General features: G+C 57.4%; 2 protein-coding genes and 1 long non-coding RNA gene across 6 annotated transcripts; 1 reads left to right on the top strand and 2 right to left on the bottom strand.

Annotated features, from left to right (window-relative positions):
* Nucleotides 1–2,492: 2,492 nt before the first annotated feature.
* LIMK1 (LIM domain kinase 1) lies at nt 2,493–27,870 on the bottom strand. 2 transcript variants are annotated; one of them, XM_045786177.2, is made up of 16 exons: nt 27,623–27,870; nt 25,874–25,970; nt 19,142–19,280; nt 18,743–18,852; nt 17,433–17,639; nt 12,667–12,772; nt 12,389–12,555; nt 11,190–11,373; nt 10,262–10,348; nt 9,812–9,943; nt 8,623–8,682; nt 8,278–8,343; nt 5,896–6,052; nt 4,342–4,397; nt 3,920–4,077; nt 2,493–3,824 (listed from the first exon to the last, which is right to left on the bottom strand). In XM_045786177.2, exons 1-16 carry the CDS (start codon nt 27,675–27,677, stop codon nt 3,662–3,664), a joined length of 1,944 nt encoding a protein of 647 aa, XP_045642133.1. In that variant the 5' UTR covers nt 27,678–27,870; the 3' UTR covers nt 2,493–3,661. The 2 variants fall into 2 exon arrangements, with proteins under 2 accessions (XP_045642133.1, XP_045642134.1); XM_045786178.2 differs by lacking the exon at nt 27,623–27,870 and adding an exon at nt 22,430–22,822 and having other exon boundaries at nt 25,874–25,972.
* Nucleotides 27,871–36,159: 8,289 nt separating this feature from the next.
* On the bottom strand, nt 36,160–67,642 carry ELN (elastin). 3 transcript variants are annotated; one of them, XM_087868193.1, is made up of 35 exons: nt 67,444–67,642; nt 61,472–61,522; nt 60,166–60,195; nt 59,634–59,666; nt 57,505–57,534; nt 55,788–55,880; nt 55,459–55,536; nt 55,308–55,376; nt 54,567–54,614; nt 53,683–53,754; nt 53,379–53,408; nt 52,820–52,891; nt 52,159–52,200; nt 51,733–51,792; nt 51,388–51,441; nt 49,609–49,689; nt 49,472–49,525; nt 48,665–48,892; nt 47,779–47,832; nt 47,087–47,197; nt 46,805–46,864; nt 46,332–46,418; nt 45,190–45,246; nt 44,004–44,099; nt 43,861–43,920; nt 43,325–43,420; nt 42,604–42,642; nt 41,164–41,217; nt 41,012–41,071; nt 40,675–40,767; nt 40,095–40,133; nt 39,425–39,469; nt 39,029–39,058; nt 38,398–38,448; nt 36,160–37,164 (listed from the first exon to the last, which is right to left on the bottom strand). In XM_087868193.1, exons 1-35 carry the CDS (start codon nt 67,523–67,525, stop codon nt 37,121–37,123), a joined length of 2,283 nt encoding a protein of 760 aa, XP_087724319.1. In that variant the 5' UTR covers nt 67,526–67,642; the 3' UTR covers nt 36,160–37,120. The 3 variants fall into 3 exon arrangements, with proteins under 3 accessions (XP_087724319.1, XP_087724314.1, XP_087724320.1); XM_087868188.1 differs by having other exon boundaries at nt 43,325–43,429; nt 67,444–67,640; XM_087868194.1 differs by lacking the exon at nt 52,159–52,200 and having other exon boundaries at nt 43,325–43,429.
* LOC123784735 (uncharacterized) lies at nt 53,051–59,639 on the top strand. Its single transcript, XR_006777545.2, has 3 exons — nt 53,051–53,415; nt 56,046–56,307; nt 56,837–59,639. It is a non-coding gene; the product is annotated as an uncharacterized LOC123784735 (long non-coding RNA).
* Nucleotides 67,643–121,896: the final 54,254 nt, after the last annotated feature.

Below are 121,896 nucleotides of genomic sequence, written 5' to 3'. Positions count from 1 at the left end.
AATTTGCCATCAACACCTTCTGGGCCTGAACTTTTCTTTCTGTGAGCGTTTTGAAGGATAAATTCAGTTCATTTGGTAAATAAATGGTCACATTTTCTCATTCTTCTTCGGTGAGTTTTGGTTGGTTGTGCCTTTTAAGCCATCCGTCCATGGACCTCATCAACATTCAAACTTCTCGGGCGCCTGGGTGGCTCAGCCATTAAGCGTCTGCCTTCGGCTCAGGTCATGATCCCAGGGTCCTGTGATCGAGCCCCGCATCAGGCTCCCTGCTTGGTGGGAAGCCTGCTTCTCCCTCTCACACTCCCCCTGCTTGTGTTCCCTCTCTCGCTCTGTCAGATAAATAAATAAAATCTTAAAAAAAAAAATTTAAAACTTCTGTGCACCAAAGGACGCTATCAAGAGAGTGATGAAAATGTTCTAAAACTGTGGTGATGGTCGCACAGCTCTGTGAAGACATTAGAAACTATTTTACGTTATAAGTAGGTGACTTGCATGTGAATTGTATCTTGTTTTAAGTGTTAAAAAATCGATTATGACATCGGAGCCAGTTTTGGAAGTGAGGACCGCAGCAGCTCTGGGTATTTTCTTCTTGTGTGTCCATCGACGAACCCCCCGCCTTCCCTTCTTTGACGTAAATGTATTGACGAGGATGGCGAGCTTCACTGTTTAAGTTACACACACTCAAGGGGAATCCGAGTGGTGGATATGGGGACTCCAGCATGTGTCTGTGCACAAAGGATCCCTGCTCCTCTTTGTGGGGGGAAGCATGAATCTGTTAGAGTCATATGGAAATTGAAAGAGTAGAACGATGTGTACGGATGACGACTAGCCAGCGGGGCGGGCTGTGGTTACTGTGTGTCCGCCCCAAACCCACTCCGTTCTCTGTGATTCTGTCGCTAGACCACTGAAAACTACCTTTCCCAGGCTTCCCTGGCAGCTGGTTTCCTGTTAAGGTCAGCCTGCTATTAGGGGCCAGCTGGGGGGGACCTGGAAGTGAAACAAGGGAAGGCCTTTCTTGTGCTCTTCCGCACGCATCAGCAGCGGCAGGTTTTGGCTCCAGCGATGACCATTTTTGCACCCACCTTCTGAGAAGTTCCAGCATCAACTGCTTAGAATCCCACCCTTCCCCGCAACACACATCAAAGATATAAGCACTGCAGGGGTGCCTGGGTGGCTCAGTCGGGTAAGCATCAGACTCTTGATTTTGGCTCAGGTCATGATCTCAGGGTCGAGAGATCGAGCCCCGTGTTGAGCTCCAAGCTGGGTGTGGAGCCCGCTTAAGATTCTCTCTCCCTCTGCCCCTCTGCTGCTTGGGCGCTTTCTCTCAAAAAAATTATTTTTTTTAAAGTTTATTTATTTGAAAGAGAGAGAGCACGAGTTGGGGGTAGGGGCAGAGAGAGAGGGAGAAGCAGACTCCCTGCTGAGCAGGGAGCCCGCCATGCAGGCTCAATCGCAGGCCCCTGGGATCATGACCTGAACCGAAGGCAGACGCTTAACTGAGCCACCCAGGTAACCCTCAAAAAAAAAAAAACAACTTTAAAAATCCAAGCACTGGTCTCACAGGGCTCCTCCCTCCAAGGTCCTCGCCAGCTTCCAAGATGACCCCCAGTGATCCCTCTGGTACAGGTGTTCGTGGCCCTGCGTTGTCCCCTCCCACACTGAATCAGGGTTGGCCCATGTGACCAGTGGAATATGGTGGAAGTAATGCTGTGACTTCTGAGATTAGGTCATAAAAGGCAGTGAGGTTCTGCTTGGCTCTCTTGGGATGCTCGCTCTAGAGGATGCCACAGGGGCGCCCGAGGAGCCCTGTGGAGAGGCCCTGACAGGCATGGAGGCCTCTGGTCAGCCACCAGTGTCAACCTGCAGCCACGTCAGGAAGCCCCATTACAAGGGTCCTTGGAAGCGGACCCTCCAGCTCCACTCACGTTGTCAGAGGATTGCAGCCCAGACAGTACGTGACTACCACCTCAGGAGAGACCCCTGACCAAAACTATTCACCCAAGCTGCTCCCAAATTCTTGACAGAGTTCAGCCACAAGCCATCACTGTTCTTTCAAGCCATCGAGTTTAAGAGGTGATTCAATACGCCAACACCAGATAGCTAAAGTAACCCCCCCCTTTCCCTAAATGCCCCTGCTGGGGGCGCGTAGCTGCTTCCCAAAGTTCACCATCTCTGGGTTATCCCACTATCCACTTTTTACCCTTGCACTGTCTTTCAACCGCTGCGTCAACAGTCCCCTGTATCAAACGCCCTCTAGTTGAAAGAGCTAGTGTGATCTGTTTTCCTGACTGGATCCCTGAGAGTTTTAGAAAGAAGAGAACGTTTGTTATTACATGAGAGCAATACATTCCCTAGTATCTCCTCCTCCCCGCTCCCAAACCCAGCTTTGGAGAAGTCTCCACTCGAGTGGCCTGCCCCCTGGGCTTCTAGTCACAAAGAGCCGCTCTCGTTCCTGGTTCCTCGGGGCCCCAGACACGCATGGCAACGGGGAATCTGGGTGGGGAGTATGGAATTTATTTTATTGTTCTGAGTCTGGGTTTTTGTTCCTTAGACATCACGATTCCTGGACGGAGGGGACGCGTCCCACCTCCCGGACTCGTAGTCCCACGGGCCTGTCTGGGTTGTTTTCCAGGTTCAAAGTGCACTGAGAAGGCTTCACAGTTTTAATACTTCCTAGATGCTCAACTGAGGCAAAGTGACAAAATGGCCCCCCCACCCCCGCCCGCCAGAAAAATAAAACCCCAAGCCCCCCAACAGCAGCTGCTGCAGCCGTATGAAAAAATAATACAAATTCTTCTTAAAAAATAGATTACACAGAAAGAACCCAGAGGACAGAGGGCCATGGGGCAGGGGCGGGGAGCCTGGGGAGAAGCCCGGGAGGGGTACTGAGATGAACTGCGGGGGCTGGGATGCTGGTGGACACGTGCCTCGTCCGCTCTGCCCAGCGTCCCTCTGTGGCTCCGCCCGGCAGCTCTGACCCAGGGACCCGACTCCCCCCTCCCCCAGCGGACCCTCCCTTCACCCTGAGGCCTGGTACCTGCTTCTCACTAAAGTGGCTTCAAGAAAGAAATGGAGAGACCCAAAGCAAGAGAGGCCTGCGGCCGAGCTACCGGGGACTTCCATCCTACAGGGGCAGACCTCTCTGTGTTTGGGGGTTTGGATAATTACCAATACCTGCGGCTACCGAGACACCCCCCCAGGGTGTGAGGCCCCCCAGCCACGCGGCCTCTCCCTCACTCTGCGGCCTCCCCTACGTACCCAGCCGTTACCAGGCCTGGTCTGAGACTGTCTCCAGCCCAGCCTCAGAGGAGCTGCAGACAGGTGGGTGTGCACAGGACGGCTGGGGGGGGCGGGGTGCAGGATGGCGCGGGACTCACGCGGGCCCTCCAGCTCATGCAAGGAGAAGCGGGAGGGGGCGGCCCCACCAAGACAGAGGTAAGGCAGGGCGAGGTGACGGTGTGTGCAGCCAGGCCAGCTCTGGGGCCAGGGGCAGAGACGGGGCAGGGGCCACGGCCCGCAGGGGAGAAGAAGGCAAGTCAGGGCCTGGCACCAGGTAGGAGTCTGGGTGCCTCCCGCCCAGCGGAGGCCTCCACACCCGGCCACGACCTGCAGAGGAGTGTGGCGCCGGCGGTGGGGCCGGAGGCAGCTGGGTGGGCTGGGCTCAGTCGGGGACCTCGGGGTGAGCAGGCAGTCCGCTCTCGCCACGCCGGTAGGTCTCCCAGAAGCCCCTGTCCAGCTGCTCCAGCTGCGGGCCCAGTGGCAGGTGGCCGGCCAAGTGCATGCGGAGGGTCTCCAGCCATTGCTCCAGCTTCACGAAGGAGGGCCTGGGGTGACAGGGGGGTGGGGTGGTGGGTTCTGCTCCACAGGGGACCGGCCCCACCTCTAGGGCTGCTCCCAGCAGAGCCCCAACCGCACTTACCTCTTCTCAGGGTCCAGATCACAGCAGCGCACGGTGATGGGGAAAAAGCTCGGCGGGCAGTTTGGGGGGCAGTAACGGTCCAGGAAGCCTCGCACATTGAGGCCAAAGTCCATGGTGCGGGGCAGGTAGTCAGGGTCCGCATTCACCCGCCCAATGATCTGTCCCGCACAAGGCGCAGCAGTTAGCCAGGGTGGTGGGGGGTAGGGAGTCCCTGGGGCTGGGCACCACTTGGTCTGGTACCTGCCCGGCCAACACGCCCCCTGGGGGGTGCAGGCTGCTGTGGGCAGCCCCGTTCCCAGGAGCCCCCCCCGCCCGCCCCCCAGCCTGGGGCCCCTGCAGACTTCCACCTGCAGCCCAGCAGTGCAGGGAGTGGACGGGAGCCACCAAGCCTCATGCCAACTGCCGCCCGCCCCTGGACCTACCTCGCACAGGACGATTCCAAAGGAAAACACATCTACCTTCTCGTCATAGCTGCGGCCTAGGCGGAGAGATCGGCTGTCAGCAGGTGAGGCTAGCTCAGGGGCCGCCCGGCTGGGGCCAGGAGGCAGAGGCTAGCAACCTCCGTGGGACCAGGGCTTAGGCTCTGCCCCCTTACTCCCCCCCGCCCCAACCAGGTCTGAGCAAACTTTGGGAGATGAGGAGAGCCCTGGGCAGGGGGTTCTAGGCCCGACTCGGCCACTGACCAGCTGAGACTCTAGGCAAGTCAAGGACCATGTGGTGGCCTTGAAAATTATCCATGTAAAACCCCTGGGATGTGTGACATTAATTTATCGGGAAAAACGTCTCTGCCAATATGATCGCTAAGGATCTTGAGATGAGGGAATCCTGGATTATCTGGGTGGGCTCTAAGCACCATTAGAAGTGTCCTAAGGGAGACCAAGGAGGAGAAGACACAGGAGGGGGGGCAGGGGCCACGACCCCAGGACAGCCACCAGCAGCTAGAAGCAGCAAGCAGTGGGTGATCTCCCCTCAGATCCCTGCAGGGAGCACAGCTCTCCGGACTTCCGACTTCTGGCTTCCAGAACCATGAGAGAGTAAGTTTCTGCTGTTTTAAATGGTCCAGTTGGTGGAAATCTGTGGACGGTGGCCCCAAGGACAGGCAAAGGCTCGGAGCCTCGGGCTCTTCAGCTCTGACACGGGGAATGAGACCATCTACTGCAGGACACTGAAAACCACCCGTACGGCCGCTCTCACGTGTCGGATTCTGACTGGTTTACAAACTAGCTGATCCTCACAGCCCCCCCTGAAGGTAGGGAGTGAGGCCCATGTTGCAGGTTAAGTCGCCGGGGTGGGATGTGGGCGGCTACGTTAACTCCGAGATGCCGAGATGCCCCTGGCCCTGCCTGCCCTGACCCCATTGTGCACCTGCCCGGGCGGGGGCTTTATAGCGCACCACGCAGCCATACGTGGGTCACCGGGTGACGGGCCTGATAAAAAAGAAACGAAGTGGGAGAGAGGCCCCAAGTGGGCCAGGCTGTCCACCACCTACTCCCTGGGCCCCATAAAGATGTCGCCCTGCATGGGACTTGCCAGTGTGATTAAGTCAAGATCTGGGGATGGGCAGAGGATGATATGACCACAAAGGTCCTTATGAGGGAGGCAGGCACGGAAGGAGACCTGACAACGGACACAGAGGTCCAAGAAGGTGCCAGGGTCCTAGCCTTCGTCAGAGGACGGGGCCTCGGGCCAAGGAACGGAGGCAGCCTTTAGAGGCTAGAAGGGAAATGGGTTCTGCCCTCAAGCCTGCAGAAGGAACCCAGCCCAGCCGACACCTGACTTCCCAATCCCAGCACTAGATAATAATTTGGTGTTTAAGCCAAGTGGGTGGTGATTTGTTACAGCGGGACAGGAAAAGGAGGCACAGGACCCAAGGAGGGAGCCGAGGGGGAGGAGGCGGAGGCCAGGGACTTGGGGGCCGCAGACCGGCCTGGGAGCCCTGGGCCCGGGTGGATGGGACGGGCGGGCGGCCCACTCACCATTGATCATCTCGGGCGCCATCCAGTAGGGGTTGCCCACCACCGTGTAGCGCTTTTTGCGGTCTGCCTTCTTGAGGCTTCGCAGGTCTTCAGGCTGTGTCTTTTCTTCCACCATGAGCCGGGCCAGCCCGAAGTCGGCCACCACCACGTTCTTGTTCTGGGGTGACGAGGAAGCAGGGCCGCACTGAGACCAGCTCCCGGCACCACCTGCCCACCCCACGCGTAGTCGGGACCGATCCGCAGACAGCTCCGAGGACACGCCTCAGACACCCTGGGGCCTGGGCTGCCGGGGCGCCCGGCTGTGCAAGGGAGGTAGCGATTCTCATTTAAGACCCAGGTCCTCCGCTTGACCCGGGAAAGCTCTGTCTGTCACTCCTCCCTCCAACAATCTGGGGAGGTGCATGTTAATTTCATCCCCACTTTACACACGATAATGCTCAGGCCCAGAAAGGTTAAGAGTGTTGCCCAAGGCCATCCAGCTGGTCAGCTCCACTGTTCTAGGTCTGCAGGAGCCCTTCTAGGCCTGTAGCCCTGTGGAGTGGAGAGGCTGACTGCTGTGTCTACCCGGCAAGATGGGAAAATCGGGGAGGGTGCCCCCCTGAAGGACAGGGGGCAGGCAGGAGCCCTGGGGCACTGGTGCCAAGTCCGGGGCTGGGGAGGTCCTCTAGCAGACCCTACATGCCAGCCCCAGGATTGGCCACGGTGCCGGGAGACCGAGGAGTGGGCACAGAGGCGGAGACGGCAGGGCCCCAGCCGGGCGGGGCTAAGGACCAGGCTCACTTCGTAGGGAAGGACTCTGTCACTTCTGGGAGTGACACCAATGTGACAGGTGCCTAGAGAAAACTGTACAAAGACAGCAGACAGGGGAGGCGCTGAGCACACGCAGGGTCCGCCAGGATCGTTCAAGTGCTGATTCCTGCCCCATTCTGCTGAGGGTGTCCACTTTTGAAGAGTCCCCCCAGACCCTGCTATGGGAGACCAGTAAGGGTGACCGCCGGATTCTCGGAGGCCCCAAATGGTAGGCAGAAGTTTTGGTTTGTGCATAGATGGATTCTGGGGATTGGGGGGGGCGGCTCACAACTCTTATCAGATTCTCAAGGGATGCCCCCTGCTGCTGGGTAGAAGCTACGAGAGGCCACCCTGTCCCGGCCCTGCACACCACGCTGGCTCAGCCTTGCAGTGACGCTCATCGCCAGCAGGGGCAGTGTGAGCAGGCTCGGGGAGGCCGGTGGCTCCACCCTCGCCCACCTCTCTGTGCTCACCGCCCACTGCTTTCCGAGCCCAGGTGCCCCCAGAACCTCCTGAAAATTCCCAGTGGGCTGAGACACCCGCCCCCACCCCCAACCCCGCCAACTCTAAAGTGACCAACTCATTGCTTCCTGAATGTCATGCTGCAGGGCCTAAAACCCTTCTTGTACTGAATTCATTTGGCAAATGCCTGCCTGGAGAACTTCTTCCTCCACGCCCGGATCTCAACCTGCCCGTGGTGCGATCAATGGTCTCCTTCTCCAAATTCATGTCCACTTAGAATCTCAAAGTGACTCTATTTGGAGACAGGACTTTTGCCGATGCTACCAGTTCAGATGAGGTTATACTACATCAAGGCGGGTCCCAAATCCAGTGCCTGCTGTCTTTGTAAGAGGACACACAGTGGGAAGCCTCAGGCAGTGGCTGCCGGCCGAGGAACGCCAAGGAGTGCCAGCGGCCTCCAGAGGCTGGGAGAGAAGCACGGGACAGATTCTCCCTCAGAGCCTCTAGAAGGAGCCAACCTTGTCAACACCTTGGTTCAGGACCTTTTGCTTCCTGAACCCTGTGAATGCATTTCGGTCGTTCCAACCCTTCCAGTCCATGGTTCTCTGTGATGGCAGCCCCAGGAAACGAGTGCGCCACCTCTCCAGCTGGGCATGGCCAGTCATCCCCTGCTGTCTCCTGTGGACAGCCCTCCGTCCCCACCCTTCAGACCCTGGGCTCCCTGCCCCCCCTCCCCACTACCCTCACTTCCCCTTGACCATGCCCACCCCCACGCCCAGGCCCCCCTCCGGACCTGCAGTTGTTCCTGCTGCGTGCTGCAGGCCTGGCCACTCTGCCGTGGGCTGTTCTGGCAATGCCACGCTCATGAGCTGTCACACATTACCCATCGCTTTCTCCTGTACCCATTTATCAGAGCCTCCTAATAACCTGGGATGTGGGCGGCTCAGAGGGCTGCAGCCACAGTCCAAGCAAATGGCCAAGCCGGGTCTGTCCCCCTCCTGGCGCTGCTTCCGCACAGGCCGGAGGAGAACTGGAGGAGGCAAGCCAGGATCCCGGTCCCCGAAAGGCCCTGAGGCTAGGAGCATGCGGGGCAGGGCTCTTGCAGTCTCCCTCCCCGCCCGGGCTGCTCACCTCTCGGACCAGGCAGTTGTGGGAGTTGAGGTCCCGGTGGATGATGTTCATGGAGTGAAGGTAGGCCTGGGGGCAGGGGGCATGGAGGTCAGGAGGCCGCTGTGCTGAGGGAGCCCAGCCGAGCCAGCCCTGGCCCCCCAGAGGCTGCCCCAGTCGTGTGAGTGAGGGGTGCTCTCCCCACCTGCATCACCCACCCGCTCTGCTTTGTCTCAGAGCTTCCTGACGGCTCCCGTCTCAGACTTTCTTGCAAAGTTTCAGGTTAGTGGAACAGAATCTTTTTGTAAGTGGGGTCAGATCACCCAGCCCAACCCCCCCAACCCCTCCCCCCACCCCGAGGCTACTCACCATCCCTGAAGCGATGTCCTTGGCAAAGCTCACCCTCTGACTCCACGGGTACTGGCTGTCCTGAGGGGGCGGAGAGAAAGGCCAGGATGGGCCAACGGGGCCACGGTCTCCCGGTTGGGTGAGAGAGAAGCCAAGGGAGCAAGTGTCCCAGAGAGTCCAGTGACCACCCCACCCTTGCACCCACACCTGTCCGCATCTAAGGGGTGTGGGTGGGTAACTCAAACACATCAGTTTCCAGTATGTGATTTCAAACACAAAGTGGGGGATACGCCTCCATAACTCCCGATCCAGCTCTCTGGGGAAAAAAACCTCGCTCTTCAACACAATCCCATTCTTTCAGGTTTTTAGAAAATCTGCACCTACTTTCCTGTACGGGCAGAGACAGATGGGCCCAACGAGAGCGCCTACAGAGCGCCAGCGAGGAGGGCTCTCGGCTCGGATCATCTGGAAATGCCTGCTTCTCTCACCCCGTCCCGCAGCCGCAGACCTCGAGTACGGGGTGAGGACATCAGAGAGCATAAAAGACCAGAGTGCAGTGAGGAGCCCCGCGCGGGGGTAGCCTGGCATTTCCAAACTGCACTTGACCACAGAATCCTTTCTGAGAACTCGCACCTGTGAGGGGCCTGCAGGGACCCCAGCCTGAGGGAGGGAGGCATCCGGGGTGCGGTTGGGGAACAGGACCGCTCGGTCTCGGGCATGCCGAGATGGGGCACCGTCCACGAGCACCAGGCTGCTACAAGCTCCTCCCCAAATACGTGCTCAGTTTGGATGTGCGATTGTTCTCCAAGCTCTTAAAGTTCCTAATTTTACAGAACATAGTAAATAGTACAAAGGCCCCCAGCGGAGAGGTAGCAAAGGTGCCTTTCCTGAGGTGCCCGCCCGTGGCAGGTAAGGCTGGGATGGCTGCTCTGGGCCCGGAGAAAGGGCCAGGCTGCGGGTCCGCAGGCCGGCCTCCCCGAAACAGCCTGTGTGTCCTCTCCATGAAGCTGCTGCCCTCTCTGGACCTCAGCTTTAGTTGGGCGTTGGTGGCTCCCTGTCTGATTCAGAATCAGGGTCTGGAGGGCTTTGGAGACCGGGGGCCAACCGCACTGAAGGGGCTGAGGGGGCCCAGAGAGCAGCTGCCTGCCCAGGGCCCACAGTGTGGCGGCGGGGATGGGGCAGCAGGCGGGGGCTCTGCGCGGGCACTCACCATGCTCTTGATGATGCCCCGCAGGGTGCCCCCCTTGATGTACTCTGTGATGAAGTTGAGCCTCTTGTCCTTATAGAGCACCCCGATGAACTTGAGCACGTTGGGGTGCTCCAGGCATCTCATGACCTTCACCTGGTGGGGTGCAGACAGGCTAGGCCTGGGGCTGTGCCCCAGTCTCTTTCTCTCCCCGCTGCCCCGCCAGAGGCCACCACGGGTCCCGAAGGTAGAGGAGTCCCTGCCTGTCCAGCCCACGCCACACCCACTGGCCACTGTGCTGTCCGCATGAGCTGTGCCCACCCCCAGGGATGCCCTTGTCCTTCTCGCTCTCCTGGCGAGATACTTTCTCTTCTTCCAATGTGTGGCTTGAGTGTCCCATCCTCCCGGAACCCCGAGCCACCTGTCTCAATGGAGAAGTCTGGTGAAGACGGGACAGCAGTTCTGCTCACTGACCTCCTTGAGGAATGTCCTTTGGGTCTCTTCGTCGAACCGGATCAGCTCCTTCATCACCATCACCTCGCCCGTCTCCCGGTGCGTCACCTGTGTGGGGACACCGAGGCACAGAGACTCAGTGCCGACAGAGGCTCTGCTCTCTGCCAGCCTTGAAGGAGGCCCCAGCCCCACCCCAGAGCTGCGGGGGAGACGGACACATGGCTTGAAGCTCTTCACAGGCATTTCGGGTGATGCCCCCCACCCCCGAGGGGCGGGACTTATCGATTCCCTCATAGATGAGGCAACGGGGCCTTAGGAGGCTTCCTGATAGCATCCAAAGTCACCCAGCAGGAGAGAAGGGGGTGGCTGGGGCTCAGGTCCAGGACCGCCTGACCCAAAGCCCAGCTCTCTTTGCTCTGCTCTGCTGGGTGGTCTCCTGGAGGTCGAATGGAGGCTCTACCAGGGACTCCCCTCCCTGGGAAGGGGACCGGGCACAGGGCCTGACAGGCACCTTCTGCATAATCCTGAACCTTCCAGCTGGGTCACAGCCAGGGGACATCAGAGTTGGGGAAGGGCTTACTCTCTACTGGAGGAGTGTGGGAGGGGGTAAGCAGTGTAGGGGCCATGAGAGGTTGGCCTCAGGCTCAGTATATACAAGGCCCTGGGAAGGGAGCCTTCTGGGTCAGCCCGGGTTGCCCTCCCGCCCACCACCTTCCAACCACATCCTCCCCATAAAGTTCTAGGTCTCTCTGAAGTAGGTCCCCTCCCCCTAACCAGCTCAGGGAAGCCCAAGTGGACAAGAGCACAGGCCAGAAGTCTGGAAGCCGGGTGCCCCTTCCACTGTGGGTTTCTGGAGGCACTGGAGGGAGGCATGTGGACTAAGGGCTCTCACCTGGACCGTCCCCCGCTCCCACTTCCGGCCCCACCCCTGCGCAGGCCCACGCCGTACCTTGATGGCCTGTCCAAAGCAGCCCTTGCCCAACACCTCCCCATGGATGAGGTCTGAGGGCCGGAAGATGCGGTGCGGCCGGCAGACCACGCGGAGGGATTCGGAGCGCCCCAGGTCCTTGCGCTGGGAGGCTGGGGAGCCCAGTGAGCCGGCACCCGGAGACCTGTCGATGCTGTAGCTCCTCCTGGGGAGGCGCAGGCCGGGCTCAGGGTCACCGGGGCAGGTGGGCACCAGGCCTCAGCCCTGACCCCTGCCTCCTGCCCGCCACGCTCCCATCCACGCCAGTCCATGTACGATCAGCACCCCCACCGCAGTGCGGGCGAGCGCGGCCCAGGGCAGCTCTCCGGGGTGGCCGTAAGGCTCTCGCCCCACCCTGACCAGCCCCCAGAGCCCCGTCCTAGGCCTGCCATCCTGCTATCCTGCAGGTGGCGTCCGCAGGTCCGTCTGCCCCTGGCCTGCTCTGCCTGACCCGAGGTGAGATGCTGTCTCCCAGCATTCGGGTGCCAGGCCCTGGGGTGTGGAGGCCGACAGCCTGGCCAGGATGGCCTAACCCTGCCGTGTGAGTGGCTCCAGGGGGCAGCTAGAGCTCCAGACAAATGCATGCAGGGAGGAACGACAGGCCTTTGACACCACCGTTTTTTAGAGTAAACGCAGCTTCCCCAGAAGGTATCCCCCAAAAATCTTTGCCCGGAGTCCTGCACAGGCCTCAGGGTGAGTGGAGTGAGGACCAGGCTGCCTCTGGGTTTCTTCCTTGTGCTCCCCTTCCCTTCAGGAGGGTATGGGGCCCCTGGGACCTCCTGCCTGGGCCCCTGCAATGGCCCGTGAGCCATCTCTGGGCTCGGGCACCCTTGTGCACAAGGGACGGGAAACGCGCCCTTTAGGCGGCCCACCCCTCCCCAACGACATTCGATGCTCCCGTCATCCTGAGCCACCTGCCTGCTGCTCCGTGAAGCCAGGGTGCTCCGTGAACCCTGGGAGTGCTGGGCAACCCCCAGCTGGGGGGGCTTGTCCCCTGCTTTCTCACCTCTCATGACCCTTCCCCTCTCAGCCCTCTGTACCCCTTGCTGGCCTGCTTCTCTGCAAGGCTGAGTCCCCCACCAGACTGGGAGCTCCTGGACGGCAGGGACCAGGCCCTAGCCCCCCCAAGGCCCGGCGTCCGTGAAAGCCTCTGGACACAACAAAGCACGGGGCTGACTTACAGGACAGGCTTCTGCCGTGACGAGCTGCCCACCTCCCCACTGGGAGTGTGAGTTGGGGAGACCAGGAGGCTGGGCTCAGGCCCCGGCCCGTGACCCAGCGTGTCGTGGGGATCGTGCTCAAGAGTTAGCTGGAGCAGGCGGCTGGTTTCCTGGATCAGCAGGTCAATCTGGGGACAGCGGGCGTGCCATAGGTGAGTCCGAGCTGGTGGAGACGGAGCTGGGGGAGGAGTCGGGCATGAAGGCACCCCAATCCTGCTCACCAGACTCGGGACCCATACCTCATCCAGGGGCACATTCCGGATGGGCGTGCCATTGATTTCCAGGATCCGGTCTCCGACATGGATGGAATTCTTCACATCGGGGCTCATGCAGCCTGGGTCCACCCTGTGGGGAGACAGTCACAGTGGTCAGACCCCTGCCTGCCTGTCCCCTGGAGCCCTGACGGGAAACCAAGGCCGAGGGGATCAGATCGCAGTGAGGGAGGAGGCAAATTCATTTCTATTTGGCATGCCTGACAGATGGCACCCGTCTAGAATCTGGAGCTCTGGTTTGGTGGGGAAGAATTCCGTCATTGATTACGGGTATCGGCTGTGGGTGTGAAAGTGGAGAAAAGTGCTATTTGCTGCTCCGGCCTGGAGGCTTAGGGGCTCCCATTCGGCAGAGCGCAGTCTCTGCCACGCAGGACAGACCGATCCTTCCAAATGCCTGCTGTGCTTTAGGCCTCCACTTCTCCAGAGTCAGCAGCACGGGGCTAGCAGCCCACCCGGAGCCACAGCTGCAGCCCAGAGACAGGATGGCACCCAGACTCGAACCCGCGGAATGGCCAATTTGCCAAATGTATTTGCTTCTTTGAACTCCTTGGTTACCTTGTGTTCGTCTTGTCTTCACCAAGGCTTTTTAAGGAACGTTTACTTTGTCTTTGCCCTGAGATGGGGGAAGCGGTAGGGAGTGGAACAAAAAGGAGACCGGGGACTTCAAGAAAAAGGTTTTGTAAGGGGCACTTGGGTGTCGCAGTCGGTCAAGCATTTGATTCTTGGTTTCGGCTCAGGTCATGATCTCAGGGTCATGAGATCGAGCCCACCTCGGCTCGGCTCCGTGCTGGGCGTGGAGGCTGCTTGGGATTCTCTCTCTCCCTTTCCCTCGGCCCCTCCCCCCTCCTCGCATGTGCTCTCACTTTTTCAAAAAGAAAAAGAAAAGAAAAAGAGGGGGCGCCTGGGTGGCACAGCGGTTAAGCGTCTGCCTTCGGCTCAGGGCGTGATCCCGGCGTTCTGGGATCAAGCCCCACATCAGGCTCCTCCGCTATGAGCCTGCTTCTTCCTCTCCCACTCCCTCTGCTTGTGTTCCCTCTCTCGCTGGCTGTCTCTATCTCTGTCGAATAAATAAATAAAATCTTTAAAAAAAAAAGAAAAAGAGAAAAAAAGGTTTATAAAAATTCTCTATTATCAAGAGTATATTCTCACGTGGGGGAGCTCTGCCTTACCCTGGAAAGCCAGGTAATTCGTGCAGGAGAACAGAGTTAGGCAGTCACCACCATGTGGCCATCGCAGTAATAAGTGACACAGCTAAGAAGCCCCCATGGATGCTAAAACCGTTCGGGGAAAGGCTGCTGGGGGCAGGATACTTACAGACTCAAATCTCACAAATGACTTATTGATCATGTTACAAAGGGGAAAAACAAACCCCAGACAGCAGACAGCAGACTGTACTTGAACCGAGTAATCAAAGGCGACATCCCCAATAAAGGGCACGCGTTATTGACTTCGTGGGTCTGGTCGGAGGATGCGGGAAGGACACGGCATCACAAATGCTGTATCAGGTCAAAACGCGTTACCCAAATCTGACAAAGTGGACACAGCCGCCAGACCCAGATGGACGGGCATTCTACCGAATAACCGGCCCATGTTCTTCGCAAATGTCAAGGTCATGAAGGACGATGAAAAGCTGAGGACCTGTCACAGACTCAAAGAGACTGAAGGGGACACGAGCGTTCAATGCCATGTAAGGTCATGGACTGGATCTTGGGAGGAGGGAAATGGCCAGAAAGGACGGTGTTGAGAAAACTGGCAAAATTTGAATGTGGACTGTATACTGGACTGAAGCATCACGTCAGTGCTAACTTCTTCAACGTCATAATTATGCTGTAAGACATGACGATAATTACGTAAGAGAATGCCTTTGTTTTTAAGAGAACGTGTAAAGTACTTGGTGGGGAGGAAGGGTCAGTAGTGCCTGTGACATGCTCTCAGTGACAGTAACTGACAGCAATGTGTACATATACATTAAGTCATACATACACACGTGTGTATATGGAAGGGAACATACACACTCTAAATGCGGCCCCGAAAAAGTTAAAATTGGTGAACATAGCTGAAGCGTGGGCAGGTAGTCAATGTTCTTGTTTTGGTAAATTTCCCATAAATTCGAAAATTTCAAGATAAAGAGCCGAAAAACAGTGAGCATGTTTCATCAATACAAGCTTCTAGTGGGTACAGTCTTCAAAGTACACTCCTTAGCCTCCCTGCCTCCCCTCAGTCTCCTGCTAAGGTGGCAGGGGGCTGGGGCACACGTGAATTAAACCTTCTTTCAAATGCTGCCTTCGACAAACAGAAAAGCGGTCCACGAAGACTTGTTTAAAACAGACAAGTCAATCGGGTCAGCAGACTTTGGGGGGCAGGGCGGCCCCTCCGAGGGCGTGGTCTGGGCCGAAATTGCTGGGAAAGCAGATGCTGGCTGGCGAGGGCGCTCATCCAGCGAGGGAGGCAGGGAGGAGGTGCTGCTGGCTTTCTGGTTCTAAAATCCTGCCTGGTTTCGAGAGACCAGCTGGTCTGGGAGTTCCCCCATCTCTCTCACCAGTCTGTCTGCCCGCTTGTGTATACGAGGCAGCTGTGGGCCTGGCTGCAGCTCAAGGTGGGGGAGCAGAGGCAGGGGCAAGACCGGACGCATCCTTCCCCGGCACCACCTTCCCCCCTGACCAGTGCGTCGCCGTGGTGCCGGGACCAGACAGCTGTGGGAGAGGCGTGCGCTGGGTCCAGTGGAAGCTGGCACTGGGCTCCCAGGCAGAATATGAATGTGGGGGGGGGGGGTGGTGGCATTTAAAGCTACTTCTCAAGGAGTCTATCAAAGCCCAGGAGAGATCTTAGAAGGCTCCAAGGTGCCCAACTTCCTCACTAGGCAAAGACCCTAAAGCCCAGAGAGGACAGGGGGCTGCTTAGTGTCACACAGCGTGTTGGCAACGGGGCTGGCTCCTTTCTCTGCCTGCCTTCTTGCATTTCAAACCTTTTCTATATCCTTTAGAATCTTCGTTAGGGATGACCTGCTCATATCAAATCTTGGTCTCCTGAATCCTGTGTGCCTAAATGTGTTTTTATTTCTCCCCCTTTCTTGAAAGGTATTTTCATCAAGGACAGAATCTTAGGTTGGCGGTTATTTTTTGCTCAGTGCACAGAATACATCATTTCACTTATTCCCAGCTTCCTCTGTTTCTGTTGAGAAATCAGCTGCCCCCCTTTAAAGATAATTTGTCTATTTGTCTATTTTCTATGTCAACTTTTTTTTTTTGAGAGAGAGGGTGCTTGCGAGCAGGGGGAGAGGGAGAGAGAGAATTCCAAGCAGACTCCACATTCAGCATGGAGCCCGACATGGGGCTCCATCTCACGACCCTGAGATCATGACCTGAACCAAAATCAAGAGTTGGGACACTTAACCGACTGTGCCACCCAGACTCCGTGGCCACTTTTAAGGACTTTTCTCTCACCTTTGGTGTAGTAGTTCCACTAGATGGGGTGATCTGTGGGTGGATTTCTTTTTATTTTGTTTGGGATTTACTGGGCTTGTGTCTGGGGATTGGTGCCTGATGTCAGCTCTGGGATGTTCTTGGCCACTGTATCTTCAAATGCCGCCTCCTTCCCATCATCTCGCACTTCTCCTGGGATGCCAGATGGCATCCGTGTGTCCTAACCTCTGTCCTCCATGTCTCCTAACCTCTCTTTCACAGCTTTCGTCCTTTTGTGTCTCCGCCTCTCCCTTCGGTAGTTTAAAGCCCACCTCCACCGTTAAACCCTTGCATTGAGGTTTCCATTTCAATAATTACAGATTTCATTTCTAGGGGTTCTGTTTGGTTCTTTTCCAAATTTATTTGCTCTTTACTCATTTCTCCCCAAACATCTCTTATTGATTACAACATATTGAGCACAATTATTTTATATCATTTCCGATGATTCCAGTGTCTGGAGAGTCTATAGGTCTGGTTCTACTTCCTGTTGTTTCTGCTGACTCTCGCTCACAGTGCCTTGTTTCCTTAGGCGGTCAGTGATTTTGCACTGAATGGCTCATCTTCCTGGGGACACTGAGCTCGGTAAAGTGAAAGGATCTGCATCTGATGCTATCAGGGACTGGGGAACACTGCCAGCTGGGAAGTACTTGAAACTTTTACAGTTGTGACTTGGGGGCGTTTCGAGCCATCCAGGCATATGAGTTTGGGTTTGCAAACCCAAGTTTGTGAATTCTCAGGAGAGATTCCCCCCTCCCCTTCCATTCAGGCTCAAATCAGTTTATCTTCCAGTTCTGGGAGTGGGAGACTGATGGAAGGTGTGGTCTGCTTCTCGTTCATCCTCACTCTGAGAGCCTTCTGGGATCTCAGCCTAATGGAGGAGGAGTTCTCTAATGTGACCGGCTTCCTCGAGCAGGTCAGGGCTTTGAGAGGCCCAGCCATGAAAGGACTTAAAAACTGAAGCTTAAGTTCACTGAGTTTTGATTTGGCCTCAGAGCATGGCTGTCTTTCATGGTTCTGCTGATGCCCCTGGGCTCCCTGCATCAATTATCCTTGACCTGGTTACTCCTCTTTCTTGTTGGGTTATACATGGATTAAAGAAGTTGTTTTAAATATTTTATCTAACACCGGTCATAGTTTTTAAAGGAATGACTGGACCAGGGATGTGGCATACAACCCTGGTTGTCAGAGCTGGGTTCTATCTATGCCCACATGCTCACCCAGCCCTAGAGTCCGCCACCCCCCCAGAGCCCCCATGGCCACAGCCAGACTCACCCCTGGACACGGACGGTGTGGGAGTGCTCTGTGCTGCAGCCCGGCAGACCGTGTGGGGGGTCGATGGAGACTGAGAGTCCACGTTTGCCATGAGTCGAGGCTGGGATGGATACTAGGGTAACTGTGTGGGGCAGGCGGGAGCCGGGGGAGTCGGGCAGGATCTGCTCGATGACGGGGGTCACCACAGTCTGGTAGTAGCAGTGCCCACTGCAAGGGCCACGCGTGGTAGGGACCCAAAGAGGGGGAAGAAAAGAGTGTCAGGACAGTCAATGGCATCACCACGCCCCCCATCTCCCAGCCCTAGGCTCCTCTTTCCTCCCCACCTCCCCTTACGGCTCCCCAAGGCAGGAGGGTCGTAGCTGCCCCATAGGTTTGGAGCAGGAACTGAGCACGTCTGGCCCAGCCCCTGCCCCTCTCAGTCATTCTGGGCTGGTCTATTCCTGTCATGCTGTAAGCTGGCCAGGAAAAGGCCTGTGGATAAATCCAGTTCAGGAGGAAGTCATTAAAAGCCCATTTGGGACTAAGCCATGCCGCCCGGGGAATCCAGCATTATCAGCACTGTATAATCTAGAATTCGTCTGGTCTTTGTCCTGGTTCCTGGGAAAGAGGGTCTAAATCCTTGGAATAGGAGTGGTCCTCAGCCCATACCTGAGCTTGTGTTGACAGATGACTCAGGATGGGAGCCAGGCACCAGAAAGAACCAATCATGTGATTAGATGGGGGTGGCCTGTGACCCAGCCCGACCTTGGAGGAGGGGGGGGCGGGGGTGGCTGAAGAGTAAGTTCAATCATGTGCCCAATGATTCAATCGATGGTGCCTACGTAATGAAACCCCAATAAAAACTCTGGTGATGCCAGGGCAAATGGGGGCATCACATGTCCTGATTCCTGATTCCGCATTTGGGGACCCTCCCACTTTGTTCTTTGTGTCACTTCCACTGGCTGGTCCTCATATAAAGGGATCTGTGCCCTTTATAAAAACCCCTGTAATCCTAAGTATAGGGCTTGCCTGAGTTCTCGGAGTCGCTTAGTGAATTCTCAAAGTTGAGGGGTTGTGGGAACCCCTGAACTTGGGGCCAACTGGGGACTGGGCCTGAACTTGCGGGGTGTGTGCCAGAACCACCCCTCCGTGACACGGGAGAGCGGGCGTCTAAGGCGGCTGTTCTCGGTGTGACTCCCGTGTCCTTCCTCAGTGACTTCTACGCCCAACTTCTATTAACACCTGCGCCATGCAGGAGGGGAAAGGACCCCGGTGTGGAAGACCTGGAACGGGGTGGGCACCGCAGGCCCGGATGGGGCCCAGGCACTCACCAGTACAGCTTGGAGTGTTCCACCAGCGTGTAGGTGTCCCCGTCCCCGATGAAGGTCCCGCACGTGAGGCAGATGAAGCACTCGGGGTGGTATTTCAGCTCCCCGGCCACCTGGCAGGGGGGTGGCGGGGACAACCCAGCTCAGCAGCCCCTGCAGCCCCATAGCTCCTCTCCTCACCCTCCCCTTGGAAGGGCAGACCCGACCCAACTTTGGGGGCCTGGCTGGCCAGCTCTAGGATGCTGGTTCCAGAGACACACAGACAGACCAATGGGCTCAGAAGGCAGGGGGGGAGTCCGACCCAGCGAAAAGGAGAACCAAAGAGGGCTGGGGTAGGGAAATCCGTGAGGACACACACATGCCTGCACCAGGCGTGGGGTGTGAGTGGGGCAGGGCACTTACCATGACCAGCCCCTTGGTGATGTGCTCCGAGCACCCGTGGCAGGACTCTCCATAGCGGGCCCAGTAGTCCCTCTTGCAGAAGAGCTGCCCATCCTTCTCGTAGTACTGGTGTGAGAGGGAGGCACTGCATTCACAACACCTGGGTGGAAGAGGCACAGAGACTCAGTCTGGCCCGGGCCCCCTTCCCCACAGCAGGTGCCTCTGTAAGAATTAGAAAAAGGCGTGCCTTCCTTGGGCAAAAGAAACCTGTGCTGGGGCCCAGGGCTTAGCAGGAGTCTAGGATGGCTTCAGCCTCTCTTGGCCCCTCGACTAGAAGCCTCTGTGCAGTGCACAGCCTGTACAACCACCCATGGCAGTTCTGCACCTAGAGCACCAGATCATCTGGCCAAACCGCCAGTCCCAGGGTGAGAGATGCGCTTCACCTCTGAGCCCCTGTCCCTTGTCAGGCAAGGGAGACAGCCCAGAAAAGGCGAACAGCTTGCTCCTGCTCACCAGTCCCGTGGAGGGGGGAACGGAACGGAACCTAGGCGCCCAGGACTCGGGTGGGGCTGATGGAGATGGCAGTGACCTGGTGAAGCTGTGAAGAGCTACCACCTGCTGGCACCTGCCCGCTGTCTTGGCTAACTGTACTTAATCCACACTGGCCACCACGAGGCAGATGAACTCTGGAGGCTCTAAATGCCCAAGGTCGCGTGATGGGTGCCACAGACCCAAAGCAACGCTACTCCCTGTTCCGCTACAATATAAGGCAGGAACGTGGCTCAGCAGACACCAGCCAGGGTCAGTGAAGACAGAGGATCTCCTTGTTTCCGAGACCTCATCCAGCCCTCGGGTGCCGCAGCCCCAAGAAGGGGGCTCAGCCCAGCCCTGCTCACCCCAGCTCAACCAGGGCCCCAGTGCCGCACCTGCCATCAGAGGAGCAGTGGCGCTGACACAGAACGCCCGGATGTGTGGTCATCAAGGCCAGGACCCCTGCCCTATCGGGGGGGCTATGGGAGAGGCCCGGCTAGGGCCCCGGAAGGAAGCTGGGGTGAGGAGATGCACCTGCTTCCTTCCGTGTGTTATCCCACAGGCCAGGAGGTAGACCTACATGCCTGGCATCCTCCCACCCAAGTGAGCTGGACGGGGACCAGCAGCTCAGCTAAGTCAGGATGAGCAAACGCAGAAATGCGCCATGTCCTGGGAACCAGCCAGCAGGGGCACAAGTCACACTGGGTTTCGAAGAGCCTAACTGAGGGTCCTGGCCACATATGTACTCTGGGCCAGAGTACACAGTGAGCAGAGAACCTGCCTGGCTCCGCTGCCGTCTGAGCGCCCTGGGTCATGTGCCAAGGTCAGGCAGGGACCAGGTACCAGGCTCAGAGCTCACGCCCAGTAGGGAAACAATCCAGGAGAGAGGAGGGCAGGGAAGATTGGGGCCTGAGTGAGACTGCCCGGCCCCCAGGCGCCCAGAGAACCCTCAGCCTCTGCAGCCAGCGCACGGATGGTCACACAGACCACACTCACTGATGCTCGTTAGGAACCAGGGATGAAGAGGAGGGCGAGGACGGCAGCCAAGAGTGCTGGTGGGACACTGTCCCTTTAAGAGGATCCAGCCAGTTCCCCATTGTCTGGGAGCCTGAGGGGAGGGGCCGGGGACCACAGGCGGGGCTGGGGGTTGGGGAGAAGAAGGCACAAAATGCCTGAGTTCAGATGCACCGGGGCGGGCGTGCACGCAGGAAGGGGGGGGTCCGATGAACTCCAACTACGAGAGGTGGGGGTGGGGAAGGGAGAGCCTCTGGAGGCCGCCCTGGGATGTGAGAGCAGGCAGCGGAAGCAACGCTGGCCGGGAGCCATGACGTCATCCTCAGCCCTTCCTGCCCCCGCACACCCGGCCCCAGCCCCGGGCGCCCTTAGGGGGCGCGCATCTCACTGCGGGGCGGACGAAGGGGCAAGTAAGGCGTGGGGCCTGGAAGGAGGCCGCCCAGGATGAGAGGGATCCCGAGTGCACGCCCTCAGGGGCCTCCAACCTGGCGGGAAGGTGCGCGGCGGAGGCGGAGACGGCTCTGTGAAGGGGCGGGCGCGCGCACCGCACCGTGACCTTGGGGAGGTTCCCCCACCGCCCGCGCGCCCTGTGCCATCAGTGAGTGATTCACTTTGCCCTTCCACCGGCCAGACACTCGGCGCGTCACAGCAGTGTCACCACAGAAGTCTCCCCCTCACTGCTGGCTGCCAGGCTGCAGGAAGCAGGGCCCCCCCGCCTGCCTCTGGGTGGGTGGGCCCGTGGGGGCTCCGGAGCAGCCGCCTTCCTCTGGGGGAAGAGAATGCTCTTCTCCAGCCTGCAAACTCCTAGCCTGGCACTCCCGCACAAACATTCCTCACTGTAGCAGCCCTGGAAGACGGGGCGCTGACTCCCCCAAGGGCGGGGGGGGGGGAACGCACTGGGCTCCCTGGCCACCACTTCCCTGAAGCCGGCTCAGTCACCCGGCTGGGGTGCCCCCACATGCAGTCCGCACTGCCAGCCTCTCTGCCATCACCCCGAGGGCTCTCCGAGGTCCCACGCCAGGCACTCACAATGAGAACCTGGGACCGGTCCCCACTGCCAGCATCCCAGCGCCGCTCCCGGGGGCACCGCCGGCTGGGCCTCCATCTCAGACAGGGGATGTAGCCCAGGCTCATAGAGCCGCTTGGTGCCGGCACTCAGGGCCTCAGTGTACCTCTTAGTGTGGAAGGCACAGAGGAGCCCCTGGCCCTGTCCATGCCTTCATCTCTCAGGCCCATATGCAGCCACCAGCCAGAGGAGGAAGCTGGGGCTCTTGGGGGTGCCCCCACGCGTGTTGCTGCCCCCAGCTGGGATGTCAGGGGAGAAGCACCAGGGACCGAGGGTGTGAAGGGACGACCGGGCAAGACAGAGAAACTGGAGGACGGGCAGGCAGGCACAGAGCCCAGCTCAGGCACTGAGGGCTGTACTGGGGGGCAGCAGCCAGCTCCGCAGGGACAGGTCCATCCCTCCCAGGGATGCCCTCTAGCCAAGGCCACATCCCTGGACATGAGGGGTGAAGGAAGAACAGCTGGAGGACCAGATTCGCAGGGAGACCGACCAAAGGGCCAGAAGTCTCAGCAGCGGCCGGCCTGCTTTCCCCCAACAGGCGGCCAACAGTGACCGAGGAGTTTCAGTTCTCCTGCCCCCATAGCAGCCCAGGCCCAGGTAGGTCTGCCCCACAAGGTGGCCTCCGGCCCCAGGGGGCCCTCACCCAAGGGGCCCTGCCTGAGCTCTGGGCCAGGTGGGGGGGGGGGCTCTGCACTTACTTGGCTCCTCTGAGGAAGCGGCTTCTTCTTAGGGCCAGCATCCCTTGCAGCAGGGGGGCAGCGTGGGGGTGGGCCGGCTGGCTGCTTCCCCATCCTCCTCCAGGCCCTCAGGATTGGAGGCTGCAGAGGGTGGGGCCAGCGTGGCCACACAGCCGGGGAGGAGGATGCAGCAATGTGGCTGGGGAGGCCTTGGTCTGGCCCACAACAGGAAGCAGTTGGGGGGCCTTCTGCTCTGGTGCAGGCCGGGAGGCGGTGGCCCGCACTCCGCCCTCAGCCCTGCACACCTGAGAGCGTGCCCTCCAGGCCCCTAGGCCTCCGCCGGGACAAAGGCAGCGGACGCTCCGGACGCTCTGGGGACAGGGACAAGCTCTCAAGCAGCTGCTTCTTCCAGTGCTGCTCCCAAGAGAACAGAGGTTGACTTCCACGGACGGTCTGTCGTCCCTGCCTGAAAGGTCCCCCAGAGAGGGGGAGACTGCACCCGGGCCCTGGCTCTGAACCCCATGCCCCCTGCATGCTCACCCCTCCTCACTGGTGGGGGGGCACCAGCCCACCCAGCCTCTGGGGAGATGTCACCAGAGCTATAGTGGCCCCAGGGCTGGTGTGCTGCCGGCTTCTGGGAAGGAACCTCCCGACCAGCAGCTGGACCAGAGCAAAGCTTGGACCACTCGGCCTGGCCATGACCTCCCAGGAGGTGGGGCGCGCAGGAGGTGGGACAGCTAGGACTGAGGAAGGAGAGAGCCCTGTGGTGACAGTGACCCCCTCGTGCTAATGCCAGAGGCCTGCCATGTGCCTTCACAGCTCTCCCATCACAAGGTACTCGGTCGGGGCCCCAGGACCTGGTGCCAGCCCCCCGTCACGGCACTGAGAGGCTCCTAGGGACAAAGCAAGTAGAATCCAGAGCCTGGCTGCCAGGTGGCCATGGGACGCAGGCAAGCAGTGACTCCTCTCAGACCGTGCTTCCTAACTGTCACAGGGGTAAGGACACTGTTGGCCTGGCTCAGATTTGGGGGCTGTTGGGAGAACCGCACACCACCGCCAGCACTTGTGGAGGCCAGAACGTGGATGCCATGGCTCTTACTGCCTGTGGGCCTGCTCTTGTTGTGGGAGCCCTACCTGTAGCCCATCACACCCGGGACGGCAGCATATCCTTCTCCCTACTGCCCTGACCTGGGGCCCTACTCCTCTTCTGGTTGCAGGGCAGGGACCCCTGAAAAGCTACATCCCACTTCCCTGCTGTGGCTTCCATGGCCACGTTCCTTGCCCTCCCCCCGTGTCTCCCCAAATTCCACCTCCCTCCCCGCCCTCAGCAGAGAGGGGTCCCCCAAATTCTTCCCGATTCCTCTCGGCCCCATCCTGAATCCTGCCCACCATCTCCATCTCAGCACCGGGCCAAGGGAGCTGCCTCTCCAGCCTTCCCACCTCTGAAGGGTCTGAGACCACCTCACCAGCTCTGGGCCAGGCACCACCAGCCCGGGTGGCCGGCTGCATTTCAACTCAGTGTGGCTAGGCACAGCTCGTCATCAACCCAGTCCCCGACTCCAAGAGAGCCGAAGCACCGCCATCCTCCCCAGCACCCAGGGCAAGAGCCCAGACGGCTTCAGATGCTCCCTCTGCTATTCCCCAGTCCCTGCTCGTGCGCCCCTCACCTCTTCACCCCTGCAGTGACTCAGGGTGAGGCGGACACAGGCTCCAGCCCGTGCTTGCGTGTAAACCGCGCAAGTCGTGATAACTCATGGGGTTACGGTGAAGGCTTAACGAAATCCAGCTGGTGAGGCCTTGAACAGCGCAGGAGTTGGGGCACCGACCCCGCACAGTCACAAAACCATGGGTAACTTTCAGCTCCCCCAAACTTAACTGCTCATGGCCTCCTGTTGACCGGAAGCCTTCCCCATAACATCAACAGCGTGTTAACACATATTTTATATGTTATATATAGCACCTACCGTATTCTTACAGCAAACTAAGCTAGAGAGAATGCTAGTAAGAAAATCAGAAAGAAAAGACATTTGCATATCGCACTGTAAAAAATCTGCAAGTAAGTAGACTGGCACAGTTCAAACCTATGTTGTTCAGGGTCAAGGGTAATGTTAAGAGCGCCAATAAACAGTGGCTAATATGCCTATGAGCCGGAACTGTCCCCTCTCTCCACTGTAGTCACTGTCCTAGGTCAGGCCTTCTGAGCTCAGATCCCTGAACTCCTGTGACAGTCCCTTCCCTGCCAAGTCACTGCCATCTGCCCACTGGGATGGCATTTTTCAATAGCACTTCCGCCCACATCCCTCCCCTGCTTTCTGCAAACCCTTGGCAGACTCCCTACTGCCCTTGGAAGGTCCTTATCTTGGCCTTGGGGTCCTTTCACAAACTGATCCCAACCTCCCTCCTCCGCTCACTCTTTTCCAACCAGATGAGCTCTCAGTTTCTGTCTCTGTGCGTGTAGCTTTCTCCGCCTATCCAGAGCCCTCTTTGTCCCTGAAGGTTTCTTGTGATCGCCTGATTGGGAGCTCCGGGGCCCGGCGCCTGCCTCCCTTCTGACCTCACCAGCCAGGGTGGGTGCTGTGTGTTCACTTCACTTGCTGGCTGTGTGACTTTGGTCAAGGAATTAACCTCTGTGTCCCCAGAAATGGAGACAACACAATATCTAGAAGTCCTTAGAAGGGTGCCTGGCCCTTCCTAAATAGCAGAAAATGTTGGACGCTATTCTTAAAGAAAAACCAACCAACCTTGTCAGAAGTTCCCACTGCCTAAAATAAGCCCCTTTAGCTTGTGGTCGATGCCTTCCCACCTCAACTCTGCTATTCACTGACTGGCCCTGCCCTGTCACCTGCCAGGCCCATTGCCTGGAAATGCCCCCGTCACACTTCCCCACGTGGGAAATTTCACGTCCCTGAGACCCCGGGTTCTGGCCCTACAGCTAACTCTAAGGCTATCCCCTGCACCTGCCTCTCAGGATGGTCCCATCGGGTGGCTGGGCCACCTCTGGGTCCCCCTGTGCTTGGCCGCAGCCCTGAGCCCGCTCTCTAATGCTTGGAGTTGGTTTGTGGAGGGATGGGGCTGGTCTTACTGGGCTGTGCATGTTCACAATGGGGCCTGGGTTGTATCTTCCTTCCTTTTCTGGAGCATGAGCACCCAGAAGGTAGGGGCACACTGCCCTCCACAGCCTCCCCGTGCCTGGGTGCCAGTAGGCCTCAGTAATACCGGTGGAAATTCAGGTCGCTCTCCTCCTCTCCTCAGAGGTCTAGGATGACAAAACAGAAAGGCCCTTGGGGACCTTCTAGTCTAAATGCCTCATTTTACAGATGGGGAAACTGAGGCCACAGACTTCCTGGAAGTCACAACCAGAGATGGCACCAGAGGGACTAGCCAGGTCTCCCAGACCGCTGACCCAGCCTCTGGTCGCTGGCAGGCCTTGCTCAGGGCACCCCCACCCCGGCCAGACTGCCCTACCTGAAGCAATCTGCGTGCCAGTCAGCATTCAGGGCCTGGAGGTACTGGCCATCATAGATCCTCTGGCCGCAGCTCGCACACACGGGCAACTCACTTCCTGCAAGGACACAGGGAGTCAGGAATCACTCTCTGGAGGCGCGGTCGTGCACCCACACAGAGCACCCAGACACTGTGCCTAGCAGGAGAAAAGACGCAGGTCTGAGAGTCTTGGTGAGATCTTGGCTAAGCTGCTAAGCCTCTCTGGGCCTCGGTTTCCCTATCTGTAAACTGAAGAGGAGGATTGGATGTCCACTCTCCAGCAACAGCATTCTTCTGCTTCCACTCCTGTCTGGCAAGGTCAGTTGGGAGGAAGAAAGCAGCAGGATTTAGAGATAAGGCAGCAGGTGACACTCTTGTCACTGCCCCTTTCCTCCCCTGCCTGTCCAGGAAGAGGAATCTTCAAAGGGCAGGGACTGGACAGGGCCAGGTTGGTGTATCCAGAGCTGAAGCCCCCACAGGAGGAGAAAGGCAGGAAGCCCGGAGGTGCTGGCCGCATCTGAGTCTGGGCCATGCCTTGGTCTATGAGGGCCTGGGGCTGCAGAGCTGGGCACTCCCAGACAACTGCTCTGGGGACGCCTGGCACCTCCTCAAGCCGGCCATTAGGCATGCTTAGTCATTCTAGGGGCCTAGTATCCTTGGAGCTGGGTGGGCCCTGGAAGTTCCCCCAAACCTGCTCCTCCCCATTGTACAGATGGGGAGACTGAGTCCTGAAGAGGGCAAGCCTGGTCATACAGTCAGGCTCCCAGGCCACAGCCTGGCCCTCCATGAGGTTGCAGGGACCAAGAGGCAGGGGTGACAGTGAGCTGGGCCCTTGCCCCAAGTAGGCCTTCAAGGGCCTGGGGGAGGGCTGGCAGGAGTCCTAGGGAAGAGCAGGGCTGGAGGGGCTGGCATAAATGGGACCTGCATTGTACCAGGTGAGACTATGTGATGGCTGCTCGGGAAACCCTGGGAAGGAGACCCCAGGGAGGGAGTCTTGGGGGTCTTCATACCCTAACTGTCCTGCAACCCAATCCCTGGGCCTCAGGAAGGGGAAAGGGTCTGAAGAGGAGACTAGAATGAGAGTCATCCTCCCAGCCAAGACTGATGGCAGGCACTGGGTTTGGTGCAGGGAGAGGGGGTGGGAGCCCCCAGGATACTGCCAACGGTTCCCTGGAGGAGGCTTATCTCTGCTCTGCCCATCAGAGCCCCCAACCACCAGTACCGGGGGCCAACTACCCAGCCCCCAATTATAAAGACGGGGAAACTGAGGCCTGGGACGTAGCCCCTGGCTCAAGGTCACGGAGCAGGGCGGGCAGCTCGGACCCAGGGCTGCGGCTTCCCCAGCCCCTCTTTCATCCCGGCCGGCTTAGAGACAGGATAAGGGACGGCCCCAGTGCGGGCCCCGGGCGGGCAGACCACGCGGAGGGAGGCTGGGACGGGCGGGCTGCGCCTGGGACTCCTCCCGGGTGGTCGTCGGTCGGGGGAGGGGGCAGGCGGGGATGAAAGGGAGGAGGGGCCCACCCCGGGCAGAGGTGGGGGAAACGGGGTGGGAGCGTGTCAGGGAGGGGCCTGAGGGCTCGGGAAGGGCGAGCTCATCCCCGAGGAGGCAGGGGCGCGGCCTCGCGGCAGACCCGGCCTCCGCGGCTGCCCGGCCCGGCCCCCTCCCGTGCGCCCGCTCCCCCAGCTGCCCCGGCGCGACGCCCCCACCCGCCCGGCCCGCGCCCCGCGCACCTTCCTCTCCCATACGTTCTTCCCTCCAGGTGCAACAAAGTAGCGTCAACCTCATGCACTCGGCGGGGGGCGGGGCCCGGCGGGCTGGGGCTGGGGGCGGCCCGGGCCCCGCGAGCTCGCCCGCAGCCGGCGCCGCCGCCGCCGGCCCGGGAGGCGGAGGCGGAGAGCGCGGGCCGGGCCGGGGTGGGCTCGGGGCTCGCGGCGCCGCCGCCGCCTCTCGGACACCGGCTCCGGCACCGGCTCCGCGCCGCGGCGGCCTGGGGAGGGAGCGGAGGGGCGGGCCGGGGCGGGGCCTGGAGCTGCGGCACGGGGGCGGGGCGGGGCGCGGGCGAGCGGCCGAACTGCCCTGCGCGGCCCCGCCTCGCGCCCTCGGCGGCGCCCCGCCCCGCCCTTTCATTCATCTTCGCCCGAGCGCCAAGTCTCCGCTGGGCGCCGCGAGGCGGAGACTCGTAAGCCGAAAACTGCCGCATCGGAAGGGAAGCGTGCTCCGGTGCGGCAGCCTCGGGGGATGCAAAGGCCCGGAAGGGGCCTCAGTTTCCCTTGGGGGCCAAGAACCCAGACCCGAGGAGGAGGAGGCGGTGTGCACCCTGAGGACCATGGTGGTCGCCTTGGAGAGGGGTGCCCGTCAGGTCCTCTCTCTCTCTCTCTCTGAAGCCTGCAGTGAGGTCAGGCCCCGGTGAGGGAAGGCGATGGCCCATGTCTCAGGCCCTCACCGGCTAGGCAGGGGGCTAAAGGAGGAGGCTGCATCTGATCTGGGGAGGAGTGAACCTCTGCCCGACTGTGACAGATGTGCTCAGGAGTCTGCTCTTCCCAGTGCTGGAGACCCGGAGCTGGGGTGGCCCTGCCCAGGGTGCTGGAGGAGGCACAGCTGAACAGGGTTTGGGCTGAGTGAAATGGCCAGAGGGATTGGCCCCCAGTCTAGCACTGAAAAGGTGGACCACCCTGCCTAGAAGTGGAGAATCCTAGAATGCTGGACCTGGGGAGGGGGTGACCCTTTCTCCCTTTAGACCCACCTTCCCACTTCATCCCATTATGAAGAGGTGGTGAGTGGAGAGGTTGAGCACCGTGCCCAGCGGCGCCCAGTGAACAAGGGGCAGAGCTGCCCTGACTTGGGCTCTGCATAATCACGTGTGTGTAGGCTCCTCTAGCCAGGGCCTGCAAAGCAGGGGCACTCACCCCTGGGTGCAAAAAACAGCCACCTGGGGGAGGGAAGAAAATATTAGAATTTTTATTTCCGATAAGAAAAAGCTGGGCTTTTAAAACACTTAATATTTAGATTGGTGTTGGTGCCCTTGCTCTGTCTGTTGGTCGGATGGCTAAGGGCGCAGGCCACGGTGCAGGCGGGAGGGGGGCAGAGTGGACCTGGAGGGGCCATGCACCTGTGCCTAGTTAGCTGAGCGATATTGTCAAATTTTAACAACTAACGCTCACAGATGGACTCGTGGCTGCAAAAGATTTCTGAAAAGAAAGCTGAGATTGAAGACAATGCTGATACCGCAAGACAAACAAAAAGATGGAGCTGGCTTCTGTCCCTGGTAGGAACTACTTGTCAGTCCCCGTTCCCGGCGGAACCAGTGACTGGCTCATCAGAGCTGACGTATGCAGTCGCATTGCTCATATAAGGTATTAAATTTTTTTTTAGACAAAAAAGGAGTTTTGCACTTTTAGATAATATAATCGTTCAAATATTGTTTTTCATCTTTTGAGGACTCTTCAATTCATAAACTCTGCTTTCACACGGTTATGGGATGACCATATTTTGTTCGTGTAGTCAAGTATGTCTATAATTTATAAGTGAGTATGAGTACGTGTGTGGGGTGGGGAGCAAATTAAGAGCCCTGGCTTGGATGCATTAAGTTTTGGGTGCCTGTTTGCCAGCCAAGTGGCTATATATATATATATATATTTGCTCAAAAATATTTTACTGATGGGGTTCGTGATAAAAATTTTCTAGACGAGGGGTCAAGAGCCCTGGGGGAAAGGCTCGCTTACTCTAGGTCAGTGATTAGGATTTGTCCCAACTTGCTAACTTGGTGCCTGGCTAAACACATGCTGGTGACAAGTAAGAAGCTCCATGGGGACACTGTCACAGGATGAGCCCAAGACTGTCACCCAGGGCAGGGGCCTGAGCCTGAGCTGTCCTAGCCTTGGGACAAAAAGAGCTGGCATCATAGGATCCCTGTAGTCAGACACAGTCTGCCCCCTTCTCGCCCACTCTGGGTGACCTCACCCAGACACGTCACTTGGTGACTCCCCTGCCCTGTCTGTGAACTGCAAGACCCAAGGACCCAACTGTGTCCTTGGCACCTGCACTTTGATGGTAAATAGGCCCCTCACACTTAATGTGTCCAGGCTGGAGCTCTTAATTGGGGCCTGGAGCTGCTCTTCCACAGCTGTTCCTCATCTCAGTAAATGACACTGCCATCATCTGGTGGTTCAGGCCCAAACTTGCAGGTGGCCTTGACTTTTCTCTTTCTCTCCCCCTGCCCTTGCATCTGATCCCTCAGCAAATTCTATTGGCTTTCCGTACAGAATATATCCAGAATTCCACCACTTCTCCCTCCTCCCTGGTCTAGCCTGGGTGTACTGGGCGATAGTCCCTGGGTCATGTCCTCCTATTATCCTTCAGAGCCTTTGAACACATGGGTCAAAGTGTAACATCTTTTGCTTTTAAACCCAGAGCCCTTACTTCGACCTCTACAGGACTTAGCCCCTGGCTACTTCTTTGCTTTTATTTCTTCTCTCCTTGCTCACTTTTGTCAACCATGGTGTGCTTCTTTGGCTGTTCTTACTTCCCAAGCATGTGCTCGTCATAGGGTTTTTGACCGGAGGTCAGGTGTCCCCACCCAGCCCAATAACTTAACATTCTTTGTCACTCCCTATCTTCTTTCCTGGTGTTTATTGCTTTTTAATTTTTTAAAATATTTTTGTAAGTTTACTTTTTTTATTTTTTTTAAAGATTTTATCTATTTATTTGAGCGGGAAAGAGAATGAGAGAGAGCGCGTGCGTGCGAGCAAGCATGAGCAGGTGGAGGGGCCGAGGGAGAGGGAGAAGCAGGCTCCCCGCTGAGCAAGGAGCCCCATGTGGGGCTTGATCCTGGGACCCTGAGATCAGGACCTGAGCCGAAAAGGCAGATGCTTAACTGGCTGAGCCACCTAGGCACCCCAAAAGTTTATTTATTTATTTATTTTTTAGTAATCTGTATACCCAACGTGGAGCTTGATCTCACAGCTCTTCCTACCAAGCCAGCCAGGTGCCCCTATCCTGGCTCTGAATCCTCATGGCCCCGATTCCCCTGACATTACGGTGAATCCTTTATCAACTGTTTCCTGGGGGCCGTGCTAGCAAATTACCACAAACTCGGCCTAAGTGACTGTGAGTCCGTGTGTGTGCTGGGGAGCAAATGAAGAAGCAACAGAAATTAATTTTCTCACAGTTCTGCAGACCAGAAGTCTGAAATCAGTTTGAGCCCAAATCATCACCCCTTCTGGAGGCTCTAGAGGAGAACCAGTGCTTTGCCTCTTCCAGCTTCTTCTTTATTAAATTGCAGTAAAAAAGCACATAATATAAATTTACCATCTTTTCCATTAAGTAGGCTCCACACCTAGCCTGGAGCCCCGTGCAGGACCCGAACTCACGACCCTGAAATTAAGACCTGAGTGGAGATCAAGAGCTGGAGACCCAACCAAATGAGCCACCCAGGCGCCCGCACCTTAACCCTTTTTTTTTTTTTTTTTTTGAGAGAGAGAGAGAGAGTGTGTGAGCTGGGACACGCATGTGACCAGGGGAGAGGAAAAGGGCGAGAGAGAATCTTGAAACAGTCTCCACGCCCAGTGTGGAGCCCGACGTGGGGCTCAATCCCAGGACCCCAAGCTCATGACCTGAGCCGAAACCAAGAGTCGGATGCTTAACCGCCTGAGCCACCCAGGCGCCCTTGTTTGTTAAACATCCCCTTTTGTGCATGTAGTATTTTCCTGATTTTGTTTGGGTGCGTCTCGGCGTTCTCTTACAGCTCACTGGGCTTCTTTAAGACGATTATTTTCTGATCTCTGTCAGGTAGTTCACGGCTCTACATTTCTGTAGAGTTGGTTACTGGAGCTTTATTAGTTTTCCGGTGGTGTCGTGTTTACCTGATGCTTCATGATCTGTGTGGCCTTGCATGGGGCGTCTCAGCGCTGAAGGAGCAGGTGCCCCTTCCAGTCTTTACAGACTCATTTTAATAGCGAAAGACCTTTTCCTGCCAGTTCCCTGATGTATGGGTCTGTCTCTGGGATTGTGTTATAGTGGGGCTGGAGCTGGATCTCCTTTGTTGGGCCCACACTGGGGTCCGCAGTCTGTCACCAGGCCCGTCGCCAAGGGCATGGGTGGATGTGGCTTCTCCTGGGTCCCTGAATGTGTTTCTGTGGCGATACCGGGCTGGTCCTGGGGTGGGCAAGCCTGCTTCCAGGCCATGGTACAACGGGGCTGGAGCCAAGTCATGGGACTGTTTGAGGGACTAGAGCCAGGTCTGAGGCCAGGGGGCTGGCTGGGCACTGCCGCTCCTGGATCCCGTGGTGGAGGGGCGGGTGCCAGGATCATGGAGAAGCAGGGTGGTGCCAAGCCCGTAGCTCCTGGTCTGCAGCTGGGCCCACAGTTGATGGGCCTGCCACCAGTGTGTGGATCTGCCTTCTAAAGAGGTCATCCTGTGGAGCGTCTGGGAGGCTCGGTCGGTTAAGCCTCCAACTCTTGGTTTTGGCTCAGGTCATGGTCTCACGGGTCGTGGGATGGAGCTCTGCATTGGGCTCTGCCCTCAGCGGGGAGTCTGCTTGAAGATTCCCTCCCTCTGCCCCTGCTTCCCCTTTGCTCTTTCTTTCTCTCTCTCTCTCTCAAATAAATAAATAAGTCTTAAAAAAAAATAAAAGTGGGCATCCTGGATCTTGGGGTCCATTGAGGTTTCACCTCCTCCCTAGCTCCCGAAGCTCCCACAAAGGCATTTTTGTCCATGAATGGCTGGCGAGTATTTGTTTCTGTTGGGGGGTGTGGGCTGGGGATGAGTTCTGCCATCTTGCTGTCCCTTTCCTGTAGTTTTCTTTTCTTGCTGTGTTTTTGCCTGGTTTTGGTATCAGGGTAATGCTGGCCTCTTAGAATAAACTTGGAAATGTTCCCTCCTCTTCCACCTTTTTTTGGCGGGGGTGCATTTCAGGAGGATAGGTGTTCGTTCTTTATTTTTTATTTTATTTTATTTATTTATTTATTTATTTATTTATTTATTTATTTTTTAAGATTTTATTTATTTATTTGACTGAGAGAGAGAGACAGCCAGCGAGAGAGGGAACACAAGCAGGGGGAGCGGTAGAGGAAGAAGCAGGCTCCCAGCAAAGCAGGGAGCCCGATGCGGGGCTCGATCCCAGGACCCTGGGATCACGCCCTGAGCTGAAAGCAGATGGTTAATGACTGAGCCAGCCAGGCGCCCCAGGTGTTCGTTCTTTAAATGTTTGGTAGAATTTATCAGTGAAGGGTGCCTGGGTGGCTCAGTCGGTCGGGCGTCTGTCTTTGGCTCAGGTCATGATCCCAGGGTCCTGGGATGGAGTCCTGTGGCAGGCTCCCTGCTCAGCGGGGAGCCTGCTTCTCCCTCTGCCTGCCCCCCCACTTGTGTGCACACATATGTGCGTGCGTGCACAAAAATAATAAAATCTTTTTTTTAAAAAAAGAATTTACCAGTGAAGCCAACTGGTCCAGGGCTTTTCTGTGTTGGGAGAATTTTGATTATTTTTTATTTTTTATTTTTTTTAAAGATTTTATTTATTTATTTGACAGAGAGAGAGACAGCCAGCGAGAGAGGGAACACAAGCAGGGGGAGCAGAAGAGGAAGAAGCAGGCTCCCAGTGGAGGAGCCCGATGTAGGGCTCGATCCCAGGACTCTGGGATCACGCCCTGAGCCGAAGGCAGACGCTTAGCGACTGAGGCACCCAGGTGCCCCGTCATCTGCAGACTCTTTTCCCGTCTAAGGTAACTGTTATGGGCTGAATTGTATCTCTACAAAATTTGTATGTTGAAGTCCGACCCCCAGGACCTCAGAATGTGACGGTGTTTGCAGAGAGAGCCTTTAAAGAGGCAATTAGATGAAAAGGAGGTTATTAGAATGGATTCTGGTCCAATCTGACTGGTGTCCTTACAAGAAGAGGCGATTAGGAAGAGATAGGCACAGAGCCGAGACCACCGTGGGAAGACTCAGGGAGAACAAGCCAAGGAGAGGGGTCGCAGAAGAAACCAAGCCTGCCCACACCTTGATCTTGGACTTGTGGTCTCCAGAACTGTGAGACAATACATTTCTGTTGTTTAAGCCCCCCAGGCTGGGGTACTTGCCTATGGTCACCTGAGCTAATGCAGTAAGAGTCACAAGGTTGTGGGTAATATTCACAAGGCTTAGGACCTGGATATCTTTGGGGCTATTATCAGCCTCACACATTCACTTGCCGTCTTCCTACCAGAGCGTATAACTAAGGAAAGCAGGGCATTTATGTGTTTTTTCTTCAGACAGTGTTTGCCTCAGGGAATTCCCATTCTGGCGTGGGGAGTCAGATAATGAACAAAGAGGTGAACTATCCCATGTCACGTGGTGGTGGGGCCCTCTGGAGAGAAAGCAGGCGGGGAACAGGTGAGGGAGGAGGGGACAGTTTGTGAGTTTAGGGAGACGGAGAAAGTGACATTGGAGTCACCGAAGGCCGAGAGGGAGCCAAGAACGTTGATAGCAGAGGGAAGAACGCTCCGGGCCGGGGAGACAGCAGATGCTGACCCTCAGCGGGGTGGCCTCCTCCCTGCAAGGAGAAGTAAGAGGGCCAGCGTCAAGGCCTGGCCTGGCAGAGGGCCAGGTAGCAGGACGTGTGGTCAGAGCAGCTGGTCCAACTCAGGTAGGGGCTCTGAGGCCGTCAGAAGGCCTCTGGCTTCGGCTCCTGAGTAAGACAGGAGCCATGGCAGGACTCTGAGCCAGACGTGTTGACTTGACTTGACTTAGGTTTTAAAGGCTTGTTTTGGCTGCTCCATGGCGAGAAGGCTAAAGGGGTGCCTGGGGAGAATCGGGGAGCTCGGCGAGGAAGCTACGTCGGTCAAGCGGGCACGAGCTCCGGCGGACCAGGGTACTCAGCCCTGGAGGCTGTGAGGAGGGGCCGGACTCCGGCTGTCTTCCGGAGGCAGGGCCGTGGGATTTGCTGGGCCATCTGCTGTGGGGAGTGAGAAGAGAGGAGTCACACTCCTGAATGCTGGCCCGACTACCAGAGAGCCTCCAGAGCGGCCGCCTACTGAGAGGGGAGCAGGATTTGGAAGTTGGGGGGCGGGGGGCCATGAGACCTCCCAGTGGAAGCGTTCAGAGTTGGATGCGCTAGTCCGGAGCTCCGGGGAGAGGTCTAGGCTGAAGGGGTCGGTTTGGGGGTCACCAGGGCGGAAGTGGTGTTCAAAGCCACCAACTATGAGAAACCAAAGCAGGGAGGCCCCAGGATTGAAGGCTGGGACTGGCCAACTGTCAGCGGCCAGAGAGTGGAGAGAGGACCAGCCGGGGGTGTTTTCGTTGAATGAATGAGCGAGCGAGTCTCCTTTGTCACTACTCTTGGGCAAGCTGTGTCACCCCCACGGACTGTCCCAGTGGTGTCACCCCTGTGGGTCTTCAGGGACCTGCCGTTCTCCCCTTCCTTCCCGCGGCCCCCTCCCAGCAGGTGCTCTGTCTGTCCGGACCCTCCTCGTCGGTCTTCCTGGTAAATTGCTGTTTCTGCTCCACTGTTCTCTGGGGTACCCTCCCAGAGCATCAGCCCACCCGCTTCTCTTTCCAACCCAGCCCCTCCTGGCGCTTTGCTGGCAAACACACAGATACCCAGGCTCCCGACAAACAGCTCCCTCGCCTCCCAGCTGCCTTAGGAGTATGCCCACCAGCTGTGGGGTTGGCTCTCAGGAGGTCGGGTGCAGGCGTGAGCCTGTGTGGGCCCTGGAAGTGGATTTGGTGGTTGGGGGGAGGGGATTCCAGAATCTGGCACCCAGGACGTGGTCTGAAGGGGAGTCGTGTGCTCCGGGTGGGCACGTGCCTAGGCCCCATGGATTTCTGGCCCCAAGGAGAGGGGAATGGCCCTGGGGATGGGGGCCTCCGACAGTGATACCGAGGCTCCCAGTGCCACCTGCAAGATCTCATAGTCTGGGTTGATACCATACCCGCAGGGGCTGAGAGCCAAGGGCAGGTGATATTGGTAAATAGTCCCCCAAAAATATACCTTGAAGAGTAGACGTTCCTACCCCCCCCACCCCAGGCAGATAAGAGAGGACAAAGGAGGCCGTGACTCAGTTTCCTTCAAAAGGTTTTCATTTATTAGTCTTTTCTCAAGCAGTTAATTCTCTTTTCATATTTAAAAGAAAAAAAAAGTATGTGTTTCATCCAGAGTTATACCAAAGTGATTAAGGTGCATCTTCTACTGGGGAATATAGCTCCCCAGATCAGAGGGAAAAAAATTTTTTTTCAGTTAACCACGAAAATAAAACCAGGAGAACATCAACAATCAAAAATCATCCCCAAATATCCAGGACAAAAAATAAAATATTTATTGATCTATCACAGCGAGACACAAAGAGACGGGCAGGGCAGGGGTGGGAAATGCTCTGATGTAGGTACGGTGGCTCCGAGGGAGGGACGGGGGATACAGTACTGCATGGGGGGGACCCAGGTTGGGGAGGAGATTCCTGCCACCCCAGCTGGCATAGCTCCTCACACCCTGGGTGCTCAGGCCCCATCGTAGGGGTGTGTGTGGTGGGGTGGAGGCAGGGCACAGGCCACCAACACAGGTTAGCCAGCTTGATGGTGGGGGCACCCAGCCAGCTAGTGGTGCTGGGCGGTCAGCTGGGGACGGGGATGGATGGATGGCTGAATTCCACAAGAGCAAGAGGGCTATTCCCCATGGGGGGTCTTCCCATCCGCAGGTGTCCCAGACATAGGGAATAGGTGGGGGGCAAGGGGGCTGAGAGATGGTTATGACCGAATCCAGCTTGAGGCTTTAGGTGCTTGGGTACCAACTGGACCGCAGCCGGGGTTGGGGGGGGTGGTTCTGGTGGGCAGGGGGAGGTGGGACTGCCCAGGGAGTGTCCGCACCATCTTCAGAGGAGCCCCAGGGAGGGGGTTCCCGAGGGGCTGCCCTTCCCTCCTCCCTCCCCCCAGGAAGATGAGAGCACCAGCACATAGCACCAAGTTCCCCTGGAGATGGAGAGTGTGTGGAGGGGGAGCTCCTGGGTGGGAAGGGGGTGGGGGCAGGGGGCTAAGCCCACCCACCCCTGGCCTCTGAAGTAGGGGGCCTCCTGGGGCCCACTTGGCCACCACTCTTGTTTCCTTGCTTTGTGGATTTCCAAGGCCACCCAGCCTGGCCTGTCCCCTCCCGGGGTGGGGACTGGGGAGGGGGAATGGAGGGAGGGGTCACAAGGGGTTTACATTCTCCACCAAGCAGTAGCACCAACGTTGATGAGGTCGCGAGTCAGGGGTCCTGGGAAGCTCACTTTCTCTTCCGGCCACAGGATTTCCCCAGGCAGGCCCCACCTGGGCGGGAGGAGACACCTATGACAGTCTGACCCCTCCCGGGTCCTGCTCAAGCCCCTGCCTGCTGGGACCAGCTCCAAGCTCTTCTCATGCCCACATCAACACAGTGGGGAACAGAAGCTCCGAAGCCATAAGAAGCCTGGCCACAACCTCCCTCCAAACTCAGAGCCATTGCACTGCCCTTAAGTTCTACCACGCAGGAGGGTGGGAGCAGGGCCCAGGGGATGGTGGCATAATCAAGGCTCAGGGAGGGGAAGGGGCCTGGCCTGGACAAGGTCTCTTTATTCTGAGTCCACTGTGTTTGGGAAGCCTTCAGCCAGCAGCTGTGAGCACACTGATTTGGCAAGCCGTGTTTTAAGCCATGAAGGCACCACTGTCTGGTAACGGGGCCTGGAGTAGTTTCTACCCCTGCTGGAGCTCGACATGGCTCCTTACCGCCACCTGGTGGCAGTGAGCAGCCAAGGGGGGCAGGGACGGGCTTCTCCCTGTGAAGCTCATCCAGGGTGTTTGGAAAGCAGCGTGATCAGGCCACAGGCATCAGGTGGTGCCTGACAGAGAGCTTGGTACCCTGGAGAGGGTCAGGCTGGTCTTGCCTCCCTCTGCCCTGGCCCCAGCTGCCCCATCTGTGTAGTGGGAAGCGGGTGGGGATGGAAGGGGTATCCACAGCCTAAGCAGACACAGGAGAGGAGCTGAGTCTCTTTGGGTCTCCTTTGGGCACTGTTGGGAGGTGCCTTGGGGGGTGGTGACCATTACCTGCCCCCCACACTTCCAGAGGCTCGTCTGCATCTTTGAGCGAGGATGTGGGCCAGGTGGTGGCCTCTGCCCTCCCTGCCTGGCTAGGGGCACCGTGGGCCTCCCATCCACCCCTCAAATTCCTTGACTCTAGGGTCCATTGTCCCATTTACTCTCTGTCTCCTCTGTTCCTCCCTTGCCCTCCTCCCTTCTCTTTCCCTTGGCTCCTCCCAGTGGGGGTGGGGTGGGCAGCAGGGAGGGAGAAGCTGCCAGGCCTGGCTTGGGACCCCCTGGAGGGTCCCAGGCCCACCCTTAGCTCTGGGTGTCTGTGATGGAGGTAGGCACAGGGATGGGAGTGAGGTGTCCAGCTCCCCCCAACTTCCCCTCTCCCTGCCCGCTAGGCCTAGTCCAAACGTGCTGCCCCTCTCCCAGGCTGGTGGACCCCAGCCTTCGGCCTCTGTCTGCCCCTCCCCACCCTGCCCTCTCTGAGTCTCTACTCACCTTGGAATCCCAGGGCTCCCAGGGCCCCTCCGTAGGGCTTGGGAGGTTTGCCTGTGGAGGGAAGGGTGGGGGTTGGGGAGAGGGCCAGGCTTTGCCACCTCTCGCAGGATACCCACCATGTACCAGGCCTCCAGCCTGTCACAGAAGGTTCTGAAGACCTTCCTGCCTCCAGCCTGGCCTTCGGTCTCACCCAGCCTGACCCCCGCTCTGCTCCTTATGGACTATATCCTGCCTGTGGAGGTCTGAGCAGCTAGGAGGGTGCCCCCGCCCACCAGCCAGATCCCGGCCACGCAGACTGTCCCACCTAATGTGCCCTAGACTTCAGCCTCTCTGACCACCTGCTTGAGCGGACCTTGTTCTCTCCTTATACACTTCCTTTCCTTTTCTGTGGAGTCTCGTCAGGCTGTCCAGTTACACCAGAGGCCGGGGTTGGCCCAGGTCTCTGTCTCTTGCTGTCCTATTAAATGCCAGGCCGGGAGCCCTGGGAATGGGATCCTTGCCCCCGTCCCTACATCCCACGGCTGAATTTCCTTGGCATCGGAGGGCCAGCCCAGGGCCGTGGCCACAGTCACTGCTGCCACGGTAGCACCCGCCCCCCACTCCACGAAAGTAGCTCAGGGCCCCGACTCACCGCCAATGCCCAGGCCCCCGGCTCCAGCACCTGCAGGACAAGGAGAGGGGCTGTGAGTCAATCTGCTTCTGGGGAGCCTGCCCAACCTCCCCCCACCCCGGGCAGCCGAGTTCTGGGCTTGGGTGTCAGGAGTCCTGGGCTCTGCCTCACTGATCGTGTGACCTTGGGCAAGTCCCTGGCACTGTCGGAAACTCAGTCTGCCTCATCTGGAACGTGGTTCTTTGGAAAAGCTGGTACTCCCTGGCCTTGCAGGGGAGGGAGAAGAGAATGAGGGGAGGCCTGGCTTCATGTAAGGGAGGCCATGGGTCTACCCCTGGGGCCTAGCTCCACCCTTCTGAGCAGATGGTGCCGGGGAGTGGGCAGGATGGGGCCGGGGGCCAGGGGGCCTGGATGTACCTGGGAAAATAGGAGACAGTCCGAAGCCAGGTCTTGCTGCAACTCCTGTGGGAGGGGTTCGGGGTTGGCGTGGGGCAGGCCCTGCTCCAACCCCATCACCTCCAGCCCCTCTGCCCAGGACCACCTCCTCCCTGCCACGCGCCCCTCGTTGGCAGAGCAGCTTTCCTTATAAGCCTTGTCTCCGCCTGGCATCCTGGCAGGGGGCCCCATACCCTTAGCTCATCAGCCTGGTGTCTGTCACCCACGGTGTATCCCCTGGCCCTGAGGCCTGCCCCTTTGCCCAGGATGTGCCGTTTCCTGGACTGCCCCCTCCACCCACTCTCTGGTGTCCTTGTGCTAGACGCGGCTCTGGAAGTCCCCCTTGCTAGCCAGACAGGCCTCTAGATCCAAGTGGAGCAGAGGATCTCACAGAGAGATGGCCCCTACCTCCAACTTGGAATGGCCTGGTGGCCCCCAGGATGCCAACAAGGCCAGCGCCATCTGAGAAGAGGGTGGACAGGGGTTCGGATGAGGCACCCTCTCTGGGTTCTGGGGTCAGGGATACCCTGGGCAGGCCTTCAGGGGAGGGTGAGCAGGACTGAGGTGGGAGCTGGGGCAGGGACAGGGCGTGGGGGTGGGGGCAGAAACAGCCTGATGCCTGGGCAGAGGGAGGGCAGAGAGAGCAACTCACCGAATTTCGCTGCTTTAGCAGCTGCGGCTGGGGACACACCTGGGGAGACACGGGGCAAGAGGGCTCAGGAATAGCATGGCCCTCCCAGAGCCATGTCCCCTCCTGGTCTGCTTACCCACTCACCACCTGCCACCATCCACCTGCCACCCCTCTTCCCCCAAGTCTTCAGTGAGCTCTTCCTGTGTGTCCAATGTGGAGCACACAGGACGAGATTCAGGTCGGTTTGGGTAGGGGGACACAATGATGACCGAGGAAAGAGTCATCCCCTCCCCCATGGTGGCAGAGACTTTGGGGAAAAGAAGTTTCCCCCCAACTTTGCTTTTCTTCTCTGGAAAATGGGCACAACCGTCACCCTCCTGATGAACTCCCACTTAAAAGTGGCCGGGTAGGCTGACACAGGAGCGGGAGAGGAGGGGGCACCCAGCTGCACGGGGTGGCCGCAGCGTGTGCTTGCTGAAGGTCCTCCAGATGCCGGCCGGCCTGGGGCAGGTGCGGCAGGTGGGAAGGACGCTCAGTCTCTCTCTGTCTCTCTCTCATACACACACCTGCCGCACCCTCTGATTCTGGAGCAATCCCTCACCTCCAAAGCCTCCAACCCCTGGGATGGCCCCTGCGGCTCCGAGCCCCCCAACTCCGAGCCCCCCGGCTCCCAGGGCTCCGGCTCCCCCGAGGCCTGTGGAGAGAGCTGTGTGTTACATTGCTGGCGGGATTGGTGAGTCCGTCTGCAGATGGTGGGTTCTCATCTCAGGACGCAGGGGGAGCTCCCGGGGCCTTGCAGGGCATAGTGGGGCCAGGGTGTGGGCCGGGCTCCGAGGAGACAATGCCCCTGAGGGCCCCGTGCATGGTCAGAGCCCCCACCCCCGCCCAAGCCCCAGGGGCCAGGCGACCGCACCCCCCCCCCCCCAACCAGGGCTCACCAAACTGGGCGGCTTTGGCAGCGGCTTTGGCAGCAGCGGCTGAGGCGTCAGGCCCGACTCCTGGGGACACAGAAGGAGCTCAGGTTGGGGGGGGGGAATCTCCACTGGCCAGTCTTCCTCCCTGCCCAGCCTGTCCTGGGCTTTCGACTCACCTGCCACACCGCCTGGGACACCTACTCCGCCGAGAGCCCCGACCCCTCCCGCTCCTATGGAGAGAAGATGGAAAGTCGGTACCCCCAATTTCTTCAGGATGGGGGCTCCCTGTCCCAGGGATGCTAGGCAAGCAGACGTGTGGCCAAAGCCACGTGACCCAGTGGAATGGGCACTGGACAGACACCTGGGTCTGAGTCCTGGCTCTGTCCTGGCCCATCGGGCAAGGGGGGGGGGCCTTCAGCCTTGGCCCACCCATTTCTTCTCCTTCGCAGCCGGCTAGTGCTGGGAGCCACTGGTGGCCATGGTGGAGGCTATGAGCTGCCGAGGGGGAAGACTAGTCTCGGGTTCTGACAGCCCTGTGTTCAAATTCTGCTTTCTCCTCTTGTGATGGCTGTCGCCTCTCTGAGCCCCAGAGCCGATGACCCTCACCCCGCTCACGCTGCAGGTGTCTGGGGAGCGAAGGGACGGCCTGCCCCGCGCACGTACTCTGAGTTCTGAACCACTGCCCAGTGTGGAGCTGCTGGGTGTGGCCACGGCTAACATTTGATGCAACGTTCATGGTTCTCTGAGTAGCCTGCTTAATACTCATTGCGGGAGGGAAGGTGGGGACCACTATCGACCCCATTTTGCAGATGAGAAAATTGAGGCACAGCAGAGATTAAGCAATGTCCTCAAGTTTCCACAGGCAACACATGGCTTGGGAGCCAGCGCCCTCAACTGCTTTGTTTCCCTGGCAACGTCTGTTAGACTCAGGCAGGCCAGCCGCCGGGCCAGGAACAGAAGAGGGGCCTGTGGGTCACCAGGCCCGTGGGGGGTGGGGGCTGAGGAAGCCGGGATTTTCCGAGGTGGAAACTGGCCCCAAGTGGATGAGCCAGGGCTGGTTGGCGGTTCCCTGGCAGGGGCCCTGGTCCGACTCCTAGGAGGCCAGGAATGTGGGGGCCACAGACAGTGTGGGTCTGTCTGTCCAGGCGGGGCTGCCACGTCCTCCAGGCTCGTGGCAGGCACAGTCATGCTGACAGCAAGACGGGCGGGAGGCCGGGGGCCTAGACGAGGTGTCCTGGCTCTGCTGGCAAGGCAGGCCTGGGCCCTGGCCCCTGGCCTTGTGTCCCATGAAACTGTCAGGACCAGAAGGGCCTTAGGGGCCACGGTCCTCATGAAGGAACTGCCACTAGGGGCTTTGGAAATGTGAGGGGCATTTTGAGTTGTCCTGGAGCTGGAGGCATGATAGGCGTTTAGCGGGCTGGGGCCAGGTCTCCTCACCCATCATTAGTGTGTCCTAGAAACGGCCTTTTTCCTCCCTGACCCTCCCAGCGCTGTGCTGCAGGCTCTGGGCACTGGGCCCCGGCCCCGCGGAGGGGAGATGGGTGACCAGGTGTTATCAGGGCTGGTGGGACAGCAAGCAAACCAACCACAGGGGGCCGTGTGTGCGGTGCACTCACCATATTTGGCTGCCTTAGCCGCAGCCAGGGTTCCAGGTACTGGGGAAAAGAGAGAAAGGGAAAGGGGGCTGGTCAGCAGCTGAGATCTGGGCCTGGGAGTTCTGCCTCCTCCAGGGAGCCCTCCCTGACTTCCTCAGCCGTCATCGTTCCTCTCAAAGCTCTGAAACTGTGGCTCCCCAGCCAGGAGATCAGCCGGCCGGGTCGAGCTCCAGTATCTAACCGTGCCACTGCCAATCTGGCCGGGGGCTGGCTGAAGGCTGAACTGTGCCTCCTCCTCCTATCTGCCCCTTCCTTCTCTTCCAGGCACAGTGTGATCTGCCTGAGGCTGGATGCGGAGCAGGCAGGAGGTGAAGAACTGGAGGTCCTAGTGGCCCCCTTGCCGTAGTGCGCTGCTCAAGGGGAGCCACACTGGCCCACTCATGCCCGCTGGCCCCAGGGACCGCCACCCTCCTTTCCTGGGTAGTGGGTGACTTTTCAGTTTGGAACCCTGTCACTCCTCTAACTGAGCAGGCAGAAACTCTGAAATCTAGCAGCCTGGGGCCCCCTCTGCCTGGCCTGCCACCCATCTGTTACCCCAGTCGTCTCTGTTCAAGAGAACCTAATGGGGGATTCACTATGAGCCCCTGAGTGAGGCTGCTGGGGATGTGCTGGAAGGAAGAGGGGGTCTCCCTCCTCTGAGCTCAGGGGGCAGTTTCTGCCCAGGCCCTAGAAGGCCCCTCACCTGCACCTGCCCCAAATCCAGGAACACCAGCACCAACTCCAAATCCAGGAACGCCGGCACCAACCCCTAATCCAGGAACGCCAGCAGGAAGCCCAGCTGCAGCCCCTGGGGGAGATGAGCAGTGGGGGGAGGGGGCAGCAGGCAGGGAGCACGCACCCACAGGGGTGTCCTGCCTGGGGAGCTGAGTCAGACCCAAGGGCGGGGACCCAGATGCAAGCAGGGGCCACCTGTCGCTGAACCTGCCCTCTGTACTGCCTCCGAGAATGGTCTTCCTAAAATGCCCACTGACCGCCAAGTCCAGCCCCTCCCAGGCTGGCATTCAGGGCTACACGGTGGCTGTGGACACCCCATGTGTCACACATGAGGACAGGGAGGGAACTCAGAGGTCACTTCACTAGTGTGGGACTCAGGACTTGAACCCAGGTCTCCCTCATGCTCAATCTGTGCTTCCTACCCTCTGGTGGCCTCTCTGGGACCTAATGAGGCTGCGTATCATTGGGGGGGGGGCGTGGTGCAGCTCAGGCTTGGGTACTTACGGAACTGGGCTTTGGCGGCTGCTTTCGCAGCGGCTTTGGCTGCAGCGGGGGCCCCTACTCCTGCAGAGAGAGGGAGGGGGTTTAGGGACGGCACGCAGGGAGGATTCAGAGGCCCCTTCGGCCCACTTAGTCAGGCAGCTCACCTGTAACAGCACCGGGGACAATGCCAATGCCAGGACCAATGCCAGGACCCACGCCGGGACCCACACCGGGACCCACGCCAATACCGGGCCCTAACCCTACAAGAGTGAGAAGAGCTCATTCTTAACCAAGTCCTAAGGACAGAAGCCAATGGAAAGAGCAGTGGGCTGGGAGTCAAGAGCCTTGGGATCTTGTCCCAGCCCGGACTCAGGTTTGCTGTGTGACGTCGGACAAGTTACTTTCCCTCAAGGGCCCTCGGCCTCCTCGTCTCTATAAGGAGGCATGTGCAGGATCAGTAGCTCTTAACCTTTGGAGGACAAGGACCCTTTTGGGGCTTCTGAGGGTGACAGAGTCAGTGACACAGTAAAGGGAACTCGGCAAGACGGGTAGACCTGGATTCGAAGCTCAGCTCAGCCGCCATTGAGCTGAGCGAATGTGGGCATGTGACTCAAGCTCTTAGAATCTCAGTTTCCACATCTGTAAAATGGGAATAGTAGCACCAACCCCATGGAGTTGGTGCAAGGATTACCTCCACACGTAGTGGCTTGGCAAAAAAGGGGTCGTTTGCTCTACGTGAGTTTGGGGATCAGTAGACCTGAAGTCAAGATGTTCTCTGGCCTAGACAGTGCTAAATTTTGTGATCAGAATCTTGATGTTGTCAGGTCCCTAAAGCCAAGGTATAGGGACCCCTCTGGCCCAGGCTTACAGTTGGAATCTAAAATGGGGCTGCTGTGGCTGGCCATATTCAGGAGGGTGTGGGTGCCTGGGGCTGCCAGGGTGAGCTTCAGAGGTAGCAAGAGACGGAGAGCTTCGTCAGGGAGCAAGAAATACTGTAGGAGGGTGGGATCCGGTGAGCCCAGCCTGAGGTCCAGAGCGGGGCAGGCCCCAGCTAGAGCTGGGCTGGAGCTGGAGGAGACAGCAAGGGCTTTGGGAAGGCTGGGGAGCCAGGTCCTGGAGGGCTTGCCAGGGCCTGTTCTCACTTTGCTTTTCGGCTCAGCCCTTCACGCGCACCCCTAACGATGGTCAGATAGGCCAAAGGTGGTGAGAAAGCCCAGAATGTAACAGCCCAAGGGGGCTTTCCTCCTGAGGGGAGCTGAGCTGCCAGACCCCAGAGCAGGGAACATGAGAGAGAGCAGTGCTCCAGCATGGGGGCTGGGAGCAGAATGGGGGGGTTGGGGGGACACTTACCAAACTGGGCGGCTTTGGCAGCGGCTTTGGCGGCTGCAGCGGCTGGAATCCCTGCTCCTGGAGAGGTGAAGGGTAGGGATCAGGGGGCAGTCCCTAACACCCCTCTCCACATCCCCTTCCCCCTCCCCTATTCTGGAAAGACCACCTGTAGGGAAGTGTCTCCTCCCCCAGAAGACCCTCCCCATGATGCCTCTTCAACCTACAGACCGAGAGGGAAGTACAGACAGCCCTGGCTTCCAGGCCTGCTGACGGCCCACTAGCCAACCTGGGCACATCCTTTCCCCAAGAAGCAGCTCTGGAACTGTGACATTGGAGCTCTGGTTATGGCAGAGGCGAGCCCCAAGCTGATAGGTAGAAGCCCAGACCCTCTCCTAAGCCTCTAGAAGGCTTGTGCAGCTTTCTGCTGAAGAGGATGTTAAAAAAAAAAAAAAAAAAATCCTAGCAGTGCTTGTATCCCAAACTGGAGGAAACAGCTTGTTTTGGGGGGAACCTCAAAAGGAAAAATTTTCTCCCAGAAAGAAGGCATGCAGAAGAGAAATCGGGTGGGGAAAAACAACCAAGGAAGTCTATAACTTAATCTCCTTGTAACTTTATCTCTTCTCTTGGCCTCTGACTGGTGGGGGAGAGAGGGTGAGCCAAAGGGTGGCCCAGGGGTGCCTGGGTGGCTCAGTCATTAAGCGCTGCCTTCAGCTTGGGTCATGATCCCAGGGTCCTGGGATCGAGTTCTGCATTGGGCCCCCTGCTCAGTGGGAAGCCTGCTTCTCCCTCTCCCACTCCCCCTGCTTGTGTTCCCTCTCTCTCTACCCCTCTCTGTGAAATAAATAAGATCTTTAAAAACAAAACAAAACAAAAACAAAAGGTGGCCCAGGCCCTCCCACCTGGTCAGGAACCAGAAGGGCCACTGGAGTAAAGGAGCTCCGAGGCCTAGCTGATGACGCCAGACTTCCCGAGCCTCCCCAGCAAGCTAGGATCCCCCGGCGGGTCTTCCCTCCCAAGTAGGGGAATTTGCCCGCCCTCCTCCCCATCTCTGGGCTCTGTAAAGTCTTCCCAGTCCATGAAATGATCCACTTGACCTGGTCAATGCCAGAACTCCTTCCGTGAGACAAGCCAAGCTCGTTTCTCAGTTGGGGGGCACGGCTCACCTGGCACCACTCCTGTGCCTGGGACACCTGCCACTCCGTCTCCGACCCCTGGCACCAGACCTCCCAAGGCTCCTGCTCCTCCAGCACCTGGAGGAGCGAAGGGCGTCAGCTCTGGCCCTAGAATCGCCCACCTCTTGGGAGAGCGAAGGGTGGGGGTGGTGTGGGGAACAGAATGGCTGCAAGGCCACCTCCGACTTGCTGGTTGGGGCTGGAGGTGATAAGCCGGGCCCCAGTAATCAGAGTGGTGGGCAATTGAAGAGGGCAGAAGGGTTCAGAGTGGCTTTGGAAGGTGGGGCCAGGGACCACCCTCCCCCTCCCCCGACCTTGACCTGGACAGAGAGGGAAGCAGAGGTCTGAGTGCGAGGGGGCAGGAGCGCTCTGAGCTTGGAGCCTGGCCCCCCTGGGAGGGCAGGGCTGGGGAGGAGAGGAGGGCACTGGCCTGGCGTGGGGACAGGCAGGGCTGGGGCACTTACCGAACTTGGCTGCCTTGGCTGCGGCTGCTGCCTGAGCGGCCGCAGCTGCCTGGGCTGCAGCTGTGGGGAGAGAGAGAGCCCCTCAGAACCCCCTTGAATCTCTGGGGGGGCTATGCCTACAGCACTCTTAGGCAAAAGTGCTACAGCCCCTCTCTGCGCCCCTTACCCCCGCCCCTCCCTGAGCGCTCTGAAGCCCAGTCTCCGTGCCCCTGCACCCCTCCCCCCCATAGCCCTACAAAAGAGAGCCTTCTCCTGATTTCCCCACATGGATCTCAGGCTCACGGGAAAGGGCAGCTCCGGGAACAGCTCCGGCTCCGATACCGTAACCAGGAAAGCCCCCGGCTCCAACCCCGTAAGTGGGAATGCCTCCAACTCCCACTCCGGCCCTGGCCCCTGCAGAGAGAAGAGAATCAGGTGGAAAAGCATCTCAGTAAGAGAGGCTGGGGAGGGCTTGGGCGGTGGGGGGGATGCTGGTCAACTGGGAAAGAGGAGGCAAGCCTCCCCCAAGTCTGGTCCATGAAGGACCGGAAACCATAGAATGCATGGGCCCCGGGCCAACCTCCTCCAGGGAGCCTTTACTGACAGTCCCCCCTCCACCCCACCACCACCCCAGAACTCTCCAAACCCTCTCTTCTCTGAGCACTTGGGGAAGGGCCCTGTTGTTGGCCTTGGAGAGACTGTGGGCAGGTCCCATACTCCTAGCCAAGCTTGGGCTCCTCTGAGAGGCCCCCACTAGGGCAGGGAGGGTCAGGGATATTGTCTCCACTGAGAATGCCATACGGGGCCTCTCCCATCACTCAGCCCCATGGCCTCATGGTAGGAGACAAGTGGAGGAGACATTGTCCTGGGGCCCAACACTTCCAAGTCCCAGCTCTGCCAATGACTTGCCAGTGACTTGCTGTGTGACCCTGGACAAGTCACTGCCCTTCTCTGGCCAGAACAGGATGGGGCAGAGCTAACAGCACAACACTTACCATATTTGGCTGCTTTGGCGGCTGCTTTAGCAGCTGCAGCTGGTGACACAGCTCCTGGAGAGACCAAGGGGGACATAAATGACACAAGGGCCTACCTGTCCATTCACCAACGCATATCCCCATCTACTCATCCGTCCATCTGTCTACATAACGACACATTCATCCACCCATTGAGCTACCCGTACATCTGTCCATTTGTTTGTCTATCCTTAGACTTCAATCCACCCACTCAACCAACGTAACTCTCTGTCCATCCATCCACTTATCCACTCATCTGCCTACCTATCCATTCACCTAACTATCCAATGGTTCATTCTGCATTTGCCTTCTATACACCCATCTCGTCATTTGCTCATCCAACCTTGTGCTTATCCATGCATCACCCATCCGTCCATGCAGGCATCCATCTCTCCATCCATCATTCTCACCACTTATTTAGTGCCCTACCTGCGTTTCCATCTGTCTTTCCATCTATGCATTCATCTCTCCGTGTCTCTCCGCATCCTTCTATTTGTCCCTTCATCTGCATATTCCCTGGTCCATCAACTTGTCTACTCATCTACATGGCCCTTCACCTACATACCCCGTTGTCCATCCATCCATCCATCCATCCATCCATCCATCCATCCATCCTCCATTTATTGAGCACCTATTCAGCTAAGGGCTGGGAACACACACTGACAGCCAGAAGATGAATTAGAGAAACTGATGCAGGCAGTGACTAATTAGGAGACTGTTACAGCCCAAGGAAGAGAAGACGAGGCATGGCCAAGGGTATGGAGAGAAGAGGATAGACAGGGGAGGTATTAGGGGGAATCCGAAAGTCTTAGCAATGGTTTCAATATTTCTCTCTTACATGTGTATGTACACACGCAGCCCAGCTCACCTGGGACTCCAACACCTGGGACCCCAACACCTGGGACTCCAACACCTGGGACCCCAACACCTGGGACTCCAACACCTGGGACTCCAACACCTGGGACCCCAACACCTGGGACTCCAACACCTGGGACTCCAACTCCTGGGACTCCAACACCTGGGACTCCAACTCCTGGGACACCTATGACTCCTGGGCCAAAGCCTGGCCCACCGGGCACCAAGCCTCCAGCAGCTCCTGTGGAAGGAAAGATTGTTCTCTTGGCCTGGACCCTGTGGGAACCTCAGAGGGCCTCCAAGGGCACGGCTCTGGGAGCTGTGGGAGTGGCAGGTCCCGAGGGCAGGATCCCAGGTGGGCTGGCATTGCTCCTGCATGGATCCCACCCATCCGAGAGTTGGGGAGGGCTGTCGGAACCTGCCCAGAGCTCTGAGGGTTTGGATCTGTGGGTGGGAAAACCACGATCAAGGTCTAAAGCAAAGTCAGGTCTCTCTGCTGGGCCCCCAGGCGGTGGGTACAGCAGCGGTGGGGCAACCGTGAGGATAGGATGGAAAAAGCCAGGTGCTCCATGGGACACCCCCACCCTCCCCCAGCTGGGCCAATCAGTGGAGAACAGTGGCCTTCCAGAAGGAGTGGCCAGCGTGGGCAAAGGCAAGGAGGCAGGAACATTGCATGTTCGGGGAGGGGGCAGATAGAGGCTGCCACAGGCCGATGAAGGCCAAGTCCACTCAGCCTTGTAGGACTGGGCTGTCCAAGGCCCATGTGGATGGGGGGCTGAGGGCACCGGGGTCCAGGCTGGCCACCACTCGGGGTGCTCACCGTACTTAGCTGCCTTCGCGGCGGCCTTTGCTGCAGCAGCTGGTGCCCCTGCACCTGGAGAGACAGCCACAGAGGGTGAGGCCCTTTCCCAGCGGCCATCTCAAGGACACCCCCAGCCCCTGCTGGAAGGACACTACCTGCGATGCCTCCAATCCCAGGAATTGCGCCGGGAATGCCGCCGCCTCCGACACCAGGGAGAACCCCGGCTCCTCCGGCACCTGCCAGGAAGGGGACAGTGAAGATGTGGCCCCCAGGGCCCCTTCTGAGGCTGTTCAGAAAGGCTGCTTGGATGCTGGAATTTTAACCAGCCCAATCTCCTCTGGGAATGCGGCCCAGGCATCTCCGGCTGGGCCTGCTGGAGGAGGCCCCCACCCCACTGTTCCTTGACTCACCCCCAAAGTGTCCATTTCAACACGCTCATTAAGGGACTCGTATGTTTTCAGACAAATCCCATTCTAATCACTGCCACATACTGAGAAACCACAAGCGGCCGCTCCCCGGGCCAGAGGGGCCCCTGTAGGAATGTTCAAGGCTTCCCCTCCCTGTGTTCCGAACACTCGGCCAAGTTTGTAATCCAAGCGCCTGGCTGCCCGGCTTTGGCAGCCCCTTGTCGCCTCACTCTCCTGCTCCCACATTCCAGCCATCCCCTCCAGCCTTGGGGGCCTAGAGGGAGGGCCTGCGGGGCCTCCAGGGAGCAGGCCTGCCACTCGCTTCTCCCCCTCCACTCTTGCCCCCTTGGGCTAGTGGGGAGATGTCCTCTATCCCATCAGGGTACAGGAGGGGCTCCCCTGGGACTAGAGATGAAGGCAAGTACCTCAGCCCCAGTAATACGATTCTGAACTGAGGGACGAGCTGGGGCGGGGGCATGGGTGCTCACTTTGCCCCCCACGCAGGTGGGGGGAAGGCCATGTCCCATCTACCAGCCAAGGGATCATGAACTTGAGGGGCAGGTGAGAAGTTTTACAGTACACATTAAATTGATACTAAACAAGTACATTGTTTACGCATGTAGGTACTGCCTGAAATTATTACTCTGACCCCCATAGTACCCATCCCCTCAGCCTGGGCTTCTCCCTTCTATGTTAACCACACGGCAAACTCCAGAATCAAATGTCATTTTCTCTGAGAAAACTTCTTGATTTCCCCCACATAGAAATAATGTCTCTCTCTGAGTCCCACCACAGTGCCTGCATTTTGCTGCAGGGCTCTTATTGGACCCGGGCCTCTGAAATGGCTGGCTGGCTGGCTGGCTGGCTGGAGGAATTGATGGATGGAAGGAAGGAGGGATTGATAGAGGATGGAGGGAGGGGGGGATAGATGTGGAATGGAGGGATGGAAAGAGGGAGGGACTGATGGGTGGATGGAGGGATAGATGAAGGATGGAGGGATGGGAAGAGGGAGGGACTGATGGGTGGATGGAGGGATAGATGAAGGATGGAGGGATGGGAAGAGGGAGGGACTGATGGGTGGATGGAGGGATAGATGAAGGATGGAGGGATGGGAAGAGGGAGGGACTGATGGGTGGATGGAGGGATAGATGAAGGATGGAGGGATGGGAAGAGGGAGGGATGAAAGGATGAGGGGGGAATGGAGAAGGGATGGATGAGGGGATGGGTAGATGGATGGATGAATGAAGGAGCTGAGGAAGGAATGGATAGATGGAGAGATGGAAGGAAGGATGGATGGATGGATGGATGGATGGATGGATGGATGGATGGTTGGGAAGATGGATAGGGATGGATAGAGAGAGGGATGGAAGAAAGAATGAGTGAATGGACAGATAGAGAAGTGGGTGGTATTGAAAACACTGGATAAATGGGGGTGGGGAGGGGCTGGCTGCCTTGGTTGGCTCTCTATGAGGCAGGCTGTCAGTGATAATAGGGATAGAGAGGCTGGGGGCTGGCAGGTGCACTTACCATACTTTGCTGCTTTAGCCGCTGCTGCTGCTGCTGCAGCCTGGGAACCAACTCCTGGGGGAGGGGAAGGAGAGAGACTCTGAAAACTGTTCTCCTGCATCTCCAGAGCCCACCTGTTCCAGCCCCATGAGAACCAACCCTTTCACAAAAGGGTATGGGTTGAGGGGCTTCATAGGAAGCAGAGCTGAGGGAGCTGCCCTCACCCAAGATCCTTCTCCTGGCTCAGACTGGGGTCTGGATGCAGGGTGGGCTGGCCTGCATCCTGGAGAGACCCTGATCAGCCCCAGGGCTCTGGAGCCTGAGTGATTGGTGCCCCTTTGGCTGACAGTTGGGTGAGGTTCTTACCTGTCCCCGTGGGGTACCCAGCCTTGCCTCCGGCACCAGCCACTCCTCCGGGCCCATAGCCTGTGCAACAGAGGGGCTCTGTGGGCATCTGTGCAGATCTCACTGTGGCTGCACCCCCTGCCCTGCCCTTCAGGGCTCAGGCTGCCCAGAGTCTCCACTCTTTCATTCCCAGCCGGAGTGAAATACCAATGGATGTGGGATACTTATTCCCATTTTACAGATGAAGAAACTGGTTTGCCCAAGGCCTGGGGCTAAGTGTGAGGGCCAGGATCGAGAACCAGGCTGTCCAAGTCCCAAATTTTATGTTCCTTTTTCAGGAGATTCCCTTTCCAAGCCTCTACCCCATCCCCAGTCGGTGCTCTCCTTGCTAGGCCCCTGCCGCTGGAAAGTGCTAGAAGCCCATCCGTTCAGGAGGGTCTTACTCACCGAACGGCAGTTTCCCAGTGCTGTAGGGCAGTCCATAGCCACCTGAAGAGAGGGCAGGGTGGGCAAAGGGGCTGCTCCTTGGTGACCCTATGCTGGGCTCCCACTGCCTGGGTAGGCAGCCCTACCCCACAGGTACTGAGGCCTGAGACACCCCCCGCCCCCACACGAACCAAAGGTCCCAAGCTGCTCTAGAGGGTCTCAGGAGAGCAGAGGCCCTGGGTGGAGAAGGGAGAGGGCACCCCTGCTCCAGGGGCTGATGGCACGCCCCTCCCCCTACAAATCCAGGACCTGCTATGGCCCTAGAATCCGAGTCTCTTCCTTATCATCCTCCCGACAAGAAACATCTCATTGTCTGAGCTGATGGTGGGGGCAGAGAGCTGACCTCAGAGGGGTCTTTCCATTGAAAGCTGTTTCTTATCATCAACACCTATGGTTCCCCATGGGGGCTATGGCTCTCTGTACCTGTGCGTGTGAGGGAGGCCGGTGCCTACAGAGTGGCTTCCCTTGCTGGCGACCGGACGTGGGCGTCCGTACTCAGGTGCCCTAACCACCCCCCCAACCCTGCCGAGACACCGGTGGCCAAAAAAACGTCCCCCACATGCTGGCTTCTCAGCAGTGAGGCCCGGGGAGTGGTGTGTCTTGAGTCTTCCTTCTGACTCACCTGGCAGTTTGGGTGCCTTGATGGGGTACCCCAGCGGGACACCAGGCTGCTGGCCCCCAAAGGGTCCAACTCCTGTGGGAGCAAGGAGAGCGAGCTCAGGTCCCAGCAACCGTGCAGGGCCGTCGGCCCCACGCCACACTTTCTGCTCAGAGTGAACTCCAGACCATCTTGTCTTCCTGCCTCTTTGTCACTGGTCAGCCTGGCCCTCCTCAGTGCCTCCGGTCACTTCCTCCAGGAAACTGCAGGACTCCCCCACCCACCCCAGGGCTTGGGCCACAGTCAGGGCCTGCAGCTCTTGCGGCATTTGGCACAGATGGGTGGGATTTCTGGGGTTATTTGGCTGCTACGCAGACAGAGGGGTTGGGGTTAGGGAAGCGGCCTGTGATCGAGGCCACATTGTGCTGAAGCCAGTCCAAGGCCTGAGGCAGTAGGCGTGAGGGAAACCGGACAGGCCTTGCTGGGACTCGGGGTGCCCAGCCCCACCCAGGACAAAAGCCCCGGCCTGGCTGGCTACTCTGCCGACTGCCCACCTGCCGGGGGACACCCAGCTTTGCCTCACCTGGGATTCCAGCAAAAGCTCCGCCTCCACCTGCAAGGTAAGAGCCGTCACCGCAGCCCTGCCACCATGGGCCCTGGGTGCCAGGGTACCAATAAATGGTGCCCGGACCACCCAGCTCACAGTTGGGGATTTCTGAGAGGGGTGCTTCCCATCCCGGCCAGCTGCGTCCAGGCTGGAGCACAAGAGGCACCCTCCCAGAGGGCCCTGAGCCCAGGGTCCCCATCCCCACCCCCACTCTGGGCCAGAGGGGACTGAAGGAGGGTGGAGATTCCCGCCATGGGCTCCCAGCACACTGGCTGCATACCTGGGGTCTTGGCCTTGACTCCGGTTCCGGTGGGAACCCCGGGGAGCACCCCCACACCTGGGAACCGAGCTCCTAAGGGGCAAAGCAGGGAGCTGGCAGTGAGGGTAGGAAGGCAGGCCTCGCAGGCACCCACACCTCCCCCGGGTCACAGAGCTGACCTTCTCTACCGACTACCAGCCATGGGCACGGCTCACGGGGTGGTGGGGGGCCCGTGTGGTGGCGGCTGTCTTTCCCTGTCTGACCCAAGGTTGGAAGACCTGAGTGTTAATCCCATTTCCCAGCCACTCCAGCCTGTGCCTCAGTCGGCCTTCTCTCTAAATTGAAGTTAATTTGCAGCTTCCCGGCCCACGGAGAAGGCAGAGCAGCTGGTATTTTCCCCACTCCCGTCTCCAATGGGGCTGGGCCACCTCAGCCAGAGGGACAGTGGGGAGGGACACTCTGTCAGCAAATCCCTCCAGAGCGGGCCAAATCTGGGCTTTTGGGGGAATTCAGGAGGTCACATGCTGGGCGGGGTGGCCAGGCCCTGGACAGGGCAGCTAGGAGAGGGGTCTCCTACAGGGCGGGTCTGCGGGGCGGGCCCCCTGGTGACTCAGAGCTTTTGGGAAAGAGCTGGCCACCCTGGGACTTGCTGTGTCTCCGGGGGGCCCTCCTAGGGCTGTGACGATGGTCTGGGCTTGGGCCTAGGGTCAGGGCTTGGGGCAGTGGTGAAGCTGACTAGCCCTTGTGGGAAAAAATGACCAGGGGCCTCTGTCTGTTGGCTTGAGCTTTGATGCTTAGGGGGACGGTGCTGGTCAGGGCTCAGGTGACCACCCTGGCTTGTGGGGAGGTGACAGGCCACCGGGGAGGCTGCCAGGGCTGCTGTCCTTGCCCTAGGGTCCCCTTACCTGTTCCTGGGAGCACTCCTCCTGGATAGACACCTGGCAGCCCCACACCTGTGACCGAGAGAAAAGGTTTGAGCCGTGAACAGCAGCCTGGCCTCTAGGAGCCCCTCCTGGACCCTTCTCTCTGGAGTGGCTCTGGGACTTTCCGGCCAGCCACCCAGGGCCCTGGAGGAGGTCACCAGAGACCCAAGGGCGGTGGCCGCGGCTCTCCCACAAGTTTCGGAAGTCATCTGCAAACCCTTCTGTGTGTGGATTTATCTTGTCTCCTGGAGCCTGTTTACATGGCTGGCTCAGCCCACCTCTGGGCTAACAGCTTCCAGATGTTCCCTCCCTTCTGGGTGGACTCAGGCAGCCTTTTGTTCAACCTGAAGTCACTTCCTCAAGGGCTCGGTGCAGAGGAACGAGCACCAGATGGGGAGTCAGCGCGCCCCGGGCTCAGCCCAGCTCTGCCGTGACTGCCATGGGCCCTTCCGCACTGCCTGTCCATCCCAAGCCCCTGCGCCCCATCTGTCACTTGAGTGCCTGCCACAGAGCATGTCTCTGAGATCTCTTTCTGCTCCAAGATCTGGAAGAAGGGCCCGGAAGGTAGGCCGGGGCCCCCGTCCAGCATTCCTGCCATGGTACCACACGTGGGGCCTGCCCCACCCGCCGCGGCCGGACCTCTCCCTTCCTGTCTGGTGTGGAAGGGAGGAGCCTCTACCCTCCCTGCCCTGCTTCCTCCAGCCCCGGACACCGCACACTGACCGGGCACTTTCCCGGGCTTCGCTCCGGCTCCGACTCCAACTCCGGCTCCGGCCTGAGGCACCACCGCGCCTGGCACAGGATAGGCGCGTCAGAGTGGGCTCTGCCCGGGCCTGCGGCCTTCACCTGGGCAACTCAGGTCTACCCTCCATACCTGTAGACACTCCTAAGCCACCGACGCCACCAATGCCGCCGACTCCGCCGACGCCACCGACGCCACCAAGCCCAGCACCTACAGAGATGGAGTGGGAGAGGCAGGGGGTCACGCAAGGGACAGTGGGAGGCAGGAGGGCCCTGGGCCGCCAGGTGAAGGCCCTGTCATCTCGCTTTGAGACTTGGGCACAACTGGTGGCCTCCCCGAGTCCGGGTGGATTGGGGATGAGAATTCTGCCCACCTGCTGCCCCCCGGGGAAAGGGTCTGGCCAAGTTGTGAGTTCACAGAGGCCAGAGGGCTTCGGGCATGTGCCCAAGGGTAACACTCACCAGCCTTGGCAGCTTTATAGGCCGCAGCGGCCCCCGCTGCTCCACCGGGCACCAGAGCCCCCGGGAAGGTGCCTGCAGGAAAGGCCCCGAGCCCTGCCAAGGGGAGAACCAGGTGAGGCTCTGAGCCCCAGCCCACCGGGCCCTGACCCTCCTGGAAGGAGCATTTGAGGCGGTTTCCATGCTAAGCAGGGACCCCCTGCTCCCAGGACCAAGTTTGGTGCTGGAGAGCGATAAATGGCCCCTGGGTCTTCTCTCCAGCTCTCACCCCGGACCCAGCCGTGACGTGCCTGTACCCTGAGCAGCTGCTCAAGGTTAGGTGGTCTCAACATCACCCCCTTGCTAGTGCCTGGGACCGGCTTGGCCTGCCATCCCTGTACCCCAGCTGCCCTCCACACCGAACAGATGTACTGGGCGTGGCTCTGGCCCCCCGAGGGGCGGGTTGCCTGGATGTCAACACCAACTTGCCCCAGGACCCCCACCTGCAAGCCCACCAGCACCTTCGGGGAGAAGGAGATAGCAGGTGAGGAGAGGAGAGCTAGTATGCAGGCCCCATTCCTGGGCCCAGGGTGGGAAGGGTCTCGTGGCGGGAGATCAGGAACCGGGCGGGGCCGTGTGCGGCGCTCAGGCCCCTAAGCTGGACTCCAGCAGTTGGTACTTAGGGGCTGATCCTGATAAAATAGTGACCAGCTACTAGGTACTATGTAGGCGTGACCCCCCCAGAGCACCCCAGACCTTGCTTCCCCTAGGCCTGTCGGCTGAAGGGGGGCCCAGCAGGGCTTTCTGTGCCAGACCCTGCTCTGTTCTTACCATCAGCACTCAGCCCCAGGCCCGTACTGCTTCCTTGCAGGGGTCCCCTGGCTCAGCCCACTCCTCCTCCCATAGCCCCTTTCGACGCCCACCATCTGTCTGTCTGTCCATCCAGCCTGCCCTGCTGTCCAGCAGCCTCCTTGCTTGCAGATGGTTGCTAAAATGTTTATGAGAAGCTAAATGGGTCCCTTTGGCTCTCTCCTTCCCACATCTGGGCCCAATTGCTCCCTCTCCCCCTCCAGGAGACATTCCACGGCTTTGGCCAGGACTGATGGGCAATCAGGTTGGAGTTCACAATCGAGCCAGGTTTGTTTCCAATTCTGTGAGAATCTTTCCTGCAAGCTCCAGTCCTGGCTGCCAGGGTCCTGAGCCCAGGAGCAGCCCTCTCTGGGGACAGACCCCAGACATGGGGGACTGCTGAGCCCCAGAGGGTCTACCTGGCTTTCCCTGGGTGTGGTCCCCCTTCCCACCCCATCTCCTCCTTGTCTGAGCTGACCACATCTAAAACTCAGCCGGCCCCTCTGCAAGGTGGGTCTCTAACTGCGGCCCCTCTCCCTTCCAGGCAGGTGCGGTATGCGTCAGGCCAGGCCTGGGGGTGTGCTGGGTACATTTCCTTGGCACCGCAGGCCCTGCCCCTCCCTAGCTCTGTCAGGGGCTTGTCTCAAGCCAAGCCCGTTTCCTGAGCTCCAAGAGGGCAGGGAACAGGCTCAGGCCTTTCCTGACCACAGAAGGGATGGGAAGAGAAGATGGGGACCCAACAGGAAGTAAGAAGAAGCTGGGGCTGGTGGGGCGGGCAGGCAGCCCTTCTGCTCTGCCCTTTTCCCATGCTCCCCTGCCAGCTGTCTGATCCCAGGGCCACCTCCAGCATGACCAGTCCCACCCCTGCTCGCCCTCCTTCCTGAGGACTCACCTGGCCCGAACGCTCCCAGGAGTCCAGCCCCTGGAAAGGAGGAGAGATGTGAGGAGCTGACCTTAGCAGGGAGCCCAGGGGCCTGGCCAGCTTAACCCTCTGTCTTCCCAGCACCACAGAGCCCTGGATTCAAACCCTGCTGCCCCTACCCACTCGGTGTGTGAGGGGAGCAAGTCACTTCCTCTGTCAGAGACTCAGTTTCCCCACCTACGGAATGGCTGGTGTGTGCCTGACCTTCCTGGGCCCAGTGGGCTGGTAAACAGGAAGCACCTAGTGTGTGCCACGTGCCAGGGCTCCCAGTAGGTGTCCCCCAGCTCCTTCCTGTTCTCTCCAGCCAGCGGCTGGCCTCCAGCTGGTGCTGCGGGGGGTATGGGTGGAGCCGGCTCTCAGCTTCCTGGGCCCCCACTGAGAGTCCGGGCAGGGTCAGCCCGCGGAGGCCCATGCGGAGCCTCTGCCAGGCCACCCACCCTGTACTTGTCAAGGGATTAATTGTTCCCAAGCACGACACACGCCGCCTGTGTCCCGTTCTGTCCTGCCTGGGCAGGCCCGGACGTCCCTGCAGCCAGGCCACATAGAGCTGCTCTGGTGTGGGGCGGGGGGCACTGTGGCCCGAGCTGGGCCTTTGTGGCCTAGGGTGCTGAGGCTGAAAGGGGATGACCTCAGGCCCTTGCCGTCAGAAGGAGATGTCCTGACTTCCCTTTTGGTCTACTCCTCCACCCAGAGCCGGAAGTTCTTTCAGATGTCTACACTAGGTCGTTCACTCATTAACACCTTGCCTTAGTGCCCACCCTTATGGGCCTCTGTGGGCAGCTGTCCTGGTCTCCCCTCTGGTGTTTTATCACCACCTGCCATGGGTCCCCTGCTGCCGGTGGGATCCACTCATCTCCTCCCCCAGTTTTGCAGTCATGGCCCCCACTAAGCAAAGTCCTTAGTGGGCTTTCCTGGCTAAGCAGAGTCCGACTTCCACGCCTTCGCGTCCTCCCTCCCTACCGCCGGGGACCCTGTGAGGACGGCGTGCCCCTCCAGGAAGACGGGATGCAGGTTTCGGCGGCATCAGCAGTGAGGCCCAAAGGCTCCTGGCCTCGCAGACCCCCACGGACCCCAGGAAAGCCCTTGCCCAGGACTCCTGCTCTCTCGCCTCTCTCGGAGTTTCACAACCCAGCTGGGCTTGCAGGGAAGGGGGGATCGGGGTCTTGTAGATTCATTTGCACTTGGATCATCGGACACTGGGATTTCGTAAGAGCCGTCAGACATCCAAACTGTCCTGGAGCCTCCGGCTTCGGTGCCGGGGAGACGCGGGGCGGGGGGTGGGGGGGGGGCGGTGCCAAGGCCACATGTGGAGCATCTCACGCCGATGGGGCCATAAATCTGGGCCATTTCCTCCACCTGCTCCTTCTCCGCCAGTGTTTCCCGGAGGGATCTGCCCTCCCCCTTTCCCGGGGTGTGTTGTTTTGGAGCCCACGGTGGACCTCAGTGGCAGCTCCGGGCCCCATGGGCAGAAGCCTGAACAGATCTAGCCAGATCTTCTTACTGGAAACCTCCAAGGCTTAAACACAGCTGGAAGGGGCCTGGTCAGGAGGGGAGCTATTCTGGGCCCAGGGTCAGGGTTCGGGCTGGGGTTAAGTCCAGGCCTCGGTCTCGGGTCGGAGTTCAGCCTGGGGTCAGAATAAGGGCTCCAATTGTCATTGAGGTCAGAGATTTCTAGGGTCTTGGCCTAGAGGTTAGAGAAAGCTTGGTCTGGGATCAGGGGACCATCCAGGCGGAGTCTGGAGGCCACTGTCCGTGTCTGAGCACCAGAGCAACGTTCATGGGCTTGGTGGCCACTGGGACATTAGTCCCTGCCTTTGCCCCCCTATCCCCAGCACCGGGGCTGTTTCTGAGACCCTGTGCCAACGGGACTCTCCAGGCAGCTGGGCACACGGGTATTTGCAGGGTAGACACTAGACCCTCCTCACACAGGGAAGACATCAAGCTGACTCCAGCCTCCCGTTCCTAGAGGTCCTGGGGCTGCCCCAACCTGCTTATGGCTGCTTACCACCTCCCTCCCTCCTCCTGCCTGTTGCCTTCCTCCCTGGGTTCAATACCCTGTGGGCCCTGCCCTCCCCTCCCCCTGGGGCCTCAGGTCTTACCTGGCTTGGGCGGTTTGCCTCCAGGCCCCAGAGCTGCAGAGGGAAGAGAAGGAAGTGAACTCAGAGTCCCAGGTCACTGTTTTTCTACTATTTATCTCCCTGGTGCATTGGGAGGTGGGGGTTTCACCTGCCAGGTCCTAGAGGGGTTGACAGGGAGGGTCCTCCCCTTTGGACAGGAAGCCGCTGGGAGCCCAGTGTCTGGATGTGTGGGTGGGAAACTCAGCTCCAGCCCTGATTTATGGTTTCTACTCTCTCAGACGCAGTTTCTCAGCCCGGGAAGGGAAAGATGATACCCACTCAGCAGGCCTGGTCGGGGTGTTGTGGGGGTTCAAAAGCCATGGGAAAGGAAGCAGGGGCCACCAGGGAAAGAGGCCAGGGGTTTTGGCAAGTCTCGACCGGACGCTCCGTCCATAAACTGAGGGATGCCTGGGCCTCCTGGGGTTCTGAGGCTGGGGGACCTGGGTGACCTGGGTGGACCAGAGTGAAAACCGGACACCATCCATGAGGAACCAAGTTTGCTTTCTGAGCTCACCTCCTCCTCCCAGACCTCCGAGACCAGCACCTGTGTTGAGAGGGAGAGAGAGAGAGACAGAACCATCAATGTCTCTGCCAGAAAGCTGCCCACAGACCCACGATCAAGTCCCTCACTGCCTAGCTGCATGACCTCAGGCAAGCCTTAACCCCTGTGAGCCTCAGTTTCCCCATTGGGCCAACAGCCCGGTGCCGCTTTGTGTCTGGGAGTGTGCCAGCAACTGCCCTCCATTTCCTATCAGTCCTAACCACTCGAATGCTTTTTTCTTTCTTTTTTAAAACTAGATCACCAGTTTATTATAAAAGGACGTAACTCAGGAACCGCTGGAGGGAAGAGGAGTGGGCGTGGAGGGGGCGGAGGCAAGGTCTGGGGAAGGGGCGGGACTTCCATGCCCTCTCTGGGTGCCTCTTCCTGCACATCCAGGGGTCCACCTCCCCGGAAGCACCTCTCCAACACTTTCTAAGTATTGAAAGTGTTACTTTTGATTTTTTAAATTGCTTTAAACCGTGATGCTTTTTTTTTCCAAATTAAAAGAAAACGTGCCCTCCCCCCATGCCAGAAGTGCAACATTCTGCCCCTTGTCTTTCGGGGGTGTTCCAGTCTCCAGCTGCACGTGCCACTGCTTTGTATTGTTAGCACCCGGAAGAGCACTTCGCCGTCTGGTTGGGCAGGTAGTGCACTCCTGTTTTTTAGTAGCTGTGTGTTATGTCAGAGTGGACTCAATCATACCCTCTAGTCAGGCGGACTTTTTGTGTCTTATGTCTTTGCAGAGAACTCTCCAATCAACCTTGCTCGGGATCTCTCTTTTTCTCCACCTTTCAATTATTTTCTTTGAATGCATTCCCAAGAGTGGGGTTTGTGGTTTGAGAGGCGGGGGGCATGAAGGCGCCCACTTTCGTATAGCCTCCCAAACAAACATCGCCTTTCCTCTTTCAGAAAATTTATGCCCTGGGGCGCCTGGGTGGCACAGCGGTTAAGCGTCTGCCTTCGGCCCAGGGCGTGATCCTGGCGTTATGGGATCGAGCCCCACATCAGGCTCCTCTGCTACGAGCCTGCTTCTTCCTCTCCCACTCCCCCTGCTTGTGTTCCCTCTCTCGCTGGCTGTCTCTGTCTCTGTCAAATAAATAAATAAAATCTTAAAAAAAAAAAAAGAAAATTTATGCCCTGAGTACTTGTAAAAGTGTCACACAGACTGCTCTTTTAAGTAGGAGTGGCTCTCAGGTGCTCTTCCCCTCTGCCTTGTCGTCTCGTACAAGCTCATGATGATCTGCTTTACCTGGGTGCGTGGAAGTTTCGTGTACATTACCTGGGTAAAAGACACCTCCGGGAACTCCACCAGGAACAGCCCCTGGGACCCCTGGAAGTAAGCAAGTAGAGTCCTCCATCAGCCAGAACCAATAAAAGCGAGGTAACCAGAACGAGGCAGACGACAACGTTGATGCTGTCTGTCTACAGAGCAGGGTATGCTGGCCAAGCAATCGATGTTTATAAAGCATTTTCTCATTCACGCTCCTCAAAATGGCCCCGTGGGGTTGGAAGGGCAGAGATTGCTATCTTCGTTGGAACAGATGTGAAATCGGGCTCAGAGAGGGTAAGGGGGGGGCCGGGGACACACAGCTGGGAAGAGATGGAATGTGGATTCAAAACCCAGGCCGCCCCTCTAAGTGTGATGGTTTGCGCTGTGTTACCTGCTTCTCTCCCCTGGGAGAGGGCCCGGCATGAGGCTGGGGCTGGGGCTGGGTCCTTTTTGCTGGGCAGCTAATTCTCTCCAGCCCCGAGCAGCGTGCGGAGGGGCCAGAGCTGTGGGAGAGCAGTCTGGGCCGTGACAGTGAGCAGTAAGGAAGCGTGGTTGTTGCCAACACAAATGCAGCCATTCCCACACTGATAGGATGGCGTGAGGTCAGCGTCCTCAGCCACTGGGCAGCGACCGTTGGGTGGGGCTCTGGCTGGCTGACACAGGGCTGTCTTAGGAGGTGCCGGGGCCCAGAGGGGGACACCATGAATGAGCAAAGTGAATAGTTTCCTAAGGAAAAGCTAATTCACCGGCCAGGCCAGGGGCTGTCTGCCCAGCCAAGATCACGAGTTCATTTCCCATGGGCCCACGAAGCTCTCACTGGGGAGCGCCGTGGTGCTGGGCCCCGGACCAGGCCTGTGCGTGGTCATGGCAACAGACGATCCCAGGGCGGACCAGGCCCTGACTCCACCACCACGGGGTGGCCCCAGCTTCAATGAGTGTCCTTGCTAGCGCTCCAGCCAGGGTCCCGGACCACCCTGCTGACTGGGGCACGGGCGGGGTTGGGGGACCGTGTCGGGCAGCTCTGCAGTGTGTCCAGAGGCCCCACGGCCTGGCGGTGCTGCACAGCTGGGCCTGCTGGCCCTGTGGCCCCGTCAGCCTCAGCCACAGCCCAGCAGGGTGGGGAATGCCAAGCTGTCACGGTCACCCTGTGCCAAAGCCCCGGCGCCACATCCCCCCAGGGCCTGCAGCCCCCCAGGCCTGTCTGTCATCCAGACCTGGAGTGTGCAAACAATCTGGTCAGAGCCTTGGGGACACAGAGTGATGGCCCCAGGAGGCTGGGCCTGCTGGGAATGAGCGCCTCGGCCCTGTCATCGGCTGCCAAGCATGGATGCAGCCTGCCTGGGGCCTTTGATGCCTCCCTTGGCCCCGGCCTCCAGCTCTGAGCCCTGTCTCTTATGTGCCTGTCCCTTTGTAGTCCAGGTCTTTCTCTGTTTCGGCTCTCACCCTCCTCCCCCTTCTCTCCCTCCCGACAGTACCCTCTCCCCACCTCTCCACTCTCTGGCACCAGGGAAGGCTACGGGAGCCGTGTGGGGGGTGGACAGAGCCTGGCCGTGCCACTTCTTAGCATCTGTGTGACCTTGGGCAAGTCACTTAACCCCTCTGAGCCCCAGTTTCCTTGTAAGCAACATGGGGCTGATAACCTCTGCCTTGTGAGGCTGTTGCAAATTGTCAAAGGGTTCAAGTGAGAGACGTCCTGCCCTGGATCTAGCACACAGTGATTGCTCAAAAAAAAAAAAAAAAAAAAAAGGAGGTGACTCTGTCTACGCTTTGCTGTGCGGCGCACGGCCTGGGGCCAGGTACCCAGCAGACAGTCAATAAACCACGGATGAATGAGGTTGAGGGGAGGCAAGGATGTTCCCTGTGGGTCTGGGTCCAACCTGTTCCATTCCCAACCGACCTGGGGGGGGTCCCCACTTCGGGCCCGGCTGAACCCCTACTTCCTCTGTTGAGGTTCTGCTCCCCCACACCCCATCTGCAGTTCCTCCCCTGCCTGCTCTCTCCCCAGCGCCTGCCCATCTCTCCGCAGCCCTCCTGGCCTGCCCCAGCTTGGCCCCCCCCTCTTCCCATGATTCAGATCCCAACGGCGATTGCCAAACTCCATGCCTGAACCATGACGGCCTGCGGAGCTAGGGATTTTGACCCCCATTTTGCACTGAGCTAAGGGAGAAGGATCAGGGGGTGCGAAGGATCCCTGCCCCGCCTCCTCTCGCCAAGTGCAGGGGAGGTGAGAACAGATTAAGACAGTAGTCAGTCAAGGGCCTTCGAATAGGCATCTTTCACGTTCCAGCTGGTTCTCCTCCTCCTCACCTCCTTGGCCGGAGCCGTGCCTCCTGCCAGGAGCGCCTCTCTGCTACCCAAGTCCTGCCCTTCCTCCAAGACTGCCTCCTCTGAGCCTGTGGCTCTCCTCGCTCAGCTGGTCCAAAGCAGTTGGCTTGGAACATGCTTGTCCTGTTTTATGTGGGTTTGGCTTGTTTCGCGGGCTAGCCCAGGGTGGAACTTGTCTCTTGCCTCTTAGAATCCGGATCCTAGACTCTCAGAGATCATAACAGTCTTCTGGCCTGGGCAGAAACTCCTTCCGCAAACATCTCCCCATGCTCCTGCTTGCATGCCTCCGGTGACGGGAAAGTCACCCCCTCCCCGAGGCTCTCAGCTCTACCTGCAGAGAAGTCTTCTTTCTGCTGAGATAGAATCGACCCCCCCGTCTCCCCAGTTCCGCCTCACAGAGCCCCAGAGCCCCAGGCTCATCTCTCGTCCACAGAGAGCCTCTCAGGCATTGCCCTGTCTTTCAAGGTCGAACTCAAATATCGCTTCTGCTGTGAAGCCTTCCTGGATTTCCCGGGACTCTTCCGGGCCGCCCCAGGCCCCCAGTCCTATATGCTTCCCCCACCACTCATGCATGCTCCACCCAGCTGACAAAACATGGCGTGAGTAGCAAGAGGGAAAGTTAAACCTTAAAAATGTGCACTAATTGTAGGAGTCAGTCGGTCCAAGTAAACACATGCTGAATAAGAAGATGGATCGTTCTAGAAATTCACATTCCCACAGCCCCCTTATTTGATGAGACTTTGGCAGATGTTACATGACTGGAGCCTCCCACTGGGCCGAGGAAATAAGTGGGACAGAGAGGTTTCTCCTCATTTTATGGCCAGTGAGACGAGGCGCCTGGCCCGGGAGCCACAGCTGACCCCAGTCACACGCAGGGCCTTCTGCCTGGGCCCTGGGCTTCAGGTTCAAAGACGTGGAGAAGGCCGTTTGGGAACGAGCATTGAGCCAGCAGGCCTTGGCAAGGGGCTTCGCCAAGCCCCAGTCCAGGGGGCTGGCAGGGGAGCAGATAAGACCTCACGAAGCTGTTTATTGTTTGCCTGGAGAAAGGCTGCCAAGGGCTTTTCAAAAACAATCTATCCTCTAGTGGGTGACTCCGTCCCCTCCCTCCCCTGGGCACGTCTGCCCTCCTGCCTCGGCCCGGCGAGAACGGGATTAGCCCCTCGAGCACAGGTCCTCTGCTCTGGAGGCTCATCGGAGTTACCTGGGCGGCGTTTACAAAAGTCCTGTTCCCTCCTCGGACCAAATAAAGCAGGAATTCTTGGGTGGGAACTTGGTATCAGAGCTGTCTAAAGTTCCCTGGTTAACTCCGGTATGCAGCCATGCAGCCGGGGCTGATAATCCCTGTTCCAAATCATCCTTAGTTCCGGAATCAGGAAAAGAAAAGGCTGCTAATATTTCTGGGACATGGGGGATGGAATTCTACCCAATTTAATTGTTTTCTCTCTCTCTTTTTAAATGGCGTGGGGGTTTGGGGCAGCTGGTCCTCAAAGCTACTTTGGACCCATCCTAAATGGGTCTAGACAACCCTTTCCATCACCGTTTTCTGAGGGAGCCCCCTCCACTGGCAATATAATTCTTTGGAGCTGGGGAACCCGTGGGGGTGAGAGCCTCCCGGCGGAGGGTGGGGCAGAGCTGGGCTCCCCAGGAGAGCCGGGCGGGTGGTTCTGTGTGTAGGTCTACGACCTCTCCCGCTCCCCTGACCTCTCTCAGAGGCTCTGGGCAAAAACCCCAACAGATGTCAAGGATTCACACACCCTTTACTGGGCCCAGTTGCTCTACCACCTGGGACAGAGCTGAGACTCATGTTTGCAAAAAAGAACGAGGGCAGTTGAAGGTTATAGTGTCACCGAGGGCACAAGAAGAGGGTGCATTCTGCTCGAGGGTTTGCCCACTCTAGAGGACTCATCCCCGCTGTGCTCCTCCCCAGAGGTAGCCTGGTACCCAGCCCCCACCCCTCATCCTTTGGCAGAGAACTGGCTGGTGCTCACCCCCCCACCCCCCCGGAGGCTGCCTTAGCCTGTCTCAGCCTCCATTTCCCTATTCGTAAAAGAGGATCATATTCTCGACTCTTAGGGTTTTTGAGGGGATTAATGTAATGGCCAGGCTCTGGACAGAGCAGGTGCTCAGGGGCCACACCTGGGGGAGCAGGGAGGAGGTTCAGGAGGGCCCAGAGCTGCTGCTCTCGATGGGGGGGGAGAGGGGCTGCTGGGGTGGCCGGTCCTCTGGGGTTTGTCTTGCTCCCCCTGCTGGGCCCCGCCTGATGGTGTGCGAGTCCCCCCCCCCCCCAGGTGCAGGAGCTGACCTCCGTGCAGGAAGCCTCTACTCCCAGCAGTCCTGCCCAGCTAGTCTGTCGCACCGAAACCCACTGAGGCTGCCCAGTCCCTTACTCCAGCCCTCCCGCCTGGCCGTGTTTCCACCTGGGCCCCCACGCTGGCCCCTGCTGAAGGTCTGGCTCTTACGGCAAGGGGGACGCCCCTAGAAAGCTGACCCCACCCACGCTACCCCACCAAATGGCTTAAGTATCTGCACTCCTGTCTTCCCAGGGCCAGGAGCACCTTCAGGGACCCCCGGGGGGGGGGCCGCTCCCAGGGGCCCTTGAGGTGCATAGCAGCCCCATGGGGGGCACCCTTGTGGCCTGTGGCACTGATCATGCCCAAAGGTCCAGGACTGCTGTGAGGTCCACTTTAGCCCCTGCCACTGGCCGCCCTCCCTCTGCCAGGAGATGAATACCCTCCCTAGCTTCCCGATCCTCATTTGCGTTGTGTACCGCGTGCGCACGCGCGCACACACGCAGTGACAACCCACACCTGGATAGCATATTTCCCACGTGTCCATGCCTGTCGGGTGGCAACAGCACTTTCACGTACTTTACACCCCCCTACCCCGACACACACACACACACACACACACACACACACACACACACCTGCTCAGGGATGAACCTGTGAACAGACGTTCCCCCTCTACTGTTGGACAACACATTTGGGCATATACACACATGCCCACCTGTGCGATAGCATGCAACACACTCGTTCATGTGTGCACGTGCACACACACTCATGCTCGGATGCCCCAGCCCTCCTCACCAGGGACGGACCACGGCAGCGGCTTTCCAACCCACAACCCAGTAATCCACTTAGCTCTGACCTTCCTCGGAGGGGTGTCCTGACTTCCCCGGGGGTACAAGGAACCTGTTGAGGTCACACAGCTTGCTGCGGCGGTGGAGCTGGCCTCCAGCCCAGGTCCCCTGCCCGCAGGGCATGTGTGCACACCCACTGGGTCCACAGGTGTGCAAACTGCTAGTGCCCAACAACCCAACGGGACCCCACCGGCCCCTTCCCGGCATGCTCAGGAGCCCCCCTCCCCCACTGGAACAGCACCCAGGACAAAGCAGGGGTCCTCAGCCCTGTCGGGGCGGCAGAACCTGGACCCCGCTGAGACCGTCCTGAGTCTTGGGGTGTCTGTGTGACAGGTTCCTTCTCAGCACGGGCTGGCTCCTGGGAGGGGCAGTTCCAAGGATCCAGGGACTGAGGGGCTCCCGCCTGGGACCCCCTGGAGGACGGCAGGGTGAAGGGCGCCCTCTGGTCTGTCAGTCCAGCCACCTGGCCGGGAGGCCGTCGGGCTGCCCCCATCCCCGGGAGCAGGGTGAGGCCTACCTCCAGGCTGCGAGGGGTGGGTGATGGACAGCAGGAGCAGAAGGACTCCGGGCCGCAGGGCTGCAGCTCTCAGACCCGCCATTTCGGGGAGAAATGCCCCAGCCCGCTCTCTGCGCCTCGTTTTATCCCCAAAGCGTAATTGCTGCCTCGTCGCGGAGAGGGAAGGAGGGAGGGAGAGAGGGCGGGCGGGAGGGCGGGAGAAGGGGGAGGCCTGGGGGAGGGGGCCGCGGGGAGGGGGGCAATTACGAAAGGCCCGGCTCACAAGCCTCCCAGGCTGGGTCTGACTGGACTGGACTGTGGGCTTTTTTCCTTAAAACACACTCAAGCGCGCGCGCTCATGCACACACACACACACACACGCACACACACACAGTTTCCCCCATCTCTCTCCCGCTTTCCCTCTGTAGCTGTTCTCTCACTGCTGGCCCTGTTCCCGCCAGAAAGTGCAAGGGGGGCCTCTGCCAGGACAGCCCTCGGGAGAGGAAGCAGGAGGGAGGGCCCTGCAGCCCGGCCAAAAATCCGGCCCCAGCCAAGGCCCGAGTGGCCAGGCCCCCGCCCCTCTGGCTGGGCCCCGGGCCCAGCGTGGGGACACAGGCCAGCTGTCCCGCGCCTCTGCCCCCACGCCGGCCCTCCAGACTCTCCCAACACCCCCAGGTCTGGCCAGGACCGTCCCTGCCCGAAGCTGGGGAGGTGGGGTGCTGGGCAGGTCTGGGGTCCAGGGCCCGGGGCCAATGTCTGCAAAGGTTCAGGGGCTGTGAGCAGAATGGCCTGGAAGGTGAGATCATGCTGGCGCTGCCCCATGGGGCATGTGGGGAAAGGAAGGGGGACCCTGACACACTATAGGGCTCCGTTCTTTATGGGCTAGGGTCACAGTCTCCTGCCTGATGCTGGGGAGGGAGTGTTGGGCAGGTCTGGGATCTGTATCTGCAAAGACGGGGGGCTGCACCAGGGGAACGGACTGGGAATTAAGACCATGTTGGCGTTGTCCCCTGGGGCATCTGGGGGACATGTGGGAGACCCTGACAGACCACAGGACTCCATTTGTCATGGATCAAGGTCACAGTCCCACACGCAGTCCTGTGCAGACCAACGTCTGGTAAAGTTCAGGCAGGATCCCCAGGTGCTCATGGGGGACCGAGGGCTTGGGGACCTCACCCGGAATGAGAGGTGGCCCAGCCCCCCTTTTGCACCCAGCCCCTATCTGTCTCAGTGCCGAGTACCGCTAGCACCCAGACCAGACTCAGGGAGTCCCCAGACTGCTGGTTCCCTCCCGGCCCCAGGAGAACGCCCCAGGGGCTGACATTCCACTGGTGGCCAGGAGGGGGCGGCCCTGTGCTGAAACAGCTGGGACCAGCATTTCCAGAAGGACTCTGGGGGTCCCCGCCTGCCTGAAACAGGATGAGGACCCTGGGGATTTTTCTGGGGTCCAAGAGGGTAGGAGAGGGTCATGTCTCTCCAGCCCCTGACAGTGGGGGAAGAAATTCGGGAGCCAGAGAATTGAGGAGGGAAATGGGTACTTGCCTTCATCGGAGCCTCTGAGGGGGAAGAAGTCGAGGCCATACGTTCTGTGAGTTTTCCCTGCCCCCAGGCAGAGAATGAGGGACAGACACCACCACAGCTCTGAGCAGGGGAGCTAAAGCGCCCCTCCTGCAGCCGGGAGCCCCGTGGGCGTCTGGAGGGCTAGCCCATGCATTGGACTCAGGTGAAGCTCGCATTAAATTCTAGCTCTAGTGCTTTCTGCTGGAGTAATCTCTTCAGAGCTTCAGCTTCATCCCACGTCAGGTGGTGATAAAATCCCTGCCTGGAGGAGTTACTGCGGAGATAAGTAAAATGTCATATATTTCTATACCATGCCTGCCAGGCCCCAAATGCTCCATTTGGTATTAGTCCTAGCATCGTGCTATTGCTATCACTCACCCTGCAAGGATCACCCCTGTGTTTAGTGTAACTATAAGCTTTGGCTCTCTGAGGGGCCACCCTGGGACCCTGGGGCCATTCCTTCCTCTCCCTCTGGTCTCGGGCAGCGGCCACTCCAGGAGTCTGGGAGGCGGGTGGGCACACGAGGAGAACAGGCTTGAAGCTATTTGCCCAGGAAATGCACAGCTCTTTCTTCCAGTGTGTGTTATTCGGGGGTACTTTGGGGTAGCTGATGGAGGTTATGTGCCTGAACTGGTCTTTGTGGGTGGGGGTAGGGGCTGCCCAGGGTCGGGGTCTGGAGGCTCAGTGCCTAGGGTGAGCCTGCATGTGGGGAGGAGAGGCTGGGGGGTGGCATCTGTGTGCCTGCCCCCTCCTGGGAAGGCAGAATGGAGGGGGTGCTGGGGAGGAGCTGGGCCCCACTCCTCTCAGGGCAGTGACGTGGGCAGGAACCGGCTTTCAGACTCGCAAACCGCAGTCTGCTCAGAGTCTTTATTAATTCCAGGACCGGGAGAGAGGCTGGAGCCAGAAGGAGAGTGCTTGCTGCCCGAGGATCCAGGAGAGGTGTGGAGGGGCACATGCTGGGAGCGACTCGGGGTTGCTGGGCCAGGCCTCTCCCAGCACGGCCAGGGCCCTGTGTTCCACCCCCACCGGGGACCCCCCTCTTCTTAGCACCCTGTGCTCGCGGCAGCAGCTCCAGTAACTTCCACCCAAGATTCTGCACACCACAGAAGGGACCTCAGTTCAGAACCCACCCGTTGACCTGATTCTTCAGTGCAATGTAGCCCATTGCATTCAATACAGAATGTAAGGATCGGGGGTTGCGGTTATTAGCCAACATTCGTTCATTCATTCCCTCATACATTCCAGAAACCCGGCAGTCCTCAGTTGCTCTGTGCCCACCTCCCTGCATAGCTGTGTAGGTTAAATAAGGTCATGAAGGTTGAGCCACCCACGGAGGGCTGCGTGGTGCATCGCAGGCTGGGTGAGCCTGGCTTCCTCCTTATCACCGCCAAGCCTCCCCTGCCCTCTCGCTGCCGGGCATCCAGGTGAGTCACTGACGGGCCACCTCCATCTTCCAAGTCCTCTGGGTGCACCTGTTTAGAAAGGACAGAGCCGCCAGCCCCGCGCGGCTCTGAGCATCTTACTGCTTTGTCCGGAAACCCGCAATTGCCTTCCAGATAAAGTTCGGACTTCTGAGTATGGCATTCAAGGCCCTGTATGACCCAGATCAACAGCTCTGACGCTCTCCTTCCTTTTGGCTGGCCTCCCTTCAGGCTGGTGGAGTGGCTCCCTAGCTCCTAGACTTGTCCTGGAGGGCTGGACATTGGCAAAGCTCCCTAGTCTCAGCTTCTGTCCCTGCAGGTCTGTGCCCTCGGCATTCCTGTCCCCAGCCCCTCTGAGGGGAGTTGGTGGGAACCTTCGTGGTTGGGCTTGGCACCTCATTTTCGGCCCCTCTGGCCTGGCCATCCCTGAAGGTAGTTTGAAGATGGACCCATTTCTGTCTCCTGTGTCATCTAAGAGTATTGGATAATAGCGCATTTGTGCCCTCTGGGAGTTGGGGGGGCAGAGGCTGCTGATGTGAACGGACTCCCAGAGACTGGGTGTGGTTTCTGTTTTCTCCTTGTCTCCACATGGTCCTTTTATCTGTCCAGTACCGGATGCACTGCCTGTGTGGGACCTGGAACCAGAGACAGAGAGAGAGAGAGAGACAAACGTTTGCTTTAGGGCTAGCCTGGGAAGAGCTTGGTGTCCATCGGACCCGGGACCCGTGCTGTGCTCCCACCCGGTGCCTGGGGTCCTCTGCTGTCAGTCATCTCTACCTCCATGTGAATAAGGGTCCTCTCAGCCAGTCCCGTAGGAAATAAAATCAAGATTACACTGGTAAGGAGAGCATGAATTTTTCAGGTGGACCCAAGTGAGGTTTGGGAAGGAACAGAATGCTGGTTGGGAGCTTGGGTCCAAGTGTAGACACTTCTGGAGAGAATCAGCAGCAAGGCCAAGTGATGCCCTCCCCCGACCCGACCCACCCTTGCTCATCGGAGCGGACATCAAGGCCAGACAGCCGCAGACATTAAGGCCAGCACCTGCCCCTCCTCTGATTTTAAATTTTCTGATAGTCCCATAAAATAAAAAAAAAGTAAGATTAATTTTAATCATATGCTGTATTTAGCTCACTATGTCTAAAATATTATCATTTGAACATGTAATTGCTATAAAAGTTGTAGAGATGTTCTACATTCTTTTTTTTTTTTTTAAGATTTTATTTATTTATTTGACAGAAAGAGAGACAGCCAGCGAGAGGGGGAACACAAGCAGGGGGAGCGGGAGAGGAAGAAGCAGGCTCCCAGCGGAGGAGCCTGATGTGGGGCTCGATCCCAGGACTCCGGGATCACACCCTGAGCCAAAGGCAGACGCTTAATGACTGAGCCATCCAGGCACCCCTACATTCCTTTTTTTGTAGCGACTCTTAAACTAGCATGGGCGACAAATGCCATGTGACCCAGCAACTGCCACCTCGGGGTATTGTTCTGAAGGAAACAAAAAAGCTACTTTGAAAAGACATCTGCATCCCATGTTCATTGCAACATTATTTATTGCATTGCAATGACAGGGAAGCAACAAAAAAAAATGTTATACACACACACACACACACACACACACACACAAAATGGAATGTTATTCAGCCACAAAAAAGAAAGGAATTCACGCTATTTGCAACGACATGGATGGACCTCATCGAGGACATTAGTGAAATAAGTCAGACAGAGAAAGACACATACCGTAGGACCTCACTTCACAGAAATCTAAAATAAATAAACCCAAGCTCAGAGATACAGGGGACGGACTGGTGGTTGCCAGAAGCGGGATGAAATGGGGGAAGGGGGTCAAAAGGTACAAACCTCCAGTTCTACGATAAATGAGCCCTGGTGATGTCATGTATGGCTTGGTCACCTCAGTCACCAATGCCGTGCGGTATATTTGGAAGTTGCTAAGAGAGTGCATCTGAAAAGTTCTCATCATGACGGAAAAGGTTGTCGCTCTACCTGGTGATGGATATTAATCCGACTTCCTGTAGTGCTCACAATATACACAAGTAACAAGTTATCATGTTGTGCCCCTGAAACTAATACGTTATATGTCAATTACACTAAAGAAAAAAAAAAAAGAAAAAGAAAAAACTGGCGCTGAAGTTACATTTAGTGCTCTAGCAGCCCCATGTGGCCAATGGTCACCGGCGTGGACAACACAGGTGAAGGCCAGGAGGGGACCGATGACGATGAGCCCAAGGGTGGCTCCCACTAAAAAGATTGTAGGTAGGACAGGGCGTGGCGGGGGAGAGGGGCAGGGAAGAAGGGACGTCCTTGAGGGCTGGCGGGGGGAGGCCTGGGGTACAACAAAGACAGGCGGCCCCAGGGGAGAGGCCCTGCCTCATGCTGGTGACCCAACCATAGCAGGTGACAGCCCACGGCGGGGGTGGGGGGTGGGAAGGGTGGGGGCCTCCTGGGCAGCACCCAGAGCCAACGCTTTGGCCGGAAAATGAGAAAGGCCTTCTGTGGCTCGTCCCTGCCCAGAGGCAGCTGGGGACTTCTCTGAGCATGGGCCAGGAAAGGGAAGGAACCTGCCAAGGGGACAGATGTCAGACTTTGCTGGAGGTAAAGGGTCTGCAGTTAAACGCCGACGGATGGGAAGCTGTGGGTCTGGGCCACTTCATCACGTGGAACTGGCCTGAGGGAGAACAGGCGGTAGGCAGAGGCAGTTTGGGAGCTGGGAAGGCGGCTGGGACCCCAGTGTGGGGGTTTCTGCATCGCCCAGCCTGGGGTGCTAAGTGGAGGTTGGGGGTGCAGAGGGGGCTGGTGGTCATCAGGAGCTTGGGCGGATCACCTAGTAATACCCAATAATGGTGACATCAATGGTAATTAACCCACAGGAACCCCTGTTTCCTCTTATGGGGACAGGGGTCTCCACAAGCCTTTAAGATTGAAAACTCCTGGCTGTAAGCATCAGGTAGACAGCCCGTGCTCCAATCTGGGGGGGTGGGTGGGGGTCCGTGACACCATTTCAGCGACCAAAGCAGATGACAGGCTGGAGGGAGGGAGGGAGGGCCAGGGGGAAAGCCCTCTTCTCACAAGCACCACCCCCCTCCATGCCCCAGTTCTCGAGCTCCGCGTCTCCGATCCAGCAAGCTCTGCGCAACGCCTCTCCTCTGCCCAGGCCTGGGTGTTTGTGTGTCTGAGTCATTTGTCAGTCTGGGTCCTTGGCCCGTGCGAGCCGGGGGGTGGGTGTCCCGGACAGGCCGTGCTGTTCTGCCCCGTGCTGTTCCCACATCGCCTCCTGAGCTGTCTGCTGCTGTCTGGGGGGGAACATTGCTAGCCGGGCAGACTCTGCACGCCCCCCTCTCCCCGGGGACCCAGGACGGATGAATCCAGAACACGCCTTTCATTTGTTTGACACTTGACAGTTTACAAAGCACATCTCCATTTGCGATTGGGGATATTATTATCCCAAATATAAACACAGGGGTTAGGAGCTCTGTCTACAAACTCGGACTGCCAGAAAGAGCGCTCTTTGTGTCTCCTGTACATCTATGTACTTGTAACACGGAGCCCCTGTCACGTGGGCAGGCGACGGCCAATTCCATCCCGGTCACTGGCTCTCTCTGTCCCCACTCTCTGTCCCCACCCTCTGTCCCTAACCAAAACCCAGGTGTCCCCTGGCCTCGCTGATCTTATTGGCGCCTCTGTGACTTCGTGTACACCGGGACTGTGATGAGGCTGGGAAGCCCGGGGCTGGGGCCATCTCTGGGGACGCCTGCTCCTGGTAATCTGCTCCTGGATCCACGGGGAACTCTCCCATCCCCGGGCAGGGAAATCTTCCCTCCAGACCTCCTACGCCTCCGGTATAACTCGCTCAAAGAGAAGGCAGCCCTCTGGCTGCTTTGGCTTGCAGCCTGGTGAGCTGTGGGAGAGGCAGGATACAGGATAGACTCACACAGGTATTCATGGTTCCGTAAACTAGCCTGCTACCCAGGTGAGCGAAGTGAGTCTTTGGGGGGTACGCAAGCTCACCCACGAGCACTACGGCCTGGAGTGGAGGCCTTTGGGGCATTTCACCCTGCCAGTCACACCACTCTTCTGTTAGGGTGACGGCCCCAGCTGCGGGTTACACTCCACATCTGGAGAGCAAGGCCCTCTCTTCTGGGGCTGGGCACCCCAGCTGTTCCCGTGCTGGCTCCAGGAGCTGGTGGGCAGAGCTATTCTCGCTCCCCCTGCCCGACCTGTGCTCTCTCTGCCTGCCTCAAGGTAGTGCTCCCTCCTGCTCGCCCTTATGGGCTCGCCTCCTCTAGCCCATCGTGCCCAGGAGCCCTTCCAAGAGCCTGAGCTGGGAACACTGCTGGGCGGGGAGCTCTCTTCCTCCTGGGTTTTGCTGGTCTCCATCCCTACACCACGTTTGGCCACTCCCTGCCTTGGGCAGACCCCCTCCACCCATGCTCGGAACCCTTAGCTGGCCTGATCCCTGTGGCGCCAGGCAGGTCCCACGGGGCGGGCAGGGCAGCTGCCAGGATGCAGGGTGGGAGGCAAGCGAGGCCGGGCCAGGGGCTCCCGCTGGGCCTGGGTTATCTACTCCCTCATTCCTTCTGGTCTCCACATTCCCAAGCTGCCGGCTTTGGCTGGGCATTGGCCTTGGGAGGGGGAACCAACAGGACACCAGCACCTGCGATCCTGGGAGAGGGGATGTAATCAGGAAGGCTTCCTGGAGGAGAGGTTGCCAGAGTTGAACCTGTTCCCTTCCCTCAAAGGGAGATGCGTTCCGGGTGGTGTATGCAAAAGCAGGAAGGCTGAAGACCCTGGCCTTTGCCCTTCGGCCCACCCACAGGCTGCCTGCTTGCCTGCCTGCCTGCTGGGGAGCTTCCGGAAACCCAATCCCAGCTGTCCCGCCCTGTGTGAAGCCCGCCAGTAAAGGAGGATGCTGGCCCTTCCTGCTCAGCCTTCACGCTCTCCCAGCACTTTCCAAATTGCAGCCTGTGACCCATGGGTGGGGGTGAAATTGATTTAGTGGGGCAGGAACAGCATTTGAAAACGGAGGGAAGAGGATAGAATGGAATAGAGGCAAAGGTCATACTTGCTCCCGGACCAGCCTTGGGGCTTAGAGTTACGGGTGTAACTGGATTGTGGTGAGTTCTTGTCAACTCTAGCTGTGCATTAGAACCCATGGGGGTTTCTCGATCTCACTGCCCGGGCCATATCCCAGACCAGAGTCCCCGGTGTAGGGGCCTAGGGTGGGGTCTTCCCAGGAGCTTCTGATGCACAACAGAGATTGAGAAACACTGAACCAGGCGGCCCATCTCTGCAGGTGACTCCCATGGGGGGCTCCGGCTGTTGGGCCAGTGGTTCTCAGAGTTTAATGAGCGTGGAAGACATGGGTTCTGGGGCACCTGGGTGGCTCAGTCGTTAAGCGTCTGCCTTCAGCTCAGGGCATGATCCCGACGTTCTGGGATCGAGCCCCACATCGGGCTCCTCCACTGGGAACCTTCTTCTCCCTCTCCCATTCCCCCTACTTGTGTTCCCTCTCTCGCTGGCTGTCTCTCTTTCTGTCAAATAAATAAATAAAATCTTAAAAAAAAAAAGGGTTCTCAAAGTGTGGTCCCTGGACCAGCACCATCAGCAATGTGGATTTCCAGGCCCTGGCCCAAATCGGCCGATTCGGACACTGGGGTGGGACCCACGATTTGTGCTATCATGAGCCTGCCGGGTGATGGGTAAGCATCTCCAGGCATGAGAACTGCTGACCTGACCTTGACCATGAGGCCCCTCTGTGTGAAGGTCACCTGGGTCTTCCAACCACAGCTTTTGCTTCTGGAAAGAAGGTTTCCAGAGGGCATGCTAGTCAGCTCAGGCGGCCACAGCAAAGGATCACAGACCTGGGGGCTCAGACAATAGGAATTTATTGTCTTGCTGTTCTGGAAGCTGCGAATCTGAGGTGGATACCTTCAATGTCCTACTTACGGCCCCATCAACCTTGTGGTTTCTCCCAAGGCCCCTCTCCTTGGCTTGCAGACAGGACGGCTGCCTTCCCCGGCATCCTCTCGTGCTCACCACTCTGTGTATGTCTGCATCCTAATCTCTACTTCTTATAAGGGCACCAGTTCACCTGCATGACTTTGTCTTGACTTAATGGCCTCTGTAAAGACCCTCGTCTCCTCCTTCTTCCCAGGCTCCGAATGCAGCCAGGGAACATTCTGGAACTAAGCTCTCCAGACACTCTGATTCCTTCCCCGACCGCCAACATGCTCATTGCACCCTCTCCTGAAAGCAGACCCTCTGGTTTTGATTCTTGCCTGGGCTTGAAGGGTGGGTTTGAGGAGGTGTGTGGCCTTTTCAAGAATATTCGAGATGCCTTAGAAGGACAGAATAGTCCTCAGCTGCTCTGACTGCTCCAAAGGGGCTTTCCTGGTCACACTGTGCCACCAGATGGGCTGAGTATCCAGGAGGGTGTAAGATTGTTTTCATTCACTTCTTTAAAAATCTTTGGGGATGCCCGGGTGACTCAGTCGGTTAAGCATCTGCCTTCAGCTCAGGTCATGATCCCAGAGTACTGGGATCGAGCCCCATGTCAGGCTCCCTGCTCACGGGGGAGTCTGCTTGACCCTCTCGCTCTGCTCCACAACCCTCCACCCTCCACACTCATGCTTTCTCTCTCTCTCAAATAAATAAATAAATAAATAAATAAATAAATAAATAAGATCTTTAAAAAAATTCTTTGATTCAGGCTGGCTGCCCACTCTTCTCCCATCAGCCCAGACTGGTGAGACCTCATGATATAGAAAAAAGGCATCTGAGAGTGTTTGGGGGAGGCCTGTCAGGAGGGGGTGAGGCAGAAGAGGTGCCAGGTGGGTCCAGCCCAGGAAGGCTTCCCAGAGGAGGTGAGATATGGCTTTGGATTCTAGCCTGTACTGAGCTCCTGCCACCCGTCAGGAACCCTGGTAGGAGCTTCCGTGACCCTAACTGGTTTAATCTCCAGACACGAGGGAGGTGCTGTTATTCCCTAGCATTAATCACATATTTTTTATTCTGTATTTTCGATGCCTTGATATCTTGGGGTCTTGTTGACCCTAAAGAAATCATCCCTCCCAGGGCTAGCTAATTCCTACAGAGAGCAAACATGCTTTTCACGTATAAACCAACCAATCCAGAGCCCGCACCTCCACCACCACTCCAGGCCGTTATCCCCCTGCCCTAGTCACCGCGTGGCCAGGCATCAGACAATTAGGGACAGTCTCTACACCCAAAAGCCCACTTACATTGCTCAAAGTAGCCAATCCTGAGCCTGCTTATCCGGCCTCACCCGTTCCTTCCCAGCAAAGGCTCCTGCCCCCGTTCCTTCCCCACTGCCTCCTGACCAGCACTGGTGCTTCCCCGTGTGGGCCCTGCATGGTGTATCCCTTTCTCCTGGGATCTGGGAGAACTATCTTTAATGGCGGCCCTCTCCTGATCTGTGGGCCTCACCATACCTGACCTGTATTTTGGAACATCCTCCTCCCATTTTCAAAAGAGCAAACTGATGCCTGGAGAGGTTAAGCGACTTGCCCAAGGTCCCACAACAAGTCGTGGCAGACGAGATTTGAACCTCGTTCCAAGCCCAGCATCTCCCTCTGCAGCCCCTGTCCTCGGAGAGAATGAGGTCTGAGAGGGAGTGGGGAGGAAAAGCGCGGTTTGAGAGGGGCCCTGAGCACCTGTCCTGGAGTTTTGGCCCTTTGCACTGGGGGGTTCCCCCACCCCTCCGCCCAGTCCATGCTTTCTCCAGGCTGGCCCACTGCATCTCATCTCTGGATTCTTGAGGGAGGTGGGGAGAGAGGGGGGATGAAACACCAACTCGTTTGGGAACAGGGGGCTGACCTGCCTTAAAGCCTAGCCCCACTCCCTCTGGATGTCTAGAATTTCTTTCACAGCCAGGAACTCCTTGGGGGATGGGGCTATGTCCCGACCCCGCTGCATCCCCAGCACCCATCTTGACCCGACCCAGAACACATAACTGGAAGGGGGTAAGTAAATGGATGGATGTCTCCTGCTTTCTGTCCCTTTCTCTCTGTCTCTCATTCTGTGTCTCTTCGTGTACGTGTCTCTTTCTCCTGTGAGTCTCTGCATGTTCCTGCTTGTGTCTTTCTCTGCCTCCGGGAGCTTCACTTCCGCAGGGCCTGAGACTTTTAAGTCCCTGGGTTTGCATTACGTAGTTTATCCTACTATGCAGAGCTTGGATAGGGGACCCTGGGATCATGACCTGAGCCGAAGGCAGATGCTCAACCGACTGAGCCACCCAGGCGTCCCTCCACAAGAGCATTTTCAAGTGAGAACAGCACACGCAAAGTGTGCAAAGCTTGGGTGGGGGGCTTGGGGATTTTTACATGTCTAGATACCATAACACCCCCCCACCCCCAACATCTAGAACATTTCCAGCCCAGCGGGGACTCTGTGCCCCTTCCAGGCAGTACCTGCTAGAGATCACCGCCCAGGTAAAGTCTGCCATCACAGATTAGCTTTGCCTGTCCTGGGACTTTGCAGTGGGTTGAGTTGTGTCCCCCCAAAGATATGTTCACATCCTAATCCCTGGGGCCTGAGAATGGGACCTTATTTGGAAATACAGTCTTTGCAGATATAATCAAATTAAGATGAGGTCATACTGGATTAGTGTGGGTCCTAAATACAGTGACTGGTGTTTTCAGAAGAAGGCCATCTGAAGACACAGGGACATAGAGACACAGGGAGACGATGGCCGCGTGAAGCCACGGGGACATGCAGACACATGGGGAGAAGACAGGCAGGTGAAGACAGAGGCAGAGATTAGAGTGAATCGCCTATGAGCCAAGCAATGCCAAGGATGGCCATCGACCATCAGAAGCTAGGAAGAGGCGAGGAAGCATTCTTCCCTGGAACCTTCAGGAAGGTCGTAAGCCATCTACCACCTTGATCTTGGACTTCTGGCTCCAGCACTATGAGACAATGAATTTCTGTTGTTCTAAGACACCCCATCTGTGCTGATTTGTTACAGTCGCCCCAGGAACCTCACACAAACTTCGTATGAATGGAACTCCACAGATTGTATTCTGGTGTCTGATTTCCCTTGCTCATATCGTGCCTGTGAAATTTACCCATGTTGCTTTGTATAGCAGTACCGTGTTCTTTTTTTTTTTTTAAAAGATTTTATTTATTTATTACACAGAGATAGAGACAGCCAGCGAGAGAGGGAACACAAGCAGGGGGAGTGGGAGAGGAAGAAGCAGGCTCATAGCGGAGGAGCCTGACGTGGGGCTCGATCCCATAATGCCGGGATCACGCCCTGAGCCGAAGGCAGATGCTTAACCGCTGTGCCATCCAGGCGCCCCAGCAGTACTGTGTTCTTTTTCACTGCTGGTGGTGTTCCATCTTATGAATATCCCACAATTTATTTACCCATTCTAATGTTAATGTGCGTTTGGGTTGTTTCCTCTTTTTTTTTTTTTTTTTTTTTGCTATTATGAATAATGTTGTCAGAGGCATTCCTGTCTTTCTGTGGACGTATGTCCTCATTTCTCCTGGGTATAGAGCTAGGAGTGTAACTGCTGAGTGTTATGGTAATTAGATGCATAATTTTTTGAGGAACTTCCAGATAGCTAAAAAATGGTTGTACGGGGGCGCCTGGCTGGCTCAAGAGGAGCGTGCCACTCTTGATCTCAGGGTTGGGAGTTCGAGCCTCACATTAGGCATGGAGATTACTTAAAAATAAAATCTTAAAAAAAAAAAAAGGAAGAAAAAGTGGTTGTACTGTTGTATATTCCCACCAGCGGTAGACGAGAGTTCCAGTTGGTCTTCAACCTGTCAACACTTAGAATGGGCAAGTCTTGAAATTTTAGCCACTTTGTTGGGTGTATAAGCGTATCTCATTGTGATTTTAGCTTTCATTTGCCTGATGAGTAACGATGGTGAATACTTTCTCATTTGCCTCTTGGGCATTTGAAATCCTTGTTTGTGAAGTGCCTGTTCAAGTTTTGTCCATTTTTGAAAATTGGGTTGTTTCCTATTTTCCCATCGGGTACAGACGTCCTTTATATATGCTGGTATGATTCTGTGGTTGGTTATATGTATGAGAAAGATCTTCTCCCACTCTGTGGCTTGCCTTTCTTTTAATGTGGTCTTTTGGTGAATGGAAGCTCTTGATTTTGACGAAGTCCAATTTATCAATCTTTTCTCTAGTGGTTAGTGCTTTTTTTCTGTCCTGTTTAGGAAATCTTTGCCTACCCAAAGGTCATGAAGTTATTCTCCTAGGTTTTTCTTTTAGAAGCTTTATAGTTTTACCTTTAACTTTTAACATTGACCCAAGAGCATTTTAAATCTCAGAGGACCAGGCTTCAGCCTGCCTGCACACCCCCTTCCCAAGCTCGGTGGCTCTGGCGTCTGGGAAAACTCCTTCCCTTCTGGGTCACCAGCTGCCCTGCCTCTTTCCCTGGCCCCAGCTCTTCCTCCAGGCCCTGGAATTAATAAAAGCTCTGAGCTGCCTGTGGTTTTTGGAATGAGTGCTCGTTCCAACCTCTGTCAGGATTCAGGCAGCAAGTGGGGTCCCCCGTCCCCTCTCCATATGCTCTGCTTTTCCCATCGGGTGTGGGACAAGCTTACCCATTCACATGGCTCCAAGGGTCCTCAGACAGAATCTCCAGGGAGCCTTCTTACCTGATCTTTCCTCACTCCTCCCTAAACCCACCCCACCATCTGGAAACTTCCTGGTCACTTCTCTCCCCTTGTTCATAGATTCAAAGCTAGAGGAGATTGTCCCCACCTCAGGATGGCAAATAGTTTCCATTGCCAACCACGATGGCTGCCTGGCAGCGGTGGCCTGGAAGGGTGTTAAGAAGGATCCTGATTTAGCTACTGAGAACCATACAGTTGCTTGGTAATGTCTGTCTGGGAGCAATCGCTGGGGGTTTTGCCTTTAATGTCTCTGATCTCGTCTGACTCCCCATTAGGATTAATCCAAAGTCGAGTTTCAAGGACACATACGAGGGCACTCAGGGATTAATCAGGAGGCCTGGTTTGGAAGCACTGGCATGTTTAGTACATACTGATAGGACACGTGCTATATTCCGGACCCTGTGCTGGGCATTGAGAGCATGACGGTGGTAAGACCTACTCTAGTGGCTGACTGGGGCTCCCCCCATTGAATTATGTCTCTGTAGGTGACTTTCAGGGAAGAGATCCATAAGCAAGGCCTTGTGAGCAAAACGGTGTGAATACCCTTTAAACAGCCCAGGGGTGCTCCGGGGTGTCTAAAATAGTCCTTGGGGCCTGCTCGGGCACTGTTCCGAGGCTAGCCCACTGGTGCTGCCCTGCTACACCGTCTTTCCCGCTCTGAGCAGCCTCAGTGTTCTCCACCCTTCTCCAGCTGTGACACACACACGTATAGACACACACACACACACACACACGCACACACACACACACACATGCACGGGAATATGAACACAGACGGGCGCAAATAGTCTCTCTCTTCCCAACTCACAGCGTAGTCAAAAACCAAGGTTCTGGGCTACGGATTTCAGGTTCAAGTCCCCACTGCCCACTTTGAACTGTTTGCCCTTGGGCCCCAAGTCTCAGCTTCCCCACTGATTGGAGGGGCCTGGGGTGAGGAGCCAAGGAGCACACTCTCTGCAGCCCCACCTCCAACCTCGCAGCCCCACTCGGATCACTGGCTCAGGGCTAGTGCAAGAAACTGGGGCCCCCCGGGGCTCCGCAGGAAATTCATCTCCGTGCCCCCTGCCCAGAGCTCGGCACCGAGCCGGGGACATGGAGACTCCATCAAGGCCTGTCATGGGAGGGAGGGCAGGCCAGGATTTTGCTCTCAATCTTCTGGTGGTTTTCCCTCTGGGAAAGACTTCATTTGTTTCAGAAGCATAAAGGGCCTTACATTCTGTCTGTTTCGGGAGCAGCTAAGCTGGGAGAAGGCCATTCCAGCCTCCACTGGACCACAGGGGCCCCACGAGGTGAGCCCCAACCTGCTGGGGAGCTGCTGCCCTCCTGGGCCCCATGTTTTCTGTGTTTCCATCATGGCCACCGCCCCGCTGGGCCCTGGCCAAGCCCTCACTCGCTGGTGAGGGCCAAGCCAGGGCCGTGCCAGGCTCAGCGGAGGCCCTTGGCCAAGAACAGCAGAGCCGCCCTCAGGAAAGCTGGGGATTAAGCCACAGGCCAGCGGGGACTCAGGTATCCGCCTCCTGCCCCAGCCTAGAGATGAGGGGCACAGCGACCTCCCTCCTGCCAAGGGCTGTGATGTGAGGGGACCAGCGCAAGCCACCCACCTGGGAACGTGGGGACACGGCACTGCCTGGGCCAGCTTGCTCGAGAACAACCTTCGGGAAGAAGCCGAGGCCATATGCCTCCTGCCTCCTGTCTCCAGTAGTCCTCGGTCCTAGGGCCTGGAGTGCTCTCTCCCCCAGCCCAGGGCCACACTGGACCCTGGGTGACAGCAGCCTAGCTCCTGTCCCTGATGCCAGCATGAGCCCGGCCCCAGACTTGGAATCTCATGGGGTGGGGGCCAACCTGAAGGAATGGGGAGGAGTATGTGGGTGGCTCTGGACAGATAGTCCCTTCTGCTGGGGCCACCTCTGTGCCTAGCCAGGGTAATGTGGGCCGACAGCCTGGCCATGCTGCGGGCCATGGGGGGAGGGGCGGACTCCAGCACCTGCCGTGGGCTGTGGAGATGCCCACCTTGCTTGGTATGAGTCCAGTGCTTGGGCTCTCGTCCTCGCCTGGGCTTCTGCGCACTTTACTCCCATCTAGGGTGCGTTTCTCCCACTCCTGTCCTGTCCAGATCCAACCCATCTTTCAGCTCTTGCTTGCCTCCGGGAGCCTTCTTTGACCTTGGGCTGGATTGAGGTCTCCTTCCTGCCCCCCAGGGCCCTACTGGTGTGACATTGACCACCTGGACGGCTGCCATCTGCAGAAACCTGTGTCTTCCTTAGACAGGAGTCCCTTAGAGGCCACCCTTCTGCCTCTACTCCCCAGCCTCCCTCTCTTGACCTTAATGCTCTCATTGCCCTCTGGGCTGTGCCTGCCCCTGGCTGGGCCCCACCAGAGCAGGTGGCTGCCCGACCTGGCCTGGTCCTCTGTCTGGGCCTCCTCTAGGCCCCTCCCTGTGGGCTCAGGCGGGTGGGGGTGTCTGCAGGGACGCTGACTCAGATGTTATTTTGGGCTCCCCTTGGGCCCGGCAAGCTCTGGGGCCTCAGGCCTGTTTAGACGGCTGGGCCGGATGTGACCAACTCCAGGCACTTGGTTCTCCACAGGGCTGGGGGAGAGGCTGGCCAAGGCAAATGCGGCTGGGCAGGGGGCAGGCAGGAAGGACAGGCCTGGCAGGTCAAGGGATCCAAAGGGTGACTGAGGCCCTGCTCACCTCAGCCTTTGTTCTTAGCTCCAGCGGTCGCAGGCGAGGTCCGGGGCTGGGGGTGGGGGGCAGGTGCGCTAGGGCTTGAGAGATCATTGTCTGGTAGATTCAAGGGCTCGGAATCCCCCAAACTAGGATGCCGGTCAGAAGGGCCAGGCCTCAGAGGGCATGGCCTTGATGCCCTCACACAGACATACACCTCTGCTCCCGTCGCAGGGGCTGGGGGCTCATCCCCGCCTGGGTCTCTGACCGGACCCCTCCCCCGCCCCACATCAGAGCTGTCATCTCAGAAGCTGTTCAGACAAAAGCCAAGAGGCAGGTGCCCTGGGGGTCCCGGCAGGCTCCTCCCCGCAGCAGGCCTCCGCTTTTTGCCGGTGGAAAGAGGTGTTTGGTTTCACCATCCTTTGGGTCCTGGCACCTGGTTCAGCAGAGGGCCGGGACAGCCCCAGGTCTGCTGTTCTGATGTGGCCTCCCAAACGGGGGCAGGTGGTTCCTCTTTCCCTGAACATCCGTCCTCAGCCCCTGCCCCGGGCCCTAGCCCAGAAATGTCTAAGGAAACATGAACAGCCTTGAGCTCTGTCCACCGTGTCCAAATTGAAAGCAGAAGAGGCTGGGGCTCTGCTGTTAGCTCCCGCAGAGCAGGTGACCAGCCTAGGGCTGCGGCTGGGGCCCCAAGTGCCCCTCGGGGCTGCCCCCTTATGGGGGCTCCATTGTCTGGACGTTCGGGACTGGCTGGAGGGTGGGTGGCTGGTGTCAGCCAACCTCACGCCTGGGCGCAGGGACGCAAAAACCCACTGTCCTGGTGGGAGGCCTTTCGGAGGGTGGGTCGGCTGCTACGGACCTGCTGGGCCACTGACTCTCCAGCTGCCCCGGGGGACCGGGAAAGCACACCCCCTACTCTGAGATGTTCCAGAGCCACCTGAGGTCTGGGCCCGGGTTCCCCACTGGAGAGGGGAGGAATGTGGACAGCACTCCCACCACCCCCACCTTGATCGGTCACCCGCAGCACAAGGCCAGGGATCAAGGTGAGATGAGAGAGGGCCAAAGGGGAAGGAGAAGCTGGGGACCGGTGAGAGGGGGTGTCCCAGGCCCCGTAGCTGGCTTCTGGGCTCAAAGAAGGAGGAAGGAAGAAGCTCTTGCAGGCAAGAGGCCAGAGGGAACACAGGCTGTTCCTGCCATGAGGTGGGCATGGGGATACTGGTGGGCCCCTTTCTATGCTGTTGGAATGAGCTATCTAGGCCAAGACCCAAAGTTTCTAACTCTAGACCCTTTGGGGTTAGAAGTCCCTGAGGGAACCCATTGTATGGAGGGTAAGACTGAGGCTCACAGAGGTGTGTGGCTTGCGCAAAGTCAGTGTGCCTGGCTAGTAGGGAAACTGGTGTCCATGTCTCAGTCTCCCAGACTCAAAGACAGTACTTGGCCAAGCAGGACCTGGGTGTGGGTAGGGGCAGTTGACCTCCATTCTCAGTGAAATGCCCCTTGCTGCAACCTGATCCCAACCCCGGAGATATTCCCACCAGGCCTCCGGGCAGGTGGTGGAGAAGTGTGGCCTTCCAGAGCCCAGGGCCCCTTTGGACTGAGGACATGGCTGGCCCAGGCAGCCCAGCGTTCCGGCAGCCGCCCAAGTATGTGGACGGCAGTGTGGACAGCGTTCCCGCCACGTTCCCAGAGCACGCACCAAGGAAAACATGGAATGTTTCTTGGATGACACAGTCTCCATCCAAAGTCATGCATTCCTGTGGGAGGGCAGTGAGGAGGGGTCGTGGCTGTCTGCAGGGGCGGGGGCCCTGCCTCAGCACGCACAGTCCTGTCTGCAGACGTGGGTCCCCAAGTTGTGCCCACAGCCAAGGGAATCTGTGTTGGATGCCCCGGCAGACGGCAGTGCCATTAGCATGAGCCCACGGTGCCTCTGCTGTCAGTCAGCAGACACCGGCCGGTGTGTCTGGCTGATGGCCTGGTTCTCTTTCCTGCCCCGGGGTGCTCAGCTGGTACATCTCCCTGCCCCATACAACTAGTATGCCCCTGCCTATGAGTATCTTCAGCTCTGGGCAGGTAGCAGGTGCAGCTCTTGACCTTGCCCACGCTGACTTCCCCTTGCTCCTGTGTTCTGCCCAGGCCCCAGCTGGTAGGTCCTGTGCCCTCTACTGAGACCGGACATGTCCTCAACCTGTCCTGGACACAGGGTCATTTAAGGGAGTCAACCAGCTGGGGCTCGACCACTGTTTGAGTTGGGGTGAGATACTACGTATCCCCGCCCCCATCTCTAGCCTCAGGCTCCTCCTCTCTCAGCAGTCCTGGGCATTCCCTTCACATGACCACTGTGATCAGGATGGAGGGCAATGGGTCAGGGTTGGGGGGTAGATGGAGAGTGGGCAGGTGAAGGGGTAGTGGTGGAGGCCCTATCCTTTCCACGTTGCAGGGCAGGGCCTCTTCACAAAAGAAGGGAGACTCTGGCCTTGACCTTGGAGATTCTGAGTCCTGGACAGCCCAAGGTGGAAATTGGGGGCCCAGAAATAACACATAGGAGGTGTTTACCCAGGAGAAGCCCCGTCAAAGGAGATGCACTCTGGTAAAAGGTCTGGGATGACGTTGGGGGGCTGTGGGAGCTGAGGACCGCCTTCCTCTACCTTTGAGCAGCAGGGATGACTCTGGAAGTGTGGACCTTATGAGATGGGTTTTGAAGGTTGAATAGGAGTTTGCCAGCAGATTAGCGTGGAGAAGGATTTTAGAGCTGTGTCATCATGGGTGCCAAGGCCCCAAGGTGTCAAGGAGTGTGGGTGCACCCCGAGAAGTGCAGGAGGTTGGGAAGGCTGACCTTGAGAAGGGCCATGATGAGCCACGAGGGAGGGGAGGCTAACCTGGTCTGAGGGCAGTGATGAAGACGAGCCTGAAGTCAGGGAAAATTCTGGAGCAGGTTTGCCTTGAGAGAGGGTGCAGAGTTGAACGGGTTCAATGATGACACAGAGTCTGAGTGGGAGGGATGGGCATGGTCTGAGCAGTGGTGTGGAGGTGGCAGCGTGGGGAAGGATGAGGGGTTCACACTGTCTGGTGGGGAAAGTGAGGCCTGGCCCTGGAAGGTCCTGATGCTTCCTTCTGTCTAAGATGGCTGCCCCATCCTGCCCCGGTCTAGGCGTCTCTGGCTGGTACGGGGAAACTGGGGTGCCCCCGCACTATGGTTTACATCGCTCACATACTTCTGGGCTCTTATCTGCAAGGGTCTGTCGTGAGTGCCCACCTTGCCAAGTGGCCCCATCACTGCCTGCCTCATAAATCAGGCCTGTCTCTCCCCAACACCTCCCTGCTCCCACCACACCCTCTGGGTGCTGCTTGCCCCACCCTGAGTTCCACCCAGCTGTGGGGGGGGGCAGAGAGAGGCCCAGAGGTAGGCCTTGGCCCTGCCCAGTAGCTCTGGCTTTGCCGGGAGGATGTCCTGGGTGACCTGGTTTTCAGGAAGCATTCCCAAGGATCTCCAAAGACTGTTCCCATGGCCTCCCTGCTTCCCGGCTCCTGGGGGGTGTGGTGGTCAAGCCTGTGGTTTCCTGCAGGGGCCTGACCTAGGGTGGGGTCAGGAGCAGGCAGATCCTAGTTGCAACTCTCAGGAGGCTGGAAACCAGCCCTCCTAGAAACTCATAGGACTGTGTCTATACTCCACATGAATTAGAGCCACCAGCACTGCTCTTCCGGGGCTCACGTCCCTTGTCTGTAAAATGGGTACATTCACTCATTCATTCAACAAACACTTACTGTGTGCCAGGCCCCAGGTATGGAATAAACCAAGCAGAGCCTCAGCCCTAGTCCAGCAAGGAGACTATCGCAAGGGAGAAATGGGGTGCTCTGAGCTGAGCATGGGGCTGTGGGAGCCCAGAGGAGGCACCGACCCTGCCTTGACAGTCTGAGAAGGCTTCCTGGGGGAAGTAGACCTTCTAGCCCCGTCTTCAAGGACAAAGAGACATTTGCTAGTTCAAAGGGAGAGAGCAAGCATTGCAATCGGGGTGACCACAATTCAGAAAGGAGAGAAGCAAGAAATAGCAGGTGAGGCTTTGGGCGGGGAGCTTGAGAGCTGAGGGGCTGGATCCGGCCAGATGGAGGAGTCTGACCGTCTCCACGGAAGTCAATGGGAGCAGGGGGGTGGCATGATCAGATTTGCATCCAGACTGTCCCTCGGGCCCTTGCCTCCTCCCTGCAGAACGTCACACCGGCAGTACTGAGAAAGGGGCTTCGGGGTCCAGGAGGGGCCCGGACAGAGGGTCCAAGTGGTTTCACCAAGGATGCATCCATCGCTCAGTCTGGGCCTCAAAGGAGAAGGACACCCACACAAGGGTGTCTGGCCCCCTCTGTGTCCCCGCAGCTGGCACAGACTCAGGCCTTGAGAAGGGAGCAGATAGAGGAGGAAGTGTCCCTTCTTGGAAAGAGGCCTGGTTTGGGTCTCCCGCTGTGTCTAGGCCATGCCCCGTCCACACTGGCTCTGCTGGCCCAGGCCGGAAGGGCTGCCTCCGACAGGGCCGTGGCCCAGAACGCTCCTCTTCCTGGCCCGGAGGTGACTGTTTGCCCCCAGCACCTGCACCTACCTTGCTTTCCCACCTGTCATTTCTAGAAAGGGCTGGGCAAGGCTTGGGGCCCATCCCTCTGGCCTCTGATTCCTAAGCGGCCCAGCGTCTAAGCATCTGTCCGGGAGCTTGGCCCGTGCCCCTAAGGCCACCCTGGACTCTGGGAGGACCACAGCTGCTGTGTGCCCGAGGCATTTATTTTCTGGAAAAATCTCCTTCTAGGCTCTTCTTCCCAGCGGTGGACTCCGGAGGACTCAGGTGGGGTGGGGGCAGAAGGAGGGTGGGGCCGGCTGTTGCCCGCATCCAGTGAGGACGAGGGCGCAAAAAAAAAAACGTGTGTTGACAACCACGTGCAACAGCTTTGCTGAATCCTTGTCATCAAGGCGTGTGTGCCAGAAGATTCTATTTCCATCCAGTTAGTCTCTGGTGGGAGAAGTCAAGAGAGGGCTTCTCTTGGCTGGGAGAGCAGGGACGGGAAAGGGGGTATCAGGCAGTGTTTGGAGGGGGGGGCTGGCTGAGTTCTGTAGGTTGACGGGGTGCTCTCAGCACATATGTGAATTTTCACAAACTGAACCCATTTGTTAAAAAATGAGCCGCAGTGTTTTACAATATACTTATGTAGAAGTACGGATGTGTGTGTGTGTGTGTGTGTGTGTGTGTGTGTGTACAAATCTTTCTATCGGTAGCAGTGGTGTATTGGGGACAATCTAATACTTTTTCTCCCGTGCTGTTGGGTTCAATGCTGGGGGTGGGTGGGTGCAGGGAGTGGGGTGCCCTCTGCCCTGCTCACCTGGACAGAGACCCATAGACTGTAGCCCCTTCCCAACGCTGCAGGCTGGCTAAAGGAGGCAGACCAGGCTGCAAGGCCTTCGGGGCCCACCGGGACACCCCCTGATCAGATAATTATTGATCAACTGACTGCCCGACTAGCAGAGCGCTGCCCAGCGCCGGTTGGGATGCCGGAGGCGGGCTGGAGGTCGGTTGTCCCAGTTCTCAGGGACCTTCTGGAAAAGAGCAGTTGGCTCAGCTGGCGTAGACTCGGGGACAAGGCAAGGGGGACAGATGGTGGGACATTTGCACATACATGGTCACAGATACACGCGGACACACAAGCCCAGCTCGGCCCCAGACATCCACACACGTTTGTCCTGCTCTTGAGGGGCACTTGTCCCGTCCTAGACTCGGGGAGCCTTGGGGACAGGGCTGGTGCTGGTGTTGGGTGGCCCTTTGTTGGATGACCAAAGGCGTGAGGTGCAGATACCCGGAGAACCCCAGGGAGACCCCCGGGTAGAGGGCAGACACATCCCGGCCGGTTCTCTCAATGGCTTCTCAGGCTGGCTGTGTCTTGGCTGGAAGGTCTGGCGCCAAAGACCCATTGGAAATACCAGAGAGGATTCTGGGAGGAGCAGCAGGGTAAGTGGGTAAGGATAGAGTCCCACACTGGAGATCTCAAGTGAGGACACTCTGTTCCACTAGGATGCTGCACATGTCCCTGTCCCCTCACCCCTGCCACCCCCTCATGGCCTGAGCCTTTCACCTCCCCCAGCCCTGGCGGCTGGCCGGGGTCCTTGGAGGGCCCGCTTTGCCTGGGCGGCCGTGGCTTTGTCAGTGACCCCTGACCTCTCCCTGACCCCTCTGCGACCCTTCCACTGTCTCCCGCCTCCCACCCTCCTTGCATCCCAGCCCTGACCTCATGTCTGCAGGGCCTCAGGCGGGGGCGAGATAAGGCGGGTGTTGCACGCTGCTCCCTCCTGGGGACGGACGGGAAGGGCGGGCCGGGCTGCCAGCCTCAAGAGCGCCCATGACTCACCAGGTGGGCAGGGCCGAGGCTGGCATCCGGGAGGAAATGCCACTTCCTCTGGATAAGGCTGCAGGCCCTCCGGTTTTGCCTTTTGGTGTGTGCCTTTGCGGTTTTGTTTTAAGAAGTCCTTCCACTCCTATGTGACAAAGATATTCTCCAACAGTTTATTCTAGCAAATTCAGAGTCTTGCTTTTCATATTTAGGTCTGACTCTAATCCCTTTGGAGACATCTTTTTGGGAGACAGTAGGTAGGGATCCAATGGTAATTTTTCTCCATTGAGTGAGCCCGTTTCTTCAACCTTACTAACCACGCCCTCTGTTCTCCATGGACCTGTGGTGTGTTTGACTCTCTTTGAACTTGCTGATCTGCTCTGCTGCCCATCTGGCTGTTCTTGAAACCAGACCCTATTGCTTTCCTTCCTTCCCATGGTTTCATGGAATATGCTCATTGCAGGCTGGGCAAGGCCTCCCCTCTTGCTTCTATTTTTCAAAGTCGGCTAGCCATTTACAAATCTTTATTCCTCCATATATTCTAGAGTAATTTTATCAAGTTCCTCAAAAAGGCCCAGCTGGAATTCAGGATCTTGGTTCAGCGAAGGACTCCAACATGGCAGATGGGAGGAGGTGGAGATTTGTGTCTTTTAAGCAGCAAGGGACTGTGGTTCTAGAATATACATGGGGTGCCCGCAGAGCAAGGAGAGAAAGACGGCAGCCCCTGTAGAAAAATGGGCTAAGGGTATGAACTGGCGATTTGCAGAAGAGGAAATGGAAACAACCAGAGTACAGAAGGAGTGACTCAAACTCACTTCAAATCAGAGAAATGCAAATTAAAAAACAATAATAAGATACTGCTTATCACCCGTCGGGCCCCTAGGCAATACAGAGATAGGTACTGGTCAGCGCTGGCAGGATGTGGGCAGGAGCGCCTCCCCAGGTGCCCATCACTGGGGTGTGGGTGCCAAATGTGGCCACACCCACCCCGGGGGTGCCACGTGACAGTCACACGCGAAGCCACAAGCCCGGTGGAGGACAAGACTAGGTTGTTGGATCCTAAAAACAGAGCGTGGCTGGAAAAAATAAGAAAGAAATATACAGCCCCTCGCCCAATTCCACTCATGTAAATAATGCCCCCTCCCAAATAGCCATACGCATTTACAAAAAAAGGAGGTAAAATTCACACGGTGTGACATCGCTCCCTTTGGAAAGCGTTCAGTCAGGTGGCATTGGATCTGGTCGAGATGTGGCACAGCCACGAGCTCGGCCCAGGTCCACGACGTGCCATTCCCCAAGAGGAAACCCGGTGCCAGTTTTGCCTTCAAGAACACACACGAATAAAAGCACGTGCATGAGAATGCTGTCTGGAGGGGCAGGAACAGGGCTGAAAGGAACAGGTCCATGAAGCCCCCGGGGCATACGGGGAATACGGTTGATAGGATGGTAACAATGTTGCACGCTGACTTACCGCAGTGACCGTTCCATAGCACACGTACCCATCCTTGTACACCCGAACCAATACAACATCGTATGTCAATTATTCTTTAATTAAAAACAAATTAAATCAATCCATCAATCCTCTGCCCTTGAGGGCCAAAAAGAGATTTAAAAATAGCATATACACTGGAGGTCGGATTCCCTCTCCTCCAGGCATCCAGGGATCAGAGACCCTGGAAAGATCTGGGACCCCAAAGGAGCATTTCCCATCCCCTCCCGACTCCTGGCACAGCAGGATCCCAGGGTGAAGGTGGTAATTAATTGGACCTGAGAAGGGGATGGTGGGGAGAAACAGTCAGTGTCAGGTGGGGGCTGAGAGGTGGACCGCTTGGGGGGTGCACGGGGCGGTGCTGTTGGGGTGCAAGTGGTAGGAGCCTGAGGGCTGTGTCAGCCGACACTTTCTGCTGGTCCCTAGACTGGGCAGAGCAGGGCTTCATTTTCTGAGCAAGAAACCCAGACATGAGGTTTGCCAGAGGCCTTTTTGTTTTTCTGGATTTGAGAATTTATTTATATGAAAAGACTTACCAAGGTATAAACATTCTGGGCCTTTGCACATGCTGTGGACTTAGCTGGAATGTTCCCTCCAAGCCCCCCTCCCACTGGGTGTCCGCCTGGTGAACTCCAGCCACCCCGGGGGTACCTCTTTCAGGAACTTTCTCTGACCCATGTCCTTCCCTGCACCCCAGGGTGCTCACTCCCTCTTGGGAGAACCCACAGCCCCTCACGTGATGGTCACCATCTGTTTCCATGTCCGTGCTCCTTCCACCCCCACTTGGAGGCATTTTTCTGGGGCAGGAGGGTGCCTTGTTTTACTTTCCCAGGTGCCGGGCACCCCATGGGGCTCAGAAACGTCAGATGCATGGATAACTGGTAGATGTTTGATTTCACCTGCCTGGGTTCATGGCCACGGTGGGGGCTGTCTTCCCAGCATCAAGTCATTGGGGTTTGAATCAAGGTGGTCTCAAGGCCCCTGCTCTCCTCCCCAGGAGGCTGGGATAAGCTAATTCTCTACTGCCAGAGACTCAGGGTTCTGGGCTTGTGACAGGGAGCCCTGGCCCCTGGGGTGCTGGGCATTCACTGTCCGTGGGTCATCAAGACCCCAGCCTCCAGAAGGCAGAGGGGAGACTGGACAAATCAGGCTCCCATGTTGTGGGGGCTTTGTGAAGGGCCCAGGGCTCCTCCTTCCATCCAGAAGGTTGGGGACATGATGGTAGCCTCCTCACCACCTTTCCGAGGCCAGATGGGAGCTGCTGTTGTTGGGTCTCATCAATGGGACCCCTTTCAGGCCCTCCACAGACCCTGGGGACCCCCTGGCAGCTTCAGACGTTTGTCTCCGAATAGGTTCGCTCTTCCCAGACAAGGGGCCTCGTCTGGGCCAGTCTGGGGAACTTTGGTTTAAGTCCCCGGTTTGGGAACGTGAGGGAGAGAAGGGATTTTTTTTTTTTTTTTAATGCATGTACTTTGGTTTTCTGTGTAACCAGCTCCCAAAGTCACTGCTCCCCTCCTCGCTTGGCAGAGCTGCCCGCCTCGTGCTGTTGACCTTGGCTGTGGGTTTGCTGGGGCTGGAGCTCTCACACCATAAATTCCTGTCTTCTAGGAATCCAGCCTGGGAAAGAAAGGAAACATGGAGGAGAATATTTGATTAACATTTTTCCAACGTGACCACATCACAGAGACGTGTGGCCGGAATTCTCACCCTGGACTGGGCAGGGCCCGACTCGGCTTGTGCCCAGCCCTGGGGAGGGTAGACTGGGCTGGGGGCCCTTTTGGCCCGAAGGAAGAGTGGGGTATGAGCTGCCATTGTCCTTCAGGGTGGGGGCTCTTGGATGGGAGCTGGGCCAGGTCAGACACCTGGATCTAAGCACCTGGGAGAGCTCACCTCTGACTTCAGCGGTTCTAAGGCTGCCCCCTGAGCTCGGGGTGCGAGGCTCTGACCTTGTTTTAACGATCAGCTCCCCACTCCAGACAGAGCCCTCTCTGAGCCCAGTTTGAATCTTGACCCCAAGTCCAGACTCAGACCTGGCCCAATGACCTCTGAGCCGAGCCCCAGGCCGACTGGGCTTTCTTCTGTCTCTGAGTTCTCTGGCAGAGACCCTGCATGGCTCCCTCTCTGTCCCCAGACTCTGAGCCTTCGTCCTCAGAACTAGCCTGGGACTAATTCTATGCAACTGTCATCAACCTCACGGCTCCAAGCCTCTGGCCAGACGTCCGCTCTCCTCCTCCGACCACCGGCTATCATTGGCATTTTAACGACTCACCGTCAAAAGAAGAAGGCAACCCTCCCAGAGCCCCACTCCCGCCTCTGGCCGCCCCTTCTCTCGCTTCCCTGTCCCGGCCTCTCTCCAGAAAGCTGTCCACACACTTGTCTCCACTCCTCACCTCCCTCATTCCCCGGTATACGTGGTCAGCCTCCTGCCCCCACCAGCTGCCCGAGCGGCCCCCACCCAGGTCAGCGGGGACCCCACGGAGCCCAGCCCCACCGGCAATGCCCTGTCCTTCCGGGCTTCTAGGACCCCCGCTCTGCTCTCCTTGGTCCGGATGGGCGGTGTCGATCCTCAACACCTCGGTCTCCTCTGTCCAAACCCAGATGCCTCCTCTTCCCCCCAAACTACTCTCCCTGTGGTGCTCCTGCTCAGCCATCATTGTGGCTCAAACCCGAGTCATTTCCACCCGTCCCTCTTCCTCACCGTCCCAGATCTGGCCCACCCTCATCGCCCCCCACCATCCTACCCCTTCCCCTCTACCCCTGCTCTCCCCTCTTCCCCCTCCAAGCTGCCACCTGGTTTCTATCTCCTAGGATAGATTTCTGACTCTACCCTCATCCACTCCTGCCCCTTTTAATCCAGCGTGACCTGTTAAAAATTCCAGTCTTATCGTGTCCCTTGTCTACACCCCACCGCTAACTTCTGGCTCCCCTGCAGCGATCTCCTTGGGCTCTCTTTTCCCCCTCGGCGCGAGCCATCCCAGACACAGGCCGGTGTGTCTCTCTCCCTGGAGCCCTCTCTGCTTTGTCTCCCTGCAGCCCACAGCGTGACCGGAAGCATGACCGGCTAATGTCTGCTCATCCGTCAGCTCAGCGCAGACATCGCCTCCATCAAGAAGCCTTCCCCTCCTTCCCAGAGCTGCTCTGGGGCCCCCCACTGAGCTGCCCTGGGGACCAGAGGAGCACAGATCACGCGAGTTATCATTTCCTGGCTCTCTGACCTCAAGTTTGGACCCCCCTCCCACTGGTTTTTCTGAGCCCAGGCACATGGTGGTCTGTCCAAACCACTTTTAGAATGAATGAGATAAAGAGAGGGCCAGAGGACTCTCAGGGACCAGGAAGACATTAAGGTTCAAGTGGGGTAATGGGAAAGGGAAGCAGGCCTGGGTGTCTGGGGAGAGAAAGAATAGGTTGGGAGGCTGGGGGATGCTTCTTAATCAGGGGAGATGTTTGCAGCACCATGGCATGGAGAGGGCCTTCAGTTGATAAAGGGGCTCTGAGGCCCACAGTGGCCAAGGGCAGAGCTGAACCCTGGACCAGGACCCTGACCTTGAGATATGTTCTCAGCCCCCAGAAGGTTACAAGTCCCTTGGCTTTGGTCTTCACTTTCTGGTCTCACATCATCACCGCTGGGAGCCCACCCGGGTTTCCCCACCTGGGAGCCCACCTGGCTCTCCCCACCTGGGAGCCCACCCAGCTCTTCAGAGCCTCCTCCACCACATGCTCACAATGCCCACCTTTGACCCTCCGAACCTGGTTCTAACACTGGCCTCACATTTCCCAAACCCACTAGCCTCACCACCCCCCACCCATTCTTCCTCTCCCTACTGCCCACCTCAGTCCTCTACCTGAACCAATCCCCCCCACAACAATCATTTACACATTGATGCAACATGTATTGAAATGGAGGGGGTGGGCCAGGTGTTAAGGAGAAGCCTTTTATCTTTGAACACCACCAAAGGATCCTATTTTCATCTGGAAAAAGACATGAGGGATTTTTTTTTTTTAAAGAAATTCAAGACAAGAGGAGAAATGAAACAGAACAGGATCCTATGCATATTGGTAGTAAGAACAGTATTTACTGCGCACCTGTGTGTTGGGCACCGTGCTGAGTGCCTCATAGGCATGCTGACTATGGCCCCGTGTGCTATTGTCACTCGGGGAGTCTCCATTGTCATCCCTACCTCATATTCCTATGTGAAGGGGCTTCAGCTAGAAGACTTTCCTGTCTTCTCTCTTCTCCCTCGTCTCTCCTTCCCTGGGACTTGTCTTTTCTACTGTGATCTGTATGGGGGACGGTTCTGCCTGGCAGAGTGGAGGGAAGACCTTGGGGGGGGGTTCAGCACCACCTATGACTGGGGTCCAAGTGTATCTGAGTCAGGGATGAAGGATGGGGGTGCCCAATGAGGTTTTGCTTTTTGGCTTGATTTTTTTCCCTTTTTTTTTTTTTAAGTAGTCTCCCCACCCAGCATGGAGCCCAACAGAGGGCTTAAACTCACAACCCCAAGATCAAGACCTGAGCTGAGATCAGGAGTTGGAAGCTCAAACAACTGAACAACCCAGGCACCCCAGCTTGGTTTTCTTTTCTTTCTTTTTCTTTTTTTTAAAAGATTTTATTTATTTATTTGACAGAGAGAGAGACAGCCAGCGAGAGAGGGAACACAAGCAGGGGGAGTGGGAGAGGAAGAAGCAGGCTCCCAGCGGAAAAGCCTGATGTGGGGCTCGATCCCAGAACGCTGGGATCATGCCCTGAGCCGAAGGCAGATGCTTAACGACTGCGCCACCCAGGCGCCCCTTGATTTTCTGATCATTATACTTTTTATTTCTTTTTCTTGCCTTATTGCAATGGCTAGGACCTCTAGTACAGGGTTGAGTCAAGTGGTGGCCATGGACAGCAGTCCTGTAGCTATCTCTCAATTCGTTCTGAATGTGCGAGGGAGATGTTATTTCTAGAACTCTTAATACTCCATTTTACAGATGAAGAATCATGAGGTAGCTTGACCAAGGTCACACATTTATTAAGTGGCAAAGTTCCTGTATGTAAATCCCAGTGAGTTCAACTTCAAAGACTGTAGTCTTAGCTACTATGCTATAAAGCCTTCCATAAAACACATTCTAAAAGAACAATAATTTGAGTGTGTACTGGAGTGAGATCAGAAATATGTGCCATTGGAACAAAATACAAAGCAGCAATTTTATATAAGAGCTGATTACATATAAAAATGCAAGCCTTGGTCAAGCATTTATAAATTGAATTATAAAATGAATTGGAGGGACAGCAATTCGGGGTGCGAGGAAATTAGCTAACACTTTATATTCAACACTGAAATTATCTCCAGACAGATGACAGAGTTAAAACTTACATAAGTAATAAAATTCTACAGTAGCTAGTAGGAAACATTGCCGTCTTTCTTACATTCTGGAAAAGCATTTATAAATTTTTCTTAACTTCCTTAACATTTCTTAAACTTCCCAAGTGGTTTATAAGTTTCCAAGCAATAGAAGAAATCACGAGGAAAAAGATGAATCTTTTTGGCTCAGGGATGGGCAGTGTGGAGGGAAGGGGCATTCTCCCAGGAGTGATCATGGGGGACAGAGCCATAGTGACCAGCAGTATAAATCATCTTTGAAGACAGAGAAATATACACCAACACGTTACTGCCAAGTTGCAGGAGTCCAGGAATGCCCACATAGGTCCCACTGTCAAGGCGTACTCGCACCTTCGGTTGTGAGCTGGAGCTCTGGTTTGCCATCACACACCCTTGGACTTCCATAGACGTATCTTCTCTTCGCTTCACCACACCATCAATCTCCCACAAAAGTGCACCCTTGGGGACTTGCCTTGAGATGTCTACACACACGGAGGCACTTGCACACCCAATGGGAAGACAGAGCCCATCCCTGGGCACAGGCCAGGGCTCCATCTGTCTGGGTCTCTCTGGGTGGTCACCTCAGTCCACACTGTGGCAGCTGCGGGCCCTGCCAGACCCCACCGGACCATGAAGCCTGAGGCCGGTCCACTGGCCCAGAGTGGGAGACTGCTCACCCTGCTATTCTGTTCCAGCTCCTGCTGCCCCCCCATCCCCCCATGTCCCCGCCCTGGCCCCCTCTCCAGCCCAAGCAGTATGGCGCCTCTGAACCTGCTCTGAGCCCTGTCTGCAGGCCCTGAAGCATGAGGGGCCTGTTCCAAGCAAAGGCCCAGGGTCCAATTATCCTCTTCCCCTGCAGGTTTAGCTCTGTTCTCCAAGCCCACCTGCCCAGGCTGGGAGGAGCCATCATCACCTTCTCGGGGGAGCAGTGTTGACCTCCATTTTGTACTTCCGGGGTCCAGTCACCCACCAAGCCCCATACTGCCCCTTACCCCCGCTCCAGTTGGTCCAGCCCCGACTCCCAACTTCTGCCTGGGCTTGCCTCCCAGCCCCAGAACTGCCCCCTAGAACTTGAGTTCTACTCCCAGCTCTGCCTGGAGCTGGGCTGAGCTGTGGTCCAGTCTCCACGCCCTTGCAAGCCCCTTCTCCGGCAGGCCAGACAGACCCCCTGCCCTGCCTCTGTGCCTGGGGGCTCCAGCCATGACTGAGCACAGCGCCTGGGACGTAGTAGGCCCTCCACAAATATTTGCCAAATGAGTCAATTCTTCCACAATCCCCTCGAGTAGCCCAGTGTGCTCCTTGACCCACCCCCTTAGCCTGGCCCCTCCAGGTGGGCTGCTTTGGGCCAGGAGCCGAGAACGTGCTTGGCTCAACTCTCTCTGGGCCGCCTCCTTCCCCTGCCCCCCATATGTCTTCAGTTTGCCTTTCCCTTCCCCAGGGACAGTGCGTCCTTCCCAATTCAGTATACCTCCTCCCACCCGCCCCGGGGGCTCAGAGCAGGGCCTCAGGGCCACAAAGCACCATGAAAGGTGCCCTTCCTGCTGACCGAGGTTTTCTGCAGGCCTGGCTCATCCCGGGCCGTAGCCACTCTGTCCCACCTGCCAGCCCCGTCCTCTTACCCGGACCCTCAGTGTGTGTATTTCACCCGCAGGGCTGCTCGGAGGGCTTCTGGGCTACTCCGAGGGCACACTGACTGAGAAGGGGAGCCTTCTCAGACGGCCCTTGCTTCCCCTGCCTGCCGTCCTGCAACCTTGTGCTTTGAAATGAAAACAGGTGATGAGGGGGAGGGTCAATGTTGCTGGAGATTCACAAACGGAGTTTGGGTAGGGGGCACCCGTAGCTCCACGGGCACCTCTGTGGGTCTCCCAGCCTTACGGTTCAGTGACCCTGACAGAAAGCCAGGCCTTCTGTCTCTGACCTTGAAGAGCAGGTGTGCTCTCAGCCCCAGCACCCGACACCCCGTCCAGCGTGCCCACAACAGGACAGAGAACTCTGGGAGCAGCCTCTGCCTCTGATCGCCAGTGACACCCCCACCCCCACACCTTTCTGGGCCGTGTGTCCCCCAGCTGGACGGTTAGCGCATCCCCTCACCCAGGCACCCCTCTGACAGGGACAAAGCTGCAAGGGGGTTTAGGCTTTTTCTAGGCTGCAAAGGCACTGACTTTCTAGGGAGTTGCCCCGAAACTTGGATTTCACGAACCGTCGCTCCAGCCCCCCAACTGGACAAGTAGCCAACTCTTGGGCACCCAGCCTGATTGCTGCCAGACCTGAAGTCTTCGGGGAGGGGAGAGCATGTTTTTAAAACACACAAAAACCCCGTCCTGTCTGAACTGAACATTTTCTCCTGCTTGTTCAACACCACCATTTACATTCTTGGGCTGGTCAGCCGCCAAGATATTTATAGCATGGCCCTGGCACTCCATCTTGCCTAATTGGCGTGGCCGTCGGGGCCCCCATCTGTCATGGTAAGTAGGCCTTTCACCGGCCTCTGGCGGGCTCTCAGCCGGCCCGGACATTCCCAGGCCCGGGGGAAGGCTGCCTCCCGCCCCGCCTGCTCCCCGTGCCCCTCACCAGCGGGCCCAGCCATGCCAAGGGAGCCCCCAGAGCAAGCCTGTGAGTCAGGCCGTTGGTACCGTCCCGCCCGAGAGTGACCTGACAGCACGTCCCCAGCCATTCACAGGCCTCCCCGCTGCCTTCAAGCTTCCCATCGGCCCTTACTCCTAATCTACAAAGGTCACTCTGCTGTCTGCTGACTTCACGGGCTCCTGGTCCTGTAGGATGAGGCCTCAGCTCCAGGAGCCCGGGGAGGACCACCGCCATCCATCTACCCCATGACGGCTCCAGCCACACAAGCTATGGGCCATTGCCCACAGAGAAGGTGTCCTCCAGACCTTCGTGTGGGCTCTTCCCTGTGCCTGACATGCTTCCCACCCCCTCTCAGCTTGCTTAACCTGTTTCTCCTCTGGTGTCTGCCTTAAACACCCCCTCCTGGGCTGGCTCCCCCACCTGGGCTCCCCCACCACACCTTCCAGCACATTCATCAGCAGATTGTCCTTGCTCGACCTAGAAGTCTCTGGGGGGCCAAAGGCGGGGCTCCTTCATGCTACTATTACTTTGTCCCTTGGGTCCTAAGGATTGAATGGGTTTTGTTCCCTAAAATACCGTATTTCCAGATCAATCCCCAGAAAGCCCCTGTTGCTAGTTTCACATCTTTGAAATTGGGAGGGCCTGTCATGATTTAATTGTCAGTTTTTCCCTGTCTTAAAACAATGGTGCATCTTACAATGGATGACTTCTCAGACTTGATGGGACTATAGGAACAGTGTTGATTACAGTCCTTTATGGAGACGGCACGGTGGTTAGAAGGTCAGACCTCCAATTTGATCGAGCTGGGCTCTGAACCTGGCTCTGCCCTATTCAGGTTATGAGACGATCCTAGCTTCTGAGCCCCAGTTTCCACATCTGAGCCGTGGGGAGGGTTGAGCGTGGAGTACTCATTGGGTGGTGCTGTGATCGCATTCACTACGAATGAGCGCCGTGCTTAAACATATGGCCACTGCTATTGTTTCTGTTGCTAACTCATCCAACCGAGGTCTGAGTGCTGACCGGGGTGGGGTGGGGATGGCTGTGGGCAAGGCAGGCGGGGCCCTGCTCTCATGGGTCTTAACTGGTTGGGAAGACAGAGCGTAACCACACCACTGTAAGTCAAGGAGAATTCCTACAAAAGGGCTGTGAGGGAACAGACTCAAGGAGACCGAGTTTTGGGGTGGCGAAGAAAGAGAGGTATGAACCGAGACTGGAGGGACAGGAAGAGTAGACGGAGGTGAGGTGATGAGGTCAAGCCAGGTCTCAAGGGACGTCAGAGTCATTGAGGGACCTCAGAGTCATCGAGGGACCCCATAGTCATCGAGAGGCATCAGTTTGGCTCCAAACACGATAGATGTGTTGGTACAGTTAAAGCAAGAGAACAGTGGGGTCTGATCTACATTTTAAGCTGCTTCCTCTGGTTCCTGCAGGGCAGTGGGCTGGAGGGGGCAGAGAGGAGGCTGGCAGAGTTGTCCGGGGAGAGTGGGTGGTGCCTTGGGCAGTGTCGTGGCAGCGGGCACAGAGGGAAGTGGATTTAGAATTTATTTTGGAGGTAGAGTCGACAGGTGTGGCCATGGAGCCACGTGGGTGGCGAGAAGCGGGAGGATCCAAGGGTGCCTCCCAGTTTTCTGGCCTGAGCAACGGGGCGGACGATGGTGCCATTTCCTGAGACGGGGAAGACACAAGGAGGAGCGGGTTGGGGAGGAAATCGAGAGTTTACTTTCGGACGCATTAAGCTTGGGCTGTTGTCTTTGCCTGGCTCGTTGCTGACAAGAGCTCCACGGGCCTCAGAGCTGCAGGGAGGCCAGAAAGAGGGGTGTCTCAGGCCCAGAAGCAGCCCTGCCCATGCGTGGCCCCATTAGGTGTCTCCAAGCGCTGAAATTGCTTGAGTATCACTCATCCCGCCTTGGCAGTGCTGGAGGCCGGGGAGCCTTCCCAGGCCCGAGCAGCAAAGAACTCTCCATTCCACAGCCCCGAAGGACCCAGGCTTAGTGGGGGAGGCGCCCACATCTCTGTTGGGACGCCCCATCTACTGTGAGCTCCAGGGTCAGGACCTGCCCCTTCTCTGTCCCCGGGTCCAGCCCCCACCTGCCCATCCTGGAGCCTCTCCGCAGAATTCTCGAGAACCACACAGAATTCTCGAGAACCACACAGACTCCAATCCAAACTCCACCTCTTCCATCTGCGTTTACCAGTTATGAGCTGGGTGGCGGGGGGTAAGTGTTGGGCATCTGTGCGATGGGGGGCGATGACATCAATGCCCCCTTCAGGGGTGCTGTGAGCATTCATTGAGCTAATGCTTACAAGAGCTTCAAACCAAGGCCGCTGAAAAGTGAGCACACACGTTTTACTGTTTTTATTACTTATTGTGGGACACGTCACCCAAGTCCGCTTGTAAAACCCCGACTGTGACACCCCCAGGCGGGGACCCCGGGACCGTCCCTTCCTCTCCTGCCTTCCCTTCTGTGGCACCCCGACAAAGCTTTGATGGTGGGATTCCAGGCAATGCCAATTAATGGGAAGGGAGGGGGCACTGAGTCACCCCCCGTTGGCACATGGCGGCCTCTGGGGCCTGCAGGCAGGGCTGGCCTTGTCTGGTGACTGGGGAGGGAGCTGGCAGGGGACTGGAGAAGGGGGGACAATGGGCCCTTGTCTTTGCCGAGCTTTCTCCTTCCAAGACGCTCCAGCCCCCAGACAAAGATGACCTCATTCTTCCTGAAGGTTCCAGGACGGAGGGCAGACACCGGCCCAGAGTTGGACCCACCCACCCCATTTTACAGACTGGAACACCAAGTCACTGGGGAGAAGAAGCCAAGAGGCCACTGAGGTTCTGGCCCTAGTACCTGGCCCGAATTCACACCCTCTTGGGTTGCCGACCCCAGAAGAGGGTCCTCTAGGCAGCCATGGTCCAGAAGGATAATGGGCCAGCTTCTGGGTCAGACAGGCTGGGATCAGATCCCAGCTCTGCCACTTGCAGCTGTGTACCCTGAGTCACGCCATTAGCTTCTCTGGGCCTCAGTTTCTACATCTGACCAAGGGCCTGGCAGCCTCTTCCTGGCAGGGTCGGGGTGTCCTTGGACATCACTGACTAAGGACGCGGGTTCAGACCAGCCTGCTTAAAGCCCTACCCGAGGGGGTGATTTTTCAGGACAGGAAGGTTTGCTTGGTGTTGGGGATCAGGGCCCACTTAACCCAAGCCCCAGGGAATGCCAATGCCCCACCCTCCACCCTCAGCCAGGGGCCCTGTAACAGGAAGTCATGGTAGGAGCCTGGCATTTCCCAATGACCAATTTTTAAAAGACATTTTCAGACATGGGCCCTGCTAGGCACACACATCCCTGCCCATGGCAGCCCTGATCTCTGATACTGCTACCCCAGCCCTGCTGGGAGGGTCTTCTCCTAGCCTGGTCTCCACCCCCATCACCACCTGGGAAGAGCCCCTGTACCCCACCTCCTCTCTGAAGGGGGCTCATGGTGATTCATAGAGATGTGTGAGCCTCAGGTGAGAGTGGGGACAGGCTGGGCACAAGGTCGGTACTTATGAAACGGTAGGTTTATTGTTCATGACAATAAGCATTCTCAAAGGTCATTTAGAATAACCTCCCACTAAGAAGAAGAAAGCAAGGCCCAGAGACTGTCAGTTCTCGGCAGGGTCATACAGCCCATCAGGGGCAGGGCCCGGTCCAGAACCAGCCTCTGGGCCCCATGTTAGCTTCTCAGAGACCGCCCCTTCCTGTACGGTTCAGCCCAGGGACCCAGGTGAGGGAAGCAGGCAAGTGAGGCTGGGGCTTTTCTGGAGGCAGCCCAGGCTCTGGCCTTTCCCTTGGCCCCAATTTCCACCGCGGCTGCATTCCCAGTGAGATAAACAAGGGATCAGTGGGAGCAAAATGAATGAAGTAACGGGGAAGATATGAGCGGCCGCGCCCAGCCCCCGGCCCGCCCTGCCTGCTGCCCGACAAGGAAGGCTTTGGAAGAGGCCAGGCACCCCCAGCCTCAACCGGTGCCAGGCACCAAGGGAACTCAGCCCGGGCCAAGCCTCGGCTGATCCCCAGGCTCAAGACACAAGCCCCTCTCAGAGCTCCTGGACCCTCCGTGGGCCCTGTCCCCGGGCCCCACCCTCCTCCCTGGCCTTCTCAGCCCCCAGCCCTCACTGAGCTGGGATTATTTCAAATCTGGAGGCTTGGCGATCTGGGGAACGCCTCACTCCCGTGTACAAACTGACCAAGGCCCTGAGCTGTCTGGAGCAGCAGGGGGCTGGCCACCCTGGCTCAGCTGAGTCTAAGCTTTGGCCCAAGATAGCCCCTCCATGTCTCTGGGTACGCGCTGGGCCTCTGCCCCGAGTGGTGGAGAAGCTGTTGATTCCTCAGGCTTCCCCAAGCCCCAGGCCAGGCCCTTGTCCCTGCCCTCTCTCGCTGGGAATTCGGGGGGGGGGGGGCATCTCCAGGACCAGATGGGAGGCTGGCACTGCTGACTCAGCCTGGTCTCCTACCAAGCTGGACACCAACTCAGTCACCTTCCCCTGCTGAGATGGAGACAAAGAGCCAGTGTCAGCTGGACAGGGCTCCCGCCTGCTGGCTCCGGGGCCAGGTTTCCCGCTGCAGAGATCCAGAGCCTGCAGCCCCGAACAGAGACCCCCGAGGCTCAGCCCCGGCCTCTCCTTGCCTCGGACAGGGGATGTGAAGGGAAACGGGCCCTCTGCCTGCTGGGAAACACGCCGAGGTCCCACTTGCACCCTGAGCCGGGAGCCTGACATGGACGTGGCACGGGGTGAGCCCCCCAGGTCTGCCCACCTGGCTCACCCTGTGGCCTCAGATGTCTTCTGCCGACGGCCCCTGAGCTGCCCCAGGCCCTGACCAGGCTGAGACGAGGCTGTCCCCCACTTACCCCAGACTTTTCTGCCAGCAAAGCAGCTGAAGTTGCAAAGATACAGGCCTGGACTCCGCATTCGAGAAACTCTTCAGGGGATCTGAGGCCACACGTGGAGAGACCCTGCTTCCGGTCCCTTCCACGGGTAGCCACCGCCTCCCAGCTTCCAGAATGATCAGCCCCGCCTGCTGAGTCTCACCCAGCCCCTGACTCCCTGGTGCTCAGGCCCCCGCTCTTCTAGCTGACTTCCCACCACCCCCCTCCATCCACCCTCTGCTCTCACCGTCAAGAGCCACGATGTCTGTTTTCCTAACACACCTTCCCTCTTCCGCACGTGGGTCCCTCCATCTGGAATGCTTTTTCCTCGGCCTCCTTCGACACGCCACATCCCTATTGGGCCTCACTGCCAGCTCCAATGTCACTCCAAGGAGACTTTCCTGATCCCCACCTTGTCTGTAGTTGCCCTTCATGCTGGCGTACCTGCTGGGAGCGTGGGGCCGGCCAAGGACAGCTGGGGGAGAAGAGCAGACCAGCCTCGCGATGACATACGCATCTTAGGGGTCCCGAAGGAGGTGCTGGCACGCACTCAGCTCCTCTCACTGTTTTTCCAAGAAGAGCGAGCCCCTGTCAGGGTAGAGTGACTTGCCCAGAATCACTCAGCTTAGGAGGTGGCACTGGTCCTGGAACCATACTGGTCTGACCCCTGGGATCATTCCCTGCACTGGTGGCCTCAGGGACTGGGACCAGAGCCTTGGACAGTGGTTGAGACACAGGCTCACCCAGTCCCAGGTCCCCAAAGGGCCCTAGTGGAACACACTGCAAGGAGAAGCAAAAACATTCTGAGATCTGGGACTTGGCCGGAGCTGGGTCCCAGAGCCTGGGGGGCCCGGACACCACCAGCCAGCAGGAGAGGCTGGAGCACAGGCGCCCGGGACACAGAGTGACTCTGCACATGCGGCACACTGGGAACACAGGGGGTGACACCCGCCAGCTCCCTCGAACCAGGGCCCAGAGCACCCCCTCCTCTGGCCGGCAGCGCGTCTGCCCCGAGGGGCCTCAGGGCTCCCCCAAGAGTCACCAAGCAGGGGCTGTGTCTCAGATTTGATGCTAAACACACCCGATCTCGGCAGACAGACGTGGCAGGCACCCTGAAGAGGCCAGTGCTGTTTGAGCGGAGCGGCAATGAGGTGACCCCTGACTCCCTGCCAGGAAGCCACTTAGCGTCAGCTGTGGGCGCACCGGAGACACCCAGTCTGTCAGCAGGGGCCACGTGACGGGCTGGTGTCCAGGCCCGGCCTTGAGGGGAGCAACCAGAGGGGAGCCGGACGCAGCCGAGGGCCCCGGCTCAGAGGCAGGAGGGCGCTAAGATCACCCTCCTAAGGGAGCCACCTTGCTTGGTGGCGAGCTCCGGATTCTCGAGGCCAGCTTCCACACGCCACCCCGGCTGCCTTCTCTGTCCTGTCTGAGGAGCGCCTCGGAGGCTTGCCCTGAGCTCTAAGGTCAAGGTCCCAGGCCTGTGCCCTGGCCATTTACTAACTGTGCTGCGGCTGTGGGCAGGTCCCCTCACTGCTGACCTTCATTTTCCTCCTCTGTAAAATGGACAAAAAATTGCCACCTCAAAGGATGATGACCGAGCAATTGCATATGAGGTGTTCAGAGAGGGGGGTGGGAGGAAAGAGAAGTTGGGGTACTCATCTCTAGGCTCTCTTCATACCTGCTCATAGCTCTGCTAGGGGCTGTTCCTCTAGGCTCTTGGCTCCTGAGGAGGGGGGCCCTACTGCATGGTCCCAGTTCTCTCTGCACCCCGGTAACACCTCCCTTTCCAGTGCCCTTCCTGGCCCCGGGCAGGCAGGTCACGGGTCCCCCCATCTGCTGGGCCTCAGCACCCCTTCTTGGTTCCTTGCCCCCACCCCCACCCCTTTCTGCACACATTCCCTTTCTTAAAGTCACTCTGTTAATCCCTTTGGGTGTATCCTCCCCCCTCACCCCGGGCCAAGTGCCTCCTGATACACGCCCAGCACAGGACCTGATGCCCAGCAGTTGCTTAACACATGATCTTCGCCCCCAGTGCCTCCTTCACCCCACCCTCAGAGCTGGGAACGCGGCCCTTTAGCCCTGAGATGCCCCCCTCCCACACCAAGTTGGCTGACGTCTCCCAGTGGCCCAGGCTTTGCCTTTCCCTTCGCCCGCTGCACAGCCTGGCCCACAGGTCCAAGCTTCTGACTCACTTTCCCTACCAGGACAAAAAGCCATGCTGAACTCCCACTTCTCTGGCCCGGGACTACTCATGCCGGCACCCCCTCCCTCAGGGAAGTCAGATGTGTCTACCAGTGGTTGGCCTGGCCTGCCCCCTCCCTCCCCCACCCCCGGCTTGCCATGTGCATCACTGTGTGGGCCAGATGGGGCATCCCCTGCAGCCACCTCCCCTCCCCTCCCTAGTGTGTCTAAGCCTTGCCTGATCTGTCTTACTGCTGGACAGTGCTGTGGGCCTTCTGTGGCCTTGCCCCAGCATGCCCGAAAGGTCCCTTATGTTCATCAGATGTTCACATCTGGGGGCGCCTGGGTGGCACAGAGGTTAAGCATCTGCCTTCGGCTCAGGGCGTGATCCCAGCGTTCTGGGATCGAGCCCCACATCAGGCTCCTCTGCTATGAGCCTGCTTCTTCCTCTCCCACTCCCCCTGCTTGTGTTCCCTCTCTCGCTGGCTGTCTCTATCTCTGTCGAATAAATAAATAAAATCTTAAAAAAAAAAAAAGATGTTCACATCTGGTCTAATGGGCTGAACAATGGAATGGGCCATAGAGGCATTGAATGCCGAGCCCAGCAGCTCAAGTTTTAGCCTGAAGGCAGCGGGCTACCGAACGAAGGGTGCCAGCAGTGGCTGGCGAGACTGCAGGTGAATAACAGAGGGATTGAGGGGGGCCAGGAGGCAGTGAGGAGTTTACCAGCACCAGCCAGCAAAGAGGAGATGGGCCAGTGGAGATGAAGCCCAGGCTGCAGGTGAGAAAGCCACCCATGCTGTTAGAGGGGGGCTGAGCCCCTGCCTGTCTGCCTTGTGAGCCTGGGCTAATGCTAGCAGTGTTGTTGGCTTTAATAAGGATGGCCCAGGGCGGTGTGTTGTGGCCTCAGGTGCCAGGGTCCCATGAGGCGGGAATGGAAAGAAAGGTGGGTGGACAGGAAGGATGTGACCAAAATGGGACTGTGTGGCTTCAGGCAGCCATTCCCCAGTTGTGCCTCATGGGAAACTGAGGACACCCAGACCTAGGAGAGCAGCAGTGACATACTCACGGTGACTCCTTGTCAACCTTGAGCCCCCCTCCCTCCCTGCTGTAGGAAGGCTTCCTCCAGTAGAGTGTGAAAGTATAAAATTGGTCCACATCCTGCCAACACTCGGAATTGTCAGTCTTTTACATTTTAGCCATTCTCGGTGTGTATGTGTGTGTGTGGGGGGGGGGTGTCTTCTGGTGGTTTTAATTTGCATTTCCTTGCTAAGTAATAATGTTAAGGACCTTCCTATGTGTTTATGAATCATTGGGATATCTTTGCGAAGTGCCTGTTCAAGTTTTTTGCCCATTTTAGAAATAGGGTCTTTTTCTCCTTTTTGATTTGTGACAATTCTTCATGTATTTTGGATGTAAGTTCTTTATCAAATATATATATTGCAAATATCTTCTCTTGGTCTATGGCTTGCCTTTTCACTTTCCTTCCTTTCTATCTTCTTATATTAAGATATAACCTGACAACAATTAAATGCACAGATCTTGAGTATACAGCTTAATCTTTGTTTTGAGAAACGCATGCATTACAAACTTGCAACTAGTAGACAGGTCCTGGAAGTTTGAAGTCCTGGATAGTGAATATAGACAACAATATTGTATTATAATCATCCAACTTGCTAACAGACTAGATTTAATTATTCCAACCACAAAAGAAATGATAATTATGTGGTATTATAGAGGTGTTAGCTATACAATGGCAATCATATTATAATATAGAAATGTATCAAATCAGCATGTTGCATATCTTAAATTTACACAATGTTATATGTCAAATACATTTCAATTTTAAAAAATCTAAAAAAAAACCATAACCCCCTAACAAAACCCCCACTGCATCAGGACACAGAAAAATTCCATCATTCCAGAAAGTTTCTTCATGCCTTTTCCAGGTAGGTCAGCAACCCCTGATTTATTTTGCATCATCATAGATTGATTTTGCCTATCATGTGTGATTTTTGATGAACAGAAGTTTAAAAATTTTAAGAAGTCCAACATATAGGGGCGCCTGGGTAGCGCAGTCGTTAAGCGTCTGCCTTCGGCTCAGGGCGTGATCCCGACGTTCTGGGATCGAGTCCCACATCGGGCTCCTCCGCTGGGAGCCTGCTTCTTCCTCTCCGTCTCCCCTGCTGTGTTCCCTCTCTCGCTGGCTGTCTCTCTGTCACATAAATAAATAAAATCTTAAAAAAAAAAAAGAAGTCCAACATATAATTTTTTCTTTTATGGTCAATACTTTTTATGTTATGTTTATTAATAAATTTTTGCCTGCCCCAGAATCATAAAGATATTCTCCTACAATTTCTTCATTGTTTTGGCTTTTATATTTAAGTCTATAATCCATTTTCAATTAATTTGTGTGTGTGATGTGAGGTAGGGATGAAGGTTCTTCACGTAACCCCCTCCACCTCATACATATATCTGGCTGTTCCAGCAGCATTTATTGAAGAGATCTTCTCTTTATCATTGAATTGCATCTGTGCTTCTGTCATAAATCTAGTGACCATATAAGGAAGGTCTGTTTCTAGACTCTATTCTGTTCCATTAGATTCCTTTTTATCAACAATTAAATATGCTCAAGTCTCCCCCCTGTCTAATCCCCTCTGACCCTCCCTTAACTCCATACTCTCCTTCCAACTCTCTACCTCAAAGTGAAGCTATTTTAAGAGTTCACTCTTTCCACCCCTTACCTCCCACTTTCTTCCACAATCCCCTTTTCCAGTTTGGCTCTGTCACACCCATTCTACCAACATAGCTCTCTCCTGGATACCAGTTTCAACCTCCCAATCCATGAATCCCTTTCCCCTGTTCTGTGACTTGCACTCTTGATTTTCCTATCTCTCCAGTTGCTCCTTCTCCAGCTACACTCATCTCTTGCTACTCTCCCTTTTCTATCCCTTGAAGTCAGGGCTCCTTGAGGCTCAGTCCCAGGTCCTCTTCTGTCTCATTCCCCACGTCCTCATCTGGGGAGCTCATCTCCCCTCCACGACTTTAATCACCATCCATGGTGAGAGTTATCTACTCTGGCTACACATTAGAATCCCCTCAGAGCTTTAGGAAAATTCCAGTGCCAGGCAGAATCCTTGGAGATTTTACTGGTCTAGAGGTTGGGCCCAGGATTCAGCGTCTTTCAAAACTTTTCAGTTTTCATTCTAAACCATTAAGAAACATTGAGATCCCCTGGTAGTGCCCAAATCTTTCACTCCAGTGTGTCTGTCTCCACACAATGTGGCATCACAAACTTAGCATGCACAAGTCTGAGGTCACCTTCCCCTCCTCTCCAAACACACACCAGCAGCATTTACTTGAGCTGGAAACACTGGCGTTATTTTTGGTCCCTCAACTGCCCTCACTTCTGACATCCTCAGGGCTGGCCAAGTACTTTCTAAATTCCTCCTGAGACAATCTACCTTTTTCTGCCCCTGTGCCTACAAAAAGCTGAACATTAAGGACATGGGGGTGAGCAGGGCAGCCTTCATTTCTGCTTTTATAGGACTACAATTTAGCAAAAGATGAGTGGGAATGGAAGTGAGTCAGCAAACCAACAATCATGTATTTAATCTCCCTGACATCGCCCGTGCCTCCCTGGTCACCTGCTATAATTTGCATGTTTATTTTTTATAGCTTTATTAAGGTTCAATTGACAGACATTAACAGTATGTACATTAACATACATACTTTGATATGTTTTGTCTTATATATATACCCATGGAATCAGCATCAGATTTAAGATAATGAACACAGCCATCACCCCCAAAAGTTTCCTCCTGTCCCTTAGGAATCCCCCCTCTAACCTCCCACCGTGTTCCCAAACAACTCACCATAGATTCTCTTGCATTTTATAGAATTTGATAAACTCTTTTTGTCTGGCTTCTTTCATTCAGAATGATATTTGGAGATGTATGCATATTGTAGCATATATCAATAATTCATTCCTTTTATTGCTGGGTCGTATCCCACTCTATGATTATACCTCCATTTGTTTATCCATTCACGCATTGATGTTTGGGACTCTTACAATGAAAGCTGCTATAGATATTCATGTATCATTTTTATGTGTGTGGATAGATGCTTTCATTTCTCTTGGGAAATACCTAGGAGTGGAATGGCTGGGTCGTGTGGTGGGTGTACATTTAGCATTTTAAGGAACTGCCGCGCTGTTTCCCAAAGTTGTTTCATTTTACGGTCTCACCGGCCATGATTGTGAGTTCTTCTAGTTTTCACCCATTTTTAAATTGGGTGGTTTGTCTTCTTAATACTGAACTGCAAAATCTCTTCATATATTCTGGGTACAAGTCCTTTGTTGGATATGTTTTACAAGCATTCCAGTCTGTGCCTTGCCTTTATCATTTTCTTAATATTGTCTCAGAAAGCTAAAGTTTTGTGTTTTAGCAAAGTCTAGTTTATTGATTTTTTTCTTTTATTATTTGTGCTTCTTATATTGTATTTCAGAAATATTTGCCAAACCCAAAGTAATTAGGATTCTCCCCCCTATGTTTTCTTCCAGAAGGTTCATGGTTTTAGCAATTACAGGTAGGTCTGCAATCCATTTTGAGTTCATTTTTTACTATGGTGTGAGGTAGGGGACTTCTACCAGTCTTAGTCCTCCAATCCACTCTCCTCATTGTAGGATGGTTTGGCCAATATTCAAATCTTACCATGTCACTCCCCTGCTGAAACTGTCTCCCGCAAGGCAAACCAACTCTCCTACCCCAGTTTTGTAGGTGCCACGGCTCACAGCTGGCCCTAGCTGACCTCTCCAGCCTTTATCTCCTTGTTCCATGAACACCAAAAGCCAATTCTCAAACATTAAATGCTCCTCTCTTGCTCCTGGGTTTTGTACATGCTGTTCCTTCTGCCTGAAAACACACCGCCCCCCTCCATCGCTTCTGGTGTTTCTTGTGAGTCCTTCAGGGATTAGTTTAGACATTGCCCCCTCCCCCGGGAGGCTTGGACAGGGGCAGATGATACCTCTGAGCCCCCACATCATGCTGAACACTGCTGGCCACCGCAATCACAATTATCTAGTTACCTGTCTGTTTCCAGCTCGTTGAGCTCCTTGAGGTAAACACAGATGGATGTCCTTCAGTCAAGACATCAGTCAAAATATTTAATGACCTGTACCACCTCTCCAGGACATACCAGCTGAAAATCAGCCTGGCCTTTATCTGTGTCCCCAGTGGCCCCAAGGAGGCCTGGTCCAGCCGTGGAGTGAACGACCCTGGGCATTATGCCTACACACCTTCCCCTCCGCCTGAACATTTTGCTTCTCGGTGCACTGACCTCATGTCTGCTCTCTTGGGGGAGGGGAGGCTCTTGGGAAAAGGAGGAGCTGGGACAGGAAAGGGAAGGAGAGGGAAGCAGAAGCTGAGGTTTGGGCAAAGCAGTGTCCGGAGGCTGAGGAAGAATGGGTCTAGGACCTTGGTTTGGGGTGGGGTTCAGGACCCGAGTCAGGGCACAGAGGGGAAGGCCTGGTGGGGGTCTGTGTTCTCCCAGGAGCTCGGACCCTGGGCAACTGCAAGGCTTTTGTATGGCCCTCTCTGCTCCGGCCAGGCAAGGGGGTGAACCTGAGGTCACCCCAAGCCTCTCGCTGCTCTCTCTAATAGCCGCCTACCACAGGGGACCCAGGAGGCCAAGTCAATAACGCGAAACCATAAAATGTCGAAGGCGTTGAAAGTTTGGACAAAGGAGCAGACGCAGCAAATGGGGCCTTTTCCCAGGCAGCTCGTGTGGAACAAGCAAAACAGATTTATGAGTGTCTGGTGGAGGCCTAGCTGTGGGGGTTGGGGTGGGTGCTGCTCTGAGACACGGGAGTTTCTAGTGTGCAGGAAAGATGATAAATGAGGATTAATATTAACACAGTTCCCATGACCATGATTTAATATGCGTGAAACCCTGCCTCTTCCTTCAGTGCGTTTTCTTACAGTGTCATTTGGAGGAACATAAATGCATTTATCGGCGCTTTTGTGGGCTCTCCCAAGGCCTCCAGATCCCCACCCAGTCCTCTGTTCTCCGAAAGGCAGGCAATCAGAGAGGAATATTGGCCTCTGCATGTGCATGGGGTGGGTGGGCTGCAAGCCCGTCCTTGGCTGGGACTGTGGGCTCCCAAGTGGAGCTGCCTGACCTGCCTTGAGGTCACGGAGCATGTCTCATTCCTGCTATAGACTCTGGACAGTCCGTGAGGCTTCAAGTGTGCATGCATACACGCGTGTGCACGCATACACGCGTGTGCATCCTGGAGCTTTTTCGTGAGTGCCAGACTTTGCCATAGGGAGGAGCGAGGATCTTCGCTGTCCAGAAACACCCCCCCATCCCCCAGCCTGTCTCTTGGGGAGCAGCTGCTTTGCGGGAGGGGTATGGTTCCCTGACACTCTCAGAAGCTTCTGACCTTCCCTGTACCTTCCAGAATAGTCCAGGGAAGACGGTGCCTCAGTTTCTCCGATGCCGTTGGCTGGCGTGCAACAGGTGAAAGCCAAGGAGGCCTGAGGGTCCTGGGGGGAGCCCCTGGCCACCCAGGTTACAGGAGATGGGTTAGCCAGGGTCAGAAGGCCCAGGAAATGACTGCTTCCTTGGAGTTCCAAGTCCGTGGGCTGACCCTTCTCCCTCCCCAGGGTGAGCCACCCCTGCCTTAGTTACAACCACCCCACCTATCAGCTCCTTGGCCAGCCCCAGAGGTCCCCAGCTGCTCCCCGGTCTCCAGAGCTCTGGGCCTGTTGCCAGGGGAAGCCCCAGGGGTCTCAGAGGCTGCAGCTCCGGGGACAGGAATCCTAGGCAGGTGGCCGGGGGACTGATGTCTTCAAGGACCTTACAAACCTTCCAGGCCGCCGTTTAGTGTCTCAGACAGTGGTCATCACATCGCCCCTGCGGGCCTCTGAAGCACCAGGCCCGACGGCTGGGGTGTGTTTGGGAAGTGTTAGACGGCACTGCCCAGCTGCCAACACACCATCAAGAATGAGCAAGATCGACAAAGCCCCTGCCATCTTGCACACCGCCCGGCTCCACCAGGGGCCCACGTCCTGCCCCGCACTCCCTCTCCCTGACCCAGGGATCTACAGTCCCCAGCAGCTGTGGTCTTCCCTCACCACCTCGGCCTGCTGGGGGGTCTGGAGGAGGACCTCACCCCAGGGCCACTCAGCGGCACAAGGCCTTCAGCCCCCTGATTTAGAGACTTGGCACCAACTTGGGGAATCAAACCATCTAAGATCAAGGTGTGACCTCAGGTTACCTGCCATACCCGAGTGTCTGAGAACGGCCCCAGTATTTTGTTTCTGGGTGAAGAGAAGAGACAGGCCTGAGTGGCAGCTTTGGGTCCCTTAATGGCCTCTAGGAACATCATGGTGACTGCCACCACTATCATATTTACTATGGAAAACTCTAGGCTTCTGAGGATTTTTCTGTCCAGCCCTACAGACTTTTTAATTTATTTTTTATTTCTTTAAAGATTTTATTTATGTATTTGAAAGAGAGAGAGCACAAGCAGAGGGAGAAGCAGACTCCCCACTGAGCAGGGAGCCTGATGCGGGGCTCGATCCCAGGACCCTGGGAACGTGACCTGAGCCGAAGGCGGACGCTTCACCGACTGAGCCACCCAGGCGCCCCTCCCCCTACAGAGGTTTTTCATCAGCAGATTTTATGGAGGGGCTTCAGGAGACTTGCCAAATCTTACCTGTATGTGTCCGGGTATTTCTCCGGGAGGAGCCCAGAGATTAAGAACTGCCGCTGAGGGAAGGAGGTGCGGAGGGACCCACAGGCCCTGGGTCCGCAGTGAGAGCTGAGCACAGCCCTTCTAGATGCCCAAAGGCATGCTGTGAGGCTGGTATCAACACAGCTCCTCTTTTACCCCCAAAGGAAAGTGAGGGGCTAGTGAGGCCATGGTGACACCCCTGCGAGGGAGAGAGCTGGCCTGGAAGCCCCGCCTGCAGGTCTGCGGGCCTCCGCGGGCTTAGGTCTCCAGGCTGTGTATTTAGCAGGAACAGAGTAACAGTTGACTGGTTCCGGACAGAGTGTGTGTGTGTGCGCACACACGTTTGCGTGCAAGCCTCCCCAATCCCCCAGCATGCGTGCACACACACGCATATCCGCGAATGCAAACCCCAACACGCACATGCACACGCACGTGCATCTATGAACACACACGAAGGAACAGCCCCGCCGCAGGTCCCCCGGCTCCCAGCCGTGCCCGCGCTCACACCGTGGTGGGCGATAAGCCCTCCCGCCCCTGTTGCAGGCGGGTGAGGCTCAAGGAAATGATGGATGAGGAGCCCAGGGGCCCAGGGCCCGGGCGATGAGCGAGGCCTCAGCAGGATGGCATGCAGGCTGGGGCGTCACCCGGAATAAAATCATGAGGCAAACATGAGCGAGGCTGTAAACATGGGCAGACAATGGGGGAGACGGGCCCTGGGGCTCCATAAAGAGCATCCGGCCTGCCAGAGCGCAGGGCCTGCTTGGCTCAGGGGCGGCTGAGGGGACGGTGGGCGGGGGGCTGCTCCGGGCTTGGCGGGGACGGCCGTCTCGGGCTGCGGCTGGCCGGTCCAGCTCCGATTTGGCTGGGAGGCCTGGCCTCCGCACGATAAACAACAGAGAAAGATAAATCGCCAATGTGTCTGGAACTGGGGAGAGTGGGGAGAGGTGCACAGGGGTCACCACAGGGCCTCTCTCCTTCCTTGGCGGCTGCCCCCTGGGAGGAAGGCCCAGCGCTCCGGGGGGACTCAGTCCCTGCTGGGCGTCAGGGGTGCCGGGACCAGAGACAGGATGGAATGAGTATGTGGAGCCAGAGAGGGCCTTTGAGGTGAAGCTCCACCTGGAAAATTCCGAAGGAGGGCAAGGGCTCTGTGTCGCCTTGAAGGGCTAGAGTGGGGGGCCGGGGAGCCCCCAGAGACTGCAGAGCGCCAGCTGCTTCAGGCACCCCTCAGCCAGGGACAGGGCCCAGCAGCATGGGTCTGTCCCTTTTCTAGAACAGAAAATGGAGGCAGAGGGCTTTCTCTTCTGGACCGCTTCCCGGCCTCCTCTCTGTGCCCCCCAGACCGCGTCCCAGAATCTCGGGGAACCTCATGTCCATGACTCCACGTGCTGCCTTGGGGGGCAGACTCTGCCTCTGCTGTAACCCGTCTCCCGGGGCTGCTTTCTGGAGCCTTCTTTTTGCCTGACCCTTGGGCTCCTTGCAGGTACAGGCCCCAAAGGGCCCACATCATGGCTCCCTGGCTGTGGACCCCACCTCGGCTGCCCCAGCTGGAAGCCAGGGTGCTGGGCCTGCCTTCCCCACCCTTCCCCTCCGCCTGGCCTGTCAATTCCTCCTCCCCAGATGGCCCGACCTGTTCCCTGCTCTTTACCTCAGACCACCGGGCAGCCCGGGCTTCCGTTCCCTGTGGCTGGGGCGGTGGCCAGGAGGATCTGTGGCAACAACTCTGCTCCCCTCACTGGCTCCCCACAATCTTTGGGACAAAAGCCCTTTCTTAGGGGCCAGAGGGCCCACCTGGCCTGTCACTCTGCATCCGTTACCTTCTCTCCTCTACCATGTGAAACCCACCCATGCAACCTTCTGTAGGGCCTTGAATTTTCCTGTGCTCCACCCACCACCAGGTGCTCCTGGAATATTCCGGCAACCCACCCCCTTTTCTAGTCTGAGCAGGAGTCATGGCCTTGCCCCAGGAAGTTGGTATGAGGGAGGAGACATGGACCCGCCCTGGGAAGTAAGTGAGTCTAAAGGGGGAGACAGAACCCTACACTGCCAAGGGTCCGAGGGGGAAGACACGGCCTTGGCTCACAAAGTCTCGTCTGAGGGGGGCACAGAGCCCTGCTCTGAGAAGCCCTAGTCAGAGGGGGGAGGCGTCACCCTGCCCTGGGAGCCGTGACTGGAGGGCAGATGTGGCCCTTCTCTGACAAGTCTGCATTCATCTTGGGAAGGGCCCTGGCCCCAAGGCACCTTCAGCTCTGGGGAGGGCCTGTCAGCACAGGGGACAAGCCCGCATCCGCCTGCAGGAAGCCGGTGCCCAGGCCATGCCAGAGAGATGCCAGACACAGGGCCAGGCCCCATGATAGGGTCGGGCCTGCCAGCGGCTGATGGGCCAATGCTGGGCACATCCCATATTGGCCCTGAGAGCCTGCCAAGGGGTGCAGAGGGCAGAGGCGCTGGGTGGGTTGTGGGTAGGAGGGCAGGCAGGCACCCCTGTGCCCCTGATCCCAGCCCCTTCTCCCAGGGCAGAGACCACTAGGACCGCTCTGCTGCCCTCTCATGCCCATAGCACCACACAGGGTGACGTCTGCCAGCAGAGGGGTCCCAACTCCCTACTTCTGTGAGGATAGGTCCCAAGTGGCCCACATTGAACCAGAAGCTCCCTAAAGAAGGTAGGGGTGGAGAGTAACCATCTACCAAGCGTCCACCATGTGCTTTACCAGCACTGCCTCACTGCTTACAAAGAGGCATATGCCACTGTAGGCTCAGAGAGGGTAAGTAACCTACCCCAAATACACAGCTAGGAAGTGGGAGGGCTTAAATTCAAACCCAAGCTCTCCCATGTACCAGGCCGCCTCAAAACGGGCCTCCTGGAGGCAGGAGCTGGTCTCCCCCATCGGACACCAATAACCTACCCCCCATCCTGGGCCCCATCAGCTGGCCCCAAACCTGTGGTTTTGAGTGTGGCTGTACATGGCTGTCCTGCTCGAATATGCCGTCCAGTCTTCAAAAAACACCGCAATAGTATTGGACAAGCGAATGAATAAATGCATTCCCTGTGTCCCCTCTCTTGGCCAGACCCCATGCAGCTCACTGGGACCACACAGAGAAGGAGACAGGGTTGATTCCTGATTTCAGCAGGGAAGACAGGCTAAGACCCAAATCAGTGCCCCTGAGCGTAACAGTCAATACGCCATATGGGGTCACAGCAGCAAATAGGGCAGCCAGGAGGGAGCAGTCCGCTCTCCAGGCCAGCAGCATGCTTCATGGGGTGGGGGACGGTTGGTCCAATCTGTCCAGGAGGACTTTCTGGGCCCAGGGCTGAAGAGGTACTGCCGAATAAACCCAGACTTTCCAGGAGCCACATGTGTCTCACACAGGGAGACTGGGATCCAGAGTATGGAAGCCAGGAGCTAGAACTTTCTCTGGGGTCAACAGGGAGCTGGCTGAGGAGCTAGAACCTTCTCTGGGGTCAACAGGGAGTCATGGAAGATGTAAGGCCAGGGTGACACCCTCACCTTGCCACTTTTGCCAGCCCACAGTGATGGCCGCTGAGGCTGGGCAGGCAGGGTCGGCCTGGGGCAGAAGGCTGCTGGGGCTCTGGCAGAGGCAGGTGAACAGTTCCAGGAAGGAATGGAGGGGTTTGTGTGGCCATCATTATAGAGCTGCCAGGACACCGGGGGTGAGGGGCGGGCAGCTTTACTCACAGGGAGAAGACACCCAGAGGAGGAGTGAGCATGCTGGGAGGGAGTGACTGGAGGCCATCCAGGGGGAGGTGGTTGGGTGTATGGGCCTCAACTTTCCTCCTTGTAGCTGGAAATTCTCTCCCAAATACCATCACTGCCTGGGCCCCAGCCCCCCTTTCTCACCAGATAGCTTGCCTCCGGGCTGGTGGTGGGCAGCGAGGGCACTCCTCCACCCAGGCAGCCAGGAACTGAGCTGAGACAACAGGCCTGAGCCTGGCCTTGGCCAGAGGCAACCTCAGAGGCCTTGTGCTTCCTATTCAATGCGTCTGTGTGTCCACGGGCAGAACCCACCCCCCTACTCAGACCCTGTGGCGGGCCGCAGGGCCTGGGCCCGCTTTGAAGGAGCACTCGGGCCTCCTGGTATGGGGAGCTGTGCCAGGGCCCTGGGGAAAGAGGGTGGTGGCCCCAGGAGCTTGGGCGTTCCAGCCGCCCACAGAGCAGCAGGCAGCAGGCCCTGGCAGGGAGCAGGCCGGACTGTGGGTGGCAGGGAGCCCTGGCCCGCAGGCAGCTGGCTGCCTACTCCTCCCCAGACCACCATCCAGCTCATCACTTCCCCCCGTGCACCCAGTCAAGAGGAGGGACACGGGTGGCTCTTGTTTGGGTCCCGTGAGGGGGCATCAGGCGGGCCTGGCATCTCGCCCCAGCCCTGCTCTGGCTTGGTACCTCTGGTGGCTAACTGAACTTCTCTGAGCCTGTTCCTCTGCTCTGAGATGAAGATGTGAACTTGGCACGGTGCCTGGTCTCTGGTGGGGACTCACGGAAGGGCACTCGTAGATAAAGAGCAAGCGGGCCGAGAGGCCCAGGGGCTCAGGAGGAAGGGCTGGAGCTCCGTTGCCACAGATGCTAACATCATTGTCTCAATGTCCCGATTATTGCCTCTGGACAAGGGCCCTGGGCCTCTGGCACCCACACAGAGACAGGGAGGGGAGGCAAGTCCAGTCTCCGGCCACCCCTTGGCCACCAGTCTTCACGGCACCGGATGGTTTTGCCGGTGGTCAGAAAGACTTCAGTAGCCCGAGGGGGCAGGAAGGAGGGGAGCCCAGTACAACTCTGGTTCCGCCCTTCCCTGGCCTTTCTCCAGCTTTAGTTGTCCTTTGAATCCAGTGGATAAATTGCTGGCCTTCAAGGACCCTTTCAGAACTTGGCTTTCGGGATCCAGGAGCCTTTGTACCCAGTGGCCAGGCATCCAGCTTCTTTGACCCCACACAAGACACGCCCTTTCAGTCTCCAACACTGCGTGCTCAAATTCTCTCTGCTGGGATGCCATCTTGCTCTTCTCTGGTGTGCCAAGCCCTCCTGGGGCCCCAACACCCACCCAGTCCTGGGATCCTTCCCCCAGAGCAGCCGAGTCTCACAGCCAGGCTTGAGACTGTACACTCCCTCTCAGCCCAGCTCCGCGGCCAGGAGCCCAATCTTCTCCCCTCCCTGGCCCAGGCCATGGGCTCCGGGGCAGGAAGGGGCCTCAGTGTCCCCATTCGCCCCTTATAGCCGGACGCACGTTCCCAAGTCAATGTGAACTCAGAAAAGGGACCAGAGGGCTCCGGATCCCTGCTCTGTCACTTCTGACTGGGTGACCTCAGGCAATTCTCCCCACTGATTCTACTCCCACCAGCTCTGCGTCCCCCTCTGTAATGTGGGGCGACGCTGTCCCCTCCCCCCACCCCGTGCCTGGTGCACAGGTGAAGAATTTGAACTAAGTGCTGCCCGTAGATGATCTCAGTTCATCTTCTTTGTAGTCATAAGAGATGGCCTATTGCTTATCCCCTGTTTATAGACGAGGAAACAGACTCAGCAGAAATAGGGAGTGACTGACTTCCTCAAGTTCTCAGAGCTGGTAAGAGGTGGGGGCTGGAGATGCACCCAGGCCAGCAGACAGGGTGCCCCGTGGCGTCACACTCCCTGAGAGGAGCAGAGGCCGTGGATGTACTCTGCACCCTGTAAAGCTCAGGAGGTTTCCTCTCGTCATTTTGCATGTGGGAGAGGGAAGCAGTGACTTTTGGAAGCCACACCAAGTCCATGGCACAGCCAGAGCACTGACTCCCACTTCCGGCTCCTCCCCCACCTCGGGATTTCCTATTTCCTTGAGTCACATGTGAGGACGAGGCTCCTTGGTCCCACAGCCTGTGAACCAGGTGGCTCTGACTGTGAGCTGCCCATAGGGTCTTAGGTATCGGCTGCACGGACGCCAAGCCAGTCAGCCCAGACCTCTACCATCAGGCCGCCATTGTCATGGGAAGCAAGAGTCCCAGCTTGCAAACTGACGAGCCAAGAGGCAGCCTGGACACGGAGTTCTAGCCACACCCCACATCCAGGGATCACCTCTCCTGCCAGATGCATGTCTGGTTGTTAAGAAACGTCAAATGAGGGGCAACCTCGGTGGCTCAGTTGTTATGCGTCTGCCTTTGGCTCAGGGTGTGATCCCAGGGTCCCTGCTCCACTGGGAGCCTGCTTCTTCCTCTCCCACTCCCCCTGCTTGTGTTCCCTCTCTTGCTGGCTGTCTCTCTCTGTCAAATAAATAAAATCTTTTTTAAAAAAAGACATGTCAAATGATGTCAGGGGCCCAACCTGGGAGCTGGGTGGGTGATGGTAGTGGTGGTGGCAATGGTAGAGATAGTGAAGTTGGTGGAGGTGAGGATGGAGGTAAGGTTGGAGATGAAGAAGGAGGTGAGTGTGAGATTGACGATGGGGTGAAGATGGGGTGAGGATGGAGGGAGGGTGGAGGTGAGGATGGAGGTGAGGATGGAGGTGAAGGTGGAGGTGAGGATGGAGGTGAAGGTGGAGGTGAGGGTGGAGGTGAGGATGGAGGTGAAGGTGGAGGTGAGGATGGAGGTGAAGGTGGAGGTGAGGATGGAGGTGAAGGTGGAGGTGAGGGTGGAGGTGAGGGTGGAGGTGAGGATGGAGGTGAAGGTGGAGGGGAGGGTGGAGGGGAGGATGGAGGTTTAGGTGGAGGAGAGGGTGGAAGTGGAGGGGAGGGTGGAGGCGAAGGTGAAGGGGAGGGTACAGGTGAAGGCAGAGGAGAGGGTACAAGTGAGGGTGGAGGAAATGACGGTTTGGAGGAGCTATCAGTGGTCATGGTGATACTGCTGGGGGCGAGTGAAACTAGAGGTGACAGTAACAGAACGAGAGCCTGAGGAGAATTGCTGGGAGCGGCTCCTCACCCGGGCCCCTTCACTGAACAGGGCTGCTCATCCAGCCACACGTTTCATTTCGGTCTCCGAAGCCCCTCTGACCAGTGTCACCTATGAGTATCCGGCTCCAGGTAGGCTAATGGGCAGGAGGGGACCCAATTGCCTCCCAGGCATTTGCGAATGTGCGTGAAGCATCAGGCATGACTCAGGCCGCTGACAAGGTGGGAGTCCCTAACTCAGTGAGAGGCTCAGGGCCAGGGGTGCCAGACAGTTGGGAGGTACACAGGGGACAGGCCACTCTGTTCCAGGAAGGAGGCAAGGCCCAGGCCACCATCACTTAGGAGAGCGAAGGCTCTACTGGGCAGCTGTGGGGCAGCCTGGGCCCTGGGGCCAGCAAGGCAGGTGGCTAAGTTCAGCAGATACTCTCCTGCCCCTGGAAAGGCGGGAGAGACCCCTGGAGTGCCGGTGCCCGGCTAAGCTCTTGGCCTGGAAAGAGTGACCAGGAGTGGGAACAAGAAAGGGATGGAGGCATCCGAGGCCGAAGGGCTTGGGGGTCTTGCTAGCAGCAGGAGTGGGGCAAGGGTGATAAGAAGGCTGCAGGTGTGGTGCAAGCATGCGCTCTGGGGTGGCCGCCAGGAGTCACAGCGTCTTTGGCCAAAGCTCACAAATCCCTCCT

This window comes from Ursus americanus, chromosome 2 (assembly GCF_024610735.1).
Source record: "Ursus americanus isolate L20-20 chromosome 2, mUrsAme1.1.p, whole genome shotgun sequence".
NCBI classification, from domain to species: Eukaryota; Metazoa; Chordata; class Mammalia; order Carnivora; family Ursidae; genus Ursus; species Ursus americanus.
This window is presented reverse-complemented; position numbering and strand designations above follow the sequence as displayed.

Excerpts from the sequence above, each read along its gene's own strand:
- LIMK1 (XM_045786177.2), bottom strand. The coding sequence starts at position 27,677 with ATGAGGTTGACGCTACTTTGTTGCACCTGGAGGGAAGAACGTATGGGA. Across the intron at positions 12,556-12,666 it reads GGAATGTGCCCCTGGATGAG|ATTGACCTGCTGATCCAGGA; the intron begins GTATGGGTCCCG and ends CGCTGTCCCCAG. Across the intron at positions 4,078-4,341 it reads TTGGAATCGTCCTGTGCGAG|ATCATTGGGCGGGTGAATGC; the intron begins GTAGGTCCAGGG and ends TGTGCGGGACAG.
- ELN (XM_087868188.1), bottom strand. The coding sequence starts at position 67,525 with ATGGCGGGTCTGAGAGCTGCAGCCCTGCGGCCCGGAGTCCTTCTGCTC. Across the intron at positions 53,409-53,682 it reads AGTCAAGGCCAAGACCCCAG|GTGGAGGCGGAGCTTTTGCT; the intron begins GTATGCAGCCAG and ends CTTACCTTGCAG. Across the intron at positions 38,449-39,028 it reads CGGGGGCCTGGGCATTGGCG|GCAAACCTCCCAAGCCCTAC; the intron begins GTGAGTCGGGGC and ends TTCCCTCCACAG.